Consider the following 144,179-nt stretch of genomic DNA (forward strand, 5'->3'; position numbering starts at 1 on the left):
TTATTCAATTTGCACGCTAAGTTCTCCTTACCTTTGACCGTAAATCCCTATGATTGAGCCATATATAGCTCTTCATCCAAATCACCATGAAGGAAGGCTATTTTAACATCAAGTTGCTCTAAATGCAAATCTTTAGTAGCCACAAGACTTAAAACAATATAGATAGAAGTCATCTTAACAACAAAAGAAAATATCTTATCAAAATCAATTCCCTTTTTCTGTGCAAATCCGTTTAAAACTAACCTGGCTTTAAATCTTTTCTTACCTCCTTCCTCTCTTTTTTAACCTATAAACCCACTTATTCTATAAAACCTTTTTACCTATAGGCAACTTGCACAAATCTCATGTCTTATTCTTCAGCAAAGAGTCCATTTCATCTTTCATTGTAGACTCCCACTGAATCTTAGCATCCACCTACATAGCTTCATCATAACATTTAGGTTCACCAGCATCAGTAAGTAAAATATAATACAAAAAGGGAGAAAATATTTTTGGAGCTCCAATTCACCTTGTTGACCATCTAACATTCCTCGGTGTGTGTGGCATTTTTTGTTGTAGTTGTTGCACATCATGAGGAATGGCTAGAACATCAACTTTTGGAGTATCATCCAATACTAAATAATCATCTTCTTTCTTCTCATGTTGTTGCAACAGATCTTTGTACAACACTTTCTCATTGAGTATGACATCCTTGCTTCTTACAATTTTATGATTTTCAAAATCCCAAAGCCTGTAACCAAACTCATTAATGCCATATCCAGCAAATACACATTTCTTTGACTTAGATTCCTGCTTGGTTCTATTTTCAGAGTCTATATGAGCAAAAGCTTCACAACCGAAGGTTTTGAGAAAAGAAAAACTCACTTTCTTACCAGTCCATGCTTCCTCTAGAATACCATAGCCCAAAGGAATAGAGGGACCTCTATTAATCAAATATACAATTATTGATAGCCTCTGCCCACATGTGTAAGGGCAACCCAGCATGCAACCTCATGCTCCTTACGAACTCCATTATAGTCTTGTTCATCATTCAGCCACTCCATTTTCCTGTGGAGTCCTTAGAACAGTTTTTTGTCTACTAATATCATTAGTGGAGCAATAATCTTCAAATTCATGACTACAATACTCACCACCATTGTCAGATCTAAGACATTTTAATTTTTTACTAGTCTCATTTTCAACCAAGCATTTCCATTTCTTAAAAGTTTGAAATACATCAAATTTTTGTCTAAAGAAATAAACCCATACTTTTCTAGTTGCATCATCAATAAATGTAACATAGTAATGAGAGCCGCCAAGGGAAGATACTTGAGCCGGTCCCCATACATCGGTATGCACAAGCTCTAATTTCTCCCGTTTATTTTCCTTCCCAGTCTTTGCAAAACTCACTCTCTTTTGTTTTCCATACACACAACTTTCATAGAAATCCATATTAACACATTTTAGACCTTGTAAAACTTTCTTTGAATGAAGTACTTTCATACCTTTCTCACTCATGTGCCCAAGTCTGTTGTGCCACAATGTTGTATCAGAATCTACAGCAGCCATTTGTTCTCCTTGCTCAACTTTAGAAGTGTTCCTGAACATTCATTTTTCTCTGAAATAATTAAAGTAGAAGGAACAATATGACTTGTAAAAAGATATAAGGTGCCTACTTTCACACCTTTTTCTACTACAAGGGAACCTGTTGAAACCTTCCAATTTTTATCATTAAAAGTAACTACACAACCCTCATCATTGAGATGCCCTATTGAAATTAAATTCCTACTTAGTCTTGGAACATGTCTTACCTCATGTAGTAGTCAATGATTCCCATTCTGTAACTTAATCTTAATTTTTCCCTTTCCAACAATCTGATAGGGTTCATTATCCCCCAAATAAACAAGCCCAAAATCCCCTTGGACATAATCAATGAAATAACCTCTATGAGGTGTAGCATGAAATGAAGCACCAGAATCTACAACCCAGGAATCATTAACACTTTCTAAAGATAAAAGAAAAGTATCCTCTTGGGATTTGTTATTATCTCCTTCATTTTTCTTTCGATTCTAGCAATCTTTCTTTTTGTGCCCTAGTTTCCCATAGTACCAGCATTCATTCAGTCCTCTTGATTGAGACCTCCTCCCCTTTGAATTTCCTCTTGATTTCCCATGATTTCCAAAATTACTTCCTCTCTCATTCAATCTGCCCTTGCTTTGTGCATTCAAAGCACTTCTTAATGTAGATCCACCTAAGGTTTTCCTACGAGTTTCCTCACTCAAAATAACATTGATCATATCATCATATTTTAGGGTACTAGATCTAGGAATATAATTACTCACAGCCATTACCAAGCCATTCCAGCTTTCAAGCAAAGAACACAAAATCAAGAGAGCCCTAATTTCTTCTTCAAAATTGATACCCATAGAAGATAACTAACTAGTAATAGTATTAAACTCATTTAAATGATCTATAATAGGTCCACCTTTTTCCAATTTCATATTAAATAAATGCTTCATGAGAAATACTTTATTTGAAATAGAGGGCTTTTCATACAATGTTGCTAGGGTTTTCATCAATTCTTCTGTCGTCTTTGCTTTTGTAATATTAAATGCCACCAATGGTGCTAGGCATAATCGAATGCTTCCAAGTGCCTTTCTATCCAAAATATCCCATTCATCATTTGACATAGATCCCTGATTCTTATCTTTGGCTTCCGATGGCTTCCATAAATCCTTCTGATACAGATAGCCTTCCATTTGCATCTTCCATAACTAGAAGTTATGTCCATTAAACCTATCAACCCTCAGCTTACCCTCATCTGCCATTACTCCCACTCAACCATGAAACTTTCATGCAGAGGATAATTGAAAAACAACTAGGCTCTAATACCACTTGTTAGGATTAAACCATGGACAAAAGTAACAATTACATGAAAATATAACCAATAACAAGAAAAATAATAGATAACACAAAAAAGAACACAATGCACCAAGATTTAACGTGGTTCACCCAAACCCTAGGCTATGTCCACCAAACAACATGTCCAATATTTTATGATCCATTGATTACAACCTGATTACAATATGTAATCCCTTACAACTCAATACCACCACAAGAACCAATTTTGCATCACACCTCTAAAACAATCCCTAACCCTAAGCCCTTTTATACAAATATTTTAACCTCTTTAGGATTATAATTAATAATTGCATGTCAACCCAAAATATCAATAAAATAGGGCTAAATAAAATAGGGCCCAATTTTTTTTTAATGAAGTATGTACAATACTTTCTAATCACTCACCACAATCTAATAGATTTGTCATTGTGCTGGGTCAAAATTTACTTCCTTCTAAATCTGACTAGCTGGGGTCCACCACAGACAAGTCTGGGCTTCTAAAAGCCATTTGTATTGTGGACATTATGCTTAGTGAGTGGTGTAGTATGTAAAGATTCAAAAATGCACCCACCCAAAAAATGTGGGATAAAAGCTCTGTACCCATTCTTCTTTGCCAATACACTAGCAACTTCAAAATATATGCCAATTTTTTGAGTATAGGGCAAAGGGTTGAGCCTTATTCTATGCTAATGGGGAGATGTGATTCTTACTCCATTACAGAACACAGAAGAAGACTTCACCTTCCTGCTAGGAGCACATGCCCAAAGGCCTTCAAACGCATTGTTGGCACAATCCAACACGAGAGGCATGAAGGATTCTCATCATCAAAAGTCAAAATATTTAGAAAAAGGGAGTAAAATCCTCTGTTAATGTTTGAACTGTGGCTCACATGGCGGCTTCCTCCCAAACCTAGGCACATTAGCAAAATGTCTGCCCCTTGCTTTGGTGCTATGTTCCTCTAATGCATTGAATACGATCATTCCCCTACCTTTGATGCTATGTGGTTTGTCTTCGTTCACCCACTTAGTCATCCCTTGCCTCAGCAAAAACAAGCAAAGATATCTAAACAAACTGGCACTATGGGAAACGCTCTCAACGATGCTTCCCTTATGTAGACCAACCAAGTTGTCTTTTAGTTTGTGCCTTCCTCCTACTGCTTTGGACTATAGGCGGCTCCCATATATTCATTTTCCCCGTATCCCCTCCATTACTATGGTTTTTATCTAAAACAAATACTCGATTCTTCCTTTCCATCAATTTTGCTACTAGCCATGTGAGTTTGGCCAAATAATGGATTCTATATTGATGTCTTCTCTACATGAACATATAGATATTTCATCTGCTCCAGCGTAGGTTACTTAGGGCAAACCCATTTCTTTTTCCTTCCACAACCTACCTCATTAAGGTCAAAGCTATAATTATTTATTACTAAGCTAGAAGGACACTTTTGATGGTCTGACACAACAAAGCTGGCTTCCATTACCATGGGTAGAGTATTCTATAAAGTGTAGTAAAAGGATATTGTTTACCTAGCTTGGAGGATGTAGACCACAATGTCTCATCAAATACAATGAGGTATATACAAATTTTACATCAGTTTTAATGTCTTAATCTCATCTAAAATCAAAAAATTATTTCTCGGGGGTTGATCAAAATGTTGACATCTTTAACATTTAAGAGTTTCACATCTTTTGTATCCAGTGGGAAGAAAACTAATTTGAATGTCCTCAGACTTAGGAGCTGTGATATTCCTTTTGGCATATGATTCCTCCAAAGATCACTTGAGTGCCTTTCTATATTGAAATAAGAAAGAGATTTGAGCTCTCCTATGCAAGTAGGTACATGCTACAGGCTTGTGCAAAAGGAAACATCAAGGAACTTATTGACATTCTAATCCTTCAATCTGATCTTTTAGTGACATTGTATGTGAACATTTGATTTCATCAATCCTTCCATAACTATAAAGAAAAACAAAGTCTCTTGTACAAAAGTAATTGATGAAATTAGTCGGGCCCCAAAGTGGGTCCAGCCAAAAAATTTCAAATTCAAATACTTGGACTTTTAATGTGGCCTATTCATCATCTAGCACTAATTTGAAACAAAAATGACCATTGGAAATGAAATTGAAACTCACTTTATACCTATCCACAAACTATCAATTTAATGCAAGAAGGTCCTTTGACTGGCTTTAAAAATTGACATAAACACCTGATTGGGCTCTGAAATATGACATACTAATTTTCTATCCCACATTCTTGTACCTTGTTGAATATCATCTCATGAGGAATTCTCAGTCAAAAGATATTGATTGTCAAAGTTGCCTTCTCAGAATTTCTTGCAAGCAAACATGTTAGAAAACCATAAAACATGTTCAGATTTAGCTTTGAAAATAAGTCAAGTTGACACTTGGAGGTACGAAAACTGGGGCATTAGTTCACTGTCATGAGGACAAGATAAATATGTGATTAGGGCTCATGATGAATAACTGGGCATATTTGGTCAGCAATCAAAGTGGGCTACTCAAATTTGCAGGATTGGAAACACTAGCAAAGAACTAGTTTTTGCAAATGGAATGGACCTGGGAAAGTGTACAGACGGATTCATCAAGATTTGTAAACTAGCATACTTAAAGAATTTTTAGAGTAGAACACAATAGTATAATCTATTTGATCTCACCTATCATGGATTCAGAGATATGACATCACGAACAGGGGTATCGACCAATCTGCATTTACTAACACTAGTAAAACTTTACAAATTGCATTTGGAACCATGTTTGAAAATAATCAAATGGATTTTTCATAAGCTCAAAATTGAAATATAACAAGTCTTTGATCTCTAGAATGCAATCCAAAAGAAAATTTATCATTGTGGTCAACTGGGTCAAAGTTATAACAAATAAAATAGGGCCTCCCAGAATTCATAACAATTTGCATCAGCATGACAACAGTAAACAACCAACTTTGAGGGATTCAAAACCTAGTCAAAACATATCAAAACAAATCAAAATATGAAATATAGGTTCTTTGATATGGACACTAAACATTCCCAAAGTGGTGGGTCATGAAACATTACTGGGTGCAAGATATTCAATTACAAACACGACCTCCTGTCATTGTTTGACATAGGCAAAAATGCAGATTTGGACATTGCTCAAAATGGGACTTCACGAAATGGCTCAGAATGGTAATTTATCCTCATGGGACAAGTGGATATACTGAATGCAAGGTGTTAGAAACATTAAACACCTTTTAGGCCTGAAATAGATAGCCAGGTACACATTTATCAAAAAAATTTATAGGGCTTGATTTTTTGAATGGTACTAAAAATCAAGGCTTCAATTTTGAATCCCAACACACTAGGTTGTATGAGGTTTGAAAGATGACCATAGTCTTCAAATGAAAAAATAACATTCCAACCTTCATTTACTATATCATCTTGAAAATGTGTGTCAGTAGGTGCTAATTATTTTTGTTGCCAATCTTCAACTGACTATGTATTCTCCCGTTCTTCCCATTCGCCTGCAAGACAAAACTAACAAAAACAAGCAAGCTCCCTAGTCTACATAGTCCAAGTGTTAGCATATGAACCCTAAATGAATGCCATTTAGTTGACTTGCTAATTGCATCATAATCATGTCTTGAAAGGATATTATTCTCTTCAACTAGGCAGAAGAAACATTTGATTTTAGAGTTCTAACTTGATCCCGTGTATAAATATTTATTACACCATTCTACAATCTCGTGTGAATTTTTGAATTTTTCTTTTTCCTCAAATTTTAATTTCTCTCTGCAAAGGGCTCTCTTCACACATGCACCAACACCATCATGTTCTCCTTTACCATGTCTAGCCTAAAAAAAATCCACACATGTTGGATATTAGTTTGCCTATGTGTCCTACTCAACCAATAGAACATTCTAGCATTCTTGAATTTTCCTATATAAATTATCTGACCATAGCCAATGTTGTGTTATTTGAATTTGTATCTCTCTTAAATTATCATAAAAGAGCTTGAAAAAATATTACACAAAATCAGATGAATGAAGTTTATTATCACTCGTATAGAAATGATACTCTCTCAATATTTTTCAATCCTCCTCTATACTATTAGGTGCATGCTTATAAACTATATGAATATAAATTGTTACTTGCACTAAATTGTAATATTGTGGTTGTACTTCATCTTGTGGTGCAAGTGTGTAGTTCTCTACAAAGTCAATAACTGAAAGTATAGTACCAATTGGAAATGTATTCTTACATATATGAAATTTTCCATCAATCCATCTAGCATATTGAGAGTGTTTAACATATTTTGGTATGATCACACCCTTAAACTCATCCATAAATGCTTGACAACTTTTTATTATCTGTAATTAGATCACACCTTACAATCTTCCCATCCTTAATGGCTATTCAATAGTTTTGAATCTTTTCACATCAACTAATTATTGTCCAAAAGTAGTCAAAGAATCTTCATGCAAACATTCATCTAATAAAGAAAGATTGCCACATATATCACATGTACTAGAAAGACATGCATTGAAAAGAAAATAATGGTCATTAGGTGGCTTGCAAAACAAATCTGATATGAAATCCTTCCTAGTTTGAGGTGGTATTTTTACATCACATTCCTACAACATTTCTTTACTATGCATGATACTACATATAGATCGAAATGCATCATAATGGTAACAAAATTGAACATGAGTTTTACAACAACATGTGATTCTTTCCTTGTTAATCCTTATATACCATGGTTTACATACCATGGTTTACACCTTATCATCTAAAAATTTTCTAAACAATTCAATTTGAGTCATATCCAAAAGGTGTTTAGGATGTGAATCACATATTTTTGAGCCAACTCTCAATTTAAGAACATCTCTTGAATTAGGTGATACTCTTGTATTATCATGCCAAAAAATTTCAACCAAACATTTGACTTCACTAGTAAGTTTCATATCAGATCTCAAGAGTCTACCACTAGAAGTCCACAAACTATTTGTTGGATCACATTCAAAGTTAACCCTTCTCTTTACAACCTTTCTAAAGTCTTACAATTCATATTAATATATCCACTTATGTTACTAATCAATCTTTTGTCAGTAGTTGATTTGTTAACTAAAGCTATTGTTATTACTTATTGTGTTGCATTCTTATCTTTAAAGCCACTTCTCTTTTTGATAACATCGAAGGCACTAGAAACAGTGGATATAACTTGTTTTAAAGACTCATTTTTATTCTTGTGTTTTGCATACATTCCTAACCTTTTCATTACTTTTCTCATTTTAGACATTTTAATTAGTTGCAACATCAACTGACATTGAAACCCAAATTTTTTCTTATAAAAAAATGTCTATAGAATATATTAGCATGTGTCCTAATTTGTCTCCACGAAACCAATCCATGAATATTATCTAGCACATCATTAGAAATATGATAATTATGTTCACACACTTCAGTATCATTCAGACATGTTTGTTTAGTACTTGCTGTTTCCATGTCTACATTCATACCATTGTTATTTTTAATTGGTAGTTCATTTTCAATGTTATTTGGAATTTGAATCTCATTTTCATTTTTTCTTGGTATTTCTTTCAGGGCTTGAATTTACATTGGAGTTTGTTGTGCATGATCATTTGGCAATTTATTCTCATGAAGAAAAACTAAATCATTTAAATCGTAACCTGCTTCTACAAAATCACCAATTTCATCATGAGAAAAACTTGATGGTTTGGAGACACACTTGTATTAAATGTTTGATTAGAATGTGCACCTAAATCTCCTTGTATTGGGTTCTCTTCTTCATCCTCCTCATCCATTGTGGTATCCTCAATGTCTTTCTCTTCTAAAATATTGATCAACTCTCTAATTTTTTGTCTTCTCTCTCGTTGACGTTGTGCTTCATTCTCTTTATTAGTTGCAATCTCCTCATTTGTCATGACTTATATTTTCTTCTTTCTTCGTTGTTTTGATCCCATGTTTGCACCAGTTTTGAATTCAAATCAATAGTTTGCAAATTGTAGAAAATGACAAGTAAACATAATAATTGTGACAAAAATTTGTTACTAAAGCTCGAAACTGTTATTCAATCATTGGAATGATTGATAAGTGCTTTGTGGTGTATCTTTTGGGGCCCAACGGGTACTTCAAAATTGGGTACCCAATTTTTAAACAATCAGGTACCCAATATTTAAATAATTAGGTACCTGATTCTAAATTGAGCACCCAATTTTTAAATAATTGGGTGGTTGATTTGGATAATGGCTAAATTAGAATCAGGCACCTAAATTTTGAATTTCAAATCAAGTGCCTGATTCTAATGCCATGGGTAGGAATTTTCCATGGGCGAGAATTCGCAACGGGTTTTTCCTTGGGGAAAGGCATGGCATACGCTTGGTGGGACCAAGCCTATGCCTTTATGAACCAAATTTTGACTAAGGCATTTAATCAATAATTTTAGGGATTGTCATAATTTTAATATGGTTTTCCCCTTTGAATTTTTTGACAAAACGAAAACCCATTATAGTTCTTACTGTTATGATTTCAAAAATGTAAATTTTATAGTGTTATGAGTTCATTTGCTATGGTTGCATTATTTAATAATCAAAAGTGTCTCTTAAACATAAAATAGTGAGATTCACAAAAACTTTAATAACTTTTAAAAAAAAATTATATTTCTTAAATTAATTTACATGTCATCAATCTTCACACAATTCTTTTGAATTTTAAATAAAAATAAAAGAAAGTTAAATTTTGATTAAATTATGGCGTTTGTACACACGAAGTTTTATAAATTAGCTTAGTCATCAATTAAAAATTAATTTAAAAAATTAAGGAAATTATTCTCATCAATATTTGATGTGTTAGGTAACTTTTTAAAAAATGATTCACAAAAATTCATTTGGTTGTGTCAAATTATGGTGTTTGTACATGAGTGTGGTATGGTCTTGAAACAAGAATTTTGAAAAAATGATTTTTAAAGACCCATACCAAAAAAAGTTTTTTTCATATTTAATCTCTAAATACCTCAAACTTTGGCATAAATTGACAAGATATTCTTAAAAGAGGAAAAACACTTCCACTTTTTGGGCATAAGTGAGACCTAGCTTCTTGCATTGATCCTCATGTTTTAATAACTTCTAGGTTTAACTTATTCAATTATTCTTCAATTTTTTGTTTTTCTTTAAATATATTATTGAATTGAGATTTGTTCCATTTTAGGATTTTTTCTTTAAGAATTTTTAGTTTGGAAAGAAAACAATACATTGTTTATCCTTGGACCTGTCCTTCTTAACACAAGTTCTTAATGTTTTTCATAAAAATCTTATCTAAGAACCACATTTTTTTACATTTTAATGGTTTTCTAGTTGGTTTGTTTGGTTCTTCTAAGTCTAATTTGACTGGATAGTGATTTAAGCCTGTAAGGGGCAAGATGACTACTTTGATTTCCATATCTATATTGGTAAGATCTCCTCCAAAGAAGAATCTATCAAGTTTATTTGCTATGAAGCTAGAATCTTTTCTCCTGTTGTTCCAAGTAAATATTCCACTATTGGTTGGAATATCTATTAGTGTATTCTTCTCTGTCCAATCTATGAAATCCATTGTAGCTTGTGAAACTATCTGTGATCCCCCATATTTTTCTTCTCTTTTTAGTATTTCATTAAAATCTCCTCCGATGAAGATGTTTTCATTCAGATAATTTTGTAAAACACACTGATTTCATTCCATACTACTTCCTTGTCTATTATTTGAATAGGTCCATAGACATTTAATAGAATTATTTGGAGTTGTTCATTAGACTAGTGACTCTGCAACCCATCCAATTGTTATTTATAATAACTATATTTGTATCTATCTTCTGAGGGTTCCAAATAATTCCTAATCCTCCTACATCCCCATTTGATTCCTTAAATTCTATTTTCCATTAACCTAATTTTGGATCTAACTTGTTCACTTCCTCTGTATTTAATTTGGTTTCTTGAATTAATATAACTTTAGATTCAAATAGTTTGAGGTTCCTATTAGAAACAATAGTCCACCAAGATAATTAAGGGGGGGGGGGGGGGGGGGTGGGGGTGGGTTGAATTAGTTATCTAATAATTAAAACATTTATCAACCTTAAACAATCTTATCCATTCAACCAAAGTAAACAGTAACCATAACAAGATGCAAACAGACAATTACACCAGATATGTTAACTAGGGAAACCCTTGATCAAAGGGAAAACCTTTGTGAGAATGATGCCCACAAGATGATGTACTAATATTAATATTCCTTGTTAGGGGATGAACCCTGTTAGGAGTCTATTACAACATTTAGTACATATGGGTCCTATTGAGATCCAATTGAAAGAGATCATTGAAAGAGGGAGATTGTTGAAGAAGACTATGTGTTTCAATCATTGTTTTGTCGCTGAAGTCAAAACTACTATTTGCTAGTAAGACAAATACTTATAAGATTCAAGTGCTATCACTTAATTGATTGATGAAGAGGATTTGATCAATAAGATGTAACAAAAGAACCTAGAGGAAAGGTTGAGTTATGATTATGTAATGAAGTACAAGGATCAATCAAGACAATGATGACATGATGTATTGATAATCTACTTGAAGTTACAAATGTTGGCTACACTAATAAAGTTTAGAAGAACAAGTTACATAAAGTTTGTTTGCCAAGCTTGATCGAGTGGATAGTAGGTGTTGAGCAAAGTTAGTGCAAGCCAAGTAGAAAGTTAGTTGGAGCAGAGTAAAAGCAAAATTCTAGTGGATGCTCAGCAAGATAGTTAATGCCAAGCATTAGTAAAATTTAGTTGATGCTGAGTGATTTCATAATAGATGCCAAGAAATTCAGTATGTGCCAAGCATTAGAAGGTTGATAATGCCAAGCTACCACATTATTTTAAAGATTGAAGATTCGCTCAATCTAAGTCGACAAGTTTGTTTTCTTGAATTTTGTGAACCTCGAAGAAAATAAGGTTGATGAGCTGGTGGCACAGAATTTGAGATAAACCATTTTTAGGTGAATTCAAATAGATTCTAGGAGAAGTCTCTAGAAGAGATATGAGATATGGGGTAGATACATTGTATCCTACCTAATCCATCCAAAATCTAATTTGGACGATGAAAAATAAGCAAGAAAATATCCTAATTTCCTATTTATAGAAATGTCTGGTCATGAAGCAAAGTTGTCATATGTGATAACCTAAGGTAGAAAAGGAGTTATGGGTTTTGCTTCATCAAGTGACCTAAGAGAAGAGTTTGCAATGACATGTTAAGCATCAAAGCTTAAGGGGATGAATTCTTGAAGGGTGAACAAGCTATTAGAGATGCAAAGTATGAAGGCCAAGCAGAATTAAGGACTAAATAGAGATTTGTAATCTACAAGAGAAGTTGTAATTTGTATCAGATCAAAGCTCTACTGTTACTCTATAATAATTGTATCGGTCTAGGGTAAATCCTTTGGAGTAAGGTTGACCCAATAGTCATTTGTAAATCTTTTAACTAGGTGGCATTCCAAATGAATGGCCTAAAGTCCTCTTACAAGGCTCACTTCTAATAGGGTGATTGAAATCCTTTAATCGGGTCACATTTAACAGTGTGTATGGTAACCTTTAATAGGGTTAGCCTTTAATAGGGCATCACTTCAGAAGAGTGAAAAAGAGTAGCATGTTACTAGTATTTTTTTCCAAATTGGGTTTCCACATAAATCATTGTGTCAAGTGTGTTGATGAATCTATTATGTTCATGCTTAACATTTTTGCAAGTTGATTTGACAATAACCTACAAGTTTTAGTGATTGCAATATCTTATGGATGCATGCATAGATATGAAAATTTTACGGGTTCTCTAAACTGTGAAAAGTTTTATTTATACATCTAGACCTTGGATAATTGATTCACCCCCCTCTCACTTATTCTAAAGTATTCCAAAAATTGGTATTAGAGCCATCTACTTAATAGGACTAGTTTGAAGGTACTAGAAGCACAAAGATTGAGATTCCTAAGAGAGAAGTACCCAATCTCAATAGAGATAACTTTCTTGCATGGAAAAGTTTGATGAAGCTACACCTTGAAGGACTTGGAGATCATGCACAATCTACCATTTCTGTAGAACATATTGATCTAGCTAGAGTCCTAACTGCTGAAGATATGAAGAAGAAGAAAGAATGCAATTAGGCGATGTTGGAGACTGCCTCTGTCCTAAGCTATGTCGAATTTGATGATATCAAAGGTCTTGATAGTGCAAAGAAAATGTGGGATGCCCTAGCCACTATCTTCGAAGGAGAAAAAAATGTTCAAAGAGCTAAATCTAACTATCTCAAGGGTAAGTTTGATGATATGAGAATGGAAGAAGGTGAGAATATTGCTCAATATGTTGCTAGAATAAAAGAAGTTGTTAGTGCAATAAAAGGAGCTGCTGGTTAGATAGATGATGATATTGTGTTAAGCAAAGTCTTGAGAACACTACTACCTATTTATGCTATTAGAGTTTCTACAATTCAAGAACTAAGATGTATTCTAGGAAATAATCTAACCCTTGAAGGTCTCATAGGTAGACTCACTACATTTGAGCTATCTAACTTTGATAATTACAAACCTGAGAGTATTGAATTTGCTTTTAAACCTAAGCTATTATTGAAAGATTCTGATGAGGTAAAGCAAAAGAAGAAAAGAAAGATAAAATATGTGTTTAGTGACAGTGATACAGATGTAAGATCCCTCCTCGTATGTACTTGTTGCATATGAATTCCTCTGTTGAATCTATTGTAGGAGATTAAAATGAATATGAAGTAATGTTTTGTATTGTGAATGTCCTAATGGAATTAAGAATAGTTGATACATCCATGTTTTAATACTTAGTGATTTGAGAACTACCACATTATCTTGACTGTTTAAACATTAAAATTTCACTGACAATGATACGAGGCATTTTCACCTCATGAGAAGAATGTTGATTTTGGTACCTCGATGATTAGGTTTTGTGCTTTCAGATAGTTTAGTATTCCTTAATTGGTGATGTTTAAGATGTTAGGTATATGCACGCCTAACGATGATTATTCTAGTATTTTAATTTGAATTAATGAATAAGTTATGTTATATTGATTATGTGATTTCTGATGATTAAATGTGAGTAGAGATGAATTAAACAATTAATTATATGAAAGATTCATGTTTTGACTTATGTAACTATCCAGATAAGTTTTGAATATATGTATGTGATTTTCTTGAGCTACTAATGTGTGCAATGAGTGTGTAGGATATTTTAGCCGAAAAATCTAACGGAGAAACGAAACTGAACAATATGCGAAAACCAGGGTTGAGTCTAATAAAAGATGCATACCCTGTTGTTCATCTTTTATTTGTATCATGAGATGTATCCATGTATCTTTTTGTAATCAATAAGTGTTAATGTTTTGTAACAATAATTTTTCAATGTCACTTGACACTCGTGAATTTGTATATGCATTCCAGCATGATAGTTAAGGTTAATTGAGTAACTTAAAAGATCTAAGTTGGACTAGGTTAGTGACCTTTTTGCTAATTAGTTAGTAATTGAGATTAATTACCCTAATTAAGATTAGGGAGTAATCTACTTTTTTGAAGGTTTTTAGAAAGTCCTAATATTTCCTATCTTTTGATAGGTCCCTAATTAATCCTTAAGACCTAAAATCATGAAATCTAAGTACCCAAGGGGTATGGGTATGGGTTGGAAGAATTTTTCACCCCCCTAGCCCCTTTTGTTGACTTTTATGATCACTCAAAAACTCCATTTTTGCTTTATTGCGAAAATTGAATGATTTCATCATGGGTTGGATAACTTTAACTCCATCTTAAGGTTAGCCTTAGATCTAGTTGAGTTAGAAGCCTCTAGAACTTTTGGGCAAGTGGGGGAGTTATTTCTTTTAGAGGTGGTTGAGTTTAGGATTCTATTTTAGAGGTAATTTTGAAAGGGTTTGAGTGTTCACCCAACCTCTAGTTTTAGAGGGATTTTCAAAATTGAAGGAGAAGGAGAGGAAAGCAAGCTCATCTCAAACTTGTTCATTTTCCATAACCTAATTTTTTAAGGATGGAATACTTCACCTCTTTTTGGTTTCATGATGTGCTTCATATTTCAGTTTTAATGCCGATGTTATGTTAGTATATGTGTTGAGTATGTTGGAAGGGATTGAAAACATGTTTTCTTCAATGTTTTCCTTTGTTTTTGTTATGAATTTCAAAGTTTTCTTTTATGGGTGTTTTGGCACTACTCATCTTCAGATAGGGAAGAAGTGGCCATGTTCGAGAAAGGTCTTCAGTTGGACTCCAATAGTGTAGAGTCTCTTCTCAGGACGAGAAGAGGGAGAGAGGGTAGGGTGTTATGGGCCCCTTCTTATCAGCATAAACCACGTATGAGTTTTGGCATGTAAGAATGGAAGAACAGAAGTTCTTGAGTTATAGTCATGATTGGGCACCTATTTTGGTGTTGTGTCTGACATCTCCTATTGGAAAAATCCACCTTCTCCCTAGTTTTGGTTCATTGTTGAGCTTGTTGTGAAAACTCAGCATGGGAATAAATGTCAGATTTTGTCTCCTTGTTATATTTTTTTGTCACCTAGTCAGTTTCATACGATCTTAGCAATGTATTGCAGAATTCAAAATGGATCCCTTATTAAGGGCCAAGAAGGAAATTAAGATTGTTTTAATATTTAGTTATGTTGAGAGATTTCTCCTTGGGATTGAAATCCTGTGTAAAAATGTTATTGTTATCTTATTGTGGAAATGGCAACGATGTCAGGTTTTCTTCCTTGTTCTTTCCTGGTGGAGCCTTTGAATTAGGTAGTCAATAAAAAAAAAAAATGATTTGAGTAATATCCTTGCTTATGAGATTCTCATATTTTCAGTTATATGCACATGTGTATTGAAAAGTAGATAAAATGGTGATGTTCAATTATGAAATTTTAAATTCAAATATGTTAAGAAAAATTTGCATTTGAGTTGTGCTTAAATTTCATAATTATGCATGTGTATGAGGAAGTTAAGTGATTCTATTCGAATACGTATGTATTAAATTTAATCATATCATCATTTTAAAAATAAAAATAAAAATTTGTTGGTGTGTTTTTGCCCTGTATTTTGGGCATGACAACAGATGAGGAATATGTTGAACAATTGGAAGCACTATTGGCAAAAGGATTCCATAGAGGTAAAGGCAAGTCCAAAGGTAAGTTACCCATCATTTGTTTCAATTGCAATGAGGTTGGTCATATGGCTACAAGATGTACACAAAAGAAGAACTACAAATGTGGTGACAAGTACAAGATCAGAAGAGAAGATGATAGCAAAGATTACGAAGATAAAGGCAAAAAGTCATGCTTCATTGCTAAAGAGGAAACAAAGGATGATTCTAATGAACATGCTGATGAAGTGGTGTATGTTGCAATGAAGGATGAATCTGATGAAGAAGAGGCAACTGCACTTGTGACTTATGTGAGCAAAAATTGACTTGTGTGAACAAAAATGATAGGTGGATCATTGATAGTGGATGCTTACATCACATGACTCGAGACAAAAGTAAGTTCATTACCTTAAATTTTTATGATGGAAATAGTGTAAAATTTGGTAATGATATTCCATGTTTGATAAACGGAAAAGGTTCTATCAAATTCACAGATAAGATTTTATGTGACAATGCTTACTATGTTGAAGGACTAAATTATAACTTTTTAAGTGTGTCACAATTGAACAATTTGGGATGCAAGATTAAATTTGAAAACAAGATTACTAAGATATATGGCACAAATGGAGAGCTGATTAGAAAAGGTGATCAAACTAGAAATAATCTATTCTATCTTGATATAGAAGATGCTACTTGTCTTGTTGTAAAATTTGATGATGTATGACTTTGGCACAAAAGGTTATGTCATGTTAATTTTGATAACTTGGTTAGTATCAGTAATATGAAGAAAGTTAGAGGTTTGCCCAAGTTGAAGAAGCCTGATAATGTAATGTGTAAATAGTGTCAGTTAGGCAAAATGACAAAGTCAAGTTTTAAGAGTCAAAATTATACCTCTAAAGGAATACTAGAGATTGTTCATATTGACTTGTGTGGACCAATTGAGGTGCAAAGCTACAAGGGAGATAAGTACATAATGATATTTGTTGATGATTACTCTAGTATGATGATAGTTATATTTTTGAAATAGAAATCTAATGCTTTTCAAATGTTTAAGTGGTACTTGGCAAGAGTTGAAAAGGAAACAGGTAAAAGTATAAAATGTTTGAGATCTGAAATAGGAGGAGAATTTACATCAAGTAAATTTGAGATGTTCTGCAATGATAGAGGAATCAAAAGACAAACATCTACCCCTAGAACCCCTCCACAAAATAGAATAGTTGAAAGGAGAAATAGATCTATTATGGACTGTGCTAGAATACTCATGATGGAGAAGAATGTTTCTCTAAAATATTGGAGAGAAGCTGTAAGTACAACAGTCGATACCTTGAAACATGTGCAATTCAAGAAAGGTGCTCATTCAACACCTTCTGAACTATGATATGGATACTCACCCAATGTGAAATACTTTAAGGTATTTGGAAGTAAGTGTTACATTCTCAAAGATGTTAGGAATGACAAGCTTGATGCAAAAAGTGAAGAAATTATATTCCCTAGGATATTCCAGAAGAAGTAAAGCTTATAAGTGTTTGAATACTAACACTAACAAAATTGTGGAAAGTGCAAATGTGAATTTTGATGAATATACAAAAGTACATGAGGCTAAACCTATGAATAAGCCAGAAAAAAAATAAAAATTGTTTACTTTTATTAAGGTATACCTGTTGAAGAAGATGCTACAAATCAAATTTCAAATCAACAGCAAGTTACAGTGACTTTCGAGTCACACCCTATGAATGCTGAGCTGCATTCAAGAACTGAGTTGCATTCAGATGTTGAGTTATAGAATGAAGTGGATGCACATTCTGATTCTGAGATTAGTATACATAAAGGAGATTTTGAGACACCTGCAAAGATACACATAGTGATTATGAAATTCAAAGACAAAATGAAGAAACAAGAGTTGAACCAAGATTGTCTAAGTATGTCAAAAGACATCAACCTATTGGTCAAATCATTGGAGATAAAGATGCAAGAACAATGACAAGAAATAGATTGAGCAGTGAAATATATTTGCCAAGCTTAAAGGAACCCAAAATAATAGAAAGATGCACTAGAAGATGTTGACTGGTACAAAGCCATGGAAGAGGAGATTGAACAAATAGAGAAGAACAAACCATGGAGTCTAGTTCCTAGACTAGAGGACAAGAATGTGATTGGTACCAAGTGGGTATTCAAAAACAAACTAGATGAAAATGGTGAAGTCACAAGAAATAAAGAAAGATTAGTTTGCAAGGGATATGCACAAGAAGAAGGAATTGACTATGGGGAGACATTTTTCCCTATTTCTAGATTGGAAGGATTGAGAACTCTACTTGCTTATGTTGCATACAAAGATTTCAAAGTTTATCAGATGGATGTTAAATCTACATTTTTGAATGGCATATTAGAGGAAGAAGTTTACATAGAATAACCAAAAGGTTTTGTTGATGATAACAATATGAACATGGTATGTAGATTGCACAAAGATCTAGATGGTTTACAACAAGCACCAAGAGCATGGTATGAGAGACTTCATAACTATCTTGTGAAAATTGGATTTGAAAGGATTGATGATAATAGCAATCTGTAGATAAAGATAGAGAAAGGTAAAGGTGTTTTTTTAATTTGAAATATTTGTTGATGATATCATATTTGGAGGTCAAGATGCTTCATGTAAGGATTTTTCAAATTAGATGAAGCAAGAATTTGAAATGTCTATGTCTGGAGAGATCAATTTTTTTGTGAGTTTGCAAGTATATCAGATGAAATATGGCATATACATCACTTAGTCAAAGTATGTAAAGGAAATATTGAAAACTTTTGGATTAGAGGATTCCAAACTAGTAAGTACACCTATGGTGACATGACACAAGTTGTCAAAGAATGGTGATTCTACTGAGGTGAACCAAACCATGTATAGGTCTATGATTGGAAAATTGCAATATGTAGTACATAGCAGACCTGATATTGCATTATCTATAGGGATAGTTGCAAGATTCTCTGCTAATCCCAGGGAAAATCATTTAATGGTTGTGAAGAGAATAATGAGATATCTATAAGGAACAAAAGAGTTTGGTCTATACTACAAGAAGAATAAAAAGTTTGAATTGAGAGCCTATACTGATGCTGATTGGGCTAGAAACATTGATGACAGAAAGAGCACCAGTAGAGGAGCATTTCTTAGGTAAGAGACTAGTTACATGGATTGGCAAAAAAAAAAGTTGTACTTCACAATCTACTGTTGAAGCTAAATATGTTGCTTTTGTTATAAATTGCACAAACATTGTATGGATCAAACAACTACTCAAAGGAATGAAAGAAGAAATCATAGAACTTGTGATACTTTATTGTGATAATACAAGTGCTATCAATATATCAAAGAATCTAGTGATGCACACAAAGACAAAGCACATTGCAATCAAGTACCATTACTTGAGAGAGTTAGTTCAAGATAAAGAGGTGAAGATGAATATGTCAGCACAAAGGAGAAAATTGCTGATATCTTTACAAAATCATTATCTAAGGATGCTCATGAGTATACTAAGAGGTAAATTAGGGGGGTAAAAGCACAAACCTATGTCACCCTTTTGGAAAAGAAAAGGCTAACAAAAATATAACTGTTCACCTTCAATGACATAAAATTGGTAGTATTATTTTGAATTTGAAAATGAAGTAAACTAATAAAATGTGTTGAAATGGATGAAGTTTAGTATTATAATTTTTACTAATTATTTCAAATAAGAATTGATATATTTTCCTACTTTTTATAGATACTATTTTAGTTGCTAAAAAAGCTAAAAATTAGGGTTCTAGTTCCCACCACAAAACTATATGGAAATAAACTTATTTCCCTCTAATCTCACACTATGTTATAGATAACATATACAACTAGAACAATCAAAGATAAAAATTAGCTTTAGATCTATATTTTCTCTTTTATATTGATTCAAATTTGAACTCACTGGAAATTGATAGTTCTCATCTCCCACCACATTTTTCAAAAAAAAAAACTATTCTAATAAGGAGAAAAATTATATATTCTTGAAGAGGACTCTCTCCTCTAGAACATCGTATAATTTTTAATTTTTTTTGATAATATTTAATACTTTTTCTTTCTCAAAATCAACATCTTTTGAGTGTTAAAATATGTGCTTGTAGAATTTTTTAATTACAATATACTATATCTAATTAAAACACTATAAACTATATATGAGAATATTATTGACTCTAAGCTCTGTAAAATGGTATTTATATGTTATTAAAAAAAAAATCATAAATAATAGTAAGAGTTATAGAAATGTCACTTTTCTGAAATAATTTTATTTCTTTAGTAATTAGATACAAAGTAGTATCAAACATGCATTTAATAGACATTTCCAATAGGAAAAGTGTGAGACTATATAAACTTAGCTAGAATGAATTTATCTAGATCATATGTTTGAACAAAATTGATTTTTAGATAAAAATACTCAAATTCAATCGTTTTGATAAGTTAGCCTAAAAGGTGGCACAACTCTGTACTTTTACCCAAGGGTGATACCCCTATCAAAGGCTATCTAAGTAACAAGAGGAGTGCCCTGCATCAAATAAGTTGATATTCATATGTTACACATTTATGCAAAGGATCTTACTTTAGGAGCTACCTAAAGTAATCAAAGAGCTATAACTCCAAATCAGTCACAAGCAAGGTGATAGAGGGAGAAATTGAAGAAACTACAAAAACCTATATCTGCATGTTCGAGATGAAAAGATGATATTCCTTTGGCATTATTGTCAAAGAGGGAGATAGTCTATTGATCAAGAGTTACAACAAATAAGGAGATATTGATCAAGAGCTAAAAAAAGAGGGAGAGATTTACTGATCAAAAGGGAGATCGATCAAAGCCAGAATGTATAATCATAGAGGGAGATATTCTGTTGATCAAACCAGTCTAAATACTGAGGGAGATATTAATTATCAACAATGTCAAGGGGGAAGTTTCAAGAGATTGTTGTCAAAGAGATGTAGAGTGTTACTAATCAACAATATCAGAAGAAAACACATGTAAGATGAAAAGGACAGAGAAGAATACAAGAAAGAGGGAGAAATCCTAATCTACCTAGTAAGAGGGAGATACAAGAAGGAACTTAGAGGGAGTCATAAGAAGGAGTTTTGTAACCTAATCAGAAGATGGAAGTTGCTAATAGATGAAGAAATTTTGAACAAGTTTTCTTTTTTGGTATTGTCCTACTATTTTAAAGTAGTCAGTTTGATTGAACAAGATGTTCATCATTTGATTGACTTAGTTGATCAGATTGGTTTGCCATCAATGGAAAAGAGGGAGATTGTTAAAGAAGACTATGTGTTTCAATCATTGTTTTGTCACTGATGTAAAATCTACTATTTGTTGGTAAGACAACTGCTTATAAGATTCAAGTACTATCACTTAGTTGATTGATGAAGAGGATTTGATCAATAAGATGTAACAAAAGCACCTAGATGAAAGGTTGAGTTATGATTATGTAATGAAGTACAAAGATCAGTTAAGACAGTGATGATATGATGTATTGATAATCTACTTAAGGTTACAAATTTTGGCTACACTAAGAAAGTTTAGAAGAACACGTTACATAAATTTTATCTACTAAGCTTGACCACATGGATGATAGGTGCCAAGAAAAGTCAGTGCAAGCCGAGCCAAAAGTTAGTTGGTGCCGAGTAAAAGAAAAATTCTAGCGGATGTCAAGCATCAATAAACTTTAGTTGATGTTGAGTGATTTCATAATAGATGCCGAGAAACACAATATTTTGCAAGCATCAAAAGGTTGATAATGCTGAGCTATTGCATTGTTTTAAAGATCAAAGATTCACTAAATTTGAGCGAAAAAGTTTGTTTTCTTGAATTTTGTGAACCTGGAGGAAGATAAGGTTGATGAGCTAGTGGCACAAAATTTGAGATAAACCATTTTTAGGCAAATTCAAATAGTCTAGGAGAAGTCTCTAGAAGAGATATGAGATATGGGGTAGATACATTGTATCCTACCTAATCCATCTAAAATCTACTTTGGATGATGAAAAATGAGTGGGAAAATATCCCAATTTCCTATTTATAGGAATGTCTGGTCATGAAGCAAAGTTGTCATGTGTGAGAACCTAAGGTAGAGAAGGAGTTAGGGATTTTGCTTCATCAAGTGACCTAAGAGAAGAGTCAACAATGACATATTAAGCAAGAAGGCTTAAGGAGATGAATGCTTGAAGGGTGAGCAAGCTATTAGAGCTGCAAAGTATGAAGGCCAAGCAGAATTAAGGACTAAATAGAGGTCTGTAATCTGCAAGAGAAGTTGTAAGTTGTATCAAGTCAAAGCTCTACTGTTACTCTCTAACAATTTTATTAGTCTAGGGTAAATCCTTTGGAGTAAGGTTGACCTAACAATCATTTGTAAATGCTTTAACTGGGTGGCATTCTAAGTGAATGGCCTAATGTCCTCTAACAAGACTCACTTCTAATAAGGTGATTGAAATCCCTCAATGTGGTCACATTTAATAGTGTGTATTGTAACCTTTAATAGGGTTGGCCTTTCATAGGGCATCACTTCAAAAGAGTGAAAAGGACTAGCATGTTACTAGTGGTTTTTCCCAAATTGGGTTTCCACATAAATCATTATATCAAGTGTGTTGATGAATTTGTTATGTTTTATATTTTACATTTCTGCAAGTTGATTTGATAGTAACCTACAAGCTTTATTGATTGCACAATCTTATGAATGCATGCATAGACATGAAAATTTTATGGGTTCACTAAGCTGTGAAAAGTTTTATTTATACATCTAGACCTTGGATAACTGATTCACCTCCCCCCACCTCAATTATTCTAAAGTATTCCAAAATGTCCCTATGAGGAGACTTTGAATCCTTGTTAAAAGATTCCAACCCTGTTAGGAGTTGTGCCAACCCTGATAGGAGTTGTAGAAGATAGAAGGACCCACTATCCAAATAGCTTCTGGGGCAAGACCACTGAACTCATTGTCCAACTGATCTCTCAACTATTCCTTATAGAATAATTGTGTGTACTATACTTTAAAATTCTTTCCTCTATCTTGTCAACTAGGTCAATCATTGTCAAACCTTATAGACTAGGTCATGAACGTCAGATCCAAGTATCAAACTTTGGATCAAACAATAAAACCTTGGTAATGAACTTTCCTTCCCTTCTGCTCAGCTTTGCTTATCTTCGCATTCTTCTCTTCAATCATTCACATTCATCTATACATACTTCATACATGATAAAGGAAGATGTCCGTCCTTTATACCAAATCCACCAAAAATTCCCTAAGTCAGCTGTTACACCTTCTCAATTAATTATTATAGGACCACATTAAGAACATGTTACAATTAGCGATAACATTAATCTTTCACCTTGCAACTTGAATAACTTTTTATACATGTAAAATTATGATGAATGAGCTTGTCCATGTCATCACTAACATGTCTTCTTCACATCTTTAACTTCAACTTCTTAGAGTAACAACTCTACTAAGAGATATAAGAAATTTACAAGAACATTCCTCTGTAAACTCTATCTCATAATATTCTTTACCAAAACTTGCATAACTTCTTCCAAACTTAATATCTTATGCTTCTAAGATTACCTTCATATACTAGACACATAGTATAATCTCTCTTTAACCTCACTACTAAAAGTACTCAATGATCTATCCATACCAACTTGATCTTTCCGTTGTTCTTCTATCAGATACCACAGAAAATTGCTATGTTGACATCAATGAAAAAAATAGTTATGAATGTAACATATCATCATGATAATGATCTAATCATGCTTCTACAATACTCCCCCATAGGAATATCATTATTATTCATGCTTCCAACAATCTCCCCTTTTGGCATTGATGACAACATAGATGAAAAAATCTAGTTCCAAGAATACCAACTACAAAAGACTATTAACCTTTCTTTTCAAATCCTTTTCATCAATCATTTTCAAATCCTCTTCATCGATCGATCTCTAATGTTGTACTTCTCCCAAACTATTTTCTTCTCCCTTCAATTTACTCAAATTATTTTTCATGCTAAACTTCTCTCCCATTGACATCAATGTCAAAGATTTTAGCAACCATCAAACTCTGCAACAACTGTTTCTGACTAGCTCAAGTGTCCAAAGACACTGTTAAAAAAAAACATCCAACAAGAGTCCTAGATGACTCTATCCATCATAGATACTCCCCCATATAGGAAGCATTAGCATTCAATCCAAAAAAACAATGGTGCCTTGTTATACTACACTGATGCATTCTTGCATCTTCTACTCTGATGTAGGAAGGGGCATAACCCCTAGCATACCTCACAAATACTCAAAAGTCTCTTTGGGAAGAGGCTTAGTGAAAATATCTACAATCTTCTCTTTAGTACTCACATACTCCAATCTAATTTTCTTTTCTACAACTTTCTCTGTCAACATGTGATACTTGATAGAAATGTGCTTGGTCTTAGCATGCAACATTGGATTCTTAGACATATTTATTGTGCTTGTATTATCATAATGTATGACAATAGGTTCACTGAATTCTATCCTTATATCCTTCAGCATCTACTTCATCCAAACAACTTGATTACAATTATTTTCTACTGCAACATATTCTACTTCTACTATACTTTGTGAAGTACAATCCTACTTCTTGCTTAGCCAAGGAATTAATCGTCCTCCAAGAAAGAAGGGTCCACCACTAGTGCTTTTTCTGTTAGCCATACTTCTTGTCCAATCAACATTAGTATAAGCACATAGAGTGAAATCATTAGATTTATCATACCATAATCCAAACTTAGGTGTTCCTTTTAGGTATCTAAATGTCCTTTTGCCTACTGCATAATGTGCTTCTTTGGGATCAACTTGGAATCTTGCAACAATTCCAACAATATTTGTTGTATTCGGCCTTGTGTGAGTCACATATTGCAAACCTCCAATCATATATATGTACTTCTTCTACTCAATAATAGGTGTCTCATCCTTTGTAGAAAACTTGTGTCCAGTTACCATAGGTGTTCAAATAGGTTTACATATTTCTAAACCAAACCTTTTTAGTTAATCTTTCAAATACTTAGTTTGAGAAATAAAGAATCCTTCTTTATCCTGCACAATCTATAATCCTAGAAAGTATTTCATCTCTCCTATTATGCTTATTTCAAATTCCTTCTTCATTTCTTCTGGAAACTTGTTACTTTCATCATCATTTCCTCCAAATATGATATCATCAAAAAATATTACCACAATCATTAATCCATCATCAATTTCTTTCCAATATAGATTACTCTCTAGCATACCTTTGTTATATCCAAGCTTTGTCAAATTCTTGTCTAACCTTGCATACCAAGTTCTGGGTGCTTGCTTGATGCCATAAAATGCTTTCTTCAATATGCATACTATGTCCTTGTCATCTGTTAAAGGACAACCTTTAGGTCGTTCAATGTATATCTCTTCTTCAAGTTCTCCTTTCAAAATGTTGACTTGACATCCATTTGATATACTTTGAATTTCCTATATGCTGCATATGTTGAGAATAAGCTTACTGCTTCTATTCTTGCCATAGGAGCATAGGTCTCATCATAGTCTATTCCTTCTTGTTGTGAGTAATCTTTACATACCAATCTTTCTTTGTTCCTTACAAATTTGCCTTGTTCATTTATCTTATTCTTGAATACTCATTTAGTTCCTATCACATTCTTGTCTACTGGTCTGGGGACCAATTCCCATGTCTCATTCTTTACTAACTGATCCAATTCTTCTTTCATAGCTTGCTTCCAATAGTCATCTTTACATGCTTCATCTACATTATTAGGTTCAACTTGAGATATCAAACATAGTTCTTCACTGATTTTGCTTCTTGTCATACACCTTTATCTATGCTTCCAATGATCTACTCGGGTGGATGATTCTTTGTCATATTCTTACCCAATGTAGGAGTTGTTATCTCAACTCTTGGCTCTGTTAAAGGTTCTGAGCTTTGTTGCTGCTTTAGCTCTCCTTCATTCTACAAATCATTGTTAGTCTCAAAGAATATTTCATCACTCTTTGGTTTAGTAACAACATCATCATCTAAATTGTAATCAACTACTCTTTCTTGTATCCTGAATTGTTCATCAACTCTTACATTTTCACTTTCAACAATAGTCTTAGTTCTTAGATTATAACATCTATAAGCCTTTATTTTCAATAAATAACTAAGAAACATACCTTCATCACTTCTAGCATCAAACTTACCAATATCATCATCTCTTTTGATATAACACTTATTGCAAAAAATTATAAAATACTTAATTGTAGGTGAGTGACCAAACCACAGTTCATAAGGGGTCTTGTTTGTGTTTTTCCTAACCTGTACTCTGTTTATAGTGTAGACGGTTGTATTTATAGCTTTTCTCAAAAAAATCTTGGATACATCATTCATAGCTAACATAGCTCTTGCTACTTTTGTTACTGACCTATTTCTTCTCTTTACTATGCCATTCTGTTCAGGGGTTCTCAACCTAACTCTTTCTTCTGCTCTAGGATCAGATTTTTGTTCTTCAATCTGATTCTCATTCTGTAAATCATTGTTAATGATAACTTCCACATTGTTATGGTTAGCCTCTAGATCAACGAAAGTTACAAAAGTTATATCTTCTACTACTTCCTTTTCCTTAATCATTTCAAGCTCATTATCACAATCTTTCAAGAATCTTTCCATACTTGCTTTAAATTCTTCATCTTCATCAAAAATCAAACTCTTTCTAGATTTCCTTATTATGTTAGGGTATGTAGATGAAAAATGACCAAACTCATTACATGTCCAACAAGAAAAAATTTCCATACCTCCTTTTTCTTTTTTCATAACTAGATCAATACCTTCCTTGATCTTTATGTCTTCTTCGGATAACTCACCAAGAGTCTCTATCTTTTGTGTTGAAATTTCCACTATATGACTTAGGAATATATTTGCTTGCCATGATCTCGCAAAGTTGTTAAACTTTATCTTCAAGGACCTCATGCTTTGATACCAATTGTTAGAAACAATAGTCCACCGAGATAACTAAGAGGGCAGGGCGAGGGTGAAGTAGTTATCCAATAACTAAAATTTATTAACATTAAAAAATCTTATCTATTCAACCAAAGTAAATAGTAACCATAACAAGATGAACATAAACAAATTACACCAGATATGTTAACTAGGGAAACCCTTGATTAGAGGGAAAACCCTAGTGGGAATGATGCCCACAAGATGATGTACTAATATAAATATTCCTTGTTAGAGGATGGACCCTATTAGGAGTCTAAATCAACATTTAGTACATATGAGTCCCTGTTAGGAGACTTTGAATCATTGTTAGAAGATTCCAACCCTATTAGGAGTTGTGCCAACCCTATTAGGAGCTGTAGAAGAGAGAAGGGCCCATTATCCAAATAGCTTCTGGGGCAAGACCACTGAACTCACTATCCAATTGATTTCTCAACTATTCCTTGCAAAATAATTGTGTGTACTGTACTTTAAACTTCTTTCTCTATCTTGTCAACTAGACCAATCATTGTTAGACCTTGTAGACCAAGTCACGAACCTCAAATCCAAGTATCAAACTTTGGATCACACAATAAAACCTCAGGAATGAAGTTTCCTTTACTTCCACTCAGCTCTGCTTATCTTCACATTCCACTCTTCAATCATTCACATTCATCCATACATACTTCATACATAATAAAGGAAAATGTCCTTCCTTTATACCAAATCCATAAAACAATTCCTTGAGTTTTTTGTTACACCTTCTTAATTAATTATTAGAGGAGCACATTAAGAACATGTTACACTTAGTGATAACATTAATCTTTCTCCTTGCAACTTGAATAAATTTCCATACACGTAACATTATGATGAGAGAGCTTTCCCACATCATCATCAACATGTCTTCTTTACATCTTTAACTTTGGTTTCTCAGAATAAAAAATCTAGTAAGAGATATAACAAGTTTACCAGTACATGCCTATATAAACTCTATCTCAAAACAATCTTCATTGAAACTTTCATAACTTCTTCTAGACTTAATATCTTATGCTTTCGAGGTTACTTTCATATACTAGACACAAAGTATAATATCCCTTTAACCTTCCTACTAAAAGTACTCAACAATTTATCTGTACCAACTTTATCTTTCTGTTGTTCTTATGTCAAACACCACAGAAAAATGCTATGTTGACATCAATGAAAAACACAATCATGAAGGTAACATATCATCATGATAATGAGCTAACCATGTTTCTACAATACTCCCCCATAGGAATATCATCAGCATTCATGCTTCCAACAGTTACGCTTTTACAAGCGTTTCTTGCTAGGAGCATTCAGTCCCCTAGCATTCTAGGTTGTGATTCTCATTGATTCGTGGGAAGGATCTTCCCCTTACATGCATGTAGGATTTCACTAATCTTTGTTCACTCATTCACTTTCCCTACATGCTCTCTTAATTCTTAAAGTGATTCCCTTCCTCTTTTCAATTTCTGTTTGCCACATTTCATATTTTTGAATCCTTCCTAGTTAATGGATATGCCTAGATTATCCAAGGATATCTGCTCTTTATTCGTTATGGTTAAGTTTAAATCTTCTTTCGTATTCTCTTCTTCTTCTATTAATTCTCTGATCATCTGATCTTCTAATGTTGTTTCTTCAATCTCTAGTTCCTTACATTCTTCATTATTTTGAGTATTTTCTTTGATCTCTTCTTCATCATAGTTTTGGTTTGTCTCCTCGATCACTCCAAAATCTTCCCATATCTAGTTGTTTCCTAATTGTTTTTCCCAATCTTTCCTTTGGTTGTAGGTTTGTCTTGCCTTTAAATTTGACTACTTGATTATTGTTTGTATTTTAATGGGTATTAGGAGCTCCTTTCTGATATCCCTTTCCACCTATATATGGTGTTCCTTTTCCTCTTTCTTTTCAAATAGATCCTTTCCATTAGCTGGTTTTTGCCAAAATTTATAACTCTTCTTCTTTGGGTTTTTTCGGATTGTGATATTGCTCCAATTTTTTGATGATGCTATAGGGATATTCATAACCTGTGCTTGTCTTTTTCTAGTTTTTTCTTTTATTGAGTCTATTTGTTTCTTCTTCTCTGACTTGTGTATTTCTAATGGTAGACTATTGTTGTCACTTAAATCTAAATCCTAGTTATTTTTTGATGAGTCCCGCTTCTTTGTGATATAGGGCTTTGGATTACTTTTATTTTTCTTATTACTATCTTTTAGTGAGCCTCTTTCTACTTCTAATATTGTTGCTTCTATCATCATTTCTACTGCTTATTCTTTTAATATTTTTCCTTCATGCTCCTTATGCTTTTTCTCTTCTAATAGTATTTGATCCTCTATGTCATTTTGAAGGTGCAATACCTTGTGAGTTAATCTATTAAAGTTTTGTATATTGATTTCCATATCTTCTATACTTTCCTTCTCTCTTTAACATCCTTCACATTCTCTAAATTTTGTGAGTTTGTACTGATTTTCTTGAACTTTCTTCAATCTAAATGTAGGTTCTTCTAATCTCTTTGTACTTTCTAGTCGATCAACTTGTGTTACTACTTCTATATATCTTCCCTGCCTTTTTCCTTTTCCTTATGTTATTGCTTTTGAGTTTTACCTTCTTATTTGGTTTTCTCCCCTATTTCTTTCATCTGCCTTTTTTCCCCATATACTGATATTCCTTAGGGTCTCTTTGAGATTTGTATTGGTGTTTTCCAATCAGATTTTTGATACAACTATTCCATGTATCTCTCCTTCATAATGAGTATAGGTTAGTCTGTAAATTGATCTATTTTTAATTATTATTTTAGGTTTGATCTTTGTTTGGCCTAGCTCTGTGTTGATTAAAATTTTGATCCTGCTGGAAGTTTTAAAATTTGATTCAATTCCTATTAAGTTTTCTAAAAAGTTCCCTATCTTATTCAAGATTTTAATGTTATTTAATTCAGGTGGATAGTTTTCACATTCAAGCCACTTTGGTACTTGTAGTTTCTTATTGATTATTTCATAGAAGCTTGGTTGCCATGCCATAAATTTAACTAGGTAGCCTTTGCAAATACAATTTGATAATACAACTAATTCATTCCTTATTTTAATATCCAGGAAATGAAGATATAGTAAATGCTTAGCATAAGTAGTGATACTTACCTCAGATCCATAGATCTTTGCTAGAGTTCTTACTAGTTTTGCTTTGCAGTCTTCTGGACCATTCCAAAATGCATATACTCCTAATGTGAAACATTCTTGCCATGTATTTTCACTAGATTCATTACTTATAATTAAAATGTCATGGTTTTCATCAAAACTTTCTCCTTTTGGATGAGTAATCTTTCTTTCTCCCTTTTTAATTGTATTTACAAGCCATTTTCTATGAGGGGGGATGTAGGATGAGGGACATTTGGGTAGAGAGGGTAAAGTGCTCTACCATTTGGATCGGTCAAACTGCAGGGGTGGGCCAGGTTTAGAGAAACCTAAAGGAATACTATTAGCTACTGAAATAATTTTAGGGCAAGGTTTATCGAGAATTGTCAATATATGATGAGGGGTGTTTCCTTGTTTGGCTGAAGTTTTAGCACAATCCCCATATTTTGTGTATTTTGTCTTGCTAAAGAATTATTTTTGGTTCTTCAATCGCTCTGGATCTATTTTTCCAAATGTGCTTGATTTCATCTTTGTTTGGTTATTAATTGATCCTTTGGCTTTCTAGTTTACTACCTATTGCCAATTGCTTCCATCTTGGTCTCCAATATCCTTCTGGATTTTGGAGATTTCTTCATTTCTTTCTTCAAGGAGTCGAACTAGGGCATCAAATATGTTTTTTCTTTCCATACTTTTGTTAGATCAATTTTCCTCCTGTTCTATTGATAATAATTAGAAGTTGTTTATGGTCTTTAGGGGAGGAGGTTTTGTTATGCTCTGGTTTCTAGGTTTGAGTGCCTGATTAGGGTTCTAATTTTTTCTACGGATGTTTATCAAGGGGTGATGGTCTGCTTTTTTGATGTTTGCTATTTTTTTTCGCAAATTTTGTTTTTTCGCTATGCTCACCATTTTTCTTTTATTACTATTACAATCACTTGCTCTTAGCAAGTAACTTCAAAAATTTAATATTATTTCTTATTTCTTACTTTAAATTATTTTCTAGCAACTACACAATTTAATTGTGAAACAAATGTTATAATTATAAATCTTTAAAATAGTTAAAAGTAATATTTTCCTTTATTATATTTGTATTATTATTTTTAATATAGTTTTAAATTTTATTACTTTGTATTTAATTATTGACTTTGTTCAAATATTTTATTTTTAATTAATTATTAAAAATTACATCTTTCTTTTATTATTATAAAAAAATCAACTTCAAAACTTAATCTTTTAAGCTTAATATTTTTTTTTGTTAACATGGAAAGTTATTATTTATTTCAAAATATTTGCATTGGACTAAAGAAATTAAGGTGAGAATTACAATTAAATATGTTGTTAAATTGAGAAATTCTTAATTTAAAGATGATACAATTAATGCTTTTAAGGATGTATGCCCAAATTACTTGTATTGCAATCATGAACAAATCTAGTCATCCAAATTTCAACCATAAATAAATTAGGGAGCATAAATGAATCTATTTAAATTTATTTGGACAAATATAAATCTAGTTAGAATTTAAGGAGAGTCAAGTTATGTTGTACGTAAATGGTGTTCTCCCATTGAAAAAATTATTATATAAACCAAAAGCATTGCTATTAAACCTTGTATGAATAGAGATAAATTAAAAACTAATTAAACCATTAATTAACATCTCCTTTAAAAATAGTTTTTGATAAAGAATTATACATGTCATCAAAATCAATTAAAGATTCAATTCATGTGTTTAAGGTTGTTTTGGTGAATAACTTGTAAGCCAATAACTAAAAAGAAAATGAAGTAAAATGAGTACTTCTAGTATGCAAAAATATCAATTAAATAACAAATATACTTGTAAAATATCTACCAAATAAACAATGTAGAAAACAAAATTAATTAATTAGCCTTTAAATATGATAATTATATTCCTAAAATAATCTTGTCATGCTAAAACTTGTCAAATCTAGGTGGTGTAGAACAAGATCTTAGTGTGCAAAGAACATTAGCAATAAGAGAAACACTCACAAACTAAAACTAAATTCACATATATGTTTAGACAAAGAAAAGGCAAATAAGAAGTGCAAAACCTCAAAGGAGAAAACACTCCATTCTTTTCTTGATTTTGTAAATGTGTCCCTTGATGTGGATGTATGCTCAATTGCTTGCCCAATTGCTTCAATGGTGGAGATGGGTAATGGCAAATTGGTAGCTTTGTGAGCTCTCAATTTGGCATTATAAGGGTATGAGTATGGATTTTGGCTCTCAAAAGGGCATGATAACTTTAGCTCAAAGATTGTTGATGAAATGGCTTGGGATGGGATTCAATTTATAGGCCAAGGGGTAGAGGGATGGAGGGCTTAGATGCAAGGATGGGGAGATGGTTAAGGAGGGCTAAGATGCACTCAAAGGGGAGCACATGGATTGTGCTTGTTTAGCACCAATGGGAAGGTGACACTTGTCACAAGGAGGATGAGTGTGAGAGGGTAGGGTAAGGGGTTGGTTAAAGGCATGATGAGTGGGGTGAGTATGTAAGAGAGATGTAAGAGGAATGAGTGTGGAAGAGGGAAGAGTGTGGAAGATGGATGTAAGAGTCATGAGTGGGCTTGTAAGAGTCTTTTATGGTTTGTAAGAGCACTCATGACTTGGTGGTTGGGATTTTTGAGGGGAGACTTTGGTTTGGTTTAGGAAAGTCTTAAACTTGTTTAGGGAATGTGACAAAATTAGGGGGTGGATTAGGCTTGGGTTTAGGATTAGATTAAGGATGTTAGAGATGTGCAAGTGGATGGCATTAATGAGGGTGGGTGAGTTAGTGGCTAAGCTAGGTTAGCATGGGTGGATGGGGTGGATTAGGCTAAATTGAGGATTAGGGATAAGTTAGGGGTTTTTGGATTTGAAGATTTTATTTATCAAATAGATTTATTTAATAAATGGGGATTTTCGGAATTAGATAGAAGAATAGGATTTAATTGATAAATAATAGGTTATTTGATTTATCAATTAGGACTATAGATGATTAATTAAATTAATCAACTAGGGATGGCAAAGGATTAATTAAATAAAAATTTAATTAATGATGCCTTTAGAGATAACTAAATAGGATTACTAAAATAGTGTAATCAAATTTAGGTGTCTACAGGTGGAAGTATGGAGTTCACCTACCTATCTTATTAAATAGACATCTATTGAAGACTTGTGATATTGGATGCACACTTCTAAATCAAAACGCGTGCAACACTACAAGACTATAAATATGTGTAGGGCCTATAACAATGGTAAAATGTAAAAGTAAAATACTCCTTCAATTTCAAACCAGAATAAAATATATATTCCACAAAATTCATATTTGACCTACTTCATATCTAAAACAACACAAGAATAATTAAGATTCCACAAATACAAACCTTGTGTCAATGAAGATATCAAGTGACGATCTCCCATACTGGTGTCTTCCTTAATATTAAGTTCACCTCCGAGCATCTGAATATACAAGATTTATTAGGTTTTCACCTTTTAAAAGTAATAAATATAAAGTATCTACTTTTATTGAAAGATAAACGTCCTTACCTTTATATATATATATATATATATATATATATATATATATATATGTTGAAATAGTAAAATAATACCACTCTCCACATTTTGTAAGACAAATAACATCATTTAAACTCTCCAAAAACCAAAATAAGAATTTGTCAAATAATTTTTCATAGAAAAAGAAATCCAAGTAGTCATTTTCGTTCACATTTTTAATTAAATGTCCACTATAGAAAAGTTCAAGGAAATGATAGAAAAATAATGAAAGTTTTCTTAAATGACAATATAAAGTTTCAAAATGTTGTCGATGGTTTGCAAATTGATGAACTTGTGAATCATACTAAATTACTAATACATTAAAACAAAAATGCATAAACAATTCTATATTTAGTAATAATATGAAGAAATATTTATAAATAAAAAAACTACTCACTGGAAATGTTTTTGAGAAAGAGGCAATACCATGTAATTAATTAAAATCAATGGCACAAAACAAACTACTGATTCCAATTATTAAATAGCTTTTCTCTCAAATGCATCAATTGATATCCTCATTGGGATCTTATATTTGATGCACTTGAAGGAAAATGGTTTAACGAAAAGTGCTCTAAAGACAAGATTATAGTTGAATAGAAACGATTATAGAAGTTGTAGTTTTATAATTGCCACTTTGATGGGATGGAAAAAAAATAAAACAAATCATGGGAGATTATTAAAAAAAAAGAAATTGTACAAAAATAGAGAATATCTTATTTATGTATTAGCAAAACAAATGAAAGAACTATTTGAAAATTCAATACATCTAAGTTCAAAATCCAAACCATGTATTACCTTTATTACTATTTGATCATGTAATCTATTGATGCAGTTTCATGTGCTATGAAAGCAATAAGTATGTTAAGCAATAACACCTGCATATATACAAGTACGTTAAGAAATATCACTTGTATATAATAAAAAACCATTTTTATGTTTGTAATCGCAAATGTTTTACATTTTGGAAAACATGGGCTAAAGATCCAAGTTCAAAACTTCCTCAAATTATTGTATTACGTTAATGGTCATATAGAGTCTTGAAAGCATTTCAAGATGAAGAACAAACAAATGAATTGTCAAATAGTATCAAAATATAGGAAGCAAAGAACCCTACAATTGGTGTTGGGCATATAAGAATTCAGAGGAGTCACCCTTTGAATTCAATTTTCCTTCTTCTACATGGACAACTCTTTCAAATTGGCAAAAACATTCCTAATAAGTTGAGCCCTAATTCAAAAATGTTCAATCTATCTAACATTATGAATTGAAAATTTGGTACCTCAATATCAATTGACTGTTGAAATATAATTCAATGCTGATAAAAGAAAAAGAAACTATAATTAGAAGTGTTATGTGTCAGAAATCATAAATATCATGATACAAGATTTACAAGACATGTTAAAATGAGAAAATAATCAATATAACACAAAAATGATAAAGACATGCAACATTATAAATTAGGAAGGTTTCCAATTTATTCTAAAAGGGCCTTAATTTTGTAAAGAAAAAAACAAGGTAAGTTGTTATTTTCTATTGCCACAAAAGAAAAACTATTTGGAAGAGGGCTGACAATAATTAAGAGGAAAAAATCATTTATGGGAGCTCCCACACAAAGCTTATCGACTTAATATAAATTAATTAATTAAAAATTTTAATACAATGAAACTAACATAATACACACTAGTATGTAAGCAATGGCTAATGACCAGATGAAATGCATGTCAAAGATTCCGTCAATTACAATTGACATTTTGTGCACAAATATCATTAGATTCCTCACTTGTCAAAACTTAGCCTATATTGTCAGCTTCATTGCTTGTCCAAATTCAGGAGATTTAGTTGGCACTAAGACTATCTATTGTTGCTAGATTCAAACTCAACTAGATATGGTAATAGATATATTAGTAAAGTTTAGTTATTCAAGATCTAGATTATTAGTATGGTACAATATCTTCCTTGACTATGGTGCCACCACAATGCATTGACTTGTAGTGTATACTATAAGCTACTTATAATATACACTACATATAGATGCATTATGGTAAACCCATAATATTATCATACAAGTTTTATGCTCTCATCAAATTTTAAATATATAATGTTGACCATCCTACCAAAAAGTTTTATGCTCTTATCAAAATTTTAATATATTGTAGCTGAGTAGTCAATTAATATGTAGATGAATATTAAGCCCTTAGACATTCCCTTTTTAATAAGAAAAAGTAGTCAATTAATATGTAAATGGATATTAAGTGTTTAAAAATTCATTTCTTTTAGAAAAAGTAGGCATTGCATATTAGATTTTCAAAATAATAATGTTTTCAATTGAAAAATTGAATAATAAACTTACAATTGCTATAATATGTCAAGGTCTAAACTCATAGGGCAGTACATCATCTTACCATTCAACAGATAGATTTTATGGTCTAATAATATTTTTTTTAAATATCAAAATTAACTGTGGTCATAGAGCCGTAATTGTGTCAAAGAAGAATTTTAATGTAAAATTTTGTGTTCTCATATCGATCTAATTAGAAACTATCAAAGTAATGTAAATATCAGTTAAAAATTTGATTTAATAATAATATGCTAATTATTATATAGTTCAATTTTTAAACTCATATATCTACAATTTTATAAGAAATCTTCATTATCTCATCAATATTTTTTTATCAAAACTAAGGGGAACTCTAACTTCACACATCTAGAATTTCTAAAATGCAAGTTGGATTTTGCATATTTCTTTGGTGTACTTTTGTATGTGAGTAAAGAGCTTAAAGTTAAGGTTTCAACTTTTGGGTATTCATAGATCTCTTTATAGGGATTGTGGAACACAAAGTGGTCAAAAAGTGTCATTTCAAAACACTTGCCTTATACTCACTATGTTAATTCACTAATAATCACTTTCTCAAAAGCACTAGTACTTGTGGCTAAATGTCCAAATAGTCTTTATGAAATGTCCCAATAGTGGTGCACTAATTGATAAATCACCAACTAAAAAAATTCAAAAAAGTTAAAACATGTTTGACTATTAGCACATATGTGATCAACTATTATTACAAGTATTTTCATTTTTTGAATCTCTTTTAAGAAGTGTAATTATAAATATATATGACAAAACTATAACGATTATCAAACCCTACATCAAGTTCATAGATCTCTTCCCCCTAGTAACACTTCATACTTCACAATCTATAACGAAAAAAACACACATAACCCTCGAATCAAAGGATTCATGGTTACATAAAACCCTCGAATAGAAGTATTCAAAATAGCTTTGAATGCCTATGAGAAGACGATCAAATAAGAACATGGAGAGTTCTGTAATTTTTTTAACAATAAAATCTGATGCCGTCTCTTGGGCTAGGAATAGCTTTAAGTGGCGCAGCTTTTTGCAGAGTAATCCCAAATACCTCAGACATATCGATACCTGCCTCATTGTCCATGGGGATGGACCAATTGAAGGCTTGCACCAATGATCCCACCACCAAATGAACCATTTTGTGTGCCAATGGAAGCCCAATGCATATCCTTCTTCCTGCCCCAAATGGTATCAGCTCAAAATCCTGGCCTTTGTAATCAATGTTAGATTCCGAAAACCTATCTGGATTAAAACTTAAAGGATCTCTCCACACACTAGGATCTCTCCCAATGGCCCATATGTTCACAAACACGTGGGTATTCTCCGGAACAAGGTACCCACCAATCTCACAAGGCTTATCTGCCTTTCTAATGTTCAATGGGGCTGCAGGGTGTAATCTTAACACTTCCTTCACTACTGCTCGGAGATATGGAAGATTTGCAATGTCCGTCTCCTCCATTCTTCTCTCCAAACCCACGACATCATCAAGCTCTGCTTGGACCTTTTTCATCATTGCTGGTTTTCTCAGAAGTTCCGCCATTGTCCATTCGATTGTTGCTGAAGTTGTGTCAGTCCCTGCAACAAACATGTCCTGTAAAAACAAGAAAATTTCATTCAGTTTCGTGGATGAATTTATTTGATTAGAGTTCTTAAGTACAATTGTCGCTGAAGAGGGCGAGAGCCGATGGTTTAAAAAGTATTAAATAGTCAAAATGGACTTAAGTTCATTAGACTTTCACACTTCATTTTCTCTTTTGGGATAATTGTATGAGAGTTTTAACATTAATGTTTCGGATCATACCTATTTATCATCAGAATGTGGAGAGCAAAGGAATTGAAAATGATGAATCAGTTTTTATCTCCTGATAGATCATGCTCAATTGCTTTGCTCTTTTGACATTCTGATGATGGATCATGTAGTATGATCCAAACGTTGCTGCTATAAACTATTGTACAATTGATTCCAGAAGAAAAAATAATCAATAAAATTGACTTAATTTTTTGAAGTGTATGATGTTTAAGGACGATCGGACTAAAGTAGATCAAGAAATAGAAAATGGAGAAATCAGCATACATTCCATACTTCTCAATACATTTTCTACAGGCTGAGATTTTATGCCATTTTCATGTTTTTTCGAAGGAATAAGGCTTACCATCAGCAGTCCTTTGATGTTCTCCAGAGTAAGTTGTGTACCATCATCTCTCAAATCGAACATTACATCCAGAAAATCCTTCACTCCATTGCTGTTGTAATGTGTATCACTTCTCTGTGCTAGTCGCTCCTCAATAATTTTGTCAAACACGTTATCAAAGCGCTGGGACAAAATCTCAATTTTAGTATTCAGCCCCTGAATATCAAACCTCGCCAGAAAAGGAACAAAGTCTGATAAATTCGGAGTCCCTGACAACTTTAGGACTTCCCATACCATGTCCTTAAACTCTGCAGCTTGAGCAGAGCCCGTTTCAAACACTTTTTTGCTACAAACCATCTTACCTACAAGAACAAGTGAAATCATGAACGCCCTCTCACCAATATTCACAATATTCCCCTGTTTTGAATCCTTCAAGATGTAATCAATGGCTGTGAATACCTCCTCTCTTCTCAAATGCTGAAGGGCATCCAGCCTTTTGGGGCTAAATATCTCTGTGGTGCAGATCTTTCTAAGAAAACGCCATTGAGGGCCATAAGGACTCCATATTAGAGTTGTGTCTTGGTATGTAAATGCTCTCACAGCTCTATTGATTGGTCTGCTTGAGAAGCTCTGGTCGTTGTTCTTTAGTACTTCTCTTGCCATGGACGAAGATGAAACAACCAGAGTTGGCTGTTTGCCAAGGTTGATTGTCATGAGAGGCCCATATTTCTTTGCGAGGAGGGAAAGAGATTGGTGGGGTTTGTCCCCAAGCTGAAGTAGGTTTCCAATGATGGGCCATCCAGGAGGACCTGGAGGTAATGCTAATGACAAATTCTTCTTCTTCAAGAAACTGATAACTATCAGCAAGAGAACTCCTGCAGCTACAGAATAAACTGATGGAGCAAAATAGATTGAATCCATGCCGAACTTGTAGAAAGAGATCAAATGGGCGTGTGGGCAAGAAATCTTTCAATGATTGCAATGAATTTTGGCATCGAGAAATCATTCAATGAACCTGTTTTCAAATGGGTGTGTGACAAAAACACATATTTCAATGAATGCAAAAAAAATTTGCATCAAAAAACCATTCAATGAACTTGGTATAACATGGGTACATTGAACGAGTTTAAATGCTCAACTGACTCTGAGTGCAAGAAATCATCAAATCAATTTTTTAGCCCAAGGACCAATAATATAGATTGCAATTGGTGGGGTATATCATTGTCTGAATGCATATACGAACAATTTAATTTAGGATTCACGCACTATTGAAACTTTCACGTAACCTTCTTTGATCTGAATTTCTTGAGGTGTAGTTGATATACCTAAATTTCAACAAGTCGAAGGTACGTGCAAAGTGATATACTTGCTGGTAACGTGAAACGCTCTAAAATTGAAATTGCTATGAACTCCCAACTAATATTCGATAATGTTAACTTCCTTTTAAGGCTATGTAAATTATTGTCATCATAAATAGTCATCTTATTATGGCTACACGATAATACTACTAGGGATTTATAGAAGTCGTTATCCCGATGAAATTGTTTATGATTCAATAATTGATAACTGCAGTTACTAGGTTCATCTACTAATCCGTATAAAAAACCAATTCCTAAAGCAAGTCAATAAATATGTCCCCTGAAGATGTTCCATCCTCTGGAAAGGATATGAGAAAAGCAAGGAAGAGACTGATTGAAACATATTCTTTGTGAGAAATAAATCTGATACACAACTAGTTTGGCGATATAATTCATATTATTGAAATGTATGAGGATTGGACTATGCATAGGATGTTTTGGAGAGACAACTTTCTTCACCATCGAATCTTCGTATTGTAACAACACCTTTAGAGGAGTAAGAAGACTATTAAAGTTCAAACCCTTGTTGAGACTGCAAACATGGAGAAAGAAATGACCCACATAACTGGCTGTCACTAATTGGACAGTAAAACAGAGTATGGAGACTAAGGCATTCACAAGACAATCTTGGAACATTAACCAATGGAAGGTAAATGATGAAAAGGTCAATGAAAAATAATTCCAACTCCAAGTGACTACACCCAGTGGATTAAAGTGGCAAATGCAACCCCAAACAGAATCTGACAGTCGGGAATTAACAAGTAAAGTGATCAGAAAATGGCAATAGGGCATTCTAATAACAATGAGAACTTTAGGGTGACAGAGGACATTCTAATAGCAAGGATCCCAGCTTACAGAGACCTGAAAAGATACCAACTTATAATTATTGTCCATTTCACCACATGACTGTTACAAAAGTATTATGGATTTTAAAAATATGGATTTGAAAGCCTCCTTTACTCTATTTTGATGTAGACGACTAAGCTAGTTAGAGATGAAAGATTTAAATACTTGGTTCAGACAAAAGAAGAAAACTACGTGCAATTAAAGTCCACTCTAACTAAGGATGCGTATGATACCAGCAGGGAGCATGACATTGATGTTCATATTTTTAACCATCGAAAAACACAGAGGAGACCTTAAATTTCTGGTCATTTTTGCAGTAGAAAGAGCCAAAAATGAAGAAAATTCTCCCTTCCCATCCTTTATTAAATAGTTAATAAAACCTTCAATCAATATTAATTTTCTTTACATGCCACTTTCGCTTCTCAATTTCTCTAATACAAAAGCTGCTTAGTGGTTAATATGATTCATTCATCAATTTCCAAGTAGCTTACACAAGAACAAACTATGGAATCAATGGTTATGTTAACGATGTGATGTAATTTATATTCTTAACATTAACAAGTCCTTAGAATCCCAGATAAATAGTGTATAAAACTTCAACTAGCTTCACAGAAGCCTCAAGGACTTTGTAAGACATTTTAATTGTATTGTGTTATACAAGTTTTAGAGGTTTATAGTTGAGACGTAAGATGAAAATAAATTTTTCTCTGTAAACCACAGACATTTACACGAAATATAACAGATCCGGCCAAAAGGAAAGGAAAAAGATTGCGTAAAAAGCCAGCAGATAAATAAAGGTAACGTTCTTTAAATGCTGAGGACCGCACCTTTTTTATGGCAAGCAAATATGCAGCCGACCTCAAATAATCCCCGATGGAGTCTCCAAAGCGTTCGGATCTGTCAGCAAACCCGGTAAAAGAGGAGTAAAACGACAGCACAAAACACAATCAGCTAAATTGAAGTAGAGGTCTTGCGGAGGACCACACCTTTTATTTCGAAAGCAACTATTACCGAAGGAAGTCTCCAAGCACTTGCACCTAAAAGTATCAGATCTGTACAGCTCCAATCCTTCCGCTGCAGACAAGAATTATTCTGCAAAACGAAGCAAAATATGAAAACTTTTCAGGCTGCTTTCGCTCTGACAAGCTCTTCCACACATAAAAAGTCTGATTATGATGAGAATAAATTCCAACCAGAGCCAAAAACCTTAAAATGTAACCCTTCCGCGTCCCTAATTCCCCTACCTTCTCCTCTTTTCCTCCACATTCAGGTAACACGTCGCTCAGAAACTCCCCTGGCCGAAGAAAAGTGCGAGAAAACGTTGGAAGTCAAAGCAGGCGACTCACGCGGGACTTTAAGAATCTACACCACATCTCTAATAAAGAATTCAACTAATAAGGGTGGGTCCCATGGGCACCCGCATCCTTAAAAGTAGAGCGGGTGCTGCTGAATTTTTTTAGGCATATTTAAAAAAGAGGTCTTATGGATATATATATATATATGAGTCCGCTTTAAAAATTATCTCCTAAATTCAAGGAGAATGATTGTCTCGTGAATTTTGAAAATAAAAAATTATATTTCTTCATAAATTTGTTTAGTGAGATTATTTCATTTTGGTGGGAAAATGAAGAGTGACTTGTTGACAAATGGCAGACATCTTCCCGAAGCTGGTGGGGCTAAATCCAGCCCCACCCCATTTTCACCAACTCAAATTGAGAGAGTTAAAAATTCAAGGCTCTTATTTTGTAGGAAAAGATTCCAATTAAAGCTTTAGCTCCCTCTAAAAAATTACCATGGAGCCTCCCGCTCTACTAAAATAGAGCCCAAGCCCCTCCCATGGGACCCCTGCCTAAGCACATCGTTCAAACATACGCTCCACAAACAATTAAAAACAACTCGCAACCTCACTCTAGGACCAAAATAGACATTAAACCCCAAAATAAACAAGCAATCATAAAATCAAAAAGAAACGAAGAGGATAATGTTACAGACCTAAGTAGAGAATGTTGCACAGAGATCCAACAACAGGGAGAGTTTTCATATTGAAAAAGCCCTAAATTACTTGCGATTGTTTCAAATCCACCTCTGGCGACAAATGCACCCTACCACTGTCAAACAAACAAAAAGCGGCACCTAAACAACACATATGCAAAACAAATAAAACCAGATGAAGAAAACCCTACCTCTCGCTATCGATGAAGCTGTGCAACAAAGCCAATGCATTTGAGCGGGGCTTCACAGACCCAAAAGTTTTTAGCAAAAAAAAATGTGGAATAGGAATAAGTATTCCAATTCCACCTCTTTGGGGGGAATTGAAATACCCATTTTTTTGGCACAAAATGGAATACGTATTCCAATCATATGCCTAATTCCTTATTCCTACATGCCGCACCCAAATGGAGAATTTGATGATTTTAGGAATAGGCAAATGCCTATTGCAGTCATATTCCACTTGCCAAATGGGCCCTTAAGGTGCATTGGACTCGACATTAAGGATATAGTATTCCAATTTTGCTACGTTATAAATGTATGCCTTATTGTCTAGAATTTGAACAAAGTGTTTTTGTTTATTTTAATGATAAAACATTTTCCTAAGATAAATTTTATCTTGCCTTGCAGACGAAGGTAGGAAACTATAGTTTTCACCTCTCTTTTTTCAATTAAACTATGTTTTGGAAGTTGTCAAATTTGGTAAAATATTATGTTTTTGAAATTAAAAGCGACCAAAAACAAGGGGGTCGGCCCTTAACAGTCAAAAAGTTGGTAACCAGCACATTACCAACCAGTAACAAAAATAGACAAATAGAATAGGAGTACCAGTAGGTATAGACTTAAACCATAGACCAGAAAGCTAGAACCAGAAAGGAAACAACCTATCTACTAACCACATAGTCCATAAAGGCACCCAAGCCTAATAAAAACTTAAATACAGTTGATTACCAACAAAACCATAACTGCCAAAAAAGTATATAAAGTCTTTGGATCCTTAGATCCCCATAACTGAACACAACTAAAAAAGACTTAGATTTCTTTTTTCCCTTTTCCCCTTGCATGAAGTAGAATTTGGGCCCAGTCATCGATAAGAAACTTGAAGAGTAATTTGTTGTCCTCCATGTCCAAGCTAGCTTCCTCCTTCTCCTGTGCCAACAATTGTAGGGTAGTTGCAGCAGCATGAGTAACTTTAAGTCCAAACTTGGAGAAGGTGGAAAACCCCTCCTCCAAAGCTTTGACCCTTTCCTCTAGGTTCATGTAATGCTCCTCCACCGCCTCAGTCTCCTCTTTATGCTCCTCGACCTTCTTTGCAACAACCTCCTTCATTTTTTGTCCCTGTGGTTTATCCAGTAGCACCCGTGGGTTAGAGGAAATCTTTGAATTTTTCTTAACAGGGGAAGAAATGGTAATTGGGGAATTATCCTTTTTACTCATCTCATCACAAAAAGTAATAGGTTTAAGTGAGAAGCTGGCTGAAACATGGGTTGGCTCAGTATTCCTTTCTTTGTCGTCTGACACTTGAGTTTGAGTATCATCCATCAAAATGTTCCCAGAATTGAAACTTTTTTGCCCCTCCTCATTACCTTCATCCTTTTTGGAGTTGGAAATATTTTCCTCTTCCCTTCTGTCACTGTTATTGCCTAAGCTATCTTCTTCAACTTCCTCAACAGGGTATCTGATGGACTTCTACTTAACCCTAGCTTGGGACTGAGCTAACCTACCAGACCTTCTTCTTGCTTTTCCCCCAATATCCTCACCAGAATCCTCTCCAACAACCTCAACCACCTTATCAACTTTAATTTTCTTGTTTCCCTTTTGTTCTAGGGCTATGTCAGGTTTTTTCTTTTTCTTAGTATCCTTGCTAGGAGATGGCCTAGGAGTATGGATTTTCATCCCCGTATTGGAGCTTAGGGGGGGAATTGGACTATGGCGGGGTAAAATATTATGTTTATACTATAGTCATTATGAAATAGTGTATCAAGAAGAATTTGTGAATTTTAAAAGTTTTTTTTTCGTTCCCTTCTTCTGATTGGACATTCCTCCTTTTACTCGCAGTCTTTTTAATTTTATTTTTCTACAATTTCAACAAAAAAAGATAGGAGCGTGGCACTTTGCAAGGGATACAACCATGTCTTTTACATAAGAATTCGAGTGGCATCATGCATGCAAGTAACTACATTATTTAATTGTGAAACAAATGTTATAATTATAAATCTTTAAAATAATAAAAAGTAATTTTATTTTCTTTATTATATTTATATTTATATTTTATATAATTAATTTTTTTTTACTATTTTCTATTTAACTATTGACTTTGTTCAATTATTTAATTTTCAATTAATTACTAAAAACTACATCTTTCTTTTTTTTAATGGAAAAATATCAACTTCAAAACTTAGTCTTTTAAGCTTAATAATCTATTTTTTGGTTAGTTACATGAAAAGTTATTACTTATTTCAAACTATTTGCATTCAACTAAAGAAATTAGCCTAAGAATTACAATGAAATATGTTATTTTTTAAAAAAAAATTTGATCGGTAAGAGGCTAAAGCCAAGATTAATTATTATGTGTTGTAATTAATTATTATTATTTATTAAGTGCGATCGCGAGTAGATTCAAACCCAAGACCTCTTTGATAAAGAGGCTCACAGTTTACCATTGTGTAGTAGGCTCTTGCCTATACAACCAAATATGTTGTCAAATTGGAAACTTTTTAATTTAAAGATGAGGAAATCAATACTTCTAAGGAAGTACGCCCACAATTGGTATTCTCCTATTGAAAATATATTATATAAACCAAAAGCATTGCTATTAAACCTTACATAAATAGAGATATATTTAAACTCAATTAAACCCTAAAATATATCTCCCATTAAAAACATATTTAAATGATAAAGAAAAATGCTTGTCATCAAAATCAATTGAAAATCCAATTCCTTTGTATAAGGTTGCTTTGGTGAAGAAACTATAAGCCAACAACTAAATAGAAAATGAAGTAAAATGAGTAATTTTATTATGCAAAAATATCAATTAAATAAGAAATATACTTGTAAAATAGCTACCAAATAAATATGTAGAAAATAAAATTAATTAATTAGCCTTTAAAGATGACAATTCTTTTCTTAAAATAATCTTGCCACGCTAAAATTTGTCAAATCTAGGTGGAAGTATAGAGTTCACATACTTGTCTTATTAAATAGACAATTGTGGAAGACTAGTGATATTGGGTATACACTACTAAATCAACACAAGTGCAACACTACAAAACTATAAATATGCTCATGAATTGTAACAATGGTAAACTGTAAAAGCAAAGTACAATTTCAATTTCAAATCATTACACAACAAGAATAAAATATATATTTCACAAAATTCATATTTGAACTATTTTGTATCTAAAACAACACAAGAACAATTAAGTTTCCCAAATACAAGACTTGCATAAATTAAGTTATCAAGTGACACTCTCGCATACCATTGTCAAGTTCTTTATTAAGTTCACCTCGAAGCATATGTATATACAAAATTTAATAGGTTTTGACCATTTTAAAGTAATAAATATAAAGTATCTACTTTTATTGATTGAAAGATAAACACCAATACCTTAATATATTATATAGATTGAAACAGTAAAATAAAATTACTCTCCACATTTTGTAAGCTAAATAACACCATTTAAACTCTCCCAAACCCAAATAATATTTCATAGAATATTATTTTATTAAAAAAGAAATACAAGCAATCATTTTCATTCACACTTTTTATTAATAGTCCAGCACATAAAAGTTCAAGGAAAGGATAGAGTCTTGAAAGCATTTCAAGATGGAGAACAAATAAATGAAATGTTGAATGGTATCAAATTGTTGGAAGCAAAATACCCTACAATTGTTGGGCATATAAGGATCTAGAGGAGTAACTATTTGAATTCAAATTTTCCTTCTTCTACATGGACAACTCTTTCAAATTGGCAAAAGCATTCCTAATAAGTTGAGACCTAACTAAAAAATGTTCAATCTATCTAAAATTATGAATTAAAATTTTGTACCTCAAATATCAATTGATTGTTGACATATGATTCAATGCTAATGAAAGAAAAAGAAATGATGATTGAAAATGTTATGTCTTGCAAATCATTGATATGAGAATACAAGATTTACAAGACATGTTAAATTGAGAAAATAATTAATATAACACAAAAATGATAAAGACATGCAACATTATAAACCCAAAAGGTTTCCAATTCATTCTAAAAGGGCTTCAAAAATAAGGTAAGTTGTTGTTTTCTATTGAAAGGAAAGAATTTTACTATTGGGAAGAGGGATGACAATAATTCGGGAGAAAGAAAACATTTCTGGGAGCTAAGCTCCCACACAAAGCTTATCGACTTAATAAAAAATTAGTTAATTAAAAATTTTAATACAATGAAACTAACATTATAGACACTGTTGTGTAAGTGTTGGCTAGTGACTAGATGAGATGACATGTCTGGATTGTGTCAATATCCATTGACATTTTGTGCACAAATATCATTAGATTCCCCATTTGTCAAAACTTAGCCTAGACATTATAATTAGATATTGTCAGCTTCATTGCTTATCCAAATTTAGGAGACTCAATTGTCACTAAGCATATCTGTTGTAGTCAGATTCAAACTCAACTAGATATGGCAATAGATATATTAGTGAAGTTTAGTGATTCTTAATGGGTCTATTTAAAGATCAAATCTTGGTGAATGTGAGACGGATCTCATGAATTATAGAATTGTGAATGTGTTCAAGGGAGAATTTAAATTTCAATGTAAAGATTTGTTCCTTCATATTGATCAACTAGTGATTTTATAAATAATGTATTTTCAAATTAAAAATCTAAACTTAAAACATATGCATTTGTTATATAATTTAAGATCTAGATTATTAGTATGATACAATATCTTTCTTGACTATGGTGCCACCACAATGGATTGACTTGTAGTGTATATTATGAGCTACTTTTAATGTACACTACATATAGGTGCATTGTGATAGCCCCATAAAATCACCGTACAAATTTTATGTTCTCATCAAAATTTTAATATATAATGTTAACCATCCTACCAAAATGTTGTATGCTCTCATCAAAATTTTAATATATTGCAATTAAGTAATATTCAATTAATATGTAATTGAATATTAATTGTTTAGAAATTCATTTCTTTTAGAAAAAGTAGGCATTGCATATTAGATTTTCAAAACAATAATGTTTTCATGATAGTTTGAATAATAAACATGCAATTGAAAGTTTGAATAATAAACATGCAATTGCTATAAATATCAAGGTTTGAACTCATAGGGTGGTATAATATCTACCATTCAAAAAATAGGTTTTATGTTATAATATATATTTTTTAAATATTAAAATTAATTATGATCACAGAGTCATAATTGTGTCAAGGGTGAACCCACAATAATGGGTTCCACTTTAGTGGGACGAAGAAACTTGAAAAAGTTGACAAATTTTCACATCTCTATTCGCCATATGTTCATGCAAACACCTTAGACATGTTCGTGCGAACATGTACCTAACGTGTGTTCACGCGAACATGGCAAGGTATGTTTGCACGAACATGCGCTAGGTACATGTTCACGCGAACATGTGGTGAGCCAATTTTTTTTCACTTTTCCAACCTCATTTTTACGGCAAGTACTATTGATTGAGCGTTTGGGCGAACGTGTAGCTTGAGCAACTTTCGTCAACGTCATCTTCTTGTTTTCGTTCTCATTTTCATTATCGGGTATGTCAAAATAATATTAATTTAATGTTTTCAACGTTTTTGAAGTATTTTTTTATAATATCAAAGTAGATTTTAATGTTTTCAATGCATTTTTTTTGTGTTTTTAAAACATATTTGAATGTTATTTACGTTTTTAATAGTTTTGAAAACATATTTGAATGTTATTTACGTTTTTAATAGTTTTGAAAACATATCTAAATGTTAATTTAATATTTTTATTGTCAATTTATATTAATTTAGAAAACATAAAAATATTATATAGAAAACATTAGAAAAAATAGTAAAAAACATATAACATAAAATTTAGGAAAAACATTAGAAAACAAATTTAGAAAAAACATTACGAAAACATTAGCAAATTTATAATTTAATATAAAATTTAGAAATCTTTTATAAAAAATATTAGAAAATTTATAATTTAATATAAAATTTAGAAAACAAATTTATAAAAAATAGTTTAAAAAATTAGAAAATTTTAAAAAAACATTAAATTTTTTTGAAAATTTAGAAAAAACATTATTTTTTTTTGAAAATTTAGAAAAAACATAAAAAAAATTAGAAAATTTTAAAAAAACATTAAAAAAAATTAGAAAATTTAGAAAAAAACATTAAAAAAAAAAAGAAAATTTAGAAAAAAATATTGCAAAAATATTACAAAATTTAGAAAACAAATTTAGAAAAAAAATTACAAAAATATTAGAGAATTTATAATTTAATATAAAATTTAAAAAAAAAATATTAAAAAATAAATTTAAAAAAATTAGAAAATTTATAATTTAATATAAAATTTAGAAAACAATTTTTTTTAAAAAATTGCAAAAACATTAGAAAATTTAGAATTTAATATAAAATTTAGAAAAAATATTAGAAAATTTATAATTTAATATAAATTTTTAAAAATAAATTTAGAAAAAATATTAGAAAAACATTTTTAGAAAAATTTTTTTAAAACATATTAGAAAAATATTAGAAAATTTATAGTAATATAAAATTTAGAAAAACATTAGAAAAAATATTTTAAAAAAAATTAGAAAAACATTACAAAATTTTAGAAAACAAATTTAAAAAAATATTAAAATGTGTGTGTGTGTGTGTGTGTGTGAATGTTAAATGTATATATGTCAAATTGACTTTAATGTCTTAATCTTAGAAGTTTAATTAAATGACATATCTTAAGGGGTCTAGATCCTGAATTGTACATGTAAAAATATGGATTAAAATGTATAATTTTTTATTTTGAACATAGATGTACATGTATATTTGTTCATGGTTAAAAGTAGATGTATGTACATATTTTTAATAAATTCACATTTTTATATGTATAATTTGTGTATATGTTAACTATTGATCTTAATTTATCTTATAACTAAGTGTAATTAACTATATTTAATTACACGTCTTAAGGGGAGATCCTAAATTATACATAAGAATGTAGATTAAAATGTATATTTTATTTCATAAATGTACATGTAAATATGTTCATGTGGTAGATATAAATGTACATACATATGTTTTCAATATTCATGTTTAAATGTACATATGTTATTATTTTTAATGTCTTAATAATTAGAAGTATATAATTCAATGACATGTCTTAAGGGGAGATCCTAAATTATACATATATAAGAATGTAGATTAATTTGCATATCTAGGTATGAATATAACATACATGTACATCCAAACCCTAACCCTAACCTTGATCTTAAAATTTAATTTCTAAACGCAATATTATAAATGATAATAAATACTCTAAATCATAATCTTGAACCAAATCATAAACTTCATATGCTAAGTTCCCTTATCCTAAATTCTTAACCATGGACTTTAATATTAACCCCTAAATTTAATGCTAGAAATTATTTAAGTTCATGTAAACCCTGACAGTATCATAAGGTCTTAAATCTTACCCTAAAATTGAGCCTAATTACACTAAAACCCTATTTGAAAACCTAATTGAAGCCTAACTTACATAAAATTAAAACAAGTTGACCCTAATCCTAAATTGTTAAAAATTACATTTGAGATACATGCACATACATTCAAACACATGTACATACATGAAGTATGACCCTTGTTTTAAATGATATATATGTAACCCAACTTGAAACCTAAACCTCGAAACATTATCATTTAAGAGTAATATAAATAATTTATTAGGTACCCTTTAATTGAATTCTCTAATAATACCCCCCAAAGTATAATAAAATCTTAGAACAACAAATTATCTCTAACCATAACCAAACCCTCAACTTTAAAGTCATCTTATACTTATATATGCAAATCAATCTAGGTCTGGATGTGTTATAAATTATCTAAGTCCATGACGTGTGATGTATGTTTAATTACATGTGTATAATTTTTAATGTTAAAAATAAAAAATTATGTACAATAGGCAATTTAACTCTTCATACATTTCTACAGATATGGCTTCACATGATATGCTTGATGTGGCTTTTGGTGCGATGCCTGATGTAGTTCCTACTGCAGCTCCTACTGCGGCTCCTACTGTGACACAGGTTGATGCAGTTCCTGTTGCAGCACCTGATGTAGTTCGTGATATGGCTTCTCTTGCAGCTCATGGTGGGGCTCGTACTGCAGTTTCTGGTGGGGCTCCTCATGTACCTCGACGTAGGGCTCGTCATGCAGCTCATGTTCCAGCTGCTGGTGCGGCTCATGTTCCAAGTCAAGCTGCACCTGCAGCTCCTACTGGAGGTCCTACTGCACCACCTCCACGCATCGATATCGATGCATTATTTGCATTTTCAGAGCATGAGGTTGCTAGACTGCAACACTATATTGACCTCTGATGATGGTCTTTATAGAGACATATGTACTACGATATGCAGGAGTTTATAGGATTTGACAACTAGGTTTAGAGGTCACCATTCATTTACTCCTGCCATATTAGCTTCCATATCTAGGGAGCTTAGGGTTGAGGTTTCAGGAGATGCATCATTCGATGATGTCAAGAGGGTAGCCCCCAAAGACGTCATCTAGAGAGAGCTATTTCCATCTTATGAGGGGATACAGGGTAGGGTGAGAGGCTACAAAGTCACATGATACAGAGACCTTATTATTGGTAGCATGATCTATCCATGATTTTTAGCTGCATATGGTTGTTATCCTAATAACGACCAAATACTCCTTTATTTTGCACAACAGTTGTACGTTGAGTTCCGTATAGGGCTCAATGTCAACTACTTGGATATTCTTGATTATTGCGGATAGGGGCATGGTCGGATTGCAGATCGTGACTAGTACCATAGTGTAGATCGTCTGCCACCTACAAATCTTAGATAGTTTGTTGGATCGAGGATGCCCCCTATGATTCCTACACATGCGCCTATTGCAGATAGAGTCGTCATTGCTTCCCAGAGGGAAGCAATTGACACTATTGGGCACGTTGCATCTGCAGTGGCTAGTATCACATTAGATTCTATTGGTCATTATCTTCATAGTCGACGTCCTCGTCCACTTGGTCGACCATCTTCATAAGCATCTAGTAGCACTTCAGGTGCCTCCTCTGATGATGCATATAGAGCTGCTGAGCTACCACTGCCAGGTGATATTCATGGTCTTTCAGGACAACAGACACATATGGATATGGCACTATATTTTTTGGAGGATATGTTGCACTTTATTAGCTATATTTCTGATACACAAAGGATTCCAGTACACGTGGTGATGGATGTTGTTAGACAACATTAGAGCCCCAACATAGTTCCACAGACACAGGCCGACACCCCAGTGACAGATGATACACCTGTGCGTAGCTCACAACATTCGGCACCAGACTCATGACACTCTATAGATGACTCGAGCATACAAGTTGGAGATGTCCATATCACAGCTGAGGGCCTTGATGATTTTGGTGAGCAGTTGCGAGGCCTATCTGAGATTGATACTAGTTTGACCCTGGGTATTTCATCATACATGGACCTGTTATTTGGACCTGGCAGCACTGATTCTACACCAAATGTACCCAGCTAGTTACACAGTCCACTTCACTCAGATTTACTAGCAGTTGGACATGGAGTTTCAGGCTCAGGTGCATCAATAGATGATATGATGGAGTCTGCTGATCATCCTCCACCTTCGGAGACCCAGGTACATATATAATTTATATTTAATTTTAAATATATATGAAATTAAAAAATATGTTCATTTATTGAAAAATTTAGTTCAGATATATATGTAGATATTTAATTTAATCTTTAACTCGTAATAAATCATGTAGGCACAAGTCACTGAGCACATGGTTAGACATACTGTTGGTTCAGGGCATCATATACATGAGAGAGATGATTCTATTAAGGCACCTAGTAGTGCTCAGGTACTTGAGTTTTAAATAGTTTGTTTAAAGTTATTTAAATATTTGAAAACTATATATATATATATGCAAATTTGTATTTAATTTGAATGTATATGTACACGATGCATGTATGCATATATATGTTTTAAAGATAGAACTCTAACACATGCATGTATATATGTATATATATTTGCAGGGCTTGGTTGATGTGCCTCGATGAGAGGATGTATAGGAGACTCGATCAGAGAGTCATTCTGTTCGTATGCATCTTGAGGGGTCCTTCTAGTGGTAGATCAGATTTATATATTTTTTGATGCATATATATTGGAGGTCCAGTTTACATGTACACGTGTATTTTAGTTCCTTGATGACATGCATGTACTTTCACTATTTATTTGATTATTGAGTATTTCAGTGTTAGATACCATCACATGTACGTATATATGACTTTTTATATTTTGCTACATACGTATATTTATTCGAGATTTACAGTTTGCATTTCAGATACATAGAGATATATTAGATCTGTAGATGTTTATTCTTGAGACGTGTATATGTGTATTTTTTTGTGTTATAGCTATAGAACATAATCTTGAGACACGTGTGTACATGTCTATCAATTATCAATTAGTAAGAAGTTAGAAAGATACATATTTCTTAAATTATCAATTACTAACCTGCGAAAGATAAATATTAGTTTTATGTGGATAAAAATATGTTAATTAGGTAAGCCAATGTACATTATTTTAGAGAAATTTTACAAAATATAATATTAAAAAAAAATATTAATTTAAACTTTAAGAGTACATGACCGTAGATGTAATAAAGTAACATTAAAATATATAGTTTTTTAATAAACTGAACTAAATGATAACTATGAACTTATAATCTTACAATTTTAAAAACACACTTTAATTTTCACTTATGAAATTCAATCTAGTTTGAAAACAAGTTGATAAATGAATTTAAATTATTAAATTCATCCATGGTACAATTAATTTAAATTATTAAATTATATAATTTTTTAATAAACTAAATTTGATAATCAATTACTAACCTGCTAAAGATAAATATTAGTTTTATGTGGATAAAAATATGTTAATTAGGTAAGCCAATACATTATTTTAGAGAACTTTTACAAAATATAATATAAAAAAAATATATTAATTTAAACTAATTTAAACTTTAAGAGTACATGACTGTAGATGTAATAAAGTAACATTAAAATATATAGTTTTTTAATAAAGTGACCTAAATGATAACTATAAACTTATAATCTTACAATTTTAAAAACACATACTTTAATTTTCACTTATGAAATTCAATCTAGTTTGAAAACAAGTTGATAAATGAATTTAAATTATTAAATTCATCCATGTTACAATTAATTTAAATTATTAAATTATATAATTTTTTAATAAACTAAATTTGATAATTAAGAACTTATGATCGTACAATTAAAAACACATTTAATTCAAGATGAAATTCAATAGTTTGAAAAAAAGTTGATATTTAAGAATTGTAACATAGATAATGAAATTGTGTAAGTTCAAAATTGTAACATAGATAATGAAAGTGTTGAAGTATGAAAAATACATAGAGGGTATGCAAGACAAGCAAGCAATGTTTGAAGTATGTGATGCAATCCCTAATTTGTGTCCCAAGGAACTAATTGGTTTTGGAGTTCCTGGGAAACCTATTGGCCATCGTTCAAAGGAAATCAATGTGTTCATGCAAGGGCCACATTTCTTCTACTATGAGAATGATGCTTTTGCATCGAAGGATATTTGGAAGACAATATCCGAACAATTTAATAGTGTTGAACCAGAGTTGGTGGACTCAATGTTCTTTTCAGCTTCCAGAAGAGCAAGAGGGTATATACGTGCATAACCTTCCAATAGAAGAGCGATTTCAAGCAGAACCTTTCCTCCCATGACTATTTAGGAAGCACTTCCGCAAATAAAAAAAGTATTGGCCTTCATGGGATCAGACGACAAAAAAAAATTCCATAGACTCAAGACGATGTGGCACTGTCCTTATTGATCAATTGAGACTTATGATTCAGAATGCACGAGGGCAACTGCAAGATAGTGCGCAGAAATATATACTTCAAAAGTGTGAAGAGTGGAATTTGGTATGGGTGGGGCCAGGTGACCTCGTCCCTCTAGAGCTCCATGAGATAGAGCTTATATTAAAATTTGATAGAGATCACACTCGTGGAACTTCTTGTCTGACTGACCGCTTGTGTTGTTTGGGTAATTCATTCTAAACAGATATAGTTGCATATCATTTATTAGTCTTGAAAGCATTATATCCTGATGGCGTCAGAGTATTTTCTCTATTTTCTGGTATTGGTGGAGCAGAAATTGCTCTTCATCGATTTGGAATACATTTAAGTTGTGTTGTATCTGTTTTAAATTATGAGTTTCCTCGCATTGTGATGGAAGTGAGAGAAATAATGCACTCAAAAGCCTCAGCTAATAATTTTTCCTGATCAATGTGTAGGCTCATTTTTTTTGTAAATAACTCAATGTTAATAGACTACTTGAAAAATGGAAAAGGATTTTAACCAGAACAAAATGTTCTCTACTGATTTTAAATTGTCAAATCAAAGGATTACATACCCTAACTAAGAATACTAATTTTTTTTCATTTTCAAATTAATTTTATAAAGGTCTACAATTAGAAAATACTTTTTTTTTTAACGAGAGTTCAATTTTCATTCATCCAACGAATTTCTTTGAACTGACTCTAAAGTGGTTTGTCATGGAAGCTTATGATAATAATAATGTTTCTGATCTTCTTTAACAGATGGTTTTTAATTATAACTTTTGGAGGACCTCCGTGGGCTTAGAAAGTATGGGTTTTATTTTACAATGATACAAAATCACAATATTTATTGTTTGCAACTACTTGAATTTTTCTTGGAACTTTTTAAGGTGGAGTATTATTAAATTCATCCATGGTACAATTAATTTAAATTATTAAATTATATAATTTTTTAATAAATTAATGAAAATTAAGAATTTATGATCGTACAATTAATCTAAACACATTTAATTCAAAATGAAATTCAATAGTTTGAAAAGAAGTTGATATTTAAGAATTGTAACATAGATCATAATTCAATAGTTTAAATTCATCCATAGTACAATTAATCTTATAGTTTTTAAATAAACTAATGATAACTAAAACTTAGATATTCAGATTAAAAACACAATTTCACCAAAGTTGATATTCACAATTTCACCATAGTACAATTGAAAACACATTTCACCAAAGTTGATATTCAAATTATTATAAAATAAATCTCAAAGGTCTAATCAACCATGATGTACACTTATAACATGCAATATTTTTTCATGATCTTCACTGTCTAGTCTCCACTTGCGATGCACATGCTTAATTTTGACTGGATGCAGACAAAGCCCTGTAGCAATGACCAAGTGGCTGTATTGTAATACTTTTTTGTCAGGTTGATAATCAACAAAGTGTATTCCATGTTGGACTATTTTCTCTTGCTTCAAATATGTTCCCTCTATCACAATAGAACCTATACCAGAAATTTATGTGTTTTAAAATTTGACAGATATGAAGTTACCTAGATATATATATTTATTTAAATATATATGTGCATGTACATGTATATGTATAATTTACCTATGGGGAACAACATTCCATCACTTTCTTTAGGGTCATATAAATTTTTCCTCTCTGCAGTACATTGCAATAAATAATAACTGACACATTCATGATTTTCAGGCTTAACAATCACTGCAAAGACATCTCCTGCATAACAAGTATACATGAATGCATGTGTACAATATATATAAGACAGTTGAAATCGATAATTAAGTAAAAAGTTGAGATTAATTTTTATGATACTCACCCACTTTTACCAATCTAGAGATATGATTATAATCATCAGAAATCAATGGGATATCATCAAAATTTTCATCTTCTTCATTAAATGTATCGGTAACATCAAGTGGTACCAAAATCCATGCACCTGTATATCCATGTGTTTGATTGATGCATTCTTCATAGTTTTCATCAATGCAACTATCACAAAAACATGAGTATTCTCTTGTCTCCAATGTCCAATTGCAATTATTTGTACTCATGACTGAATGTAAGGAACGTGTCTTTTCTATCCTCTTGCAACCATGCATGTTTTTTCTATTGACACCTGAAAGTTCGTTAAATTGAAAATATAGAAAAATTAAATTTAAGCTTCAACGAATTCAAAAATAAAACTTAACAATAAAATTTTATAATTTAATTGTGCATAAAAGTTAAACAGACGTACACATCCATACCTGTTATCTCCCAGAAGACTCTATATGGTGTCTGTCAACTCATTATTGATTATGTCTTGACCTCATCTAATGAAAAATGAGTCTTACACCATTCAACAACATCATGTGCATCATTTACATGAACTCCCTGATAATTCATTTGATACTTTCGTAAAGCATGTTTGATGCAAGCTCCAACACCATCATGTTCACCTTTTCCATGGCCACTCTCAAAGAAATTCCATATGTGTTTTATATTCTCATTGCGATGATATCTACAAAATGCATAAAATGGTCTAGATGATTTAAACTGCGTGGCACATCCATCAGACCAAACATAATGTTTATCAACATTTATGTTTCTTTCTTTCAAATAAGAAAAGAAAATATTGAAGCAATGTTCTACATAGTGAATGTCATGTTCTTTATCATCACTTATATAAAAATGATATTCCTTTATAATTACTGGTGCTTGAACTGTACTCTGAACACCATCCAAATCTAACTGTGCATGTCTACAAAAAACATGTACCATAATAGTGACCTGCTTATTAAAGTAATAATCTGATTGAATTGCTTTCTGATGAACAAATGAATAGTTCTCTGCAAAATCAACAACTAATACAATTGTTCCAAGTGGAAAATTATCTCTTAGAGTTTGAAACTGTTGTGCTTGCCACTTTGCAAAAAATGCATGACAAATATAAGGTTGAATCAATTTCCTAAATTTGTCCATAAATGTTAGAACAGGCAACTCCTCTTCAACATATTCCAACCTTTTTGTTTCTTTCCCCAACTTTGTTTCATTCTTGACATACTTGTAACTTTTGCAATTCAATATTTTTGTTACATCAATATTTTCAGTTTTCAAAGGAAATAGAGCCAATTCACCACATGTTTCACATAATCCTTTGATGCAATTTATTTTACTAGTTGGATCATCTATGTTGTCACACAAAATGGATGATATAAACTCACTTCTCCTACTAGGAGGAGCAGCATGAAAACCATATGTGTCTTCTATAAACTTTCAAAATACCTGATAGTGGAGATCAAACTCAATATGATGACGACAACAACAAGTTTCAAACACTTTGTTTGACCTCACAAAGTATGGCTTCAATTTTTCAAACAATGTTTGCCCAACTTTTACATTAGGATGTTCATTACAAAACGACACATACAACTCATGCTGTGTTGTGTCCAACCAATGTTTTGTATGATGTTCATATTGACTAGGTGCAATCTTATGCATGATAACATCTCTACTATTTGATGAAGGACGAGTGTTATCAATCCAAAATGATATGACTAAACTTTTTAATAACTCTTCAATTCTATCAGAACGAGGTGCTCTACACATGATTGCCCAGTTGCCCTCCATAGTACTGTCATCCACAATTAATCTTCTCTTAACATATTGTCTCATTGTTTTCCTACTAAAACCCATTTCAGATGAAATTGAAGATATTTGTCTATTTTGAGACATATTTTTACTCACAACAGACATCAACATCACTTTTCTTGTCGGAGACTTATCTTTAGTTCGAGAGTGTTTTCCTATGTTTCTCAAACCTTGTTTAACATTTTCAATCAAATCAGTTTGGATGCTAGAAAATCTTCTCTTCTTTGATGTTGTGTTTACACCTAACAATTTCAATGCCTCTTGCAACTTTTTTTGTGTAAGAAAAAGTGAAAGCAACTGAGCTTGTTCAAGTGTTTCAGTATTATCAAATTGAGTCATAATTTCTCTTATCTTCTTCTTCATTGACCTTCTCTTAGACAAACTTAATGGTTGAAAACTAGTTGCAAGTTTTCTCAATTTATCTACATCCATTTTAAGTAAATGATCTAAATTCTTATGAGAAATACCATACTTTACAGCTTGGACAATATTTAAGAGTTCATCCATACCAGTTCCTGCCCCTGATCTCGACCCTTCTCTGATTTTTGTTACTAGAATTTCTACAGTGACTATCTTGAGCCTTCTCCAACATCCATTGTTTGAGATTCAACAGGGAAAGATTTTGACCCTTCTCCGACTTCTGTTATTTGAACCTTTGTAGGGACTGATCTTGAACCTTCTTCAACATTCATTGTTCGAGATTTCGTAGGAAGTGTTCTTGACCTCTCTCCCATACGCACTACTTCTACTTCTGTTGAGCCTTCTTCAATATTTCCTTCACCTTGTTTAATTTGATGATAACGTGCCACAGTCTTCTGAATATTTCGTTGTTCTGCTTCATCAGATCTTTTTCTTGCATATTTGTTTTTCCTTCCTTTCTTGTTTCCCATTATAAAATTAAAAAAAAAAAAAATTTATCCCTTGCCTCAAGATAAATTTTGTGCAATAACCAGATAAAAAAACCACTATATAGATTTATCTGTCGTTGTTGGTACTTTTAAATTGTTTGACAGAAATCAATAGAATGCAGTCATCTGCAACAAAGCATAAATATTCTTCATTATAATATGACTAAAATCTATGAGTCACAAACATTCTTCAAGAATAAACATTATAATAAATATTCTTCAAGAATAAATTGCTACATAATGTTAGAAATCCCCTCTTTCGTTTGTAGCTCTCATGTCCTTCTTTCTTCTCCAAATGATGTAGCTCCAAATGATGTGAGTCCTAAAATCAAGTCTTCACGTACTTTTAGGATATTTAGGAATTGGTGGTATCTCGTCAAACAAGGGATTAACATTGATGTGTTCAAATGTACCTTAGATGATTTTGATGGTTGATTCTTGATGAGACCATTATTGCATTTGATAACTCCAAAGGTTGTGTCCTAGTGAGTGCTGGCATGATACCTTAGAATGCAGATGCAGTGGAGGGAAACTTAAATGAACTTTATGCCTCTCAAGTAAACATACCTAGACTACCAATTGCACACTTGAAGTGTACAGTTGATAAAAAAGGTTGTAGTTGGTAAAATAGAGTTGCAGGGTGCCTAAAATGCAAATTTTGAGTGTTTTGAATAATTTAGAGTGTTTCCTAAGGTTTTGGGAAGCAATGCAAGGTGTGGAAGTGTAGATTAGGGTTCTTGAACTTAGAATGAAACACCTAATTACCAAGTGCATCATAAAACTATCAACTACGCCCTGAAACTACCAACTTCACCCATGAAGTGTGCAGTTGGTAAAATAGGGTTGCAGTTGGTAAAAGAGGTCAAAACTTGATAATTAAGGTGTGGGTATGCAAGATATGAGTGTTTTTGAGATTTTTAAGTGTTTAGAGATGTTATGCAATGTGAGGAAATGCTAAATGACATAGGGTTTTGATATGCAAAGTGTAAATGTCCTAGGGATGTTATGCAAGTGCAAATGCAAGGTGTCGTTTTGAAGGTATGCAAGATGAAGAATATGATATGCAAAATGAAAGTTAGAGTTATGTTTTGGACTTGGTAAAGATGCTAAAGGTAGATGTACACAAAGTGGACTATGCAAGGGATGGTTTCCTAGGGTTGATAATGATGTTTAGGCAATGTAAAATGAGGATAGGTGATCAAGAAGACAAGTTGGTTGATGGACAATTTGATAGGGTTTGATAGTGAAAATGATGCTAGGGTTTGCACAATGCAATATGAGGGGGATATACCACTAGGGTAAGTCAAAAATGACATTTAGGAATATGATTATGCTAATGATAGAGGTATACATAAGGTTTTTTAAACTTAGGTGAAATCTTGACAAGGTTTTGACAATGTTTGATGTTTTGACAAGGTTTTGCAAGTTTCCAAGGTGTAAATTTGAATGTTAGCTTTTATCTTGATTATGTTTTACATGCACGCAAGACAGATTAAGACAAGAATAACTATTGTTAAAAGTGAACAATCACACCACAACCTAGGCTTTAGGACTATATCCACTGAATTCCTACTTGAATCAAAGTTCAACGACGCTTATCCAAAGCGGACAACTTAGGACCTTGGCACCATAGGCTCCCCCTTACAGCGCACTCACTTCTCGAGGCTACCAAGATCCACGTCTCAAGGGGCATGACTTCCCAAGGGATTGTTGTCTCTACTAAGGACCGCAAGAATGTAGGATGTCTTCACGGGCATGGTTGACCCCTTGAGCCAGTGGATAGAAAGGATTTTGGCCACTAAAACATGGTTTTTAGTAAGGGCATTCCGTTCAACAAGTGAGTGATAAACTTCCTCAGAATGTCTCCCAGCCCCAAGAACCGGGGTTTGACGCACCATAAGGGTACTGGAGGAGAGCTATCACTTAGCAATACCGCTGACACGGCTTTCACCGTAATCGAGTTTTATATAGCGGCTAGAACGTTGACTTGGCTTTTGGCCTGTTACCGCTCTGAGGTCATCCCCTGACATACCCAATATCGAGTATCTTGGTCCAAGGCAGGACTCCTATAAAAGTTACATGGATTTCTCTTGTACACCCAAGATCCACGAATGGCGAGGGGAGAGGATACATCCAATGCAACTCTTACGGATTTAAACACTATAGACACACCAGACAGAAAATAAAAAGTTCATTTTAAGCACCAAATGAACTATTATTTAATCTAATAAATCCACACACATGGTTTTGACAAACACACAATGGTCTTCGACAACATCCTGCAAAACAAGCATTAGTTGTTTGTTACGATCATGTCTTTATTCCACGATTGCTGCATGCTGCAAGGAGACCATTAGTAATACAATAAGAATATACAATTTTTAACACCATTAATATGTTACTAATTTTTAATTTAACTTCAATGCATCTGTCAAACAATTTCACTAATGAATGAAAGAAAGAAATAATTTAAATGTACAATATTTTTACCAAATTGATGCTTTCGATTTTGCAAATTAAATTCATGGCAAAGACAAACAATGCACGTAGGTCAGGTTGGTGGTAAATAGTTATACAAATGGCAAATAAAAAGACAAATGACAACTTTTTCGATTTTTTTGGGGTGTTCGCACGAACATGTTGAATTACATATGTTCAGGCAAACATGTTTCCAAACTTTTTTCGACAGCCGCAAATTTTTATGATGCATGTTCGTGCAAATGTACGTTCGCACAAACATGCAAAATCACAAAAATTTTCACTTGTTTTTCAAATTTTTTTTAAAAAAAGCTCCTTTGACTTCCATAATTGCAGGAGAATGATCTCCCACTATAAAATAAAAAATGTCAAAACGTGCTGCTCGGAGCAAACTTTCCAACGAATATAATTTTAATACATAATTTAATCATTAAAACTTTCAAATATGAGTTTAACTCATTATAGGTTCATTGCCGATTGAACATCAACCGACTTTGACACCTTGGGAAAATTAGTAAACTAGGTCAATTTTTTTTTGAAAAATATGGAGGAACTGGCTTATTGAGATACCTTTCTATTAAAAAAGAAGAAGAAAAGTTTATGATAAATTGACTTCAAATTATCTGTGTCAAACGGAACATATGTCTGAATTACGGTTCATGTCACTTCAAAACTTCATAAACTATAAAATATTCAACCAAAATAAATCAAACCAAATGCATCCTTTGGATATTGATGTTACAAATCTAACGTCGAAAAAAATTACTTCATTATCATTTCTAGAAAAAAAGTTATGTGTGTCAAATGGACTGTCACTTTTTAAAATATTGAATTTTATTATGTACCACTTTTCGGAGGAGATAAAAAAAATTGACATAAATAATTTTTTTTTAGATTGAAAAATATGGTTACAAAGTAGGAACAAAGTACTCAAAATCACTAGTTAATGTCATCTTGAAATTATTTATAGTTTTGGAGGTATAGTCACTTGAACGTGACGTTTGTTGCAAAAATATTGATTTCAGTGTCAAAATTGGTCAAAAAGTGGAACCCATTATTGTGGGATCACCCTCAAAGAAGAATTTGAAATTTGATTGGAAGAATTTTAGTGTAAAAAGATTGTGTTTTCACATTGATCTAATTAGAAATTATCAAAGTAATGTAACTATTAATTGAAAATTTGAATTAATAATAATATGCTATTTATTATAGATTTTAATATTTAGACTCATCTATCGACAATTTTATAATAAATCTTTATTATCTCATTATTTTATTTATATCATAATTAGGGAGAAAGACCTAGTAGCCGCCTAGGCTAACTTCACTCTTTTGGAACTCCTAAAATGTAAGTTGGATTTTGTCGATTTCTTTGGTGCACCCCTATAGGTGAGTGAAAAACTTAAAGCTAAGGTATCGACTTTTGGGTATTCACGGATCTCTCTTTAGGGGTTGTGGAGCGCAAAATGGTCAAGAAGTGTCATTTCAAAATGCTTATATGATATCTACTATATTCATGCACCAATAGCCGCTTACTCAAAAAACACTAATACTTGTGGTTAAATGTCCAAGTAGTCTTTATGAAATGTCCCAATGGTGGTGAACAAATTGGTCAATCACCAACCAAAAAAACTTAAAAAAGTTAAAACATAATTGACTATTAGTACATATGTGATCGGCTATTAGTACAAGTATTTTCATTTTTTAAGCTCTTTTAAGAACAATAATTAAGAATATTTAGAGAAAACTATCATGATTATACCCATATTGATCTCTAGTTCTCTTCCCCTAAGTAACACTCACTTTGTAAAATAATATGCCTAAATTCATAATTGACAATATAGAATGGAAAAAACGGCCACCTTTAAACATCACACACTAAGGAAGAAATTAGGTTTGGAAAAATAAGTCAACTTTGACTATTTAACACATTTAGCCTTAATGTATGATGTTTAAGTGGTCGAGGAAAAAAACACACTTAACAGGCTCCAACCAAAAGAGTCATGGTTACATAAATTATTCAAAATAAATTTGAATCCAGAAACATTCTAAGTATCCGATGGATTGTGGAAATCTGCTCTCTACTAGAAATTTGAATGCCTGTGAGAAGACAATCAAATGTGAACATGGAGAGTCCTGTAATTTTTAACATTAAAATTTGATGCCGATTCTTGGGCTAGGAATAGCTTTAAGTGGCACAGCTTTTTGCAGAGTAATCCCAAATACCTCAGACATATCGATACCTGCCTCATTGTCCATGGGGACGGACCAATTGAAGGCTTGCACCAATGATCCCACCACCAAATGAACCATTTTGTGTGCCAGTGGAAGCCCAATGCATATCCTTCTTCCTGCCCCAAATGGTATCAGATCAAAATCCTGGCCTTTGTAATCAATATTAGATTCCAAAAACCTATCTGGATTAAAACTCAAAGGATCTCTCCACACACTAGGATCTCTCCCAATGGCCCATATGTTCACAAACACGTGGGTATTCTCCGGAACAAGGTACCCACCAATCTCACAAGGCTTATCTGCCTTTCTAGGAATGTTCAGTGGGGCTGCAGGGTGTAATCTTAACACTTCCTTCACTACTGCTCGGAGATATGGAAGATTTGCAATGTCTTCCTCATCCATTCTTCTCTCCAAACCCACGACATCATCAAGCTCTGCTTGGACTTTTTTGATCATTGCTGGTTTTCTCAGAAGTTCCGCCATTGTCCATTCGATTGTTGCTGAAGTTGTGTCAGTCCCTGCAACAAACATGTCCTGTAAAAACAAGAAAATTTCATTCAGTTTCGTGGATGAATTAATTTGATTAGAGTTCTATAGTACAATTGTCGCTGAAGAGGGCTAGCGCCGATGGTTTAAAAAGTATTAAATAGTCAAAATGGACTTAAGTTCATTGGACTTTCACACTTCATTTTTTCTTTTGGAATCAATTATCTGTTTTAGGATCAATTATATGACAGTTTTAACATCAATGTTTTGGATCATACCTATCTATCATCAGGATGCTGGAGAGCAAAGGAATTGAAAATGATGGATCAGTTTTTATCTTCTGATAGATCATGTTCAATTCTTTTGTTTTCTTGGCATCCTGATGATAGATCATGTAGTATGATCCAAATGTTGATACTATAAACTATCGCACAATCGATTCCAGAAGAAAAAATAATCAATAAAATTGACTTACTTTTTTCAAATGTGCGATGTTCAAGGACGACTGGACTAAAGCAGATCAAGAAATAGAAAATAGAGAAATCAGCATACATTCCATACTTCTCAATACATTTTCTACAGGCTGAGATTTTATACCATTTTCATTTTTTTGGAAGGAATAAGGCTTACCATCAGCATTCCTTTAATGTTCTCCAGAGTAAGTTGTGTACCATCATCTCTCAAATCCAACATTACATCCAGAAAATCCTTCACTCCATTGCTGTTGTAATGTGTATCAGTTCTCTGTGCTAGTCGCTCCTCAATAATTTTGTCAAACATGTTATCAAAACGCTGGGACAAAATCTTAGTTTTGCTATTCAGCCCCTGAAGATCAAACCTCGCCAGAAAAGGAGCAAAGTCTGATAAATTCGGAGTCCCTGACAACTTGAGGACTTCCCATACCATGTCCTTGAACGCTGCTGCTTGAGCAGAGCCCGTTTCAAACACTTTTTTGCTGTATACCATCTTACCTACAAGGCCAAGTGAAATCATGAAAACTCTTTCACCAATATTCACAACATTACCCTGTTTAGAATCCTTCAAGATGTAATCAATGGCTGTGAATACCTCCTCTCTTCTCAAATGCTGCAGGGCATCCAGCCTTTTGGGACTAAATATCTCTGTGGTGCAGATCTTTCTAAGCAAGCGCCAACGAGGGCCATAAGGACTCCATACAAGAGTTGTGCCTTGGTATGCAAATGCTCTCACAGCTGTATTGATTGGCCTGCTTGAGAAGCTCTGGTCGTTGCTCTTGAGCACTTCTTTTGCAATGGATGAAGATGAAACAACCAGAGTTGGCTGTTTGCCAAGGTTGATTGTCATGAGAGGCCCATATTTCTTTGCAAGGAGGGAAAGAGATTGGTGGGGTTTGTCCCCAAGCTGAAGTAGGTTTCCAATGATGGGCCATCCAGGAGGACCTGGAGGTAATGCTAATGACAAATTCTTCTTCTTCTTCAAGAAACTGATAACTATCAGCAAGAGAATTCCTGCAGCTACAGAATAAACTGATGGAGCAAAATAGATTGAATCCATGCCGAACTTTTAGAAAGAGATCAAATGGGCGGGTGGGCAAGAAATCTTTCAATGATTGCAATGAATTTTGGCATCAAGAAATCATTCAATGAACCTGTTTTCAAATGGGTGTGTGACAAAAACAAATATTTCAATGAATGAAATAAATTTTTGCATCAAAAAACCATTCAATGAACTCGGTATAACATGAGTACATTGAACGAGCTTAAATGCTCAACTGACTGTGAGGGCAAGAAATCATTAAATCAAATTTTCAGCCGAAGATTGCAATTGGTGGGGTATATCATTGTCTGAATGCATATATGAACAATTTAATTTAGGATTCACGCACTAATGAGACTTTCACCTAACCTTCTTTCATCTGAATTTCTTGAGGTGTAGTTGATATACCTAAATTTCAACAAGTCGAAGGTATGTGCAGAGTGATATAGTTGCTGGCAACGTGAAACGCTCCAAAATTGAAATTGTTATGAACTCCCAACTAATATTGAATAATATTACCTCCCTTTTAAGTCTTTCCACAATTAAAGCGTGCATGAGCTACCACCTAATCTTCAATGGTCTCGGTCCTTGGTTTTAGTACTTTTGTATAACTTTTTGCCCTTTCTAATGATAGATCATTGGGCGTAATCCCAAAGATCCACTGAAAAATATGCCATTTAATTCAGAAAGTGGTCATCAATATTCATAGGCTATGTTATGCACTATTAATTTCTTATTATTAATTAAAAATAAATATTATTAATTAATATTCTATAGATTTCATGTATATTTTAAGTGTTGTAAGCTTAAAAACAAGGTTAATCATTTGTTTTTATATATGTTTTTATAGTTTCAATATAATTTAAACAATTAAGTATGCATGATCTATTAATTACTATTCAATGCTATTATATATTTGTATTATCTTTTATATAAGTAGATCTCTAGTAAAAAAATTGAATTTACCAAATGATAAATTTTCTCTGTATGGTGACAATGCAAAATATCTTAGGTCTAAAAATACATGTAAGAAATAACTAATATTCAATGTTCTTATAGAAGTTAGAGGATAAGACCTAATAGTTGAGCACCTTAACTATGTGTTATGCAAAATCTTTTGTGGAGAATTTGAAACACACTATTTTTTTTTTTACAATGGCTTAATTGACAAGTTTTACAACATCAAATATGATGCCACATTAGCATCTTTATTTGTCAAGGTGTCCAAAATAGTCGAAAAAAGGTGAGACAATTGGTCATTGAAAAAGGATACCCATGCTTGTGCAATCATGTGACATCGAATGATTGGTTGATTTTGAGAATAACATTAAAGTCACAATTTTTGGTTTAATATTGTAACAAATATTAGACATTAATTTAACAAGTATGAGTATTAAATCAACAAGTACTATCACACACTTAGGAGTATATCCTATCTCCTACTATTTCAATTAGGTATATTTATTAGTTTGTTAAATTTTGCATCTAGAAATCAATTATATACTATAATTCTTCATGACTGAAGTTTATATTTATCTTTATCTTTGAAATTATTTTTAATGTTTGATGCAATGTTGTTAAATTACTAGATATTAACTTAACAACTACTATCGCAAATGTTAAAACACACCAATAATCAATTGTGTACTAAATTTTTTTATCACCAAAGTTTATGTTTATCCTCATAATGAGCTCATACATATTTTCTTTTATAAAAAAGACATCATAAAATAGTATTTCTATGACTCAATTTGTTGAATGATTGGAAATCTTATTAGAAACTTTGCAAGATGAAGAGGAGAAAGTAGCTATAATAGTGCACATGATCTATAAACTAGGAGGGAAATGATTATTTGTTGAATTATTGAAAATCAGGAGAAAGTAGCTATAATAGTACATATGATCTATAAACTAGGAGGGAAATGACTATTATGATGATCATAATTAAAAATAAGTATTTTTAAAAGTGAGAGAATATAAACGTGATTTTAGTTTTAAAAGAGATAAACTTATTGAATAAAATAGTCTTGCAAACATATATAGTAGAAACCACCTATATGTTTTTGAAAGATATAAAAACAAGTTTTAAAGAGATGCTTGTTAGCCACATTTATAGTCACCAATTCACTTTTGAATTTAATTTTTCTCTCAAGCGCGTCCACTTACCTTGTCGCATGAGAAACTTAACGCCCTTGAAGTGCCCAGCCAAAGCCTTAAAACGGCACGGTCAGCCCTTTTTCCCCCATTCCGAACCACTTTGAACTACTTTGAACAATAGCTCAAAATAGTTCAAAGTAGCTCAAAGCGGTTCGATGCGATTTTTATTACTAACGCTTTCCTTGCGCAGGTAATGTATCTCACTCGGTGGTTTGTTCTTCTGAAGCACTTTGAAACACTTTGAACCTCAGTTCAAAGTAGTTCAAAGTAGTTCAAGACTCACGTAATGATCACTTTCAAGCGTGAAAAGACAACGTGCCGCCTTTCACTCGTGATCCTGTCAGATGAGCGTGGTCTAAAGGATGTTCCTATTTCCAAGGAAGATAATCATTGTAAATCGTGCTGAAGATCTTCAAGCCGTCAAAAGGACTCAATTTGATTAATGCTGAAGCGTCCGAAAAATGAAAGAATTTAATGCGGAGCTCATGCAAAGGGTTTTCAAGCATGCGAAAGCTGGCGGAGGTGATGTCAAAGTAGTGGGTAATTATTATCTCGTACCCTCGCACAAAGTTACTGCTTTCTTTTAAAACTCAGGTAATTACCTCCAAAGTCTATTATCACGCGAGAAGCTGGTATAGATGGGGAGCTGTTAAGGAAATAGGAGAGATTTTCTAGGTTTTCAGCAAAGAACAGGTGACAATTTGACAATCTTGTTTGCTCTGCAACTATATTTGTTTCCAGATTTGTCTGTTTAGTCTCTACATTTTTTTAGATTATCATGAGGATGGTCTTGCATTTTTTGGATAATAATTCTGGTTTGGAATGCAAGAGACCAGTTATATGTGACACTGATCTACGAGGGGTAAAGATAGAAAGCCTGCAGACCAAGTTCTTAGAATATTCTAATGGAAATAATGGGTGCATGGAAGTGTTAACCAGTGGGTTGATAGAGGCCGCAGCGTTCCCCCCATCATTTGTAAGCCTTGAACTTTTGTAGTTGTGCATAGATCACTATGATGCGAGGAGCAAAAGTATTTTGAGCAAAGATGGCACCCCTGTTCTTTCCATTTCGAGAGAAACTGTTGCCTCTGTCCTGCATCTAACGACTAATACTTTTGCAGTGTTTTCACCTACCTAAGCCTTGGCTGAATACCAAGCAAATCCTAATACATTTCAAAATACCTTAGCCAGGAAATGGACTGAAGTCAATTATGGGGGTGGGTCTAGGCTGCCGAAAGTCATTAAAAAAGATCACATGCAACCTCACATTCATGACTTGGTCGTAATGTTGCATCGTGTGAAGGGTTCAACAGATGTTTCTCTCTTTGAGGAATGGATGTTTAGATATATAGAAATTGTTTTGCAGGGTGAGCAATGGATGGATTGGGCAGAAATCATTGCTACCTCTCTGAGGATGCAATTGAGGCATGCCAAAGAGTTCCGTGAAGATTTCTACATGGCCTCCTATCTGACCTATTGTATTGCATGTACTTGCGACCTCAACCCTTTGCCTCATGGTACTTGGAATGAAGAAATGTGTGTGTTTCAGTATTGCCCTCTATTGCAGAGAGATAATGTCTTAGAAGATTTTCGCAAGGTTCATGATGTGCTTCTGGATAATGTCCATATGTCTTTGAAAAAGACGAAGATGCCAAGGCTCTCCACAGAAGCTCAAAAGTTAGTCCTGCAATATGGGAGCTTCTATATACAGTTTCCTAGGTTCACATACTTAAGAGTTGGAGGTTTTGAAGAAGAACCTGTGAAGTTACCTAGGTACGCCCCGGATTGTTTCATTTTGGCCAAATTGTGCAGACAACTCTTTTCTATTGTGAAAGACAATCTGCCAAAACAGAACTGGAGGTTACTTTTTCCCATTGAATTGAGTTCATTTGTCTGCAACAGCATGGATGATGCTTCCATCATTGGGAGCAATTTACTAGGGTTCAATTTCAGTTTCTATCGCGGAAGGAGGGATTTTGATAGTAAAGGCTATGCAACTGAGACTCTTGGCCTAGAAATGCGTCCTCCGACGGTTTCATATTTAGAAGATATTTGGGAAAATTGCAGAAATAAAGAAGAAGTGTTGCAGAAAGATCATACCAGGCTGACCCTTCAACAAATTAAAGCTTTCAAATTGAAGTTCAATGTAGAAGGGATAATGGATGATGGCCTTAGTTTGATTGAACCTGGCTGGAAAGAGTCAGACGAAGCAAGGTTCTTGGCAGTAGACTGGTTCAAAGAAGAGGAAGATGAAATTAATAGAAGAATCAGACTCATCCTTACCTATAGGGATGATTGGTTGCAACAAAGAGCTAACAGGAGTATCAGAGAGCCTCCTGTTGAAGTAACTTCTTCTCCTGAATTTTTTCAATCTAACATTTCCTCTCCCCCTGTTGCAGGTGACACAGTCATTCAAACAAAGAAAGAAAAATCTTATCTCCAGCCACAAACAACGGCCCCTAGGACAAGATCTCGCTCCAGATTCAAAACTCTAGAACGGGTCGAGGATTGAAAGACTGAAATGGCATCTCAAGGCCCAGACTCAGGTGAGGAATTGGAGCCATCTGATAGTGGAGGTGGAGATGTCCAATTTAAAGAAACCCCCAAGATAGACCAGCTCAGATTCTTGACTCCGGTCAGGGATACGCAATTGAGGCCAGCAAGCCCTGCCATCCCCTCCTGGCTATCAAATTCAATCAACAAGAAAAGAAGCCTACAACCTATGATTATGCCAGTTAAGGACATTGTCACAATATATGTGACGAAAGGTTCAAAGGCCAAGAAAATGAAAATAGATGCCCAGTTGGTAAAGGACCCCCAAATCGGGAAGATAACTGCGGAGGTGGCCACTTATACATAGAAGCAAGATTCCGCAAAAATCGATGAGGAAGGACTGAAGGTCACTTCCATTGATCTGGGGACTATAAACAGGAGCATTGGCAACAACTTTTTCAAGTTTTTTGCCGATCATATGCTCACACAATCAGAAAAGGATAGCAGAGAAATGAAGGAGCTAAAAGCTATGGTGACTTCCATGGCCAAGTACATCGATTCCTTGGTAAATCTTGGAGTCGTGCCAATCATCCAGTTGCCGCAACCCTTCAATCCCAACTCTGCAGAAAGCCAACTGCTGGCAAGACAGGTGCAAAGGGGGAAGCTCTTGATGGAGGCCATGGGAGTCTAGGTAAACAACATAATTCAGGAAGGTAACAAATTCATTTCAGAATTTACAAATGTCTACGCAGAAGGAGAAGCACTGTCAGGGGAGATTCAAACGTTAGTACCCGTATGGGAAACAGAGTTATCACGATGCTAAGCCTTGGTTTCCCAGGTGACAGAGATAGAAAGCTTCGACGTCCTTAAGTTCCTGGGTGAAAACCTGATGAAAACCATAGACCAGCGCATGCTATTCGTCCTAAAGAATAACATGAGCTGGAAGGAAACGGTCTACAAGGAAGCAATTAAAGAAATCCAGAGAATTGAAAGTAGGATTACTAACGTGCATGAGGAGCTTATTAAGGACATGAAGATAGTAAACCCAATGGGCATCCTTCAGTTTGATGAGAAAAACATAGATGCAGAGGTGCTAACAAAGAGCTTCACCGAAGTGGTAGAGCAGATCAGGGACAATGAACACCCCAAGGCCGAAGATTTCTCCACGTTGGTGAGTGTTGAGGCCATGCTGCACTTTAACCGAAACCTGATGCCATGACAGAACTTGAAGATGAAAGAATACAGGTGGCAGAAAGATGTGTGTCGGGCCCGACTTTTAAGCCTAAAAAACCCCCACCCTGCCGCAACTCAAGAATTGGTGGCCACGTTTCGTAGCTAGAAATTAGTGCGGCAGACAGTCGAAGAAGAAGAGGAGGAAACAAGTGAAGGTACGAGAGTTTAAAGGAAGAGCTAGGCATTTTTCTTTTTTAGTTTTTATAACTGTTTCTTGTTTTAAACCGAAAGAGCTGGGCTTTAATGGAGGCTCTTTTTGGGATTTCAAACTATAAATGATGGGGCATTAAACCTTTTTAAGTTTCAAGGAATAATATCTTTAGCAATAGATAGTTAAGTAGCAGAAAATGTTAAAAAAAAAAAGCAAGCTGAGATAATATATGCATCTTTGAGCTTTCAGAAGACTTTGAGCATGAAAGTTATGGTATTCATATATTAAAGATTTGGGGTTTACGCTTTGAGACTTTGTGTTCGAGGCATTATGTTATCATTACTTTGTGAGTGAAAATTGTGAATCTCGAATCCTTAGTTGCTGTTCCTTTTTATGTAAGTTGATTGAGAATTAGTTTAGTTTCAGTATCATTTTTGTTTGAAAGGTTGCATGTAATGAAGCAAGATCATGCTTTGAAATGGACTCTATTTACATGTTAGTTTTCAATTTCATTATTGTTTCATGATTGATGCTGTTAATCACCTCATTGCCGAAGAGAAATCGAGAGACCCTTAAGCATTTTCTGGTAAAAGTGCAAAAATAATTTCAATTCATTGTAAATCCGAAAAGGGAGCTGTACCTTGAGAAAATTCAGAGAAGAAGTTAAAGAGTAGGGTAGAAACTTCTTCAACTGTTGTGAATAGTTGTTTTCCTCTAAGAAATGGGCATAGAGTAAAATTAGTTAATTGTAAAGGTGGGACAATCTGTTCACCAACAGATTTTTGGCGACTCTGCTGGGAAGAGTCTCATTAAAGAACCTTAAAAACCCTAAGGAGAATTATGTATAAAAATGGTTCTTCCCCATAACAAGGTCTTCCCTGTATTACAATCGAATCTTCGATTCGAAGATACTCAAGAAGACCTAATAGTAGACTTAGCGGCAACCGCTTGGAGATTAAGAAGGAATGGTCCACAATACTAGCAGGTATTAATTGTGTTAGAAAGAGAAGAAGAAAGAGATGAACTATTGAGAGGAGTACTAGAGGTCCAAGAAGTGGCAGTTGTTGATAGGTTAGCTCAAGCACCAGTAAGGCCTTGAACTCACACCCACCAAGAGTTGGCTAACCAAAGATACACAAGAGGAGAACGAGAAAAAGGGATTCTTGATGAAAACTTCGAGCCATTAAAGAACTTGAAATTGCCCCCTGATTTTGATGACCTAAAGAAAAAGATTGTCAAATCTCAAAGTAGACTTAGTTCGCCTCCAAAACAATCCCCTATTTTGCCTTTAGTGCAATCTTTGCTCCCCTTGAATACGCTTATTCCTGCTGCTATTAACGTCCAGCCTCTGCAAGCTATACCACCTCCAAACATGGCTACCATCCAACCATGGGGTCAGAACATAGGACCATTAAACCTAGGATTCAACCCTGCCCCATTGCCAAAAGGAGCCGTTGAAGTATTACCCAAGTTCGGCGGAGATGGCAAGATCTCCACAGAAGACCACCTGAGTGCCTTTCATTTGGCCAGCGCCGTTATAAGTGTCCCCACACAAGAAGTCACAGTAAGATTATTTGTAAAAATATTGACCGATGCTGCCACAGACTGGTTTAATCATCTTTCCCATCACTCCATTGCTAGCTGGGACGATATGAAAAATGCCTTTGAAGATAGGTTCAAAACTCCTGAAAATGAAAGTTCCCTATTCTTCCAGCTCAGCTAGATGAAAAAGGAAATGCATGAACCTATGAGGGAGTTTGTAGCTAAATTCAACAGACTGGTTCAAAGAATCCCTGCAGCTTCTAGGCCTAATGTAGAAAGTCAAAAATCATTCTTCATCAATGCTGTACATCCTGATATAAGTTTCCACTTGATAAAAGATGCATGCGCCACCTTTGCTGTAGCACAATCGCTTGCTATCTGATTGGAAGATGCGTTTATCAATGCAGGAAAATGGAAAAGAGAAGTTCAAACCCTAGGGACGCCTTGCTCTTCAAATTCCACTGATCCTATATTACAAAAATTGATGAACGATATTGCTATGATGAAGAGACAATAGAATAAAACCCATGGCCCTTTCCCTAACCCCTACCAAGACACACAAAGGCGATCACTACCTCAGAATTCTAACAAGAACCCCACCACAAGTTCTTCTCCCACGAGACTATAGATCGAAGAAAGGCCCAAATAGACAATGTGCTCTTTCCATATGAAGAATGATCATGATGAACATGATTTCCTTGAATGGCTAAATTGTGTACAAATGGCCAAAAATGCTATTGCTACGGAACAAGCGTTTGAGGAATCAAAGGTTCAGGAGGAAAATCAAGGGGCTTATTTTCTAGAATATGAATCAAACTTTGAGAAAGGAGGTACCATGTTCACGACCCTATAGAATCTTGCATGCACAGTGATGACTAGGGGACAGGGAAACCAGAAATCTTACCTCGGCAATAATCCAAATGCAACTACTCCCAAAGGGAAAGACCCTGCATGTGCTGATCTAAAAGCCTTGAAGAAGATGGAGGCAATAGCTGGTAGTTCATCCTTTGATATTGTTGAGTTCTGCAAGTCATCCTCTATAACTATCTCCCCTGCTGAATATTTAAGACTCAACCCTAAAGAACTAGACAAGCTGGTTCATTACGTGGAAGGTAGTTCTACCAATAATGTTCAATTCACAAATGATACTTCTGTGGTCCAAATGATTGCAAGGAACCAATCTTTGTTTCGGAACAGTTCAAGACTAGTGCTACTTATGAAGACATATCTATGCACTCTGTTCGAGGAGAAAGAGATGAAAGGAAGCCTGAACCATTCTATATCTCCTTGGTATTAAATAGATAGAAGCTTAGCAACTGCATTATCAATTCCGGGGCTTCAGATAATGTAATGCCCAAAGTTATCGCTCAAGCCCTAGGCATCGATTGTAATCCAACCCTTGGTTCTTGCTATTCAATGGATGGAAAACAAGTGCCACTAATAGGACAAGTGAAAGATGCACAAGCTATTTTATATGCTTGCCTTGAGAAAAGGGTAAAACTCACCATCCTTGTAGCCGACATTCCGCCCAGTTACAGGATGCTCCTCAGTAGAACCTTTTGCAAGGATTTGGGGGGAGAAATCAAACTAGATTGGTCGGAGGCATATATCCCCATAGGCAAGAAGCGGGTAAAGTTGGAGCCTGAACCAAAGAACAAATATATAGTGACACCCTCAGATGACCCTAAGGCACATATATTGTTCCAAGAATGTCAATTTGGGAACTACATAATCTTGCCGGAGGAAAAATGCGAAGTGAGCAAAGTAACAGACTACGAAGATATCCTTTGGACCTTTGAATTTGATGGAAGTTGTTCCCATTCCGGATCAGGGGCTGGTGTTGTCCTTATTTCACCCACTAGACAGGTCTTCCCTTTCTCTTTCAAATTAGATTTTCATAACACTAACAACACTGCCGAGTATGAGGCATTGCTTTTGGGGCTACAAGAAGCAAAATCTAAAGGAGTGAAATAGCTAAGGGTAAGAGGAGATGCTGAACTTATTGTGAAACAGGTGAAGAACCAATTTTCTGTTAGGAGCGATAGGTTGAAGCATTACAGGAATTTAGTATGGGATGAAATTGAATCTTTTGAAGCCTTCTCTATTGAGTACATTCCTTGCATTCAAAATATGAAAGCTGATTCTTTGGTTGTATCGGCATCGTTATTACTACCACATCCAGAGTTTAAATGTGATACTTACAGAATCGTAATGATATACAGACCTAGGGTCCTAAACAACATTAACCACTAGAAAGTTTTCAATGATGAAGCTCAACTGAAAGAATTCCTTGATTGTGTTGGGGATTTCGTCGAAGTTTTCTTTGAAGGCTCTAAACATGGTGGTAAACAGGTTAGAGAAGAGATCACTGAAACCAGAGAAATTGTTCAGCTAAAAGGAAATAAAATCCCTAAAGGTCTGGTGTCTTTAGAAAATATTTTTGGTAGAAAGGACGATAGTTCCTTAAAGAAGGAGGTTGATTCTAAAGAGAATAAGGACGGTCATGACAAAGTCAATATTGGGACTAAAGAGAACCCCACGTTAGTTTCTATTGGAAAAACTTGCTCTATAGAAGAGAAAAGCAAGTTGGTTGAACTTTTGATTTCATACCAAGATGTCTTCGCCTGGGGATATGAAGATCTAAAAAACTTCAGAAATGGTGAGTTTGTTCACCACATACCTTTAAAACCTAGGGCTAGTACTTTCAGGCAGAAACTCTGAAACTATAATCCCAAGGTATCAGAAGCTATTTTCAGAGAAGTGGAGAAAATGCTAAAGGCCTGTATAATATATCCCATACATCATTGAACCTGGGTGGCCAATATCGTCCCTGTAAGAAAGAAAAGCGAAGAAATAAGGATCTGTGTAGACTTCAGAAATTTAAACCAAGCAAGTCTCAAGGATAACTATGCACTGCCCACTATGGATCATGTTCTACAGACGGTGGCTGGATCTGAAGTAATGTCCATGCTTGATGGATACTCGGGATATAATCAAATCTGTGTTGCGCCAGAGGACCAGCATAAAACAGACTTTATTACCCCTTGGGGCACCTTTGCTTACTACCAGATGCCTTTTGGTTTGATCAATGCAGGAGCCACTTTCCAAAGAGCTATGAACTCTTCTTTCAAGGCTTTGAGAGAGAGGATTATTGTGATATATTTGGATGACCTAACAATTTACTCTAAGAAGAGAAAATCTCACCTTGAGGATCTAGAAAAAGTGCTCGATAGATGCAGGCAACATAAGATATCTCTGAAGCCTAAGAAGTCCATATTCTTTGTAGAGGAAGGTACACTTTTGGGGCACATTGTATCATGAGATGGTATAAGGATTGATCCGGAGAGAGTGGAAGCCATACAGAAACTAACTCTGCCCACCAATAGAAGTGACCTGAAATCATTCTTTGGTCAGATAAATTTTTTAAGAAATTTTGTTCCAGAATTCTCTAAGAAGGTAAGGTACATACTAAATATGATGAGTGAGAAGCACCCTTTCAGATGGCAACAAGAAGGCAAGAAAGCTTTTGAAGACATCAAAATAGCTATCGCAAACGCTCCCATGCTGGTAAGCTCGAGTTTTGAAAAAGATTTTATCATTTATTGCTATGCTTCTGAACATTCAGTATCGAGTATTCTGACCCAGCCGGATGAAAAAGGGAATGAAGCCCTGATTGCTTTTATGAGTATCCTATTAAAGAAGCACTAATTGAATTATACTCAAACTGAAAAACATGCATTCACAGTGGTTAAAGCATTGAAGCAGTTCAGATATTATATTTTGCATTCCCATTCGATTGTGTATGTACCGGAGACTGCAGTCAAGAGTATCTTAACCCAACAGGAAGTAGGAATGAATAAGAGGGCTATATGGGTGGCTAAAGTTCAAGAGTTTGACCTAACAATCAAACCTACTTCTTTGCTAAGGGGAAAAGGCTTGTGTAAATTGATGGCCGAAAGTAAAGCTATCTCTTCTGCAAAAACTGAACAAACCCCTTTTGTTTTGCTGGTCAGTTTAACGGATCCATGGTTTTCAGATATTGCATATTTCTTAACGTATGGTGAATGCCCTTCCCATATGAATCATAAAGAGAGGCAAAATCTCAGATTGAAAGCCGAAAAGTATGTGATTTTAGATGGTGTTCTGTATAAAAGGGGGATCGACAGAACTTTCCTAAGGTGTGTAGACGAAGAACAACAGAAGGCATTGTTGAAGACCTATCACTCTGAAGCCTGCGGAGGTCACTTCTCATCCATGGTTACCGCTTTCAAGATACTCAAAAATTGTTTTTATTGGCCAGGTGTGTTCAAGGATGCATACAAGTATGTGAAGGGATGTGAAAAATGCCAACTTTTCATCAGGCATCCTCAGTTAGCAGCACTACCCCTTAGACCTATGGTCATCGATGAACCTTTCTAGCAATGGGGTATTGACTTTATAGGATCTCTAAATCCACCATCCAGTGCCGGGCATTGTTACATACTAACAGTGACAGACTATTTTACCAAATGAGTGGAAGCAATTCCTACAAAGAAAGCTAATTCACAAGTAGTTTGTGATTTCCTATTGGAGCATCTTTTCACCAAGTTCGGGGTACCTCAGAAAATAGTTTCAGACAATGCCTCTTATTTTTCCTCTGAAGAAATATCTATTTTCTGTTATGAATATGATGTGTCATTAGCTCATTCATCAGACTATTTCCCACAAGGGAATGAGCAGGCAGAATCCAACAATAAGAATCTGGTGGCAATAATGAAAAAAATGGTATCTGACAACTCTAGAGACTGGCATAAAAAGCTCTATGAGGCATTATGGGCAGACTGGATCACACCAAAGAGAGCGATTGGCATGGCTCCCTTTGAACTAGTATATGGAATTGGAGCTCAAGTATCTTTACCACTGGAACTATCTGCCGCGAAGCTATAATCGGTAATTGAAGATTAGGTTTTTAAACACCCTTTGGAGAGAAGGGTAATGTATCTTCATAAGCTCGAGAATGAAAGAAGTAAATTGGTTGACCGCATAACAGAACACCAGATGAAGGTGAAACGTATCTTTGACAAGCGGGCCAGGCCACGACAATTTTTGAAAGGTGATGAGGTTCTTCTATGGGATAAAAGAAGAGAACCTAAAGGAGCCCATGGAAAATTTGAATCTCTTTGGAAGGGTCCTTTCCTCATTTTAGGAGTAGTTGGTCCAAATACCTTTCAACTAAAATATCCAGATGGGACGGTTCTGCCTTTTACCTATAATGGGCAGGACCTGAAGTTAGTTAGCCTTTAGCTCTTGCAATTCCTTCCCCTTCCCATGTACTTAATTCTTTTTGTTGTGCTTCGCCTCTCTTTCTTTTTCTTTGGTTTCATTTTTCTTCCCCGTTTTTGAGTTCTCTGTGTATTCCGCATACACAGTCCCTAGTCAGAGCCCCTGTTAGCCACATTTATAGTCGCCAATTCACTTTCGGTTTTAATTTTTCTCTCAAGCGCGTCCACTTACCTTGTCGCATGAGAAACTTAATGCCCTTGAAGTGCCCAGCCAAAGCCTCAAAACTGCGCGGTCAACCCTTTTTCCCCCATTCTGAACCACTTTGAACCACTTTGAACAATAGTTCAAAATAGTTCAAAGTAGTTCAAAGCGGTTCAATGCGATTTTTATTACTAACGCTTTCCTTGCGCAGGTAATGTATCTCACTCAGTGGTTTGTTCTTCTGAAGCACTTTGAACCACTTTGAACCTCGGTTCAAAGTAGTTCAAAGTAGTTCAAGACTCACGTAATGATCACTTTCAAGCGTGGAAAGACAACGCGCCGCCTTTCACTCGTGATCCTGTCAGATGAGCGTGGTCTAAAGGATGGTCCTATTCCCAAGGAAGATAATCATTGTAAATTGTGCTGAAGATCTTCAAGCCATCAAAAGGACTCAATTTGATTAATGTTGAAGCATTCGAAAAAGGAAAGAATTTAATGCGGAGCTCATGCAAAGGGTTTTCAAGCATGCGAAAGCTGGCGGAGGTGATGTCAAAGTAGTGGGTAATTATTATCCCGTACCCTCGCACGAAGTTACTGCTTTCTTTTAAAACTCATGTAATTACCTCCAAAGTCTATTATCACATGAGAAGCGGGTATAGACAGGGAGTTGTTAAGGAAATAGGAGAGATTTTTTGGGTTTTCAGCGAAGAACATGTGAGAATTTGACAATCTTGTTTGCTCTGCAACTATATTCGTTTCCAGATTTGTCTGTTTAGTCTCTGCATTTTTTTAGATTATCATGAGGACGGTCTTGCATTTTTTGGGTAATACTTCTAGTTTGGAATGCAAGAGACCCGTTATATGTGACATTGATCTACGAGGAGTAAAGATAGAAAGCCTGCAGACCAAGTTCTTAGAATATTCTAATGGAAATAATGGGTGCATGGAAGTGTTAACCAGTGGGTTGATAGAGGCCGCAACGTTCCCCCCATCATTTGTAAGCCCTGAACTTTTGTAGTTGTGTATAGATCACTATGATGTGAGGAGCAAAAGTATTCTGAGCAAAGATGGCACCCCTGTTCTTTCTATTTCGAGAGAAACTGTTGCCTCAGTCCTGCGTCTAACGACTAATACTTTTGCAGTGTTTTCACCTACCCAAGCCTTGGCTGAATACTGGGCGAATACTAATACATTTCGAAATACCTTAGCTAGGAAATGGACTGAAGTCAATTATGGGGGTGGGTCTAGGCTGCCAAAAGTCATTAAAAAAGATCACATGCAACCTCACATTCATGACTTGGTCGTAATGTTGCATCGTGTGAAGGGTTCAACAGATGTTTCTCTCTTTGAGGAATGGATGTTTAGATATATGGAAATTGTTTTGTAGGGTTAGCAATGGATGGATTGGCCAAAAATCAGTGCTACCTCTCTGAGGACACAATTGAGGCGTGCCAAAGAGTTTCGTGAAGATTTCTACATGGCCTCCTATCTGACCTATTGTATTGCATGTACTTGCGACCTCACCCCTTTGCCTCATGGTACTTGGAATGAAGAAATGTGTGTGTTTCAGTATTGCCCTCTATTGTAGAGAGATAATGTCTTAGAAGATTTTCGCAAGGTTAATGATGTGCTTCTGGATAATGTCCATATGTCTTTGAAAAAGACGAAGATGCCAAGGCTCTCCATAGAAGCTCAAAAGTTAGTCCTGCAATATGGGAGCTTCTATATACAGTTTCCCAGGCTCACATACTTAAGAGTTGGAGGTTTTGAAGAAGAACCTATGAAGTTACATAGGTACGCCCTGGATTGTTTTATTTTGGCCGAATTGTGTAGACAACTCTGTTCTATTGTGAAAGACAATCTGCCAAAACAAAACTGGAGGTTACTTTTTCCCATTGAATTGAGTTCATTTGTCTGCAACAGCATGAATGATGCTTCCATCATTGGGAGCAATTTACTAGGGTTCAATTTTGGTTTCTATCACGGAAGGAGGGATTTTGATAGTAAAGGCTATGCAACTGAGACTCTTGGCCTAGAAATGCGTCCTTCGATGGTTTCATATTTAGAAGATATTTGGGAAGATTGCAGAAATGAAGAAGAAGTGCTGCATAAAAGATCATACCAGGCCGACCCTTCAACAAATTAAAGCTTTCAAATTGAAGTTCAATGTAGAAGGGAGAATGGATGATGGCCTTAATCTGATTGAACCTGGCTGGAAAGAGTCAGACGAAGCAAGGTTCTTGGTAGTAGACTGGTTTAAAGAAGAGGAAGATGACATTAATAGAAGAATCAGACTCATCCTTACCTATAGGGATGATTGGTTGCAATAGAGAGCTAACGGGAGTATCAGAGAGCCTCCTGTTGAAGTAACTTCTTCTCCTAAATTTTTTCAGTCTGACATTTTCTCTCCCCCTGTTGTAGGTGACACAGTCATTCAAACAAAGAAAGAAAAATCTCATCTCCAGCCACAAACAACGGCCCCTAGGACAAGATCTCGCTCTAGATCTGAAACTCTAGAATGGGTCGAGGACTGAAAGATCGAAATGGCATCTCAAGGCCCAGACTCGGGTGAGGAATTAGAGCCATCTAATAGTGGAGGTGGAGATGTCCAATTTAAAGAAACCCCCAAGACAAACCAGCTCAGATTCCTGACTCCGGTCAGGGATACGCCACTGAGGCCAGCAAGCCCTGCCATCCCCTCTTGGCTCTCGAATTAAATCAACAAGAAAAGAAGCCTACAACTTGTGATTACGCCAGTTAAGGACATTGTCACAAGATATGCGACGAAAGGTTCAAAGGCCAAGAAAATGAAAACAGACACCCAGTTGGTAAAGGACCCCCAAACCGGGAAGATAATTGCGGAGGTGGCCACTTATACACAGAAGCAAGATTTCACAAAAATCGATGAGGAAGGACTGAAGGTCACTTCCATTGATCTGGGGACTATAAACAGGAGCACTGGCAACAAATTTTTCAAGTTTTTTGCCGATCATATGCTCACACAATCAGAAAAGGACAGCAGAGAAAAGGAGCTAAAAGCTATGGTGACTTCCATGTCTGAGTACATCGATTCCTTGGTAAATCTTGGAGTCGCACCAATCATCCAGTTGCCGCAACCCTTCGATCCCAACTCTGCAGAAAGCCAGCTGCTGGCAAGACAGGTGCAAAGTAGGAAGCTCTTGATGGAGGCCATGGGAGTCTGGGTAAACAACATAATTCAGGAAGGTAACAAATTCATTTCAGAATTTACAAATGTCTACATAGAAGGAGAAGCACTGTCAGGGGAGATTCAAACGTTAGTACCCGTATGGGAAATAGAGTTATCACGATGCCATGCCTTGGTTTCCCAGGTGACAAAGATAGAAAGCTTCAGCGTCCTTAAGTTCCTGGGTGAAAACCCGATGAAAACCGTAGACTAGCACATGCTATTCGTCCTAAAGAATAACATGAGCTGGAAGGAAACGGTCTATAGGGAAGCAATTAAAGAAATCCAGAGTATTGAAAGTAGGATTACTAACGTGCATGAGGAGCTTATTAAGGACATGAAGATAGTAAACCCAATGAGCATCTTGCAGTTTGATGAGAAAAAAATGGACGCAGAGGTGCTAACGAAGAGCTTCACCGAAGTGGCAGAGCAGATCAGGGACAGCGAACACCCCAAGGCCAAAGATTTCTCCACGTTGGCGAGTGTTGAGGCCATGCTGTGCTTTAACCAGAACCTGATGCCACGATAGAACTTGAAGATGAAAAAATATAGGTGGCAGAAAGATGCGTGTCAGGCTCGGCTTTTAAGCCTGAAAAACCCCCACCCTACCGCAACTCAAGAATTGGTGGCCATGTTTCGTATCTAGAAATTAGTGCGGTAGATAGTCGAAGAAGAAGAGGAGGAAACAAGTGAAGGCGCGAGAGTTTAAAGGAATAGCTAGGCATTTTTCTTTTTTAGTTTTTATAACTGTTTCTTGTTTTAAACCGAAAGAGCTAGGCTTTAATGGAGGCTCTTTTCGGGATTTCAAACTATAAATGCTGGGGCATTAAACCTTTTTGAGTTTCAAGCAATAGTATCTTTAGCAATAGATAGTTAAGTAGCAGATAGTGTTGAAAAAAAAAGCAAGCTGAGATAATATATGCATCTTTGAGCTTTTAGAAGACTTTGAGCATGAAAGTTATGGTATTCATATATTAAAGATTTGGGGTTTATGCTTTGAGACTTTGTGTTTGAGGCATTATGTTATCATTACTTTGTGAGTAAAAAATGTGAATCTCGAATCCTTAGCTACTGTTCCTTTTTATGTAAGTTGATTGAGAATTAGTTTAGTTTCACTATCATTTTTGCTTGAAAGGTTGCATGTAATGAAGCGAGAACATGCTTTGAAATGGACTCTATTTACATGTTAGTTTTCAATTTCATTATTGTTTCGTGATTGATGTTGTTAATCACCTCATTGCCAAAGAGCAATCGAGAGACCCTTAAGCATTTTTTGGTAAAAGTGCAAAAATAATTTCAATTCATTGTAAATCCGAAAAGGGAGCTGTACCTTGAGAAAATTTAGAGAAGAAGTTAAAGAGTAGGTTAGAAACTTCTTCAACTGTTGTGAATAGTTGTTTTCCTCTAAGAAATGGGCATAGAGTAAAATCAGTTAATTGTAAAGGTGGGACAATCTGTTCACCAACAATGCCCAGACCCTTTATCAATATCTTGAAAGATAGATTTTCAAGTTCGTCTCAAAATACAATAGTTACCGAAGACTAGTAATTGCTTTTGCAACAAAAAACCAAGACAAACTAAACATGTATATCAAAAGATAGTATAGAAACTAAACCAAACATTAACCAACATGACAAAACCATGAAGACCAAACTAGACTAACTGAACCAGAAGAGATTCAGGTAAATTCTGGAAGCGTAGAGGCCTTCGTGATTATGGAGAAGAATAGTCCTCAACATTGCTTCATTTTTTTCAATTCTTTCATTCAATGATGTTAGCTGACTTCCATGATAGCTTTAAAGTTATTGTCCATTACATTAATCGGAGCCATAGTGGTGACTTTCTTTTGGATGTCATCAACTTTGTTTTGAAGATCGCGAAGGCCTTCATTGAGATTCTTTATTTCCTCCACCATTCATTTATCAAACTTAAATGAATAGGAGTACCTAGCTTTAACAATTTGAAGGATACTAGCAGGGCTTTCTTGATTGAGATTTAGCTCTTTTATGTTCCTGTTATTGTCCTTCTGAACAATGGCCTCTTTCCCTGCCTTGACATTCAAAGAATCCTTCACATGATCATTGTCCTTTCCATAATTACCCTACTCAGGAATGACATGCCTTTGTCATTTTTCATTTGCATTTCTTCTGAAGGGCATCCATTTCTTTGGTCGCTACTTTTGGGCCCATCAACTTCCCCGCCTTCTTCTTCTTATAGTATTTTGAAATTAGCTTCTTCAAACCCTCATGAAGAATAGGTTTCAAATGGTCCTTGCAATGTTTATTCAAACCAATAACCAGAGAGCTATACAAATAGTAAGGAAACTGAATTTTCTTATCATCTCTGAAATGATTTAAGAATGCAAAGTGAGAGTTCCAAACCCTAGTGAATCTGGCATCTAAGGTGACATATTCCATAATCACTATCAACACATTCCTACATTTTATCTTAATCTAAGAAATTTTAAAGAAGCTAACATTCTTCTTTACCAAATTATATTTTTCTTTCTTACTTTTAGGGAAAACTTTGTCCGCTTCTATTGAGTATTTGGTTTCTTTGAATAATTTCTTTACTTCATTTGGTTTCTTTGAATAATTTGTTAGCTTTCGCTATTAGCTCCACTGAGATCTGCACTTTCCTACAGTATCAACAAATTCCTAGGTAATATCTTCATATACCCCTTTAAACTTCTCTAGAAAGTTTGACAACCTATCCTTCTGAAGAATCTCTTAAGTAGTCTTCTTCTCCTTCCATTTGCAGATCTTTAGCTTAATTTAGCTCTAGTTAGCACCCATGTTTGCACCACTACTTTTATCACCAAACTCAGAAACAAAGGAGAAAAAGTTACTAAAAATGATATCCGAAAAAGCAAAGTAAAATATACCTGAGATAACGAGGTAATTCTCTTTAATGATGTCAGTAATTGGCGTCATTTCATAATAAATTTTCATTAACATTTTTTCAATGATGACTACTTTTCTGTGATTGATTTTATCTTCATTTATTTTATCAATGATCTCACAATTCATTTTAGTAATACCAAACCATGTTATAGTTTGAGTACTAACATACCAATATTGAACAATTTATCGGCTATGATATTCATTTCTCTATACTCATGTAATATATATAGAAATTTATAAGGCATTGAGACTTTAATTTTATCTTATCAATGATATGCTTGATTTCATTCAAAATCCTATAGTTTCCTTTAATATAGTTAACAAAAAATTTGTAGTTACTTATAAACCAAACTTTACCAAAACCAACCCTTTTTGTAAGTTGAATGGTGTGCAAGCTAGTCATGGCTTCCGTCGAGTGACAGGTTTGAATGCCAAAGGGAACAAAAATTGCACAAAAAAAATCAACCATTTCAATCCTAACTAACCCCTCACACCCTATTTTACCTGGGTTCCTTTCACTACACCATAAAAGTTGGCTTTGACCCAATTTAGGGGAGAATTCCATGTTATACTCTCTATATTTTTATTCTAGTCCTTTTTGATCTTAGATTAGTTCCAACTTTTTATGTTTTCAATTTCTTCTTTATCAAATTTTTGGAAATCACTTCAAACAACTATATTTTTCCAATTATGTTAGAATAAATTCTTTCACCATTTACTTTCAAGTTCTTATTTTGGTTCTAGAAAATTTGGTTATCATGTTCCTTCTATACATTCCAAATAGTATGTGGCACTATGAATTCCAAATAATCTCGATTCCAATATTAGAAATAGGGATTTTCCATTGTTCGAAGGATTCCTGAATAGAGTTAGGCATCACCTACATAAAGTTTAGTATGGATAGTAGTCAACCAGATCTCATGAGTGAAGCCACATTTGAGAAGTAGGCGATTTGCACTTTCATTTTCATATTCACACAAGTAACATCTATTAGAAATTAGAATTTCCTTATTTATAAGATTTTCATTGGTAAGGATCTTGTTTTATAAGAATAACTAGAAGAAAATATTGAATTTTTGAATAATGTGCTTAATCCACACATTCATCATAATGGATTCCCTAAATCTTAATACACTTCTTTGAAAATTGAAGCAATCGAGAACCTCCCATTAGGATTTATTTTCCAGATAACTTTGTCCTCAATTTCAAGTCATACAAACCAAATATTGAGATTAAGATTGATTTGAGATAATTTGGGGATAATCTATTTAAGATCAATCCATTTGTTATCTTACCAATAGTTACACACTTCCCTTTCTTACCAATAGTTACACACTTCCCTACCAAAGAGATTGATGCATTTGTCCATATGTTCGGCTACATTGGGGCACTCTTTCATGGTTTTTCTCCATCAACCAACTATAGTCCCAAAATTCTATCTTATTGCCATTCACAAGGATCCATTTGCAACCTAATTTAGCAATGGATTTAGATTTATTAATTTTATTCCAAATTTGTGATCCAATTATGGTAATATCATAACCAAGAAAAGATTCTAGGTTAACAAAACTACATAGGTATTTCTTTTTAACAATAGCATTCCACTCCTTTTCTTCGTCAAAGATCCTCTAGACTTGTTTGGGAAGAAGGGCTTTATTAGTCAATCTAATTGATCTAATACCTATTCCACCTTTGTTTTTTTTTTTTTTGGCTTGTACACATTTTTTCATTGAATCAATGCAAAATGATTCTTCAATTAAACACACTAGACCAAAAAAAGGATCTTTCTATTTTTTCTATTGCATCAAAATACTTACTTGGAATAAAAAGCAAGCTAAGAGCATAAATAGGTATATTCTAAAGAGTGGCTTTGAGGAGTTGAATCTTACTATCCTAGAAAAGAAGAGCTCCTTTCCAACTTGCTAGTTTAGAATTAAATTTTTCAACAAGCTTATTCCAAAAAGACTCTTTTACTTTAGTCCCCAAAGGTAGCCCAAGATAAGTAGTAGGGAAAGATTCAATCTTGCATTCAAGCATTCTAGACATTCTCAATTGTCTATCTTTAGGAGTATTGATAAAAAAATAAAGATTTTATTCCAATTTATAAGTTGACTAGTGGTAATAGTGTAATTATTAATGGCTTCCATGAACATTCTTGCTTCTTTGATAGTGGCACTTCCCATAGGGACAATATCATCCAAAAATTGTTCATAGGAGAAAATTTTAGGACCACAAGCAAGCTGGAGCCCTTTAATTTTACCTTCCTAAACATATCGACCAATTAATATCACCAAAGTTTCTACCATGATTGCCAATAATATAAGTGAGATGGGGTTTCGTTGTCTTAGTCCTCTTAAAGGTTTGAAGAAATTGGGAGAAATTTATTTCACCAAGATAAAAATAGTAGAAGTAGAATATAGTTGCCATATTAGGTTGATAACTCTATCATTAAAGCCAAAAGCTTTTAGCTCTTTGTAAAGGAAATACCAGCCAACTCTATCATAGGATTTAGATAGATCTAATTTCATAATAAAACCTTCCTTTTTAGAAACTTATAAATTATGAATATTTTGATGAACTATGATTATCAAAGTAAGAGTATGTCTTCTTGCAACAAATCCATATTGCTTGTTAGAAATGATAAAAGGAAGGATAGACAACAATCTTGAAGTGAAAACATTCGATGTAGTTTTGTAAAGCGAATTACAGAGACTAATAGGTTTCCAACCATCCATTGAATCAACACCCAATGATTTAGGAATGGGGGATATGAATGTGGAATTTGTCTCCTTTAAAACATTTTGAGATCTAATGAACTCTTTCACTGCATTGATAATATCATTCAAGATGATATGCCAAATTTTTTGAAAAATAAAAAGAGAATAGGAAAGCCATTAGGACCAAGAAAGTTTTCTCCTTCAAAAGAAAATATGGGCTCTTTTATCTCAAGTTCTAAGAGGGAATATAATTTTTTTAATTATGAATAATAGAGATCACATTCAGAATGGGAGATATTAAGTTCTCCTGAAAATGGACATCTAAATTCAAATCTTCCTTAAGCAAATTGGAGAAGCAGCCAACCATTTCCTTTTTATGTCTTCATCCTTCTCCACTTTACCATAGGTAGTTTGAATGGATTTGATCCTTGTAGTAGCCTTGTGTTTAAGGGAAGTCATGTGAAAATATTTAGTGTTTATATACCTAGCTTTCAACTACAAAGCTCTAGATCTTTGGCTCCAAAAAGTTTCCTCTTTAGAATTGATGTCATGGTAGTTCACCAATATTTTACTTTTAGATTTCCTCAACTCTTTACAAAAACCTTTCTCTTGAATCTTGTCTTGAACATTTTAATGTTTGATAATGGTTTCATCCCTTTCTTCAAAAATGTCACCAAAAACTTTTGTTCCATCCCTTTATCTTTTTTTTTTTATGTTTCCAAGTTTTTTAGTGACCTTATACATTGCAGTCCCTTCCCCATTAATATTACACCACTCTAAGATTCTTTCTTCTAGCTCTGGGTGGCCTAGCCACATTCATTCAAAATGAAAAAGATAATTAATATTATTAGATAAAGGATAAAAAATAAAAGCCAATGAAGAGTGATCAGACCAAATATGAAGGAAAGAAGATAGGTTACAAGAATAGGAAGACATCCAATCTAGAGAGATGAGATCTCTATCAAGCCTTACATGGATTTCATCTTTTCCAACTCTCCTGTTGGACCAAGTGAACTGAGATCCTTGAAGATCCAAGTCAATAAAAACATTTTTGTTGATAAAGTCTATTGGATCCATCATTCTATCAATGTTAGGAGTAAAGCCTCCATATTTCTCTGAATCCTTCAATAGATTATTGCAATCCCCCACTACCAACCATTTATCAAGGGAAAAATAAACCTAGGAGTCTCAATTTTTTTCCAAAATATTTTTCTACCATTCTTAGAGTTGGAGGCATAAATGTTGGTGGTTACCCACTCAAATCTATCCCTAATATGAAGGAACCTAATAGAAACTATGTTGTTATGAATAAATATTGGAGGGTAAATGCAAGAAGTTGAGTACCAAAACCCCAAAAGTCCTTGAGGAGAAAACATTGTTGCAAGAAATATTGGGTACCTGTTTATTAAAAAATAGGTACCTGCTTTAGGCTGAGGTGTTCGATCCTAAATTCAAAAAATGGGTACCCATTTTTTTTCCAAAATGGGTACCAGTTTCAAAACATGTACTTGTTATTTTCAAAATGAGTGGGCCCATTTCTAAAAAAATCAAAAAATTATTTTTTGGTGCTTGAAAGCTCATTTTAACCTACATTTAGAAATGGGCACCCTTTTCTTAAAATTTTAATTTCACATGCCATGGGTTGTATTGTGTTTTATCTTGGGATAGGCTTGGTATGACCAAGCCTGTGCTTGTTCCAAAAAAAATTGGCTAAGGCACAGGAACATGAAATTTTTGCCTTGCCATAATTCTTTGGAGAACTTTCCAAATATTTTTTTTGACAATAATAAAAGCCCATTATAGTACTTTATGTCTAGGTTCTACAAATGTAAATTTTATAGTAATATGACTTATTTTAGTATTTTTACAATATATATCAAGCCAAATTGGTACCTAAACTTCAAATGGTATGATTAACTAAAATTATAATAACTTTTTTGATTTTATATTTTTTGAAAAATGAATTATATGTCATTAATCTACATAGAATATACTTCAATATTAAAAAATAAAAATTGAAAAAGGTAAAGTTTTCATCAAATTATGGTCTCCGTACACAAGAGGTTTTCAAAATCCTATTTATGGTCAAATAAAAAATTATGAAAAAATTAAATAAAAAACAAGGAAAAATATTCTCATCAATATTTGGTGTTAGGTACCTTTTCCCAAAACAAATTACAAAAATTCACTTTTTGCCTCCAAAAAAGGGTGGTTGTACATGTGTGTGGTATGATCCTTAAATAGGCATTTTGAAAAAGTGGTTTTTGAACATGCCTACCAAAATGTAATTTATACCATGTGGGTATTCCAACAAATTACATATTTGAAAACTAGACTCCAAGGACTACATTTCTATTAGTGAAGTTTTTCGATCTTCAATCTTTATGTGCCTCACATTTGGACATTAAGTGGCACACAATTTTAAAAATAGGAAAAACACTTCCACTTTTTGGCCAAAAGTGGGACTCAACTTCTTGCACCCACCCTAGATTACATTCAATCCATCAGAATGGCTACCTTCCACACCACAATTTTTTAACAATTTTTTTTCACCTTTTCTATCTGTATCTTTGTTTCTTGAATCATCACTATATCAAGTTTATGATCCCACACCATATTTCTAAACACATCTTGTTTATGAGAACTACTTAGTCCTCTTATCTTCCGTGGGATGATCTTCATCTTTTATTATCATGGCATGCATCTTGAATGGTCATTGGTTTCTCATCTAGTATATTGTTCTTACTTTCCAGTTCCCTTTGTTTTCTTGTTGAGAATCTTCGTACTCCTAATTTTTGGAAATCCACATCTCCTTCATCTATCTCGTTGTCATTCATCCTTGAGAAATAGGAGATTCATGGATTTCTCCCTTGTTTTCCTATTTCTTTTGAACCTCCATTCTTTTTATTTTTAATTGGGATCCATCTTGCTTCTTTTGTGTCATTGGAATTTAGGTCATCCTTCGACCAAACCACAAACTGAGATTTTGTGGTGGTTTGTGGATCTAATGTCTCCTCTTTAAACTCCTCACGAGTAATCATATTGATATGCTAACTGTTCATATGGTGTTGTAGTGGGTTGGTAACCAAGATCTTCAAATTTTCATCCTCCACTTTTTCACTTTTCTTAGACTCTATCAGATTAGTAATTCCCCTTCTTCTATGGCTAGAAGTTCCTCATTACCATTGCTTTTGTCAATGTTTTTCTTTGTAGCCAAACTACTTTTTGCTAGCGTTTATTCTCCTTTCTCTTGAATTTCTAGGTTATCTTTTCTTTTATTCTCTACTTCATTACGTGGTATAGAAGCATTCTAGTCTTCAACTCGATTTTTGTCTCTCCAAACTTTGTTTTGCTCCTTTCCTTGGGTTTTCATCTTTTCTTTAGAAAGTTTTTGAGGGCATTGTTTTGTGCAATGCTCAACCTTTTTAAAATAGATGCATGAAAAAGGAAGGGATTCATAATCCACTTCTTGAGGCCATTTTCCTAAATTTGAGTGAAGAAAATTATTTGAGAAAGATCTATATCTTGCTTGATGTTCACACAAATTCTTGCAAAGACAAACCTTATTTTAGCGACATTAGATCAATAGAAGAAGTTCTCCAAATGAGCTTGCCAAGCCCTTAAAGACATCTTCACTCCAATATTCCAATAGAAAATGTGGAATTAATGCCAAAACTAGAACAGAGGAGAAGAAAAATTCATTCATATGCATATTTGCTGACCATCTTTGTGGGGCTAAATCCACTTTCCCCATCATCCAAGGTCCTCCACACAAGACATTGGATAGATACTCTTCATTTGAAAACTCAAACCAGAAAAAAACCTTTGGTCATAGTTGCAACTTCAACTTGACCCTTGATATACCATTTCCTTTTTATGAAACTTCTGACCACATCAATGTTTGGTCTAGATCTAAAAAAATTGCCTACTAAGGTAGCATCAATTCATTTAACATAATGATCTATGAGAGGATCTAGAATGGAAATAACATATACCCCTTTAGTGATGTTTGAAATATTATTAATATTTGGGAAAATTGATTTTTTTGGATTGTTTAACACCAAAGAGAGAGGATAACTTACCCTGATTTTCATCTGGATTTGACTCAGAAGTATTCCTTGAACTAGAGGTTTGATGATTTTTAGACTAAACTCCCTTTTTGATGGTGTAGCCTTCATTTTTCTTGATACTATGGCCTACTATCTTAGGGATGAGTGGCTTGCTGATGTTACCAAATAAGTTAGAGGAACCAACAAATGTCTATTTCCTAATGTCCTTTTACACTTGACGTAGTCCTATCTTTTTTTGCCTGACGAGAATCTATGAGCTCAAGCATCTAAGATAGAAATCTTCGATCCAATACCTTGGCCTAGACCAAAATCTACAAGCTTTGTTCCTTCTTTTCCTACCATTAAAATGGGCACACTTATCCATGAATTAGAATCACCTACATGTTAGGTCGGCCTAATTACTAAAACAATTATGAAAATTTCAACATAATAATGAATAGTTAATTATTTTTATAATAAAATACAATAGATACAAATATTTCAAAACTATATTTTTGGTTTTTAGAAAAACTTTCAAAAACTATTTATTTTTATTTATTTATTGGGAAGGGCTATTATGGAGTGGGTCCCTTTTATATTACAAAAACACATAGAAAATATTACATTATTTCCCTAAAATAAATTTTTTGTTTGGGGTCCTAAGACAATTAACAAAAGTATCCCTTCAATAGCTTCAACAAGACAACTTCATAGGTCCCTATAGTCATAGATGTAATATTAGAATGTCTCCATGTTCTTAGCATTCCTTTTGATGGAGACACAACCCAAGTACAAAACAGACACAATAGGAAAGGGAAAACTTTATTAACTATGAAAATATGCCAATACACTTAGTGCAGAGTACATAGATTCCAAAACATGCCCTATGGGCTTACATTAGTATAAATCAAGAGATAATTTCTTCTCTCAGTACCTTCTCTCAAACTCCACTCTGAACTACCTTTTACAATGCCAAAAATGTTCTTAAATAGACCCCAAAGGGTTAAGGATTTGGAATACATTCTAGAAAGTTTTAGTTGGCATCCACTACCAAAATAGAAGACTCCAGAAGTCGCATTAGAAGTTGGCACAAAATTAGAAGAATCCAAAAATGGTAGCCGAACTTTCGGGAGGCCTAACTTTTGAACTGTAGCTTTGATTAATGAATTGTTTACATTTTCTGAAAGCTCTCAGAGTGCTCTATAGCCCTATGGACCAGCTTTGCTCATCCCCTATTTTTCATCCCCGTACGAGGTCATCTAGTGCCTCAAACCTAACTTTGAAGCATTCTTAGGAGGTCTCTAGAAACTAAAAAATTGCAATAACTTTCTAACCGTGGGGCCTTTTGACCTGATTCTTTTTCTAGAATGTTCTAAATTACAATTAAAATCATCCCTCCAATTTAAACCTTCTAACTCACCATAATTATGGCTCAATTACATAGTCTAATTTTTTTGGCATTTACACATATCCTAAGGTGCTTAAAAACTCTAACCTAGGACACTAATAGTGGAATTGTGAGAGTTGGAACCTTTATTTGACCCAAATGGGTATCCAGAAATGAAAACACATGAAATAGAAACTATGTCTACGTATATTTTTTTGGGTGACACAGGATTGCCCTTATACCTCTAGATGCTCCTGCATCAAACACCCAAGGTAGATTGAAAAGTGACCCTGTCACTTTATGGATGGTAGAGGAAATCCCAAATGGGAAACCTTAGCTGCTGATATCCAATTTGAGTCCTCTATTGGCCATCCTTTCCACTTAACCAGATACTCTTCATACTTGCTATTTTTGGTACTCCTGCCCACACGACTATCCAGAATCTCTTCTATCTCCTCCTTCTTAGAAGTAGGAATTGGACATGGCTCTAGCATCAACCCCTCATTTGCACCATCATCATGATACTCTATTAAGTCTGCAATGTTGAAGATAGGAGAAATGTGAATTCCATCTAGAAACTCCACCCCATATACATTTCCCGAGTCATGTTTCTTCAGAATTTTGCAGGGGCCAAATTTCTTCATCTTCAGCTTGCTGTAAGTACCGACTGGAAATCTTTCTTTTCTTAAGTGTACCATGACTAGATACCCTACTTGGAACTCCTTATGTCTTCTCTTTTGATTAGCTCTAGCTTTATATTGTTGATTCATCTTGGTAATGTGTGCCTGGACCTCCTCATGTAGATGCTTGATATGTTTAGCAAATTTTTCTGCTTCAGCACTTGTCCTCTCCCCTTGCTCCATCTTCCTCAATTTTGGTGCAGTCCTTGGGCTATTTCCAAATACAATTTGGAATGGTGATCTACCAATACTCTTATTTATAGAGTTATTATAATAAAATTCTGCTTGTGGTAGAATCAAATCCCATCCCTTAGGCTTATCCCCAACTAAACATCTCAGCAAATTGTTCATACTTCTATTTACCACTTCAGTCTGTCCGTTAGTCTACTGGTGATGTGTAGAACTGAACTCCAAGTCTATTCTCAACTTCTTTCACAATGTTCTCTAGAAATACCCCACAAATTTAGTATCTTTGTTAGAAACTATACTCCTTGGGAGACCATGTAGTCTCTTCACCTCTCTGAAAAACAAGTCTGCAATATGAATGACATCATGACTTTTGTGGCATGGAATGAAATGTGCCATTTTGGAGAACCTATCAACCACCACAAATACTGAGTCATTACCCCTTTGTGTCCTTGGTAATCCAAGAACAAAATCTATACTTATATCCTCCCATGGCTTTGATGGAATAGGCTATGGCTGATATAGTCTAGTATTGTGACTAAATTCCTTGGCCGCTTGACAAAACTGACAACTCTGTACAAACTTCTTCACATCTTGTGACATTTGAGGCCAAAAATAATGTTCTCTAAGAATGGCAATGGTCTTATCTCAACCAAAATGTCTTGCCATCCCTCCACTATGTTTCTCCTTAATCAGATTTTCCCTCATGGAACTCCCCTGAATGCACAATTGACTACCATTGAACAACATACCATCCTGAATCAAATAGTCTAGCCAGTTGGTTCTGTCTATAGCAACAGGTTCTTTACAAGCTTTCCATGCTTCAAAAAAATCAAGATCCTCAGGGTATAGATTCTTGAGTTCATCAAACCCAACTACTTCAACCTGCTTTATTGTAAGCAACAACAGCCTCCTACTTAATGCATCTGCAACCCTATTAGACTTTCCACTTCTATGCTTCAACAAAAATGTATAGCTCTACAAGAACTCTACCCACTTCATATACCTCTGGTTCAAATTACCTTTGCTATTTAGGTACTATAATGTCCGGTGATCAGTATATAAAACAAATTCCTTTGGCAATAAAAAACGCCTCCATTTCTTTAAGGCCTGAATTATTGAATAGAACTCTTGATCATAAACAAAATACTTCTTCTTCGCATCATTCAATTTTTCACTAAAATATGCAATAGGCTTACCTTCTTGGCTCAATACAACCCCAATAGCACTATCACTAGCATCACAATCCACTTGGAACATCTTACTAAAATCAGGAAGTGTTAACACAGGTTGTTTTGTCACCTTCTTCTTCAACAATTCAAAACTTCTCGTAGCTACCGCAATCCATTTCAACTCTTTTCTATCCCCTCTTATTGTGTCAGTCAGGAGTGCACATATGCCATTGAAATTCTTAATGAACTTCCTATAAAAGCTAACCAGACCATGATGATCTTACCTCAGTAGCAAACCTTGGAGTAGGCCATTCCATGATGGCTTTTACCTTCTTTGGATCCATTTTGAGACCTTCAAGTGATACAACAAACTCCAAGTAGACTGACTCTTTTTTAGAAAAGCTACACTTTTTCAAATTAATTAACAATTTCTCTTCCCTCAACCTTTCAAGGACACTATGAATATGCAATAAATGTTCTTCCAAAGTCTTGCTGAAAATTAAAATATCATCCAAATAGACAATAACAAAATTTCCCAAGAACTTCTTAAGTACCTCATTCATAAGCCGCATGAAGGTTCTTGGGGCATTCATCAATCCAAAGGGCATGACTAGTCACTCATAAAGACCCTCCTTGGTCTTGAAGGCAATTTTCCACTCCTCTCCTTCTTGTATCTATATTTGGTGATAGCCACTCTTGAGATCTAGCTTTGTGAAGTACTGAGCTCCACTCAAGTAGTCCATAAGATCATCCATTCTTGGCAAAGGAAATCGATACTTGATGGTTATCCTACTTATAGCTCAAGAGTCTGTACACATTCTCTACTCTCCATCCTTCTTTGGTGCCAGTATTATAGGTACTGCACATGGACTCAGGGTCTCTCGAATCAAACCCTTCCTTAATAGCTCTTGAACTTGTCTATTTAGCTCCTCAGTTTTAGTAGGAGTCATCCTATGATCAGCCTTGTTAGGAAAACTAGCTCCAGGGATTAAATCTATCTGATGACTAATTTGCCTTACTGGGGGAAATCCTTCTAGAACATTATCAAAGATGATATCTCCAAACTCACTTAATAAATCTAAAACTTCAAGTGGTATTTCACTACTACCTTCCTTATCTTTTCTAGGAATCAAAGCATAACACATACACTGATGTTTCATGCCATCCAAAAACTTTCTTCCATCAACAAGACAGATCCTAGCACTACTGCATACCTTTTTGCCTTCCTTTATCATGGGCTTCAGTTTGTGGAAAACTTCATCCTTTGTCAGAGAGTATGTGTTTGCATGACCATCATGTATTGCATGCCTATCAAACTGCCATGGTCTTCCCAACAATAGATTGTTGACATCGATTGGAATAATATCACAGAGGACTTCATCATGGTAACTCCCAATTTTGAACTTCACTAAACATTGTTGACTTACTAGGACCTTATGATCATCCTTCACCCAAGTGATCTAATAGGGCTGGGGTTGCTTCTCCCTCTTGAGCTTCAGCTTAGAAACCATCTCCTCTAACACTAAGTTGTTAGTGCTACCACTATCAATGATCACATTGCAACATTTATCCTCACACTTGCACTTGGTATAAAATAAACTCCTCCTTTGTCCTAGTTCAATCTCACTACTTAGTAGGACCCTTTCATTTACTAAAGTATCTCCTCTTTCTGCATCCTCTGAATGTGATGACTATGCATCCTCATCCACACGAGTAACCGTAGCTTGACCCTCAAATCTCGTATCTATCCTTCCTTGTCATCGAGGGCATTCAAAGGCACGATGAACTTCTTCATTGCAATGGAAACAGGTACAATAGAAACCTCCTCTTCCTAAACCTTGTCCACGTCCTCTACCTCCTCCTCTCTAATCTCCAAAGTCTTGATCATGGGTGCAGTTGAAACCTTCATTCCTTTGGTTCCTTCTAGTACCCACATCTTCATTTTTCTTTTGGGTCTTGTTTCGGCCTCCAGATGACTTACCACTGCCCCTTCCTCCTTGACTGTGCCCTCTTTGTCTCCTTTCAAAACTTTTATTTAGCTTCTCTTTAATTCACAGGGAAAACTGGTATGCCTCTTCAACACTGGTCATTCTTACCAGACTTAATTCCTCCTAGATGCTAGGTCGCAACCCACTGATATAACAAGCAACCTTCCCCTTATTTTCTTCTGCATGCCCTACTATAATCAAAAGTTGGTAAAACTCCTCCATATATTCCTAGACTAATTTTCCTGCTTGCTTTAACCCATGCATCTTCTTAAACAAATCAAGCTAGTAGTCAATAGGAATGAACTGCTTCTTTAGTTTTTCCACCATGTGATCCCACCTTGTGATCTTCTTCTTTTCTCTTTTATTTCTTTCCAATTGAACCTCTTGCCACCAGATTTTGGCATGGCCTTTCAGTTGGCATTCACCACCAAAATAGAAGACTCCAAAAGTTGCATTAGAAGTTGGCACAAAATTAGAAGAATCCAGAAATGGTAGCCGAACTTTCGAGAGGCATAACTTTTGAATCGTAGCTCTGATTGACAAACTGTTTACATTTTCAGAAAGCTCTCAAAGTGCTCTATAGCCCTCTGGACCAGCTTCGCTCATTCCCCATTTTGGCCCCATACGAGGTCATTTAGCACCTCAAACTTAACTTTGAAGCATTCTTAGGAGGTCTCTAGAAATTGAAAAACTGCAATAACTTTCTAACCGCGGGGCCTTTTGATCTGATTCTTTTTCTGGAATGTTCTAAATTACAATTAAAATCATGCCTCCAATTTAAACCTTCTAACTCACCATAATTATGGCTCAATTACATAGTCCTATTTTTTTGGCATTTACACATATCCCAAGGTGCTTAGAAACTCTAACCTAGGACACTAATAGTGGAACTGTGAGAGTTGGAACCTTTATTTGACCCAAATGGGTATCCAAAAATGAAAACAAATGAAACAGAAACTATGTCTAGGTATATTTTTTTGGGTGACACAGGATTGCCCTTATACCTCTAGATGCTCCTGTATTACCTTCTCATAAAAAGGACCAATTCTTCATGCGTTATTCCTAGATCACCCAATAATAATTCATTAAAGTTTCTATGTATTCGAAGAGAAAAGGAAACCAATCTTTTATCTAATGAAAGATCTATATTTTTTTTAATATTGAAAGAAGAAAGGAATTACATTTACAATCTGAATAGATGTTCAATAGAAATAAAATGTAAACTCACAAGTGTGAGTTACTGCATGATAGGCACATTGAACAACAAATAAAAACCAAAATATCCACACCAAAAATTGACATTTCTATTGGGGTCATTTTAATTTCAACATTTTGTCCCTAGCATTAATCAAAACCCCACCTTATTACTCCCATTTGAACACCCCATTTAACCACAACTAACCCTAAACTTGTTCACCTTGTCATGTTCCTATGTTCACTTAATGCCACGATACCACTTTTGGTTAACTCAATTATTGAGGTGAATGAACCATAAAGGTCAAAAACCACAAAGTAGCAATATCTCACTACGATTTATCATTCAATTAGTTTTTGTAATAATTTTCTTTCTCTTTTAGGTGTATATTTCTTTGAGTGTAACTTGAAATTATTGAATGTTCATGTGATAGAAATAAATAATTTAAGGAAATGGTAAAGAAATAATGTACAATGTCAATATAATCATTGCTTCGCATTGTTCTTTTTGTGAATGTCCAAAGTTTTTTCATTATTTGGCTAAAATGTGGGGTTTTCTCTATGTTTATCAATGTCTTCGACACATTTCTTGAAATCATAGCAGTATTGTGATTTAATAATTATTTGGTACTCTACTCACATATCATTTGATATTTTACTCACATATTATGTAGAAGAAAAAGTGAAGGATGACTTGATGAAGGCCATTTGGGAGAGAAAGGTTGATGGATGAAGTTGTGAAAGGAGAAGGTGGAATAGAAAGTGTAGATGTAATAAATATGGATGATATTGGAATATAAATGTATGAGAATGAATTCAAAGCTATAGAAATGTTTAAGTTTTCATGAAATTATTCATATTTATATATGGTTTATTACAGTTTGGAGGAGGATGGTAAGCAATGAGGATAACCTATTTAGAGAAGAACCACAAAAAGAAAATGAGAAGTGAAGTTGAATTAATATGATAACTAAGTGAGAGAGGTCTTGTAAAAGAGAACTTGGAACATAGAAAGAAATGAATAGGTGTAGATAAGTTTTAATTAAAGGAAAAGGAAATATACAAAGATGAATAATTTATGATTCATATCTTTTTATAGAAGAGCATATGCTTTATTTTGTACATGGGGAGATTGATGCAAAATCATCCCTTCCTCTCTGTTATGTTTTGTTTTGCTTTTGTTCAATTTTTGTAGGTCCTTATATGCTGATATAGAGTTCATGTTGATAGAATGACATGAACACTCATGGTCTATAAAGTACATACTTCATGTCATCAAGATGTCATGAAGATATATAGATTATAGAAAATTAAATGTAATAATTCCTTTAGAATAACCGAGAGGGGGGGGGGTGAATCAGTTATTCAAGGTCCAATGCCACTTTTTCTCTCAATCCTCAATAGCACACAATTGAAACTATCATGCATGTAATTTGAACATTTAAACAACTATAAAAAGTAGACATGCATCAGACCATAACACTAAGAATTTGATAACCCAGAAACCCTCTAGGAATAAGAAGGTAAAACTAGGGTGGGCATGATACCCACAAATTAACTGCACAATTGATTTCAACCACTTCTGATGGTCTACCCTATTAAAGGCTTGCCTTGTTAAAGGCTACAACACATTGTTAAATGTGACCTTGTTAGAGGATTTCACCATACTGTTAGGAATGGGCCTGATTAAAGGACTTTGGAACATTCACTTGGAATACCACCCTGTTAAAGGATTTACAACATGGATATTAAACCAACCTAATTCCATAGGGTTTATCTTAGCTATTACAATTGCTAGAGAGTAACAATAATGACTTTTGATCTGATACAAATTACAACATATCTTGCAGATTATAGATCACACTTTAGTTCAATCCTTTACTTGGCTTTAATCACTGTAGCTCTAAAAGCTTGTCATCTCAAGCTTTCTCATCTTGAGTCTTCTTACTCATTACACCAATGCAATAATATCTATGGTCACCTATCGAAGCAGAGTATCTGTGCTCTCTTCCACCTTATCACTTTTTTTAGCATTTCATAATTTCATACTTGACCACCACACCACACTTTGCTTCGTGACCTTATGAATCCTTAAATAGAAATTTGGATTACCTTTCTCGCTCGATTCTCACTTTCCAACTTTAGGGTTCCAATAGATTAGGTAAGATACAATGTATCTATCCCATATTTTACTCTTATCTAGAAACTTTGTTTAGAATCCAATTGCATTTGCCAAAAATGGTTTACATAGTGTTCTATGCCACCAGCTCATCATTCTTATCTTCTATCTAGTTCAAAAAATTCTAGATATCTACCATGTCGGCTCAGATCTGACGAATCTTCGATTTTCAAAATAATGCATCACCTTGGCACTATTGGTTTACTGATGCTCGGTACCCTCTGTATTACTCAGCTCCTGTATTCTACTTGGCATCTATTGGTTTACTGATGCTCGGTACCCTCTGTATTAGTTGGCTCCTGTATTCTGCTCAGCATCTGATCTTTGCTCGACACTTGATATTTACTTGGCACTTGAAGATCACTCGACACTTGATATTTACTCAGCACACTCTAAAGGTGAACTTTCTTAGCTTCAACTAAGAATCTGTTCGATACTAACTAGCTTGCTCAACACTCTCTTATGAACTTAGCTAGGCTATACAAATCTTTGATATGTCTTGGTGTGTCTATCCTCTGTATCTTAGAGTATGTCATAAATACACTATTTCATCAATGGCTTAGCTGATCCTTACACTTCATTACAACATCATAACTTCAACCTTTGTCTAGGTACTCTAGTTACATCTTATTGATTGTCACCTCCTTGTCAATCAACCAACCTATCATTCATGAGTTTTTCAATCATTTCCAACAATTAATGGTCTTTTTGCTATTTTTGTTCATTTCTAGAGGGTAAATGGTTTGTCAATAACCTCCTTAGTGGATATAATAGGAGCTGATAGTTTTCAAAAGGGGGTTTGGTTCATGGTAGAGTTTGAAAGAAAACCTTTTGAAATGAAAAGTTATATGTGAAGTGTAGTGCCTCTCGTGTTTGCATTCTATATCTTGTTATATTTTAATTTCAAGAGATACCTTAAAACTCATGTTAGATGACATTCGAGATGGCCTAATGGTCAGATACTATATTTTGATTATTGTCAGTATCATAGATGTTAGATTCTATGTTATTCAGTTTGATCATATTTGCATGATGATGTATATTGATGCGACATGATGCTTTATGATGATATCTAGCTATTTGTATTCAGACATATACTCTGTTTATGTTTATATGATGGACTTATTGGATTCCACATACTTGGATTTGATGCTCTAGTTATTTAATTTATTCTTGCCTTGTGTTATTTCACGCGAAAGTGAGTGATGTAAATGGATTATTTTAGTATAATTAAATAAATGGTTATTTAATATGATTTAATACATTATAGCTTTAGGTATATTATTATATGTAGTTGCACTTGATCATGTTTTTTAGTGTGCAAGATTTATGTCCCTAACAATGAGAAATAGAGTTAGTGATTTAGCTATTCATATTTAACCAATGTTGTCCTTGTATGGTCAATGTATCCTATTTAAATGTTTAAATTAAACCCTCTGATGATTTAATAAATATGAACTCATTTGCATTATGTGATTAAACCTATGAGCGTGCCTATGCATTTAGAGGTTCACATTTATCGTGAAAGTTATAATGGAATTATGTGGTTTTGGTTTAAGGGAATTTTCAGCTTTATCTTATTTTATTTAATTCCCAACAATTTTTCCATACTTTAATTCCAATTACATGGAATAGCCTATTTACATTTGGGTTGACTTAGGGTTTAACTAGGTGAACTTGTTAATTACCCTAATCCTTTATTCACTCAAAAAGTGAATAAGTATCCAAAAAGGAATTCTATTCCTCACTTCTCACTTTTGGAAATAGAAAATTGAGAGAAAATTTCCAAATCCTCCTCTGTAGGATTGCGTTTCTATTTTCTATAGGAGCTATGGGTGTGAAATCATTGCAAGATTGGTTTCATTGGATCTAGCTTGGGGAGACCTTAGATTGCCATGATTTTTGGTAACTACTGTGAGATTTTTATTATATTGTTTAGATTCCTATGTTTTCCCTTTTGGGTGTTAGGTAGGGCTCTCCTATTTTTATATTTCAGCTCTGGTTTTGCTTCCATTTTTGGTAGCTGTATGTTAGGAGATTGAGAACAAGTGTTCCCATGTGCTTTTGATTGCTAGCTCTATTCGGTTGGTTGGGTATGAGCACTTCCATTTTTTTGAGTGGGGGTTTGGAGTTTTACACCATTATGCTAGCCATTTTTGCATATGGGATTCAAACCCAATTTTTATTGTATTTGTGTGGCACATTTACCCAAGGGTAGAATGGGTTTTATTTTTTTTGGTTTTTGTCAATGTTAGGTTTTTGAGGTTTTTGCCTTGATTTGCATGTCACCTAGTTTTGTCAAGTTTTCTTGGTATGGTGTTGGTCATGGATGTAGATTATCCGTAGGATATCAGTCTGACCACTATTGCATTTTTATGTTTCATTGGGGTATGTGCCCAATCCATACTCTAAAACTTGTATTTAGTTGAGTGTTGTTATGCTTATGTTCTCATCCAACCCTTGTTTGTTATGATCTTTGTGGAGTTGGTGGGCACACACATGAAGATGTGTGCATGTGTTTGTCGATCCTTGCCAGACCCAAACTCCTTGGTGATTTTGGAAGAGTTATGTTCATTAGAGTTGGGTTGGGAATATGCATTGTGTATGGGAACTCATTGTGTGATGAGCATGTGTATGTATGGTAGATAGTGGAGGGGCTTCTCTCGTAACCTTGGTATTCACTTCCCAGTTCATTGGCATGAAGAAGTTTCTAAGTAAGTGATAACTAAAGAAATAAACTAGGTAGTAAAACTAGGATAATTAAAATGTGATTATTGTATAATTTATCCAAGGGTAAGTGTCTTATGGTTTGATTCTGAGGACATTTAGTGATGGCCTCCAAGTGAGTACCTTGAGAGAGTTTTTACACTAGTGTGATGGCCTCTAAGGGAGTATCTTAAGAGAGTTTCTACACTAGGTTCATCTTGGGAGTACCAAGCATATTACTCTCCACTATAGTCCCTACATAGTTGACCCATAGAGTGTCTGACCAAGACTTGTTGTAACTGCATTGTCTCATGATCTTGGTTTCAATCCTCTTTATTGTCTAGCATAATGTTAGCCATGGGTAGTTATTTTATGTGTCTTTATGGTTGGATCATTATCTCCATTAGCACAATAGAAGTGGGCCTACAAGTTACACATGGTTGGGAGGTGCAGCTAACTATACCACTGCTAGAGACTAGTGTATCGAGATGGTCTATTTAGAGTTGAGACTAATGCTTGATTTTCACTTGGTGTATTCAAGTTTTCAAAGTATGTTTCCTTGTGAGTTATACTTTAAGTGGAATGCTTGGATATCATGTTTAGATGATGTTAATTCATTTTTTTATTCCTTTATTATGATGTTTTAGCATATGGTTAGATGATGTGGTTCACTTTTAATTGGAGTATCTATGCTTTGTTTGATTAACATGTTAGATCTTCATGTTCTTATGTTGTTATTATGTTGTAGTAGTAACACCCTCATAAGAAAACTCTGACTATCTAGTTGGCAATTTGGGATGTTATGCTTAGGGGATGGCTAGGGCCCTTGAGGTTGTATGATCCTATTATGGTTGGGAGGAACTGAGCATGAGTTTTAGTTTTTTTGGTGCTTAGTTATATATATTTTCATCATATGTGTTTCTTTTTATGAATCATGTATGTACATTTTGATGTTTCTTTCCACATGTCCCTTCATATATTGTTATGGATTAGATGGTTAGATGGTTTCTACTTCCTGTTGCAAGGTGTCTTGTATTTCATGCCTTCAAGTGATGTTTCCTTGACTATAGTGGTTCTAACACTCCTTGGTGTAGAGTTTCATACCTTATTTGCGTTGTAAACTTGTTGTCTTGGCTTTTGGTTTTGAACCTAATATTGGGCAATACTATAAAATTATCATACCATAGTAGTGAGAAATATCATACGACACTGGTGAAGTGTCAATTGGCCATAGTAAGAAGTATCAACTAGCTATAGTAGAAAGTACCACTGGCTATAGTGAAAAGTATCATCTAAACAAAAAGTATCACTTGGATATAATGAAAAGTATTGCCTAGCTATAGTAGAAAGTATGACCTAGCTATAGTAAAGTGTCACTTAGGTTTCTGAGTAAACTTACTCAGGTGACCAACATGCACTGTTTGACTTGATCAAAACTTTTTGAGAGGTGATTGCTACCCTTTATAGAGTTCTTGAACTCTAGTGTTTGACTTTTTCATTTTTTGGGATCTTTTAGATTTGAATGTGGTTTGTGACCTCTATAACATTGTCATTTTTGGTTTTAGTGTCATTAAGAGATTTGTTGGTTGCTTGGATTGGTTGGTTAAGTCTTCTGTTGTGGTCTTATGATCAGTTGCATGTTGATCTTTTTTAATTCAATGCTTGAAAAAATAAAAATTATTGGCTATTATTGATCATTATTCCAAGGATCTCTAGGCAGGGCATTACATTTGCTATTAGAGCCCATGTTGCAACATTGGGATCTCTATGTTATGCTTCCATTATGATATTGTTTTTATAGCATACATTTTAATCTTATTTTAGCTTTTTATTGTGACTCTTATGATTGTCATGTATGATTTTGACACTTATCTTGTTGCTTCCTAAGTAATGTCTCTTGTATGTAGATTTGGTGGTCTGGGTAATAACTGACAAAATAATAGTAAGGAAGAACACCACAAGGAGGAATTTTAAGATGGTAGGGAAGATTAGGGCAACAATGACCATGGTGGAATTGGGGCATTGATGCCTTTGATATAAGAGATTATAGCTCAGTTATGACCTAGTGTAGAGGAAAATCAACATGACCATGGTAAGGAGGAGGGACCTCATCATGGAGATTCCTGTATGTTAGATCATAGATAAGAAGAGGAACATGGTCTTGAGAACAAACATTCTTGTACACCACCTGGTGGTTGAGGGCACTGATGGAGAGGCTATGGTTGTGATGATGATGACCTCATGTAGATGGAAATGATGTAAGACCTTCAAAGGTGTAAACCACCACTATTTGATGGCAAAGGGATGAGACTCAAGGCTAAGACCTGGTTATTAGATATGGGTCATTACTTCTCCTGACTTCCTTATGGTAGCAACATGAAGGCCCATTGTGCTATCACATAGCTGAGAGACCATGGATCTGTATGGTGGGATATGGAGAGTGAGAAGCTCTGTATTGATGTGGTGGATCTCACTTGGGAGAACTTTGAGGAGAGATTCATAGAGAAATTCCTTTCTCCATAGTAATATGAGGCCCATACCGATGAGTTTCATGAGATCAAGTAGGGGACTGTGATAGTGGATTAGTATAAGAACTATTTTCTTTGATTGAGGTACTATTCAAGTTACCATCATGATGAGGCACTCTTCACACAATATTTTGTTAGGGGTTGTAGGGAATTTATCATTGGGGATGTCCATGTTCACTAGCCAAGAATACTTGCACTTGCCATGGAGGATGAAAGAATTGTTGATAGCAATGTGGCTAGGGGTTTTAGTGGTAAATTGGGCTCCCAAAGTCATAATTAATGTCCTTTAGGGAAGAATGTACAATCCCCTTAGATGCAAACCTCGAGAAAGGGCCAAACACAGTTAGCACCCTCACAAGCTAGTCATCATTGTGGAGATCGATAATGATGGAATTGGTCTAAGGGTGGAATCAATACAAGTATTTGAGGGAAGAAAGTGGGTGACCAAAGCCAAGGTCAATAGTCTTAGCAGAGTTGTCCACCTAAAAATAGTTAGTAGGGTTCTAACAAAGGGAGTGCACTCTATTCTAATGCTCCCTAGGGTGGATGTGGATTTAGTACCAATTTCAGAGGAGCATGTTTTTCTTGTTGTCAACTTGGCCATAGATTAATGGAGTATCCTTCAAAGATGTCTTTAGGACCTAGAAGAGGTAGAACCTTTTCAGAGCCTAATGTAGGAGATGTAGGTAGAACCCATCAAGTTTTCACAACAGTTGATAATTGTTAAGCTGAGCACTAGGGTACCATAGTCAAGGATATAGGTACATTGCATGGTATTTTAGCTTTAGTATTATTTGATTCCTGTGCTTTAGATTCTTTTGATTCACCATTTCTTGTTCAATGATGTGGACTAGTGGAAACATAATAGGTTGATAGGTCACAAGTTGAATGAGCCACAAGATCCAAAGTAAATGTGGACTCCTTGGTCAGTGGTTATGAATTGGACTTGGGTACCTTCACCACTATAGTGGATCTTCACATCCTACCTTTAGAATCATATGATATTGTGCTAGGCATGGATTGGTTAGCTGCCCATCAGGTGAATATATATTTCTAGTATAAGTCAATACACTGTGTTGATGACATAGGTGGGTAGGTGGAGCTTTTAGGGGTCTAGAGACTAGTCTCACTTCATATGCTCTTAGCTAACTAGTTGAAGTGTAGTGTGCAGAAGGGATGTTAGATGTTTGCAGTCTATATCAGTGACCTTGAGGAGGCTGAGAGCCATATAATGATATTTGATGATCATCCACTCATTCATGAGTATGTGGATGTATTTCATGATGAGATACTAGGTACGCCACCACATCATGGCATTGATTTTTAGATTGATCTCATCATAGGAGCAGAGCTAATATCATGAGCCCCTTATTGCATGACTACTCAAGAGTTAAGTGAGCTCATATTATAGTTTGATGATTTTTTGGCCAAGGGCCATATTCATCCTAGTGTATCCTCATGGGGTACACCAGTCATCTTTGTGAAAAAGAAAGATGGATCATTACATTTATGCATTGACTACCCATAATTGAATAAGGTGATGGTGAAGAGCCAATATCCTTTATTGAGGATAGATGAAAATTTTGATTAGATAAAGGGAGGAAGAGTGTTCTTGAAAATTGATCTTAAGTTGGGATACCATCAGCTTTGTATTCATGAGGCCAATATTCATTGGATAACTTTTCATACACATTATGGGCATTATGAGTTCATGGTTGTACCCTTTGGATTAACCAATGCACCATCGATGTTTATGAGTTTGATGAATGGAGTATTTCACGCATACCTCAACTGATGTGTCTGTAGAAACTAGAAAATAGGTTAAATGCATAACATACTATGAGCAAATCACAAAACTCAATCAACATATTCTAGCACCCACTAGTCTACCATGAAAGCCAAACTAATCAAAAGAAGAAAACACAAAGTTAGAAACCCCCTCTTTCATTTGTAGCTCCCATGTTCTTCTTTCTTCTCCAAATGATGTAGCTCCTGTAGACACCTAAAAAATTTTAGAAAATAAAGTATTTTTATTTTTTGAAAAATTCTTGATGACATCATTATTTATTTATTTATTAATTATTTAATTAATTTATTTATTTTTATGCCATTAAATCCCTTTATCTTAATTAAAAATATTTAATTAAGGAATCCCTCCCAAAAATGTTTAAATCTTATTTAAATATTATTTTTTAATTTATTAATTATTTAATTAATAAATTGACCAAAAAACCCAAAATAAATAAAAAATTTAGTTTTTGCCCAAAACTTGGCCAATTTCCTTAAGACCACTAACCTCTTCCAAAATCTTCTAATCCTTCTTTAATTTTGATTAAAGGCTAATCCCATCATTTCCTACCCCTAATCCCAACTCAAAATATTTAATTAAGATTAAATATTAATGGTCATGTTTATTAAAAAAGTTTTAATAAATATCTCCTCAACCCAAACCCTTGAAATAAATAAAACTTTATTTATTTCCTAAAAATCTAATTTATCCTCATCCTAAGAAGTTCTAGACTCTTCTAGAAAGTCTTCATTCTCATCCTAGGAAATTCTAGACTATTCTAGAAAGTCTTTATCCTCATCCAAAGTCTAGACTCTTCTAGAAGATGTCTTTAAACCTAATCCTAATCCCCTCCTAACCTTGTCACATTCTCTAAACATGGGTTAAGACTTACTAACCCAAGCCAAAGTTAACAAATATCTCCTCCTTCACCCACCCTCATTAAATGCCATCCACTTGCCTATCCCTAAGCTAATCCTAAACCATCCTAATCCATCCTCTAATCATTTGCACAATCCTAAGCAAGATTAAAACCCTCCTAATCAAGCCCAAGTCGAAATTGCTCTCATCTCCCTCAAAATATCTCAACCATAAAACTTTATGAAGCCCACTAGGCCATAAATGACTCTTCCAAAGCCCTTTCATTGCTCTTACAAGCCATTATGAGGGTCTTTATGAAGATTTTATCCCTTGAGCCTCCTTTGTTGACTCATTCTTTCCCTTTCCTCCATCCTCTCACCCTGTGACACGTGTCACTCCCTGATTGGCTATAAGGAAGCACAATCCATGTGCTCTCCTCTCATGCAATCTGAGCCCTCCATGAGCTTTTCTCCATCCTTGCATCTTAGCCCTCAATCCCTCAAGCCTCTTGCCTATAAATTGGATCCTTCCCCTTTGCAAAAAGACACAATCCATGAAGTAAAGTCATAATGCCATTTTAAGAAGCCATTTTACATCAAAACCATACACTCACACCCAAATTCCAACTCCATTTGCAACCCTTTTTGAACCATAAGCTTGAGCATACATCCTATCTATTTAGACAAAGCTACTCAAAAAGAGAGCTTCTCATTGAGAGAGCCCATTATTGGCTCATATTCTCAATTGAGAGCTCATTTTAGTCTATCTTGAAGTTTATGAATTTTGTTTAGTTTGTAGAAGCTTTATTTAAATTTGGTTTCTATTAGCATACTCACATTGCTCATATACAGCTCCAACTTGCCTATAGTACACACAATATTGAAGCAAAAGTCTATGATATGGATAATGCCATGAGAATATAGGAAGTGTGATTTTAGTATGAGAGAAAGAATGCAAAATGAAAAGAAGCTAGGGACTCAAAGACTCAAGAATTAGGAGCTTCAAGGACTTAAGGAATTTTAGGACCTAAGGTCAAGACTCAAGAATTCAAACCCAAGGACTTTCAAGACTGGAAATGAGAGAAAGAGTGCTCATTTTATAATGGGCATGGAGGATAAGAGCATCGGATTTTTCACCCTTAGATATGCGATGTGGCAAGAGATTCCTTTGAGAATGCATGACATATATGAAAAAATATGCCAATTGTAAGATTCTATGATGCATGGAAGTCAAACTTGGCTAAATGTGGAAGAGAATCTATGACGCGTCATAAGACACCTCAAGCCCACTTAAGGCCAAGAATCTATGACAAATAATCCAAATAAGGACATGCGTAAGAGAATAAGAATATTTGATTATGAAAAATCTTATCCAAGTGTCAAAGGAGAATCCACAAGGTTTCATATCCAAGTGTCACTATGATGCAATATTTTATGGAATATTTGAATTAAAAATCCTTTTATTCCACAAAATAAAAATTAGTAGAAAATGGAATTAATGATGGAAAATGGAACTTAGAAAATTGTATAATTTCCATGGTTTGTGGATAATGAATCAATTAACTAATAAAATTAATTAATTGAGGATGATAATTAGGAAGAATAACTAGTAAGCATAATAGAATTAAATTATGGGTTATTTAATCCTATAGAGAAAATTAGTAAATGATTTCCCAAATTGATTAAATGAATGTGACCATATCCTTTGATGAAAATGTGATGATAATGGATATCAAATAAGATGATGACAAGTAGACCAAAGCCATGGTCAGATTGATTGATTGAAGTTGATAACATGCCAAGGCTGCATGACATGAATTGATTGATATGTAACATTTAATTCACATTGCAAATGCTACAGGATCGAGATTGATTGATAAGATTGATCATAATAACATTGACGGACACTATCAATATTATTAAAATGGTTGATAATACCATGATTCAACATTGAAAGCATAAAAAACATCAAAGGTTAGAGACATGAATGATAGTTTGACCTAGCACTGAGAGCTGCGACAGTACTAAGGTCAACTTGATAAGATTGATAGGTTGATAGGTTTCCAAGGCACTAAAAGCTACAACAATGCCTAGGATCAAATAAATGATGATTGTTTTGGGATGTTTGATATGTTTTGAGTTGATTAGGACTAATTTTGAGTGATTCCAATTTGATTCAGGGTGATTTTGAGTGATTCCAAGTTGATTTGGGGTAATTCTAAGTTGATATGAAATGGTTTTGATATGATATGAAATTGATGTAAAGAAGGATACAAATGATAAAGTATAATCAATTTGTCCAAAAAAGTTGATTCGAGGTGATTTTGAGTGATTCCAAGTTGATTTGGGGTAATTCTAAGTTGATATGAAATGGTTTTGATATGATATGAAATTGATGTGAAGAAGGATACAAATGATAAAGTATAATCAATTTGTCCAAAAAATCAAAGTTAGTAGAATGAGAAAATGGGAAAAATTAGTATAAAGAAATGATGAAGTCATAGATGCAAACCATTTTTGAGCATCTACATTTTGCCCCTCTTTGATACAATGTGATTTAGCGTGTTATGTCAAAGAATGCTAATGGAAAAGCCATACAAGCATGCCCCAACAATGTGGTATATATTTATACCCCCTCAAGAAATTGAACAACATAGGCATATGATAGGTCAATTTCATCAACAATGAGAAAATAAAGCCATAGCAATAGACAGATTGAAAATTAGAGTTAAAACGTGAAAGTTATGGCCTTTAGAGTGCAAAATGGGGTCAATCAGGAGCCCGAGAGTAATTACATGGGTTACCACTCAAGAAAGACACAAAATGATGAAAATGATAGTTCATTTTATCCACAAAAAAGATAAAAATGCAACACAAATGATGGATTGCAAATCTGAGTTAAAACACAAAAGTTATGGGCTCTGGAGTGCAACATAGGGGCTCCGGGAGGAGTTCTGGGCATCCTATTGCCCCAAGTGCACCCAAAACTCAACCAAGTGAATCATAGAGGCACTTAGTAAGCCCAAGTGCATCATGAAAGTACCAAGTGCATCCATGATGCACTTGGGAAGCTCAAGTGTGGTTAGAAAGTGTAAGATGTGCCTGAGAAGGATCCAGGGGCCAAAATCAACACGATGGGGGGCAACCAAGAGCCCAAGAGTAGTTTCAAGGATTACTACTCCATAAAGTGACCAAATAATGGAAATGATAGCTCATTATGTTCACAAGAAAGATATGAGTCCAATGCAGTTGATGGTTTGTAAATTGAAGTTGATTTGCAAAAGTTATGGGCTCCATAGTGCAACATAGGGGCTCTGGGAGCAGTTCTGCACCCAAAACTACACCAAGTGCATAATGGATGAACTTGGTAAGCCTAAGTGCAACATGAAAGTATCAAGTGCACCCATGACACACTTGGGAAGCCTAAGGGAACTTAGAAAGTGCAAAATGTGCCCTAGAAGGCTCCGGGGGCCAAAATTAGCCCAATTGGACTCAGAATGACCCAAAACTATGTGTGCATTCCCAATAATGATGGAAAGATGTCCTAACATGAGCGAAATCATAAAAAATGGTCAGATTTAGTCAAATACAGTGAGACAAATGTCAAGCTCAGGTTGAACTAGGTGGAAAGCCACAGAAAGTTGATTGATAGTGTAGGATGATGCAGGAATGCATGAATTCAAGATGAAGATGATTTGGTGAATCAGAAGACATGATCATGGTGAAGGAGAGTGAGATGAATAACAAAGATGAGATGAGGAGATGTTAGTATGGTAGAATTTTCTTTTCTTTTTTAGAGTGCACTATATGTAAAATGGAGCTTTATTTTGATATGGCAAACAGAATGCAATGCATTGTGGCATGAAGGGCCAGAGCGCAAATGCAAGCCTTTTGCGTAAACAAGCATGATGTAGAAAAAATATGACCTTGTCCTTCCTAAGGAATATGTACATGCCCCAGACTCTCGAAGGTATATTGCAATAGACTGAAATAGAAAAATATAACCATGAATCATCTCGGCCACTCTCATAGATTAGTTTTATGTCATCGAGTGGCATAGGAACATGATTGAAAAGAAAAAAAAGAAAAAGAAAATCACTCACTAAACAAAATGAGCCAACAACCATTCTTATCTATTATTACTTTCTTTTTAGTGTTTTATGTGTTGAGATGGTGTTTGACATGTTGATGATGTGATAGTTCTGGTTGTTGATTTAGTTGATAGGTTCATAGTAACATGTTGGATGGACTATAGATTCACATTGCTCAGATATTGTGATTGACATGAAAGTGTAGTGCTTTGAGTTTCAGTTTGCCAAGTGCAATTGTGTACACAAAAGGGGTGGTTATCCACAATGAATATGTACAAGGTTTATTGCAATTTTTTGATGGGTTTTATGATTTTTATGGTTTTTGAGGATATTTGATGTTTTTGTGTGACTAATTTCTTTAAGACATTTTATGATTTTTAGGGTTTTTTTCAAGACAGTTTATGATTTTTAGTGTTTTTTTAGGACATTATATGATTTTTAGTGCTTTTTTCAAGATATTATGTGATTTTTAGTGCTTTTTTCAAGATCATATTTGATTTTTTTTGGATTTTTTTAAGGATCATTTTATGATTTTTAGTTTTTTTTTCGGGACATTATATGATTTTTAGGTTTTTTCTCAAGATCATATAAAAGCATGTACAAGTGCTAGCTCCAATACCTTATGTGATAAGTCCAATGGATAAAAAGTTCTTAGGGATATGCCCCCAGTTGAAATTCAAACTCGTGCACCATGTAGGTAATATGCCCCTAGACAAGACACAAACTATGTACAAAGGTCAATGACATGGTTTGTGCAGACTGGTGATGCTTTATGTAAGATAACAAAGGATATTAATCAATTTGTGAGCCATGATAAGGGACCAAGGATATCTTGCAATATAAAGGATATGATCAAGGAATGATAGAGGGTGAAAAAACCTAGATGGAATCCTGATAGATGGAGGAACAACAATTGATTACACATGGTGCCTATTTGCTAGGTTTTCACCATGGTACTTGCCCAAAGTGCCTATTTGCTAGGTTTTAACTTTTGGAGAAATTTTTCTCTTGACTCAAATTTTCGTGCCAAGATGCCTATTTGCCAGGTTTTCATCAAGGCATCCATTTTTTCATGACTTTTTTCACTTTTTTTTTTTCTAGGACTTTTTGCAATTTTTAAAAATATTTTTTCAGGACTTTTTGCAATTTTTTTGATATTTTTTCAAGACTTTTAGATGGGAATTATGAATGTTGTTGCTGGATGCTGAGAAGAGATTTGGTGTTGCTACTACTAGTTGATAATCTTGGAGTCCATGACTAACCATAACTATGCAAGATTTGTTCTGAGTTTGTAGCTAAGATCAAACCATTGGAAAGGTCTCAAGAGATACTATCATGTACCATATGTAAGATAGTGTTTGCCTCTTGCAAATCAAGGCATCTGAGGATAATTGGATCAAAAAAATGTCATGTGGGATGTCACTGATGATGACATATGCAAAGGGTTGGTGGATAATGATTTGAGCTTGGGTGTTGGAAAAATTAGGTAGCTAGATTTGGGGATAAACAACTAGATATAAGGGAGGGTTGCAAAGGTTGAGACCAATGACCTTCCACATGAATGCAGATCTAGAGAGCTTCGAAAGACATTGTGGCATGTTGAACACTGGTACACTGATATTCACGGCATCAACTTTTTCATTTTGTATCCTTAGGAGCTACTTAGCTTTTGATTTTTTATGGTCTAATGGCACCTTTTGATTTTCACCAAGAGACCTATGCTCATTATTATTTTCTTTGTTTTCAGAAGGAGTTAACTCCCAACAATATGCCAATGTGTTCACTTAAGAAGAAATTGCTTCTTTATGGTGATTTTCCATAAGGCCTCCATGTCTTTCAAAGTCTATTATAAGAGTGTCATCATCATCGAATCAATCAAAAATTGGTGGTCCACGTTGGTCCCAATCGAATAGTTTAGGATAGCTTGAGGGGATGTCATCATTAGTGCTCAATGGGCTTTGGTTAAAGGTAGATATATGGGTATTTGATTTAGTTGGGTCATTGGGGTTATGCTCAGAAGGTAGAGGATTGCTGGTTTCAGGTGAGGTATCCTAAGATGGATTTTCATTGTTCAAAACATCCACAGTCTTACATCTAGGTGTATATGAGCAATGTTAGTATGCTAATAGAAACCAAATTTAAATAAAGCTTCTAGAAACTAAAAAAAATTCATAAACTTCAAGATAGACTAAGATGAGCTCTCAATTGAGAATATGAGCCATTAATGGGCTCTCTCAATAAGAAGCTCTCTTATTGAGTAACTTTGTCTAAATAGATAGGATGTATGCTCAAGCTTTATGCTTCAAAAAAGGCTTCAAATGGAGTTGGAATTTGGGTGTGAGCGTATGGTTTTGATGTAAAATGGCATTATGACTTTACTTCATGGATTGTGTTAAAATGGCTTGGGAGAGGATTCCTTAAATAGGCAAAGGGCTTGAGGGATCAAGGGCTAGGATGCAAGGATGGGGTAAAGCTCATGGAGGGCTCAGATTGTATGAGAGGAGAGCACATGGATTGTGCTTCCTTACAGCCAATCAGGGAGTGAAACATGTCACAGGGTGAGAGGATGGAGGAAAGGGGAAGGATGAGTCAACAAAGGAGGCTCAAGGGATAAAATCTTCATAAAGACCCTCATAATGGCTTGTAAGAGCAATAAAAGGGCTTGGAAGAGTCATTTATGGCCTAGTGGGCTTCATAAAGTTTTATGGTTGGGATATTTTGAAGGAGATGAGAGGAATTTCAACTTGAGCTTGATTAGGAAGGTTTTAAGCTTGCTTAGGATTGTGCAAATGATTAGAGGATGGATTAGGATGGTTTAGGATTAGCTTAGGGATAGGCAAGTGGATGGCATTTAATGAGGGTGGGTGATAGAGGAGATATTTGTTAACTTTGGCTTGGGTTAGTAAGTCTTAACCCATTTTTAGGGAATGTGACAAGGTTAGGAGGGGATTAGGATTAGGGTTAGAGACATCTTCTAGAAGAGGCTAGACTTTGGATGAGGATAAAGACTTTCTAGAATAGTCTAGAATTTCTTAGGATGAGGATGAAGACTTTCTAGAAGAGTCTAGAACTTCTTAGGATGAGGATAAATTAGATTTTTAGGAAATAAATAAAGTTTTATTTATTTCAAGGGTTTGGGTTGAGGAGATATTTATTAAAACTTTTTTAATAAACATGACCATTAATATTTAATCTTAATTAAATATTTTGAGTTGGGATTAGGGGTAGGAAATGATGGGATTAGCCTTTAATCAAAATTAAAGAAGGATTAGAAGATTTTGGAAGAGGTTAGTGGTCTTAAGGAAATTGGCCAAGTTTTGGGCAAAAAATAATTTTTATTTATTTATTTTGGGTTTTTTGGTCAATTTATTAATTAAATAATTAATAAATAAGGATATAATGTTTAAATGAGATATAAACATTTTTGGGAGGGATTCTTTAATTAAATATTTTTAATTAAGATAAAGGGATTTAATGGCATAAAAATAAATAAATAAAACAATTAATTAATTAATTAATTAATGATGATGTCATCAGGGACTTTTTTCAGAAAATAAAAATATTTTATTTTCTAAAGGATTTTTAGGTGTCTACATTTTGCCCCTCTTTGATGTGATGCTGCAAGTGGCATGGCATCAAAGATAAGAAAATAAGATGCCCAAGGCTAGAGCAGAAGAGGAGAGAATAGACTGCGAGATGCCCCCTCAAGAAGGCAGCGGGGAGAGAAAGCGAGGCTCAATGGCTTCTTGAAAAGTACAAGAATCTCGAATGAGCAAGGAAACTCAGATTGGAAAAGAGAAGGGGCTGAATTAGCTCAAACTCTCACTATGGGAGAATGATAAAGGAGAATCAGATGCACAAGAGGAAGCAAGCTTAAGACTTTAGGGAAGGTGGAGGATGAAGGAGCGGAGTGCTATAAAAAGGAATCCAGGATAGGGAGATGGATGAGGGGATTATAAAGCTGATGCAATAGGATTTCAAAGAGTTAGATTGGCAGAAGATGGGTTTCAGAGATCCCTAGGACTAGGATTGTTGATCTCGAAAGATGAGGCTTGGTGGATTGATTTGGATTGGTGGATCCCTAAGACTAGGATTGTGGATCCCTAAAGCTAAAGGTGAGGAGTGATTCAAAGAGATACTAATGCATAAGTTGGGGTAGGAGAGATGAATGTTGGATATGGATGGGGGATAATGGAGATGAAGGAAAACCATTGAAGCTTTTTGAGCGGGGGGATACTTCAAAGAGAAGTACCACCATGTAGTTGAGCACTAGATTTGCTATAGGACTATTGGTTAATTGCCAAGGTTACCAAGAACATCAAGGCCTTTTCACCAACTGTCTAGAGGACTGATGAACTGACTCAAAACAAACACGTAAGGATTGCCCCAGTATCACACATGAATCCCAGAGGAAGCAGTGTGGAAATGACACTGGGTAACCCACAAGCAGAAAAGAAAACAAGCAAAAGACATGATCAAGACCTTATGCTCTAATTTCCCCATTCGTAGTATACCATGATATGGAAGATCATGGAAAACTTGAGGAGGGAACAAGGAGATTTCTTGAGAAAGATATTTCAAGACCCAACAGGGAAGAGTCCAAATCAAAAGAAAGCAAAAATCCAAAAGAGAATCATTTGCCAATGAGATGGGTAGGACGAGGTACTAACAGACCAAGATCAGACATGAGGAAAGCTATATCTTGCAAGGACCTATCGGAGAGCACCTAAGCTGGTGGATTTGGATGAGTGATGCATCTGGCAAGCTGAACTAAGAAAGATAACAATTTGGTGACAGGAAATATAGCTAAAGGATGCACTGGAATAGCTGACCAAGATGTGTGATGGGTGCAAGATGCTGATCAAGGATGAACTGACATGAAAACTAGATAGATACAATGGTACTAAGCTAAAGAGGATGTACAAGCTAATAGACCAAGATATTTACAAGCTGAAGCTGACCAAGATAGTTACAAGCAGGCAAAAGCTTAGGATAATAGGATAGTGGGATGGTTCGATGTTGTGCAAGATGTAAAAGCTAAGGGTGGGGTGATAGCAAAAGATATGGATTTGGTAGGATGCATCCAATGATGATGAGAGATTTTGTGACCAAGGATAGCTAGAGGAGCAGGATGAGATGGCTAGATAGGATGGTAGATAGCTAGGATTATGATGGATATAAAGAGATGACATTGGGTTTGCATGAGGATAGCCTAGAGCTAGATAGCAATGACAAGGGAGGATGGAAAAGACAAGATCTCCAAGGAATATAGTGCCCCCAATCAGAAGATAACATGCGGAAGGAGGTCTTATGATGGATGTGATAGGATTGAAGCTAGGATGGAAAAAGCTAAAGGGGCTAGGGAGATGGATGATAGCTGGGATGGTTGGTTGAAGCTGTAGGAGATAAGTGGATTGTGTGAGATGGAAGATGGAGGGTGGAGGATAGGTGGATAGACTGGAAGATGCAGTTGGATGTCAAGAGATGACCAAAAACATGAGGGTGATAGGCTAAGCTAGGGATGGCGGGATTACGCATGATGCTTGTTTGCCAAGTCTTCATCATGGTACTTGTCCAAGGCGCTTGAATTGCCAAGTTTTCACCAGTGGACGCTTTATTTTTCTTTATTTATTTTTTTGAATTTTTGACTTTTTGACTTTGGACTTAGCTGGAATGATTTTGGCTTTCTTTAGCTATTTTTGGCTTTTTTGGTTATTTTCACTGGATGTTGGAATGTTGAATTTTGTTGCTAGCTTTTGGTACACTGGATGTGTGATTTATGCAATAGATTGGATTAGATGGGATTGATGGTAGGAGATGGAGGGATGAAAAGGTTGGAAAGGAGCATGAGATGGGGATGCTTGCAAGAGCAACATTTGCACATGTTGGGACGGGTGTGAAAAGAGCATATGGGGGATAGATGGTAGATGCGGGCGTGATGGAGGATTTGTGGAAGTGTGCTTGAGGATATAGGCACCCAAGATGGAGTTAGGAGATGGGGGACATGAGTCACTGGATGGAGGATTAGCATTGGTGGATGCCATTATGCATTGGGTTTCAACTTTTTTCTTTGGGATCCACATGGTTTTGGATTTTCTTTTCATAGGCATTTTCATTATTTTGCATTCTTTGATTGGATTTTTCCTTTTTGGAGTATGTCTTTTAGAATAGACATATGATTGCCTAGGATGTGGATTTTTAGCTTTATGCATTTTGAAGTTGGCATTGACATTGCTGTGGTAAGCTTTGAGAAGATGGTTAGGAGAAGCTTTGTGAGATGGAGAGGATATGGGAGAGCGTGTAGGGGGATGATGATGGATGATGTGCCTCGATATGTTCCTTTGCTGATCTTGCATAGGAATGGAGGGAATAGGATTTGAATGATGGCTGATAGGAGGATGGAGGATGGTAGATTTTGGGACATAGGGACCCAAAATGGATTTAGCGGATGAAAGGGGGATATGGTAGGTTGTTTTAGGTTGCAAAGATGGTGGAGGGGGAATGACATAAGATTTCTTGAAGGAGTGATGGGAGGCTGGCATGGGGGGTTTGGAGATAGGCTTGGTTTGGGGGTGTGGTGTACCAACACCTTTAGATGGTGAGCCTTTGGATACATATCCAAGACCATGAAATCCTAGATTTTTTTGTGCAATAATAGGCTTTCTGATTCCTTGCTCTTGTGGTCCTAAACCTTGACCTTGATAATGCCATTGATTGAGCATTTGAACTAGCCGAGGATACTTTTTGCTTGCAGAAAATGGTGGAAGTGCTTTATCAGATGTACTACAATAGGGAGATACTATTCTTAATTCTTCTGCTAAGAGGAGGCCACTATGGATGAATGTAAGTGAACCAAGAGGGTATATTATAGATGGTGAAATAGCTTGGATAGGTGGTAAGATGGAAGCATGGAGTGGAGGAGATGGTAGGATAGGATCTTGATTTAGCTGATGGGATGAAAAGATATCCTGCAGTAGAGGAGGTATGGCTTGAGGTTTTGGAGATGGAGGGGATAATGACTGCACTATGGATGGAAGACATGGTATGATGATATCTTTGTTTATGCTTTGGGGGATGTCAACATGCTTTTGGGCAAGATCTTGATAGGATTGGTTTGGAGTGGATGGTGCTATAGGAGGTGAAGGGATGGACCCTTCAAAGGCAGCGGATGGATAGATGGGAGATTCAGTAGTGGAGATGGGTGAGTAGAAGATGGATGCATAAGGGTCATTATGGGAGATTTGGAAAATGCTTGGAGGTGATGTGGATAGGATTTGGAGGGTTTTGACAGATGGTGGGATTTTGATGCTTGCGGGAAGTGGAAGGATTTTAAGAAATTTGATGGATGGTATGGGGATGATAGCTATGGGAGATGGAGGTGATATTATAGATGGGGAAGCTTCATTAATGACTACTTTACATGGTTGGATTAGATGACATGGCTTATTGACTGTTGGAGGCAACTTTTCTTGTATTTCCTCTAGGAGATTCCTTGGAGACTCGTGTGTCAGAGGTGGAGGTGGATTCATAGGAATAGCTAGTGTGATGGGGGTGGAAGATTGGAAGCTTTGTTGATTGGGTGATGGAGGAGAAGTTGGGATATCAGATGGCATGACTAGATAGTTTGGAAGAATGCATGGATTTTGTGGGATGCTTGGGGGAATGTTTCTAAGGCTTTCAATATACCCGTCATAGTCAACAAGATTTTCATCATCATTGGAATAGGAGGTGGTGGGAGAAAGGACAATACGATCGAACACATCATGATAGGTTTGAGATTTCATGTTTTGATGATGAGTCGGATGGGGATGGGGTCTTGCATATGGATGAACACTGAAGCTCATGGTTGGATTTGGATTAAGAACAGATTTTGGATTGGCTAATGAAGGATTTACTAGGGAGAGTCAAAGCTGTATGAAAGACCTAAGGATGATTGGCTAGATATTTTTGGCTTTCCTGTGGATGGAAGACTTCAAGGGCATGCTGTCAAAAAGTGAGAGTTTTGCTTTCCTATGCGCTGGATTGGTGGAGATTGTGTCAACTTAAGGATAGACTAATGATCCTATGGGCATGACATGAGATTGACCACTTGTGGATCCCAACCTTTAGCTCAAGGTGATAAGGGATAACAAGTGACAAAGCTAGATTACCCTAGACAAAGCTCTATCAAACGAATAACCTTGGCGAGGCTGGTGGATTGGTCGAATTGATTGGATAACAAATTCTAGCAGAATGACAACAACTCTCTAAAGGCTTGGGTGTGATTTTGGATTGGGTTGCTAGCTGGATGGGGGGGATGATTTGGAGAGACTTTGGATTTGGGATTTTTCTGAAGCAAGGAACTAGATAGATTCGGTTGCAGCGGGGGAGCTTGAATGATTTTTTGATGAGGCAGTGACTACGCTAAGTATGCCTTGAGCTGGGAGATTTTTTCTTTTTTAGGATTTTGACCAAAGTTGACAAACATTCATTCAAAAGCTATGAAAAAATAAGCAGACAAAATTTTGGAGCAAGCACATCAAACACACTACCATCCTAGGAAGCTTTCTACAAGGATGAAATTTGTTATAGCTAGGGAGTCCTCAATATACACAAGGCACATGAGGCCCAAATTTGTAGATGAAATCAAAAAGATGTCACACAGCCGAGAGGAGCGGTAACCCACTTCTCCTCGTTCACTTCTCAAGGGTATAAAGTTCCTTGAGGCTTAGCCCGAGTGACAAAATCTTGATTCTAAGAGAGGTGTCTTTGGATTCACCTCTCGATTTTTATACTCCGTTGGAACGCTGGAGTTGAGATTGTCCCAAGGGGTGATGAAATCCCCAAGCAGGCCTCCTAAAAAGTGTAAAACAAGACCACATACATGATCTTGGGCTTTAAAAGACACATGTTTATTCCAATTGATGATTTAGATTTTGTAAGATATGGTTGAAGACACTTGTGATTATGGCATACAATGTTCATTCCAATTTGACATCATCGTCAACATAATGAAAGTTGAGAGATCATCAACATAAGAAATGCGAGCGTCATTGAAAATGCGTCCAAACCATGTAATGTTCATTGATTGTTAGGCATTCAAGATTGAGTGTGAGTTTGGTTTAAGCCCAAAACAAAGATGTGTGAAACTCGATTACCAAGCACGTACCCAGAGGCCCTCCACGTCAAGATTTGTCCAATTTTTATGCCCAAATGAAGTGCGAGCGAGATTAATGCACATTCAAGGAATTTTCTAACTTAGAAAAACCACTAAAGACCCAAGTGAGTGGAGTTTAATCTTTGTGGAGCACTTAACACCCTCTTAGTAGACCCATCCCCATAGATGGCGCTGAGATTGCAACCAATGGTTAAATTGATGGGTGATTAAAGAGGGTCAGTCCAACTACAAACTTACTCAAAGTGTCTTTATTAGTTTTTATAACTTAGAAGATTTCAAAAATGTGGATTCTTTTTATGCCCCAAAAGATGATTATTTGATCTATGGCATTCAAGATTGGATTTGTTATTTTAATCATGCATTTATAAAAGAAAAAAACTTGATTTTAATCCATAGCACTCAAGAGTGATTTTAGAAACATGCATTCAAAGACAAGTGATTAAACATTCAAGTTTTTTCCTTTGAGCATTCAAGATTAAGATTTTGTGTGTTGTTTTAAGAACTTTGAAGTGCTTTTTTTTAACCTTAGATCATTCAAGATTGTTTTGGACTCAAAAGTGAAAATGACTCTTTGGACTTTGGTTTTAATTCAAGATTTTGTGTTCTAGTTTGCATATTTTAAGCCCAAAAATGATATTCCTAGATTGTTTTGATGCATGAAAAACCTAACAAACATTCAAAATTTTGCAACAAGACATTTGTTTGGAACAAATAACAAAGCTTTTAGGACAATTTTTGGCAACCATTTAGGACTCTTAGTTTTCATGAGATTTTTAAAAGAACTTTAAAATATTTGCAAATGAGGTTCATTTTATCCTTGATTGATGCTTTGAGTTTGATTTAGATTTTAGTGTGCACTTAGTGTTGATTTTGAACCTTTTGAAATAGAAACTTGAAGTTCTTTTTAAATTCTCAAAAATGAAGTGTTCCTAACTTTGCATGAATGCATCTAAAACCTTGATGTTGCAAGGATGCAAATGATTGAATTGGTTTAGTTTCACTTGTTAAAAGGCTTTTTTTTTTTTTTTTGCAAATTTTTAGTTTTTTAATGGATTTAAGTATGATTTAGGGGTTCATTTTAAGCACTAAAAAGAAGTGTGTATGATTTTGCTTCTTTCAAAAAAAATGACCAAGATCTCCCACAAGAAGAATAAGAAGAAGTAGATGGAATAAGAAGAATATAGACAAGAAGAGGAAGAAGAATTCCAAGTGCTTTGTCCACCTATAAGCTTGAAAAATCTGCAAACACTATGAGATAGATTATGAGTTCCTTTGTCTTTTTCATGCTCATGTGGACCTACAAAACCAATTTATACAATCCTACCAATCACAAAAACAAAAAAAATTAGCCAAAATTAGCAAATGACATACAAAACTTGACTAAACAAGCTAATGAAGATAACCCATGCAGGGTCCCACCGGGCGTGCCAAAATGTATATGAACAATGTTAGTATGCTAATAGAAACCAAATTTAAATAAAGCTTCTACAAAATAAAAAAAATTCATAAACTTCAAGATAGAGTAAGATGAGCTCTCAATTGAGAATATGAGCCATTAATCAGCTCTCTCAATAAGAAGCTCTCTTGTTGAGTAGCTTTGTCTAAATAGATAGGATGTATGCTCAAGCTTTATGCTTCAAAAAGCGCTTCAAATGGAGTTGGAATTTGGGTGTGAGCATATGGTTTTGATGTAAAATGGCTTCTTAAAATGGCATTATGACTTTACTTTATGGATTGTGTTAAAATGGCTTGGGAGAGGATTCCTTAAATAGGCAAAGGCCTTGAGGGATCAAGGGATAGGATGCAAGGATGGGGAAAAGCTCATGGAGGGATCAAATTGTATGAGAGGAGAGCACATGGATTGTGCTTTCTTATAGCCAATCAGGGAGTGACACATGTCATAGGGTGAGAGGATGGAGGAAAGGGGAAGGATGAGTCAACAAAGGAGGCTCAAGGGATAAAATCTTCATAAAGACCCTCATAATGGCTTGTAAGAGCAATAAAAGGGCTTGGAAGAGTCATTTATGGCCTAGTGGGCTTCATAAAGTTTTATGGTTGGGATATTTTGAAGGAGATGAGAGGAATTTCGACTTGGGCTTGATTAGGAAGGTTTTAAGCTTGCTTAGGATTGTGCAAATGATTAGAGGATGGATTAGGATGGTTTAGGATTAGCTTAGGGATAGGCAAGTGGATGGAATTTAATGAGGGTGGGTGAAGGAGGAGATATTTGTTAACTTTGGCTTGGGTTAGTAAGTCTTAACCCATTTTTAGGGAATGTGACAAGGTTAGGAGGGGATTAGGATTAGGTTTAAAGACATCTTCTAGAAGAGTCTAGACTTTGGATGAGGATAAAGACTTTCTAGAATAGTCTAGAATTTCTTAGGATGAGAATGAAGACTTTCTAGAAGAGTCTAGAACTTCTTAGGATGAGGATAAATTACATTTTTAGGAAATAAATAAAGTTTTATTTATTTCAAGGGTTTGGGTTGAGGAGATATTTATTAATTTTTTTTAATAAACATGAGGATTAATATTTAATCGTAATTAAATATTTTGAGTTGGGATTAGGGGTAGGAAATGATGGGATTAGCCTTTAATCAAAATTAAAGAAGGATTAGAAGATTTTGGAAGAGGTTAGTGGTCTTAAGGAAATTGGCCAAGTTTTGGGCAAAAAATAAATTTTTTAATTTATTTTGGGTTTTTTGGTCAATTTATTAATTAAATAATTAATAAATAAGGAAATAATGTTTAAATGAGATTTAAACATTTTTGGGAGGGATTCCTTAATTAAATATTTTTAATTAAGATAAAGGGATTTAATGGCATAAAAATAAATAAATAAATAAAATAATTAATTAATTAATTAATGATGATGTCATCAGGGACCTTTTTTAGAAAATAAAAAATAATTTATTTTCTAAAGGATTTTTAGGTGTCTACACTAGGTACTGTAGTACTAGGAGGACATATTCCTAATGGTTTAAATCCAAGCCCCAAACTAGGAGGTCATCCTCTTGTAGTGATAGGTTCAATGATTCCTTGTTTCTGAGATCCAAGATTGCTATAACCATCATAACCTTGTTTTTGCATGATAGTAAACCCAAGTCCATACTTGCTAGGAGATATCAAAGTGGGTTTTTGTTTTTCTTGTGCTTTCTCCATACAAATGAAAGTATTCTCATTAATAGAAGTGGTATTTTGTGTACTGATCTCAGAGCATTGTTCTTGTAATAGTTGTGATTTACCATAAGATAGGGGAGAAAATGGCGACTCCCTAATGTGATAGACTTGAGACATAAAGTACTCTCCACACCCATTATCTTCAATCTTCACCTTTTCCTTGGGCTTACTAAGGAATATATCAACATCCACATAATTAGAGGAATCTTTGGGTCGTGCTTCACCATTTGTTGGGATTTGGTATGCAGTAGCATCCCTTAGATTAGCACAAAATTGGAAAGGATCTAGATCATCGAGGATGGTAACCTCCATGTTGTTATAGGAAAAATTTAGGCATTGATGATATGTAGAGGGTACTGCTTTCATAGAATGAAGCCAAGGGCATCCTAGTATCATGTTGCAGTTCATTTCGATATCTAGGACATGGAACAATGTGTCTTTAGTAGCTGGGCCAACTTTGACAGGTAATGTGATGACACCCTTAGAGAAGCGTTCGCCATCATCATAAGATTTTATTATGATTCTTTGAGAGTGATCCACATTGTCTTCAGAATAACCCAAACCTTTGACTACTTTAGGAGTATAGATGTTCAATCTTGCTCCTCCATCTATCAAGATGTGTCTGGCTTTAACATTATGGACAAAGACTTTGAGGTGGAGGGGATCATTGTGGTTGGGTTTGTCTTTAGGAACATCCCAAGGGGAAAAAGTGATATGCTATGATGCGGATAGGTTCCCGACCATGGCTTGGAACTGGGCAACATCAATGTTATCTAGGACTATTGACTCTCTAAGGGCTTGATCCATGATTTTTTGATGTTGGGGAGATGTACATAGTAGGTCCAAAATGGATATTTGCACTGGGGTCTTGCCAAGCTATTCAACAAGGCTATAATCAGATGAAGTAGGAGCAACAGGTCTACTAGGAGGTGCGGGTCTAGTAGAAGTAGGAGGTCTAGATGGGGCTCCAGGTAGGGTGATCTTGCTATAGCATGTAGTGACAGTGCAATGAGGGTCTTCAACCTTCAATGTGAATGTGGATATGTGGGAATCAGACTCATTAAGGAAATTGACGGTGTAGTCATATCTAGTGCGTGTGTAATTCACATTACCTTGTGAGTTTGATTTTGATCAACCATGATTACACCATCATCAATAAGATCTTGTATTGCATGTTTCAATTGGAAGCACAATGAAGGTTTATGTCCTTTGGTGCAATGGTAATCACAGTACTTTTTGTCATCCCACCAATCAGCTTTAGTCAATGGTTCATCTTTGATTAGAGGTAACTAGAGGAAGTTATCACTCAGTAAATATTGTAATACAATCTCATGAGGTATCCCCAATGGTGTGAATTTTCTGTCCTTGGTTTTAGGATGTCTTTGAGGTTTGTCTTGCATGGAAGTCTCAATCTTCTGTAGCGGGGCTGATGTTTGATTAGGAGTTTGTGAATTTTTAGGATTGGCACCTTTCAAAATTAGTTGTGGTTGTGTTGTGCTAATTGTTCGTGCATCCACAATGCCACCATTAGTCACATTCTTATTTTTGGAGAAAATTTTTGGCTTGTCATTAGAGGAATTGGTGTTTGTGTTTTCTTTGTTTATCTTGAGGATTCCCTTACAGTTAAGAGCATCTTCAATACTAGCCCCTTTTTTCATTAGTTTAGAAATAGTTCTTGGACTCTTGAATTTGATTTCATACATTAAGTCTGGGACCAAGTTTTGAATGCACAAGTTTACTTGTTGTTCTTTAGGAATGTCTAGTGAGCATTGATTGACTAAGCTTCTCCAGGAAAGTAAGAATGTGATGAATGGTTCTCCTATCTTCTTTTTAGTTGAGCACAAATTAGAAAGTGTCACTTCATTTGTAATGTTAAAGGCAAAGTGGGATATGAACTTGTTTGCAAGTTTCGACCAAGATTTGATATTACCAGGAAATTTGGAGTGCCATTCAGGTGCAGGCCCACCTAGAGAATGAGGGAACAATCTCATGAGGTAAGTGGGCTCATCACTGAGTTTGGTACATGAGGCACAAAATTATTTGATGTGATCAATAGGGTTGCCTTTTCCTCAGTATTTTTTGAACCTTGGAGCCTCAAAATGTTTTGGAAATGGAGGCATATACAAACTTTTATCGAATGGGTTAGGACATAGGTCCCTTTATGTATATAGAGCCTATTTCTTTTGGACTCCTAATGCCTCAACTTGTTTGGAAATTTGTTTAAATTGTCGTAATAACTCTTCATTGGGATTTTGTGTGATAGTCTTTCCTTCAAGTCTTTTGTGCCTATGAGTAGACCATTTGCTATGGTGGGAGCTATGTCTACTTGGTTCTAGCATTTCTATGTCTGATGAGTTTGGTGATGTGTCATTTGGTGGTGGAGGTATGTTGTTACCTCAAAGATAGAAAGGTCTCAATTGTTGAGGTACTTGTTGTGGTATTTGATGTGGCACTTTTTGTGGGATTGACTGTGATTGTTGCACCATGTGTTGTTGTTGTGCCATGTGTGGTAGTTGCTATTAAGATACCTCTATTGGTTGTATGTGAGACCATGTACGTGCTTGTTGTTGTAGAGGTATTTTTTGAGGTTGTTGTGGCACATGTTGTTGTAGTAACAAATGTTGTTGATATGCAATTTCTTTCTCAAGGCATCTTTGGCATTCCAACTATTGCTTGAGTTGCTCTTGTTGTTTAACAAACATCACTTTTTGCTGTTAGAATTGTTGTTGATATATTGCATGAAAGTCAAGTGGGTTTATGTTGGACCATGTATTAGGGATGTTGGACGTTTGCACCACCTGAGGTTGTTGTTGTTGTGGTTGATGTTGTTGTTGATACGTTGGATTTGTGTTGGAGAGATTAAGTCCTTGAACCATCACAGGTTGATGTTGTTGGGGTAGTTGGTTATGTCCTTGAGAAGTGATCGTCATGTTGGTATTGTTACTTTGGCTCCTTTGTGTGTTAGAGGTTCCTCCTTATGACATCATATTGACTTGACTATGAGATGTGTTCCTATTGGGAATGGGTATAATGTCAATAAGGCTTTTCCTTTGCACCTCAATAGGGATTGTAGTAGTTGATGTTGTGCATAGTGTACTTGTGGGAGGCTCCGTAACATGTGATGTCATACCACTTGGTAGGGTTAGGAGCAATGGTGCACTTTTTTGATTTGCCTCCAAAGAAGGTATGTCTGGCATCCCTAGGGCACAAGTCCCTTTAGGTGCATCTTATTGTTGCATCATGTGACTAAAATCAAGTCTTAATGTCCTTTTGGGGTGTTTAGGAATTGGTGGTATTTTGTCAAATAAGGGGTTGACATTGATGTGTTCAAATGTAGTTTGGAGCATTTCGATGGTTGATTCTTGATGGGAACTTATAGGTGCCATTATCATGTTTGAAAACTCCAAAGGTTGTTTTCCCTTATCTAAGTTCAAATTGATCATGGGTTGTATGTTTTCCATGGTTGTGTTGGTTTGATGTTTGGACTTAGGTCCTTCCACATTTGGGTTGAATTTGACAATTTCTTGGGCTGCCAAAAGTTTAAAGTTCTTGTGAAATTTTTTGTCTTGACATGCCCTAGCCATTTCTTCATCAGTGATGCCATAATCAGTGTTAGATTCATCACTGAGGTGTATAGTAAATTTTTGTAAGTTTGATGTGTTAGGGTGGAAGGTACTTGTGTTAGGTTGACTAAATTCAAAGGAGTGTGATTGGTCATCGTTGGGTATGGTTGGTACACTTCCTCCTCCAGTTGGTATCGACACAAATATAGGTTCAACGTCAGGACTCCATTGAACCATCCTATGTATGGGGGAAGTGTTTGAAGGAAACTTCATGGAAGGTTCATTTTTCATACTTTGTTGTGCCATAGCTTGATTATGATGATCTTGCAGATACATGTTCAAGGGGTCTGCAAGTAATGGTTGTGACACCTCGATTTGGTCTTTGTCAAATGTCGATTGGGTTTTCTTGTTCTTATTCTATCTTGGACAAGGTTTTGGTTGCATTTATGTCTTAGAAAACAATGCTTGGTAAAGTTCTTTAGGTCTTTGAGCTGATTGTGTCCTAGTAAGTGCTGGCATGATACCTAAGAATGTAGATGCAATGGAGGGAAACTTGAATGGACTTTTTTGCCTCCCAAGTGCACACCTAAACTACCAACTATGCTCAAATAGTACCAAGTGCACCATGAAATAGTTGGGGGTCTAAAGGTAAGTGGTTGGTAAGTAGGAGGTATGAAATGGGGTAATAGAGGTGTTAGGGTGCCTAAAATGCAAATTTTAAGTGTTTTGAGTGATTTAGAGTGTTTCCTAAAGTCTTGGGATGCAATACAAGGTGTGGAAGCATAGATTTAGGTTCTAGAACATAGAATGAAACATCTAATTACCAAGTGCATCCTAAAACTACCAAGCACATCCTAAAAATACCATCTGCACACTTTGAAGTGAGCAATTGGTAAAAGAGGGTTGCAATTGGTAAAATAAGGTTGCAGTTGGTAAAAGAGGTCAAAACTTGATAATTAAGATGTGGGTATGCAAGATATGAGTGTTTTTGGGATTTTTACATGTTTAGCGATGTTATTCAATGTGAGGAAATACTAAATGAATGAGGGTTTTGATACGCAAAGTGAAAATGTGCTAGGGATATTATGCAAATGCAAATGCAAGGTGTCATTTTGAAGGTATGCAAAATGAAGAGTATGGTATTCAAAATGGAGGTTAGGGTTATGTTTTGGACTTGGTAATGAAACTAAAGGTAGGTGTATGCAAGGTGTATTATGCAAAGGATGGTGTTCTAGGGTTTGTAATGATGTTTGGGATATGCAAAATGAGGGCAAATGCTCAAGAAGGCAATTTGGTTGATGGAAAAATTGGTAAGGTTTTGTTGTGAAAATGATGCTAGGATTTTGATCAATGCAAGATGAAGGGGATATACCACTAGGGTAAGTCAAAATGATGTTTAGGGATGCTAGGAATATGATCATCTAATGACAAGAGTATATGGAAAGTTTTGAACTTAGGTAAAACCTTTAGAGAGTATTTTGTCTAGGAGTTTAACCTTGTGATAAAGGACTTTGGATCTTGACCAAAAAGTGATAAAAGATGAAAAGATCAAATTGATAAAATATGAAAAAGTCAAATCTATCAAGAAATAGATAGATTTTTACCCAAAAAAATGATAAGAAAGATAAAAAGACTAGTCAAGATCCATTATCTGTCAACACTAGGAGATACTCTAAGACTCATATTTTGTCTAGATTTTTGATTAAATTCAAAGGTTTCAGGGACTTGAAATGGTGGTGATGATGAGTAGATATGTGATATTGACAATGCATATGATGCAAAATGGGATTTTGGGTGCAAGATGCAGTTTTGGGTCAAGTGCATAATGAGGAGGTACAAAGGCTCCTAGATGTAGTTTTGGGGTCCTAAAGTGCAGTTTGGGGACCCAAAATGGTCATGTAGGTGCCCAAGTGCACCCTAATAGTGCAGACTATGTCACTAACATAGTTGGTAAGTTTTGGATGTAGTTGGTAGTTTCTGGGTGCAGTTGGTAAGCTAGAATGAAGGTTTGCTTATTTTGAGGGGTATGGTTACCAAAGTGATATGCCAGGAAGCTAAGATGTTGGGTTTGGTGTTAGGATGGGTTGGAGGATGTAAAATAGAGGTTACAACCTATGGAATGATGTCCTAAGTGAAGGTAATGAAGACTAGGTGATGCAAAATGCAGATCTAGGCAAGCTAGTGCAAGGGGAGCTAACCAGGTACCTAAAGAGATAATTGAAGCCCCAAAATGCTATCTGGAATCCAAAACTAGGTTTGAGGACCACCAAGTGCACCTAGAAAATGCAAACTATTTCGATGATGCAGTTGGTAATTTTTGGATGTAGTTGGTAATTTCAGGACGTAGTTGGTAAACTGGGCTGAAACTAAGGCAATTCTAGGAGCTATGGTTTTGGGATTGATGCACGAAGAGGTAAATAGTAGGGGATAGTGTTAAGACTAGTATGAATGCTCAAAATGATGGTTAGGACACCCAAAATGATGGTTAGGACACCCAAAATGATGGTTAAAGTGGTCAAGATGATGAATAGGTATGCAAAGATGCAAGGTGGTGAATGCAAAGTGCTGATTTTGAGATGGAAATGAAAAAACCTAAGGGAGGCAAACTAAACCCAAATGGATGCAATATGAAAGGTAATAGATGCTAAATGAGGACTAAAAGGTGCAATATGAAGTCTATATGATGGAATTATGAGGCCTAGACTAGGGTGAATGGAAGTGAAGTCTATGCAAGGATGAGATCTATGTTTTGCCAAGCACCTTTTGGAGCACAAGTTGCCATGTTTTCTAAAGTTTGAATGTGTTGAACCAAGGTTTGCAAAGTTTGGACAAATGTTGAATTTTTTGTGAAAATGTGTAATTTTTTGAAAAGTGTTTGCAACTTTCCAAGGTGTAAATTTGAATGTTGGCTATTATCTTGATTATGTTTTACACACATGCAAGACACATTAAGACAAGAATAACTATTGTTAAGAGTGAACAAGCACACCACAACCTAGGCTTTTAGGACTGTATCCACTGAATTCCTACTTGAAAAAAAGTTTAGACATGCTTATCTAGAGTAGAAAACCTAGGATCTTGGCACCACAAGCTCCCCCTTATAGCACACTCACTTCTCGGGGCTACCAAGATTTGCTTTCCAATGGGCATGACTTCCCAAGGGATTTTTGCCTCTACTAAAGATGGCGAGAATGTAGGATGTCTTCACAGGCAAGGGTGACCCCTTGAGGTAGTGGATAGAAAGGATTTTGGCCACTAAAACATGGTTTTTAGTAAGGGCATTCCATTTGGAAAGTGAATGATAAACTTTTTTAGAAGGTCTCCCAGCCCCAAGAATCGAGGTTTGATGCACCACAAGGGTACTGGAGGAGAGCTATCACATAGCAATACCACCGACATGACTTTCACCATAATCAAGTTTTATATAGTGGCTGGAATGTTGACCTATCTTTTGGCCCATTACCTCTCTAAGGTCATCCCCTGGCATACCTAATATTGAGTATCTTTGTCCAAGGTAGGCCCCTTATAGAAGTTACACGAATTTATCTTAAACCCAAGATCCACGAATGACGAGGGGAGAGGATACATCCAATGTAACTCATAGGGATTGAAACACTGTAGACATGCTAGGCAGAAAAGAAAAAGTTCATTTTAAGCACCAAAAAAAGTGTTATCTAATCTAGGAAATCCACACACATGGTTTTGACTAGCACATAGTGGTCTTCAACAATGTCCTACAAACAAAGCATTAGTAGTCTGTTATGATCATGTCTTCATCCCATGATTGCCACATGCTACAAGTAGACCATTAGTAACAAAAAATCATCTAATCTATGTTCTAGAAACAAATGAAAACCTTACATGCAGATTCTAATTGATGTGTGTGTTTTTTGTGAACTAGGTGTGCTCTGACAGAGCAAATTGCAGCCCAGAAGACCAAAAATGGCTTAGAAGACCCAAGTGTGCCCAGAAAATGTAGTCTATGTCAATGACATAGTTGGGGTTGAGTTGGGTGTAGTTGGTAGTTTTAAAGTTCAGTTGGGAGGTTAGGTGCAAATTGTGGGGAAAAGTGCCTAATCAAGACCCGAAAATTGAAATTTTTTGACACCTATACTACCAAGTGCACCCAAATAGTGTAGACTACATCAATGATGTAGTTGGTAAATTTTGGATATAGTTAGTAAATCAAAAATAGTGGAAAGGGGTTTTGGTGGCTTCCAGACTCCTAAAACTGCTCCTAGGGGTCCTGAGTGTGCCCCGACAAAGCAGAGTGCACCCTAGGATAGAAAGCTAACAGAGTGCATGAAACAAGAGCATAAAAGAATGTTATTGGATGCCCTAATTAATCTAGGTGTGAAAAAGAAGAGCAGATAGTCGTTATACCCTTCCAAGTGAGCTCCCTCCTTGCACCTACAAGCACAAAACAAGAAAACCCAAGTTAGATAAGCATGTTCATGTTGAGTTCACCAAATGTAGCAACTAGAAAATAGGTTAAATGCATACATTACTATGAGAAAATCACAAAACTCAATCAACATAGGTTAGCACCCACTAGTCTACCATGAAAGCCAAACTAATCAAAAGAAGAAAACACAAAGTGTCATATCCAAGTGTCACTATGATGCAATATTTTATAGAATATTTGAATTAAAAATCCTTTTATTCCACAAAATAAGAATTAGTAGAAAATGGAATTAATGATGGAGAATGGAACTTAGGAAATTGTATAATTTCCATGGTTTGCAGATAATGAATCAATTAACTAATAAAATTAATTAATTGAGGATGATAATTAGGAATAGTAACTAGTAAGCATAATAGAATTAAATTATAGGTTATTTAATCCTATAGAGAAAATTAGTAAATGATTGCCCAAATTGATTAAATGAATGCGATCGTATCCTTTCATGAAAATGTGATGATAATGGATATTGAATAAGATGATGACAAGTAGACCAAAGCCATGGTTAGATTGATTGATTGAAGTTGATAACATGCCAAGGATGCATGACATGAATTGATTGATATATAGCATTTAACTAACATTGCAAATGCTACAAGATCGAGATTGATTGATAAGATTGATCATAATAACATTCACGAACACTATCAATATTATTAAAATGGTTGATAATGCCATGATTTGACATTGAAAGAATCAATTATGTCAAAGATCAGATGACATGAATAATAGTTTGACCTAGCACTAAGAGCTACGACAATACTAAGGTCAAATTGATAAGATTGATAGGTTGATAGGTTTCCAAGGCACTGAAAGCTACAACAATTCCTAGGATCAAATGAATGATGATTGATTTGGGATGTTTGATATGTTTTGAGTTGATTAGGACTGATTTTGAGTGATTCCAATTTGATTTGGGGTGATTTTGAGTTGATATGAAATGGTTTTGAAATGATATGAAATTGATGTGAAGAAGGATACGAATGATAAAGTATAATCAATTTGTCCAAAAAATCAAAGTTAGTAGAATGAGAAAATGGGAAAAATTAGTATGAAGAAATGATGAAGCCATAGATGCCAACCATTTTTGAGCATCTATAGTTTTATTGTATTCTTTGATGATGTATTGATCTATTCTAAGACTATAGAGGAACATGAGGTACACTTACGCCAAGTGTCACATTGCTTGCGAGATCATCATGTTGGAATATTCAAATGTGGAAGGAGTACTTATGAGAGAGGGGGGGGGGGGGGGGTGAATCAGAAGTACTAAAACTTTTCCTATAAAACTTTTATGTGGAAATAAATTGCATGCATGTAAATACATTAAGTAAACATGAAACTAACACATGCATCAATAACACATAACACCTGAAATTGGTAACCCAGAAACCCTCCAGGAATAAGAAGGTAAAACTGGGGTGGGGATGATACCCACAAAAATTACTACAGCAATATTGTTTAACCACTCTGATGGTTTTCCCTGTTAAAGGCTTTACACTATGTCAATAGTGACCTGGTTAGAGGATTTACAAACACTTAACATGAAGTGTCACCTTGTTAAAGGATTTAATCACCTATCTCTAGGATCAATGAAATAGCTGTTAAGCTAACCTATCACCATAGGATTTCCATGCTAATACAATGGCTAGAAAGTATTAGGTAAAATGAACCTGATAGTTTACAATCCTTGATTGCTGAATGCTGGCTCTATTCTGCTTCGTCTGATCTTGATCCTTTGTGATCTGATATCTTTCGCTTCTGAAAATAGTATATCAACCACTCTATATCTTCTCCTCTATATCATCATCTTCATCATCTCCTTCTCTATCATGTCTTCTCTATGAGATATCATCTTCCTTATAAAGACATTCGAGGATTTAGGGTTAGGTCTGGATCTACGATCCATATTCAATCTTCATTTTTGCTTAATACTTATCTTTTGCTGATTGGTTGCATGCCTTTATCATTTTCCTTATTGGCTGCATGAAAATTACATAGGAAATATAAAAGATTTGATCTGATCATTAAATCCTTTGAGATTTTCTTATGTCAGCTGTAAAGACCGTTTTCATCATAGTTTGTGTGATTCCAAACTCTTATGCTGATATCCTGGATTAGTCGGCTCCTAAAATATTTCTGTTGCTTGGCACATGCTGTTCTACTGAGTTACTTGGCACTTACACAAAACTGTGTTACTCGGCATGTAAACTTTACTCGACACCTGATCTTCACTCGGCATTTACACTTTACTCGGCACCTACACTTTACGCGGCATTTACACTTTACTCAGCACCTACACTTTAATCGGCACCTGAAGATTACTCAGCATCTATTGCACTCGGCACCTATTCTTGATCTTGGTTAAGTGTTTTGACACTCAGTTGTCAAATTTATTCTTTAAGCTAACAATCTCCCCCTTTGACATGAGTGGCAAAAACACTTAACCCATGTGACTCAGTAATTAATCCTTCATTCAAACTTTGCTTCCCAAAATTTTCTTTCTCCCCCAAAATTCCAAAATTTTCTTATCTCTGCTATCTCCCTGTCAAAATCTCAAAATTGGCTATCTCTGCTATCTCCCCCTTTTATTATACTTACTCCCCCTTTTATTATACTTATCATTTCATTCCTATACTCAACTTCTTTCTTTAATTACTTATTCTCCCCCTTTTTTGACACTTATGTCAAGGGTCTTTACAATGAAATGCCATATTTGGCCAAAAATGTGCTATTTAATTCAAGGAGTATCTTCAGACCTGCATCCCAATTTGCTAATGCAACATCTAATGTCTTAAGCTGGATGGCAATCTCTGCTGCTAGGTGTACAAGTCCATCAAATGAAGAAATATTGGGGTCTTTCCTAAGGACTGTCTCTGTATTTATTTGCTCCTTATGAAGTAATCCCAAATGAGGAGTAATTGATGATTGCATTTGTATCAATTTGGCTTTTGTAGTCGCCTCCTCTACTGCCAAAATGGCTAGCTCTCTTTGTGTGTGAAGCGATTGGACAAAATGCTTCTCACTCTGAGCTGGATCTGTAGGGAGTTGCATACTAGAAGTTTTCAGATTGCTTTCCAAACTCAGTATTTTCTGGCTAGTGTCTTGTGTGAATGTTGAAAAATCACACAACTTGTTGTACAGGGAAAAGATGTTTCCTAGTACAATTTTAACTGTTGTAACTTTCTTTGCCAGTTCTTCTTGTGCTAGTGCTATATCACTGGATATTTTACTGTTTACTTTTCCTTGGAACTTCTTTTCTGACCATTCAAGTAATTTTACATTTGTTTCCTGGTCTTCATTAGTCACCTGGTCAACTATATCAAAAAGTTGTTCCATGATTGGTCTTGACTCATCTGGAGATTGTAAGAAAAAAGCTTCCATGAATATGTCCTTAATTTCATTCAATGTACGCTTATGCTTGTATTCCTTTCTTAGTGCTTCTTGTCTCCTTCTTTTGTCTAGTGCACTCTGAATTTCATTAATCTTTTCTTTTGTAAGACTACTAGATTCATAATATGGGATTTTAATTTCTTCATCAAGCTTAGGAACTCCATAGTGAAGTCTCCTGACTGCTTTTGATGAACTCAAGCCTGGTGTTCTGATTTTCAGCTGTAATCCATTTGTGCTCAGCTGCTGAAGAGTTTGTGTTGGAGTACCAGATTTGGGTAATGCAACCAGTGTTTGTATTGTAGTCTCCTCCTTTTTCTGTGTCTCTTTTTCTTTAGCTTGAGTATCCCCTTTTTGAATGCTAGATGGGGTTGAACTTGGTGGCTGTTCAGATTTTTCTTTTGTTTCCCCTGCTGCTGTACTTGGCACTTGGAGTGTATCAGTACTTATACTTGGTGAAGGTGGTGGTGGAAGGAATAGAATACCAGTAGTTTGTGTGATCAAAGGTGGCATTTGTGCTTTTACCCTTGCTTTTTCTTTGACTTTTGGATTCTGTAATTCATCAACACTGACCAGTATAGGATTTGAACTTAATTTTGCTACTAAAGATGATTGGTCAAGGATTTCCAAATCCTCTACAGTTAATGGATTGATGTTTTGAACTAAAATTTCTATAACATCCTTTATTTTTATGAAATCTGCAGGTGTGATGGTGGCATGAGGAGGACTAGGAGGAGATACCTGTATGTCTTGCATACTTTGATCTTGTGGCTCAGCTATATCTTTCTCTTCCTCTTTCTCCTCATTGAGTGCCTCTCCTTCCTTTTCTCCTTTACTCTTCTTTTCCACTAGTTTCTTCTCTTTTATTTCTGATGCTCCCTTTTCTTTTATCTTGGCAATTGCTTCTACCTTATATTCCTCATTATATACATCTTCAATCTTCTTGTAAACTATTTTCCACAATCTTGTGGATTTGGTAACTACCTCTTCAATTTTATTCTGTAGAATACTGAATGCTCTATACTTGGGAGTGAATCTGCTATTATGCATTTTTATGGCATTTATTATTTGATCTCTAGTCAAATCAAGCAACAATCTTGCCAATGTTGACTCCCTTATTTCTTTTTCCATTTGTAAACAAAAATGCCATTTATCCTCTATGATTGTATACAGTTCTCTCGGCATAGAGTCATCTAATTCTAGAGGTGTGTGCTTATATTTAGCCAACATAGCATACACAGACTCCTCTAATTTATTTTTCTCTCCTTTGGTGAGCATAGAAAAATTCAAATTCTTTAATCCTTTCAAATCATTATTTCTAATTTCTGTACATAATTTATCAACATCAATCTGGGGTATTTGTCTTACCTCTTGAGATTGACTGTTGTCTTCTGACTTTGTTTCCTCCTCATCTGTTTTAGGGTGGGGAATGAACTTCCTCTTCTCTGACTCAGCAACAGTCTTCTTTGAGTCTTTCTTCTTCCCTTTAGCCTCTTCTTTTGCTTTTTGAGTTGTGGCCCTTGTGGTTGGTCTTTTTGGTGCTGGGGCAGCTACTTTCCTCCCCTTGGATTTAGGAGTAGATGGAGTTGTGGTCTTTTTCTTGACTTGTGCTTCCTTGGCTACTTCAACCTCAACACTTTCCTCTTTTTCTCCTTCTAACCCATGAGTCTGATCTTGAAGTTTGTCTTCTTCTTCTTCAATGACTTCTTCTTCTTTTTCAATGTCATCTCCTTCTTCTTCTAAACCAAACTTTCTTTTGATTTGTCTTACCATTTTCTCTTTCTTCTTTACTGCTGAAGCAGTCTTCAACTCTATTATTATCTTTGATTTGACAACATCATAAGTTCCAAAGATTTTTGCATTTTTGTCTACTTCTTCTACAAGTAAGGCTGTTATTGCTGCAGAGGCTTGATCAACATCAAGTTCATATCCTAGTGGCCTAAGCCATCTTATTCTAGGTATAACTGCTTGCACATAAGTATAATCTATATCTACAAGAAAACAAATATCTTTTTCATATTTCTTAGTCATTGAAACTAGAATTCTCATTCTTTGTTTCATGGACTTTTTGAAGTCCTCAAAATAACCAGTCATTTGGGCATCAAAATTTTCACCCATCTGTTCAATGTATCCATTAATTTGTTCAACAATTGTTTTGTCTAGATTCCATTTAACTTTCCCTATAGAAGGAAATTCTTTCATTAGATAGAAAAACATACATATCAAAACTGATCCAAATTTACATTGAGCTCCTTTGCTCTTCCTTATAGCTTCCAGATTTTCATTAATCTGTTGAAACATGAGCTCTGCCAGATCATAAGTGTGATCCCTTTTTATTATCTTGTATGCAACATCAACTGCTATACAAGGTACACTATTTAATCTTCTTGATTGATAGAATTTATGTGAAATAATTCTTACAGCAAAATCTAGTAGAGGATCAGTGACTGTGTCGATAGTCATCCCTCTATTGTTCCATTTTGCACCTGCATTTCTCTCAATTAATTCCCTTTTGTCACTTTGTAGGGTCTTTGGCCGATCTAGGGTTGGAATACCAGTAACCCTATGAATGATTTTCTTGGTGAATTTTACTAGCCCTAACTCTAACCAAAAAGCTCCGTTATGTATTCGGCTCAAAACTATCCATACCCATTCTATTTTGAAGACAGTAAAAAATGCTAGGGTTTTGGTTAATCCTTTTCTTTCTACAATGGAAAACTCATTTTTCAGTACTTTGTTTTCACATAATTTATCATATGCATTATGAATTTCTAAGTCTCCTATGGCACCAATTTTACAATTGTAGCATTTGCGAACATCTTCTACCATAACAACTTTATCCAGAATAACTGATAATGCACCTGCAGGATCATTCTTGTATGCTACTTTAGGTATGGGCTTAAATTCAGGTTGTTTTACTTCATTGCTGACCAACTGAACTTCATGGCTTTCTAAACCCTTGGTGGTTCCTAACCCAGATGCCATTGTTTTCAAAACTAGGGTTTTATAATTCAAACAAGTTTGTGAGACCTATGTAGCTTGGCACTTAAGAGAAATACCTTGAATCGACGAGATCGTTGTTAAAATCTTTCACAAATTACTTCTAAACTTTTCTTGATCTTCTCCGCTCCTTTTTCGGCTTTGCTTCTTATCACGATGCAAAAAATTGATTGAAATCATGATAATATACCCTGATTTCATCGCATTAAATGCTCAACTGCCAACTCAGCTTCTGAAGAAATTTCAACCTAACTCAGCGTCTACTAAATTTCCTTTCTACTCGGCTTCCATTGGAGTTTTTTTAACTCGGCATCGGTTATCAGCTCGATCGCTGTTGGGAGCTCAACATCTATTTTGAGTTTTGACTCGATATCCAAAGGTAGCTCGGCATCAACATTTAGTTTTCGTCTTGACATCTTGTTTCATATAGATTTATACTTTGAATTGCTTCTTTGTCTTGGGACTAATGTCTGATATAACTTTGTATATCAGTCCCATACGCTTCTCATGCTTAGTTTGATGAAGTGTGATCACTTGACCCATTGGGTGCAGTGATCCCTTTACTTGATGTATTGCACTCATCTCTCTTTTTCCAAGTCTTGTTCATTTGTCCCCTTATCTTTTCAATATCAATCTTTTCTTTGCCTTTATTCTCTTCAGACTTGGGTGCCTTTGATCTTGTAGGACAGTTTTTGCTGATATGACCAATTTTCAGACAACTGAAACATGTGGTTTGGTTCAACCATCTTTTGTAGTTCCCTCTGAAATGTGTTCTTATGCAGTTCTGTGGTGTATGTCCATATTCTTGACAATAATGACAACTGTACCTGGTATTGTAATCCCAATGATGATGACTTTCTTTTCCTTCTATTTTTGCTGGTTGATTTGATGTCCACATAGGTTTTGATCTGCATTCAAATGCCCTATGTCCATACTTATTGCAATTATAACAATATCCATCAAATCTCTGAGTCCTTGTGAAATTGGATCTGCAATCTTGTGTCATATGTCCTTGCATATTGCACTTGTGACAGAAACTCTTACTCTTGGGTGTGTTTGGTTGATTGAATCTTCTGCTCCTACACACATTAGCAGTATGTCCCTTCTTATTACAATAATGACAAGTGGGTTTAGTATTCTTACCTTTGTCACTTCTTTGTTCAACACTTTTTGATGATTCTCCAACTTCAGTGCTATTGTAACCAAGTCCTGAAGTATCATGGGCAGATCTTGGAGTTTTCAGCAACTGTTCAAAATACTTGATGGCTTCACTTGACTTGTTGAGATTTTTTGCTACCTCTTTTTCTCTGTTCAATTCATTCTGCATCTTTAGAGTAGAGATCTCAATGTCCTTCACATTGAGTTCATGATGAAGGTTCATCATTTGAGCAAGTGTATCCATCTGCATGTTTGAGATCCTTGTCAGTTCAATACATTTTTCTTCAAGTCTATTTGCAAGATTCCTTTTGTCATTTTCCATCATGACCTTATCATCAACTGCTCTTTTCTTTTGTTTTGTAATTTCACATATCATTATGGCATGTGATTCATGTTCCATCTTGAGAGATCTAATCTCTTCTGTTTGAATTTTATTTTTCTCCATCAGTTCTGCTATTGCTGCATCAAACTCTTTGGTATCTCCGTTGGAAAATATGTTGGTGGTATCAATTTCCTTGTAGTGTATATCATTCTCAGCTATGGCCAGATCTTTCCTTTTTTTTTAATGAGTTTCTCAAATTGATTCTAAATTCCTCCAAGCTATGCAGAGCAAGTTGCACATCTATCACCTGATTTTCAATGATCTTTCCAAGTTTGAAAGCTTCCATCTCTAGATCTTTTCCTCCAAGCTGTTAAACTTTTCCTTATGAGAACCTGGTAACACTCTGATACCAATTGTTGGAATATTCAAATGTGGAAAGAGTACTTATGAGAGGGGGGGGGGGGGGGGGGGGTGAACCAGAAGTACTAAAATTTGTCCTATAAATTGCATGCATGTAAATACATTAAGTAAACATGAAACTAACACATGCATCAATAACACATAACACCTGAAATTGGTAACCCAGAAACCCTCCAAGAATAAGAAGGTAAAACTGGGGTGCGGATGATACCCACAAAAATTACTGCAGCAATATTGTTTAACCACTTCTGATGGTTTGCCCTGTTAAAGGCCTGCCCTGTTAAAGGCTTTACACTGTGTCAATAGTGACCTGGTTAGAGGATTTACAAACACTTAACATGAAGTGTCACAATGTTAAAGGATTTAATCACCTATCTCTAGGATAAATGAAATAGCTGTTAAGCTAACCTATCACCATAGAATTTCCATGCTAATACAATGGCTAGAAAGTATTAGGTAAAATGAACCTGATAGTTTACAATCCTTGATTGCTGAATGCTGGCTCTGTTCTGCTTCGTCTGATCTTGATCCTTTGTGATCTGATATCTTTCACTTCTAAAAATAGTATATCAACCACTCTATATCTTCTCCTCTATATCATCATCTTCATCATCTCCTTCTCTATCATGTCTTCTCTATGAGATATCGTCTTCCTTATAAAGACATTCGAGTATTCAGGGTTAGGTCTGGATCTACGATCCATATTCAATCTTCATTTCCACTTAATACTTATCTTTTGCTAATTGGTTGCATGCCTTTATCATTTTCCTTATTGGCTGCATGCAAATTACATAGGAAATATAAAAGATTCGATCTGATCATTAAATCCTTCGAGATTTCCTTATGTCAGCTGTAAAGACTGTTTTCATCATAGTTTGTGCGATTCCAAACTCTTATGCTGATATCTTGGATTAGTTGGCTCTTGAAATATTTCTATTGCTCAGCACATGCTGTTCTACTGAGTTACTCGGCACTTACACAAAACTGTGTTACTCAGCATCTAAACTTTACTCGACACCTGATCTTCACTCGACATTTACACTTTACTCGGAACCTACACTTTACTCGACATTTACACTTTACTCGGCACCTACACTTTACTCGACACCTGAAGATTACTTGGCATCTATTGCACTCGGCACCTATTCTTGATCTTGGTTAAGTGTATTGACACTCAGTTGTCAAATTTATTCTTTAAGCTAACACATCAATTCTATGGAAACTTGGGTAAATGTGGATTCTTCTAGTTTGAGGTGAAGTATTTAGGACATATCATCACAACTGATGGTATTGCAGTGGATCAAGACAAAATTTGAGCTTTCATAGATTGATTGATGCCAAGAAATGTTTCTGAGGTTCATAGATTCATGGGTCTTGTAGGTTATTACCATTGATTCATAAAGGATTTCTCATGTGTGGCTCATTCCATCACTTCTCTTTAGCAAAAAGGAAAGAAGTATGTTTCATTAGACTAGTGTGAGGCAACATTTAATGCTTTGAAGGAGCATTTGACTAGTACACTGATCCTTGTAGTGCCTAATCCTATAGGCACTTTTATGGTTTGCACAAATACTTCATTGGAAGGTATGGGTGCAATGTTGATGCAAGATGGTCATGTGATTTTATATGAGTTTGGAAAAATCAAGGACCATGGGATTAACCAACCCACTCATGATTTAAAACTTTTGGTCATGGTGCATGCACTTGTGCATTAGAGACATTTTCTTTTGGGACATAGGTTTGAGCTGCATAGCAATCACCATAGCTTGCAATATATCTCTACTCATCCAATCCTAAATGCACAAAACATCGCTGGATGGAGTTCCTATTTGAATAAGATTTTTATGTTTACTATATCAAGAGGAAAGAAAATGTTGTTGTAGATGCCTTGAGTAGGAGGTGACATGAGATATTAGTTTTGTCACTAAGATTAGATTTGAAAGGTCATCTCTTAGAGGCTTTTCCTGGTGACACATGGTATTAGGAGGTGAGGTAGAGATTGAGTCTGCATGTAACCTTGAGGGGATGTTTTTAAGTTATTTTCTAGAGTTTGATGGACTGCTATAACACTTGAGGTGTATTTACGTACCAACATCTGGTGATATTTATAACTTGATTTTGTCAGAAGCACATTATGCACCATATTCTGTGCATCTCAAGAGAAATCAGATGCATACCAATCATTGATAGCTATACTTTTTGGGAAGGATGAGGTGTGATGTTGCTAACTTTTTTGTTTGATGTCTCAAGTTCCAAATAGTAAATGCAAAGCATCAACATATGGCAAGTCTTTTGCAGCCTCATATCATTCCTAAATGGAAATGGGATACTATATCTATTAGTTTTATCATAAGGTTTCCTATGTTATCATGATGACATGATTGTATCATGGTGACAATGGACAAGTTTTCTAGGGTGGCACCTTTTTTTCCCATGAGAACATCCTACTCAACTTCTTCTATAGTGCATGTTTTCTTAGAAGACATTATTTGATTACATGGAATTCCTCATCAGATTATATCAAAAAGAGATCTAGTGTTTACTTCAACATTGTGGATATCTCTCTAGCATTCTTTGGGCACATAGCTCAATTTAAGTTTGTTTTACCACCCATAGACCGATGGTCAAGACAAAGAGAGTGAACCAAGTTTTGGAAGACATGCTTTGCATGGATGTGATAGAGATGTAGGTGAAGTAGGAGGATTATTTATACCTTGTTAAGTTTGCATATAACAATGGGTATCATAGTTCTCTTGGCATGTCACCTTTTTAGGCCTTTCACGAATGACTATGTCATACCCCTTTGAGTTGGGATTGTTTGGATGATCAAGTACTTTTAGGTCCAGAGATGCTTCAAGATATGAAGCAACAACTTGTTCAAATTAGAGAGAATTTGGTTATTGTTGTCACTTAGGTTTGTACCCTTGTCCAAAGCCTATGCATGAGGACAACCTAGTGAAACATGGAAACAACCTCCAAGCTATGGGACTTGAACTATGAGGTTGAGTCTCTAGAG

At 34.8% G+C, this 144,179-nt stretch overlaps 2 protein-coding genes across 5 annotated transcripts; both read right to left on the reverse strand.

Annotated features, from left to right (window-relative positions):
- Nucleotides 1–36,796: 36,796 nt before the first annotated feature.
- Nucleotides 36,797–41,905, reverse strand: LOC149560142 (geraniol 8-hydroxylase-like). 4 transcript variants are annotated; one of them, XM_089824530.1, is made up of 5 exons: nucleotides 41,686–41,905; nucleotides 41,428–41,533; nucleotides 41,269–41,338; nucleotides 38,259–39,252; nucleotides 36,797–37,696 (listed from the first exon to the last, which is right to left on the reverse strand). In XM_089824530.1, the coding sequence occupies exons 4-5, from the start codon at nucleotides 39,156–39,158 to the stop codon at nucleotides 37,076–37,078; spliced, it is 1,521 nt and encodes a 506-aa protein (XP_089680656.1). In that variant the 5' UTR covers nucleotides 39,159–39,252; nucleotides 41,269–41,338; nucleotides 41,428–41,533; nucleotides 41,686–41,905; the 3' UTR covers nucleotides 36,797–37,075. The 4 variants fall into 4 exon arrangements, with proteins under 4 accessions (XP_089680656.1, XP_089680655.1, XP_089680657.1 ...); XM_089824529.1 differs by having other exon boundaries at nucleotides 41,453–41,533; nucleotides 41,686–41,823; XM_089824531.1 differs by having other exon boundaries at nucleotides 41,453–41,533; nucleotides 41,648–41,781.
- Nucleotides 41,906–63,500: 21,595 nt separating this feature from the next.
- Nucleotides 63,501–66,135, reverse strand: LOC149560143 (geraniol 8-hydroxylase-like). Its single transcript, XM_089824533.1, has 2 exons — nucleotides 64,957–66,135; nucleotides 63,501–64,374 (listed from the first exon to the last, which is right to left on the reverse strand). The coding sequence occupies exons 1-2, from the start codon at nucleotides 65,857–65,859 to the stop codon at nucleotides 63,757–63,759; spliced, it is 1,521 nt and encodes a 506-aa protein (XP_089680659.1). The 5' UTR covers nucleotides 65,860–66,135; the 3' UTR covers nucleotides 63,501–63,756.
- Nucleotides 66,136–144,179: the final 78,044 nt, after the last annotated feature.

Source organism: Cupressus sempervirens, chromosome 4 (genome assembly GCF_028749045.1).
Source record: "Cupressus sempervirens isolate cs-2001-9-10 chromosome 4, ASM2874904v1, whole genome shotgun sequence".
Taxonomy (NCBI): Eukaryota; Viridiplantae; Streptophyta; class Pinopsida; order Cupressales; family Cupressaceae; genus Cupressus; species Cupressus sempervirens.

Excerpts from the sequence above, each read along its gene's own strand:
- LOC149560142 (XM_089824530.1), bottom strand. The coding sequence starts at position 39,158 with ATGGATTCAATCTATTTTGCTCCATCAGTTTATTCTGTAGCTGCAGGA. Across the intron at positions 37,697-38,258 it reads ACATCAAAGGACTGCTGATG|GACATGTTTGTTGCAGGGAC; the intron begins GTAAGCCTTATT and ends TTGTTTTTACAG.
- LOC149560143 (XM_089824533.1), bottom strand. The coding sequence starts at position 65,859 with ATGGATTCAATCTATTTTGCTCCATCAGTTTATTCTGTAGCTGCAGGA. Across the intron at positions 64,375-64,956 it reads ACATTAAAGGAATGCTGATG|GACATGTTTGTTGCAGGGAC; the intron begins GTAAGCCTTATT and ends TTGTTTTTACAG.